Here is a 144,179-nt window from a genome sequence, read left to right as displayed (position 1 = left end):
AGACAGTTGTTTCAGCACAGGCGACAACAGCTCAGACTTTTTCTCGATTTCTGGTACACTGACATGGACTGTGGGGCTGATAAGACTCCAAGGTAGGTGTCGATGGTTTAGATGCAGTGGTGATGCCCGAGGGAAGTTTGTCGTTGTACTTGACGATAGTTTTAGAGAATGATGCTTGGTGCCTGTCTGGATGTAGGGTTGCAAGGTGCTGATAGGGGGCATGTCCAAAATGTCTGATGTGCGTTCTCGGGCCTTTTACCATAATGTGAGTGTTCATTCGATGGCCCCGAGAAATCGCAATAGTTATCTCTGTTAACGTGCATCTCGGCAAACCAAGGCAAACTCTGAGTGCTTGAGCTTGTGCTGCCTGCAGAACACGAATATTTGTCTTGCAGGTGTTCAGTACAGGTAGACTATAAATCTTAAAGAACCGAGAAAGAGAGCTCTGTGGAGTTTCAGCATTGCCTCTACTGACATCCCCCACGTCTTTCCTGCGAAGTATTTAAACAACTGGGAGGTTGCTGTGAGGTGCCGTTTCATTTACATTACGTGGCGGCTCCAACAGAGCTCTCGGTCAATAACTACGCCAAGTATTCTGTGAGTTCTGACATAGGGAATGGTCCACCCATTGATTGAGATGACATAAGGCGTTATTGGTTTGCGAGCAAATGTCACTGGTGCCCATTTTTCTGGTGATATGCTGAGGCCTTTTTTACACAAGTAGCTCGTTGTCAAAGTTTTCGCTCTATGAAGCCGCGCACGTATCTGAGGACGTGTGGCTGCCGAATTCCAGGCACAGATGTCGTCTGCGTGTATTGAAATTTCGATGGTAGTTGGCAAGTATTCAGCAAGTCCAGCAGAGCGAAAGCACCGCCTTGAAGAACACCCCTGCTTGTATAGCGTCACGTAGTTGGGCCATTGTCAGCTAGCACATAGAATGATCTTGCAGATAGCTAACTTGCAATACGCAAAAAGACTCGACCACCTAGGCCAACCATCGAAAGTGCGCCGAGAATGGCCTCATGTAATACGTCATCGCATGCTCCTTTCACATCTAAGAATACAGGTGCAGATAAACGCTTACGGGAACTTTCATGCTGGACATATGAAACGAGATCAACTACATTGCCGATGGAAGAGCGGTGACGTCGGAAAGCAGCCATGGAATTCGGATAAATCTTGTACTATTCAAGGTACCATTCCAGGCGGCCAAGGGTCATCCGTTTCATTATCTTTCCTACATGGCTGGCCAGCGCTATTGGGTGGTAGGAGGTGAGCTCTAGTGGGGATTTGCCCTGCTTCAAGAGTAGCAGCAGGCAACTTACTTTCAATTCGCCAGGAAATTTCCCTCCTGCCATGAGGAGTTGTAAAGGCTCAACAATTCTATCCGTGTGGATTATCCGAGATAGCACAAGACTCAGTATGATATACCATCTGGACCCGGAGACGATGAGCGTCTGCAGAGAGCTAGTACCACCTCGAGCTCCTTCATTGTAAAAGGAAGGTCCATGCGACAATCACGAGAAAGGGGGACGTTATCTCGGGCTGGATGATCTGGACGAGTCACTTGGTCTGCGATCCACGCACAAAGGTCTTCTGTGCAATCGATGTCTTGCCATTCTTGGAAAAGCGCGAGCGCCTTGAATGGAAAACGCTGTTCCGGAAGGCAACGCAGACATTGCACCGTTTTTTAGATTTGAGACTGGCTAGCGCGCGTCGAGTGCCTGGCAAAACATTTCTCATCGTTCCGACGCTAATCTATCCGTATGCCTCTGAATCTTCTTTTGCATCCTCCTGGCTGCCCTGACATCATGGATTGATTTTGTACGCCCATATCGACGTTTCGCCCGGCGGTGTAGTGCTCGAAGTCGCTCTAATTCTTTGTCCAAGTCTCTTCGCGTTGTAGAGCTCGTCATCATGCGAGTGGCGTTTTGCATCGTATTTTTGATTGCTCTAACCCAGAGGGTAAGCCCTCGCGGCAGGCACCTTCCATATCAGATTTGAAGTTGGCCCATTGAATCGTCCGAATGCTATTCTGTGGGCCAGATCCAGACGACAAGCCTTTGATGTTCAGATAGGTGGGAAGGTTATCACTCCCATGTGTCTCAATATCTGGAAACCACTTCATACATCTGGAGAGCAAGTTGGAGACGAAAGCAAGGTCGAGGCAGATGCCGTATGTCACGCCTCAAAGAAAGGTAGGGCTACCATTGTTCAGGAGAGTAAGGCCATAGTTGTAGCCAATGCTTGCTAATCTTCGTCTTCTTGCATTTGTCCTTGTACTTCTCCATGCTGGATGGTGTGCATTGAAATCTCCTATAATGACCCTTGCGGCAGGAGAAACACTTAAGATATCCGCTAATCTTTCAGTATCGAAATTGCTGGAAGGCGATATATACACACCTATAAGAGTAAACAAGAGTTTGTTCTTTTTGACTGTGATGCATATATATTGATTGTCGTCGTAGAGCGCAATTCGTTGCAAAACATAGGGGAGTTCACTACGAAAAAAAACGATGACTTTGCTGCATGCATCATTTGTTGATGACGTGATAAATTCGTCCCCTGACAATCTGATGGATGAAGAAGAGGGTGAACTACATATTGAAGTCGAAGGCATTGAAAGGATTCATCGTGTGGGGCGAATGCGAAGTGACAGAACAACAAACAGGCCAGTGATTTTGAAACTTTTGGACTATCGCGATAAGGTCAAGATCTTCAAATGCTGCTCAAAACTAAAAAAATCAGGATATTCTATCAGCGAAAACTTTTCACGTCCTCTCAGGGAAATCAGAAAGAAACTATGGGACACAACTAAAACAAACCGTGACAGAAAGGAGGTCTTCTTAGTGCACGACAAAGTAAGCATCAATGGCCAGCTTTTCAAATGGGATGAAGAAATAAACGACTTGGTCGAAATAAAAAGTGAGAAGAAAATAGAAAAAAACGGAAATGCGAGCAATCCATCAAAAAAACACGCAGCTGCCGATAACCCTATTAAATATAAACGCGCGCAGCCTTCTAAATAAGATTGACCACTTGGAAGCTACCCTTCTCGCCTTTAATCCAGATATTGTTGTGATCACTGAGACTTGGCTGCACTCTGGCGTTCAAGATCATGAAATCGTTCCCCCGGGCTATGTCATCATTCGCAAAGACAGGGAATCTAGGGGTGGGGGAGTGGCCTTGGTCTTAAAACGTGATCTACCCTTTACGCAAATGCCTGACATTCCTGGTGTAGAAGCCGTTTGGTGCAAAGTTCACTTGAAATGTAAATCTGTTAATGTGGGCGCGGTCTACAGGCCACCAAATGCTGAAACTGTGTATTTGGATCTTCTGTTTGATTACATGTATAAATATGTCTATGGCTCTATTATCATATTAGCTGGCGACTTTAATTGTCCGCTAGGTAACTGGAATACTTTAAGCTCAACTGATGCAACAAGTAATGCCATGTATCGTATCCTATTCACTTTAGAACTTGTACAAATTGTTAGAGAGCCTACTCGTGCGCGAGGATCATCCAATTCTATACTAGACTTGGTGTTTGTTAGTAACTACTTCAGAATAGATGACTGTAAAGTTGAAGTGTCAAAAGGAATTTCTGTCCATGAAACGGTACTGTGTACGCAGTTCTTGCCAAACTTGGGTCGCCAGCGCGGTCCGACGAAATATGTGCGCGCATTTAACAGAGCGAACGACGCGGCTGTTATGACGTATCTTATTCATGAATTTAACGATTTTTATGATTTGTATGTTCAGAGTATCATAACTGTTGACGCCTTGTGGGTAAAATTTAAAGAGCACGTGATGCATTGCATCACAAATTTTATTCCTTTGAGAAAGAAGGCAACATCCAAGCACAATCCGTGGATTACTCGAGAAATAAACCACATGAAACGAAAAATTAACAGGTTAAGGCAACGAAATAGGCAACGACCAAACTAAGAACTAAAGGTAAACATAATTTCGCTAACAAAACAATTAAAGAATAAAGTACTCGAAGCTAGGAAACGATTTTGTGGCACTACACTTAACAACTTCATTAAAAATGCGCCGGCCAAGTTCTGGAGGCATTTAAACAGAAAGAATGTTACTGCTAGTTCGCCTACACGTGGAAAGCAGCAAGCTGACTCATTTAACAATTACTTCCAGTCGATATTCACCGCCGATAACCGTGTTTTAGGACCATTATCGTGCTATAGTAATGAGTCTAAACAACTTTCTGGCGCTCCGGTCATAAGTGTACCTGGGATTCTTTCTCTGTTGTTGAACCTTGATGAAAGAAAGAGTTGTGGTCCTGACGGAATTCCAAACTGCTTTCTTAGGCGCTATGCCGAACCAATCAGTGAATATCTCTACCTCATATTTTCTAAGTCACTTCAGGACAGCTGTCTGCCCGCTGAATGGAAGGTAGCAAAAATTGTGCCCATTCACAAATCAGGCGACGTAACGTCCCCATCCTATTACCGGCCTATATCCCTCACATGTACCTGTTGTAAAATTCTTGAGCACATCTTATTAAAATTTCTTAAAGAACATACTGAGACTAAAAACATCATTCACCAAAACCAGCATGGCTTCAGAGCAGGGTTGTTCACTGTTACCCAACTGGCAGAAATCTTTCATGACCTCGCAGAGGGAATCAATCATCAAAGCCAAACTGATATAATTTTCCTTGATTACTCAAAGGCTTTTGATCGCGTGGCACATGCTAAACTGAATTTCAAACTAAACAAAATACTTGCCGATGGTCCCCTTACAAGGTGGATAGCCAGCTACTTATCGGAACGCCGACAATATGTGCAATACAATGACCATGCTTCTGATATCGTTCCGGTCATTTCTGGCGTGCCGCAGGGCTCTGTGCTAGCACCCTTTTTATTCATGTTATACATAAACGACATAACATACCACGTTGATGTGAAGGTGCGTCTCTTTGAGGATGAGTGCGTGCTATACCAAAAAATAAACACTCATGCAGACCAAATAAGGTTAAACACAGCTTTGGGCACCGTCGTAAAGTGGTGCAATACATGGCAAATGGCAACCAATATGGAAAAAAACTATAGTGATGTCTGTCACAAATAAGAAAACAAAACTTAATTTCTCTTACGGTACTGGCAACGGCGTTCTCAGAACAGTAACTGAAAAGAAATACCTTACCCGCCGTGGTTGCTCAGTGGCTATGGTGTTGGGCTGCTGAGCACGAGGTCGCGGGATCGAATCCCGGCCACGGCGGCCGCATTTCGATGGGGGCGAAATGCGAAAACACCCGTGTGCTTAGATTTAGGTGCACGTTAAAGATCCCCAGGTGGTCAAAATTTCCGGAGTCCTCCACTACGGCGTGCCTCATAATCAGAAAGTGGTTTTGGCACGTAAAACCCCAAATATTATTATTAAAAGAAATACCTTGGCGTGATTATTTCTGATAATCTCAGCTCAAAAACCCAAGTACAAAACATTACCAAAAAAGCAATGAACAGTTTATACTTCCTTAAGCGCACCTTGCGCTTTGCGACTTCAGATACCAAGTTACTCGCATATAAAGTCCTTATCCGTCCAATCTTAGAATATGCAAACGTCGTCTGGTTTCCATATATGCATTCAAGGCAACGTCAGGTGTTTGTTTATACTGCTACTTCACTAGACGAATTGTAGTTTAGAGAAATAATAATACAGAAAACGGAATGTCTGGGCGTTCTTGCTTTACTTTGTATCGTGGCAAGAGAGGGGTATTTCCGTTTCTGCTTGTGCTCGAGGCGTGCGGTCGCGCACGCATAGAACGAAAATATGTCATTAGACAGTTATAGTTGAGCGTGCGCAACAGGTCTGCCTACGCAGAAAATCCGTGGAGGCATCGGTGCGCATTGCGCAGGAGCACGCACGGTATCTTGCGTGCGGCCGCAGCTTTTGAAAAGCTGCGCAGCGTCCGCTTTGGGCTGAGGCGGCCTTTGCGGAATGTTCTCGCGTCTTCTGGCGTGTGCACGAGAGCGCATTTTTAACGCGATAGCGTTAAGGAGCTCGTGTCGCAGAAAAGCCGGTGTCGTCGGCGTCGGTGTCGGCGTCGGCGGCGTTGACCGTGAGCGATAAATCATGGCAGGCGCTTCATAAATAAAAAGCAACTTCCAAGATTGGCCCGGTGGGAATCAAACCCGGGTCTCCGGAGTGTGAGACGGAGACGCTGCCACTCAGCCACGAGTTCGATGCTTCCAAGCGGTGCAAACGTGCCTCTAGTGAATGCGGTGTTGCCTTCGAAACGAGCCGTGGAAAGTTATACTGCGGTGTATATCGGTAATTATGAACATGTAACGTACAGAAGTCACAATTACACGAGTTGCGAAGTGCGTTTCCGCTGCATTTCTTCTGCGCTTTCCGCACACGCAGAGCCATCTTGCGGCATACACAGAAGACCCCCTCCTCTCAATGTACGGCGCTGCCCCGACAGGAGGCGCGCCGCGCGCGCATTGGGACCGCTGCCAGGCGCGTCGCGGGACTCCCTCTCCCCTGACGACGCTTCGCCGTGCTCCCGGTTTAGATTACTATCTATCTCTCTGCCCGTGCCGATCACGACGTTTGGCTGGCGTAGATCGTTTCCCCTCCGAGACACCGAGTTCTTTGGTTCGTTTCTTTCGCTCAGGCGCACGTTTCGTTGCCGCGGCGAACGCTGCGTTGCTCGACGCTCACCGCGTGATAGGTGGGCGCTAAGTCCGATTCGGGGCGCATCGTAAGTGATCGCTGTTCCGTAGCGCATTGTCTTATACCCCTTGGCGGGTCGACGGGAACGCTGTCGCGTCCCACTCTTGAAGGCGAAGCTTAAGCGTCCTCCAATTTTTTCGATACCACTCTTGCCGAATATATGACTCTGCCTTGTTGTTTGACTTTGTGGCGGCTGATATTGGCTACACACTTTCAGAAGGTAGCATATGGCGGCGTTGAGTAGCACATTACTGGTTTCTACGCATGCAAGTCGGCAATCTCCTTGTCAGCTTTTGCGTCCGGCCAACTATTGCCGTATCGTGCCCGCGTGCTACGCTGCACACACACAGCCTCGTGCCCTGCGCACGTGCGTGATTGCGGACGCCCAACTAAATCTCCCTAATTTCTACGGTGTTTCGGCGCCTCCAGCCGTCATGAGCCTGTTGAACCTGTCGCACCTGCGTGATTGCTTGGGATTATCGGACTGATAGGCGTTCTCGTGCAGAGTGCGCAAAATCGCCCGCTGTGCGAAACGAGACAAACGCAGCAGCTAGCGTACGAGACCATCACCGGAAGTATGCCACTCACCGAAAACGCGAGTGCGAGAGAGGAAAAACAGTATCGAAGGTGGGTCCCGTGACATATCTGTCGCGCGATCCTCCGGCTTTGGTGTGGGAGAATGCAGGGGAGGAATTTGGCTAGAGGAGGCTAAACGGGGTAACCGGAGCGAGTGTTTATCTTGGCGGGGATGCCCATGTTCTGAAATCACAGGTTCGCGCCACTTCAAATATAGCTATCTCTGCTATTATTCAACTAATTTGAAAAATTCTTACAAGGCACGTTACAACTTCCAGCGTATTATCAAGTTTGCTATGTGGCTTGGTGAGGGGTGTTGAGGGGTGATGGCTCCGCGATTGCCTTAATTATTTCTGAGCGTGCCTCATAATCATATCCTGGTTTGGCACGTAAACTATTGGAATTTATTTTAAATCATTGGGAGGAGATACAAACGCCCTAGAAGGGGCAAGGGTCGAGGGGAGAGGCTTAGGTTCGCGTTGCGTCGACGTTCTACTCTCACTGCCGCTGACCAGTTTAGCGTAGGAGAGTGGCCGCGTGGGTCCTATATTGGAAATAACCTGGGGTGGGTTCGAAGGCTAGCCGACCCGAGATAGCTGATGGCTTCGTGTGCGCCCCGTTCTCGCGCGCATCTAGTTCGCATTGAATCGAGAGGCAGCACAATGTGGAATTCGCTCACCGCTAGCCGCCCTTCATCGAGCTAGCATTCTGACAGCGGATGTTGGAAGTCATCTGGTGGGATGCCATCATGTTTGCCTGTGCGTGCGTGACACCGTGCTTGCTAATTTAGTTAGAAAGTGAACATTCACAGCAGTGTTTCAAGCTGATGAAACTACTAACCCAAGTGCGTATGTTGTTGCGCTCGGTTGGGGGTTTCCAACCCTTAGGCCTTTTGCGTTGTCGTTTCGGAGACTACAACAGCTTGGATTTGGCGGAGGACCACTTGAGGCCCGTGTGGTCGAGGTACGACTCGGCGTGTTCGACTGCCTCCTGCAGAGCGAAGTGGATAAAACCGTCCGACCCTGTGGAGCACCAGATGGTGATGTCCGCGAAAACCAAATGGTTGAGGTCTTGTATCTTAGAGAGGCGTTTGGAGAGCCCAATCATCACCAGGGTGAACAGCATCGGCGATAGGCTGAAGCCCTGTGGGGTGCCACGCTGCCCGAGTTCGACTTCTTCCGACGTAAGGTCTCCGCCATGGAGCACGGCATTTTGACGGGTTAGGAAGAGTGGATGAACTCATAGAACTGGCGCCCGAGCCCTAGGTCCGTGATTGCCCTAATTATTGCTGAGCGTTCGATGTTGTCGAACGCAATCTCCCGGTCGAGGACGAGTATCACGCGGGTGCCCCAAGTGGTCCCGGCGTCTGCAATCTGGTGTTCAGGAGAAGCATCGCATCCTGCATCGAGAGCCCGGGTCGGAAGCCAATCATGTGGTGTGTGAAACAGTCTTGGTCTTCAAGATACCGGTCGAATCTGTTGAGTGCGGCATGCTCAGCCACCTTACCCACACACGACGTGTGCGAGATGGAGCGAAGGTTATCGACGCCAGGCGCCTTGCCTGGTTTTGGAATGAGGATCATCTGGGCGAGTTTCCAGACGTCAGGTATCTCGCCCCGCCCCCACGCATCATTGATGGCATGCGTGAAGTACACGACCGAGCGATCGTCTAAGTTTCGCAGGAGGTTGTTGGTTATGCCATTGGGGCTCGGGCGGAACGGTCATTCAGTTCGTGGAGAGCCCGGCGTACCTCTTCGACGGAAAATTCGGCGTCAAGTAGGGTGTTGTCGGCACCTGTGTAATCTGGATGTACGGTCGGCGAGCCTGTGAGTACCGGCAGGTACTTTTGCACAAAGGTCTTGGCGAAGTCATCCGGCAAAGCGGTGCCTTTGGCCTGGTGAAGGACTTTGGTGACGGAGTGGCGCTGGTTCATGCGAGTGTTGGTGTCGTCGTGCAGGCGTTTCAGGAGGTTCCGCGTCTTACAGTTGCGGACGTGTCCGTCGACTGAGTTAGAGACCTCGTCCCATTGCTGCTTGTATAGGGTACTGCGATGTTCCTTTATTGTCTTGTTCAGTTCTCCAATGCGTTTGCGGAGCCTGCGGTTGAGACGCTGGCTCTTCCATCGTATCGGTAGGGACTGTTTGGCCTCGAGCAAGTGGGCGAGGTGGCTGTCCATCTTCTCGGTTGGCGCATCCGTGCTGAATGTTTTCGTGGCCTTACCGACGTCGGCCTTTAGCTCAGCCATCCACGTCTCGAGGTTCGGGGCAGTGTCGGGAGGAAGTCGTCAGGCACCAGTCTTTTAAAAGAGGTTCCAGTCTACCCACATGTACGACTTGTACTTCCTGACGATGGTAGGTAAGTGCACGGCCAGTATGAGATGATTTCTGCCAAGAACCTCCGCAAGATTGGACCAGCGGGCTTAGGTTGTGATATTTATGAAGCAGAGGTCCTAGATAGTGTCTCTGTGCGTAGACGTGTCGATGTGGGTAGGGAACGCCTTGTCCATCACTAGGGTGAGATCCAGGTCGTTCGAACGCTTCCACAGCGCGGTAAAGTTGCCACCGTTAATCGCGGCGTTAAATTTGCCAGCTATCACGAGCGGGTTTGAGCCTGCAAGACGGATGGCTTTCTGAAATAGGCGTCGAAAACGTTGACTCTTTTGTCTGCGGCTGCTGTACACGTTGAGGATGTACACACTTTATCGGGATGCGTCGCTTGGGAGAATTTTGGTCATCACGTTATCCACCTCGGGCATGCCCAGGTCATGCGCGAGGCAGGTGAGCTTTTTAGAAACCAACGTGGTGGCACCACGTCCTCCCGCGAGGCCTGGTAAGCGGTGAACGTGGCGGTGTGTGTGAGAGTTTCTAGCAGTAGGATTACGTGGTGCTTGCCGTCGTGGCTTAGTAGGTATTGCTGCCGGGAGCCTTTACGCGCAGTGAAACTCCTGCAGTTACACTGCCAGATGCGGGACACTTCATCTAGCCTAGCCATCTTGATGCTTGTGGGGGTCGGCGGAAGGCGGCCGCGTGTGGGGGTGGACTGGGCGTGGGGCGTTGTAGCGAGACCGGCTTACCAGCGGCCATGGCAGGGGCAACGAAGTTTTCGAGATGATGCTCGACTGTCCGCAACCGATTACCATGGGCCGTCAGGGCGGACTGGAAGCGAGCCATATTCTTTCCGAGGAAGCGCATGCTCTCTTTAATTGCTAACAGCGTACTTTTAATCTCGTCTAATTCGGTTTTCAGTTGTGGTAGGGCGCGAGCGGCGGCGGGTTTCTTGGGCGCGCTATCGCCGTCGCTGCTACCAGCGCTAACAGGTCGCGGTGGTGGTGACGCAGCTACTGACTTGGCGGCGTTCTTGGTGGCGGGCGTAATGGCTGCGCGCGCGCTTCTGTCGTTGTCTAGTTCGGCAATCGTGGCCGCGTACGTTTGTGGGTTGTCTCTTTCATAGCGGCGTTTTCGCGTTTCAGTAAGGCTATGTCGGATGAGTTAGCGTCTGTATCGTGCTCTGGGAGTGAGCACGACTCTACCTGCAATGTGGTGTTGTTTGTTCTTCCGCGTACGACGTCCGCCCAGGTGAGGGTGCCGCGTTTCTTGTTGCTCGTTGTTGGCGACGGCGAGCTTGACAATCGTTGACAGGAGGGCCCGGAGTGGGATCCAGAACGGGAGCCGGAAAGGGACCCGGTCCCAGACATCGCATCCCGGACTTCCGGTCCCAGACTTCCGACCCGGTCCCGGACCCAGTCCCGCTTCGTAGGCGCTGATCTTGCGGCTAACGCTTTGGATGAAAATTTTCTTTACTCGCACGTAGCGGTTAGCTCTTTCTCTGAGCGGAGTGCTTGGCAGTAAGATATTCTGTTTGTTGTTGGGGCATAGCGTGTCCGTATGTTGAGCCGGGCTGAGTCCGGCCGAGGCGGCAATGGCATCGGGAAGGACGGCAGAGCCAAGATTTCCTATGTTAAGTCCCCCACAAGGCCTTATAATAATATGGATATCATCTTTTGGCGATGGCGGCAATCTGCGCGTGCGGATGATGGTGTTTTCAACGTTTTTACGGCCGCGGGTCTCAGTTACTCTACGTTTTAACATGCCATATTGCATAGTAGGATCAACGCTCTGACATTTGGCTGCGGCTCGGCGAGACATGACAGTCTGCGAGCCTTGATTCGGAGTGATTTCCTCCAGGGCAGTGCCCTCCCCGTCCACTTGGTATTTCTTATCTGAACACAAAAATTGCAGCCCAAACTTCAGCGGCGGCGACGACGTGGAAGAGAGAGCAACGCGCCAGAAGCGGTGCCGCGCTAGCGTGCGCTCGCCACGTCGGAGTAGAGGCTCCCCACGTGAAGGCTAGAGGGATGGCGGCCGAGCGACGATGGTAAAACCACTGTAGAAGGTAGATATAAACACTCACAGTGTCCAGGAAAGTGTCCACGGAGTCCTTGCAACTTTACGAAGCCGTTGTGCACAAATATTACCATGAAATAGAGAAAAATCGTCACGAAACCATTAGTAAAAACAAGTGCCGAATTGAATCCGTCCGCACACACCAGCTTCTTCCTCTATCTGTTTCCTCCGAGCTTCGTAGTTACCTGGATGGGGGTGTACGCTGGTGCAGCACAACACCTGACACATGGAGACACCTCTGATGGTTGTCGCCTCAGTGATACCGCAATAGAGTTCAAGGCTAGACATGCAATAATAGCACGTTACATATATACGTTGCGTATCGACAATGGCTTGCCTACTATTTAGATCCTGGGCAGAGGTGCGGGTGTGTCAATAGGCAGGTTGCAGTTCTATAGTGCGGTTATATTGAAGCTGAAAGCTTAGTGACGACATGCTAAGTAGTTTCCCAATCCCAACAACATGTTGACACCTTTACTGAAATCGGGAAAACTTGCTACTCATCGTCGACAGTAGGTTTGCCGTGCACCGTCCAGCAACGTCCCACATACCAACATGGCGCCGGACGATATAGGGCTCTGTGATAGCAAAGTGGCGGTGCCCTCAATACAACAGTCTATAGAAAGTGTTACTATCCCTTTGTTTCTTTCAACATCTTTCCGGTAAATTCCAGGACGAGCTATACTAAGAACGCCATCCATTCGTGATTGTTATATTATGTAACACAGTCAACATCAAACCAAGCGAAGCGCCTCTTCGTTTTGCAGGCCACTATGTACTTCCTCTGTCAGCCAAGTGCTGTCTGGGTTGCGCTGCGCTCTGCCAGACCTGAAAATAGGTTTAGACGACAAGAAGAGAGACGGCAATGAGCAAAGAAAAAAAAACAAACAGCTGAACTGCTAGTTAGCAATGATCGTCAACTGCGGTTCAAATTCGGTGCGTTTATGTGTTGCCCGTTAAACTTACTGCAGGGTCATAGCACATGCCCTTGTTGAATTGCTGTTGCTTAAACAGGCCCAGTGCGGATCGTCACAAGGTGGCACGAACATTTCGTTAACCTATAATTCCGTGTGGTGCCCGTTAAACTTACCCCATGGTCATAGCGCATGCCATTGTTGAGTTCTTCTTGCTTAAAGAGGCCCGGCGCGAATCGTTAGAAGGTGGCATGGAAATTTCTTTGACATTCTTATTTCCTGTGGTGCCCGTTAGCGTTACTGTGTGCTCTTAGTACATGTCCTTGTTGAATCCATATTGCTTAAACAGGCCCGGTGCGAATCGTCAGGAGGCTTCACGAACATTTCTTTGACCGCCAAATTTCATGTGACGCCCGTTAAACTTACTATATGGTCATAGTACATGCCCTTGTTGAATTCCTATTGTTTAAATAGGACACGTGCGAACGTCAGAATGTGGCACGAACATTTCTTTGACATTCTAATTTAATGTAGTGCCCGTTAAACGTACTGCATGGTCCTAGCACATGCACTTGTTGAATTCCTGTTGCACAAATAGGTCCGGTGCGAATCGCCAGTAGTTGGCACGAACGTTCCTTACACCTTCTAATTGATGTGTTGCCCGTTAAACTTACTCTATAATGATAGCACATGCCCTTGTTGAATTCCAATTGCGTAAAGAGGCCTGGTGCGAATCCTCAGAAGGTGGCGCGAACATTTCTTTGACATTCTAATTTCATGTGGTGCACGTTAACCTTACTGCATCGTCATAGCACATGCCCTTGTTCGATTTCTGTTGCTTAAATAGGCCTGGCGCGAAGCGTCAGAAGGTGGCATGAACATTTCTTTGACCTTCTAATATCATGTGGTGCCCGTTAAACTTACTGTATGGTCATAGCACATGCCCTTGTTGAATTATTGTTGCTTAAACAGGTGCGGTACGAATCGTCAGAAGGTGGCACGAACATTTTTTGTGCTTCTAACATCACGGGGTGGCCGTTAAACTTACTGAATCCTCAAAGCAGACTTGTGCAATGTTTGCTTATCGGAATTTGACAGAGCGGTAAACGAAGGGATCGATCGTGACCAGGTTGTTACCGTGTTCCGTTATGTTGACGATTTTCTTCTACTTCTAAAAAAGCAAGCCAGTTACACATATGACGACGCCATCACAGGTCTACTGCAGATTTTTCAGCGCCTTGGCAAAGTTTGACATTCACCCATAAACTAATAAAGGATAATAATATTCAGTTTTTAGGCAACAAGGCGGCACAAACATTTCTTTTATCTTCTAATTTCATGTGGCGCCCGTTAAACTTACTGTATGATCATAGTACATGCCCTTGTTGAATTCTTATAGCCTAAATAGGCCCGGTGCAAATCGTCGGAAGGTGGCACGACAGTTCTTTGACCTTCTAATTTCATGTGGTACCCATTAAACTTACTGCATCGTCATAGTACATCCCCTTGTTGGATTCCTATTCTTTAAACAGGCCCGGTGCGAATCGTCAGAAGGTGGCGCGAACATTTCTTTGTCCGTCTAATTACATGTGGTGCCCGTTAAACTTACTGCATGGTGATAGCACTTGCCCTTGAATTCCTGTTGCTTAAATAGGCCCGGTGCGAATCGTCAGAAGGTGGCGCGAACATTTCTTTGTCCGTCAAATTTCATGTGGTGCCCGGTAAACTTACTGTATGGTCATAGTACACGCTCTTTTTCAATTACTGTTGCTTAAACAGGCCCGGTGCGAATTCTCAGCAGGTGGCACGAACATCTCTTTGTGCTTCTAATTTTATGTGGTGCCCGGTAAGCTTACTGCATGGTGATACCACATGCCCTTGTTGAATTCCTGTTGCTTAAACAGGCCCGGTGCGAATCATTAGAAGGTGGCGCGAACATTTCTTTGTCCGTCGAATTTTATGTGGTGTCCGTTAAACGCATTGCATGGTCATAGCACATGCTCTTGTTGAATTCCTGCTGGTTAAATAGGCCCGGTACGAATCGTCAGAAGTTGGCGCGAACATTTCTTTGTCTTTTAATTTGATGTGGTGCCCGCTAAGCTTAATCTATGGTCATAGTACATGCCCTTGTTAATTTCCTGTTGCTTAAATTTGCCCTATGCGAATCGTCAGAAGGTTGAACGAACATTTCTTTGACCTCTTAATTTCATGTGGGGCCTGTTAAACTTACTGAATGGTAATAGCACACGCCCTTGTTCAATTCCTGATGTTTAAGTAGGCCCGGTGGGAATCGTCACAAGGTGGCACGAAAATTTCTTTGTGCTTCTCATTTCACGTGGTGCCCGTTAAAATTACTTCTTGGTCATAGCACATGCCCTTGTTGAATCACTGTTGCTTAAGGAGACCCGATGCGAATCGTCAATAGGTGGCACGAACATTCCTTTGACTTTCTAATTTCATGTAGTGCCCGTTAAGGAGGAGGAGGAGTAAACTTTATTTAAGAGAAAGGAAGAGAGGTCGGTCTGGAGAGCGTGCCTCTAGCCTGCTACTCCTCACTGGAGAAAGGGGAAGTAGGAAATAGAGGGACAGGTAGGTGGCTGGCGATTATGTTATGGTGCAATGAAACATGCTGCATGATCATAGCACATGCCCTTGTTGAAGTTCTGTAGCTTAAACAGGCCCCGTGCGAATCATCAGAACGTGGAACGAACATTTCTTTGACCTTATAATTTCATGTAGTGCCCGTTAAGCTTACTGTATGGTCATAGTACATGCGCTTGTTCAATTCCTATTGTTCAAACAGGACCAGTGCGAGACATCAGAAGGTGGCACGAACATTTTTTGTGCTGCTAATTTCATGTGGTGCTGGGTAAACTTACTGCATGGTCACAGCACATGCCCTTGTTGAATTGCTGTTGCTTAAGCAGGCGCGTTGCGAATCGTCAAAAGGTGGCACGAACAGTTCTTTGACCTTCTAATTGCATGTGGTGCCCGTTACTGCATGGTCATTGTACATGTACAGTCTGTTTCACACTTAGGGGAAAACTCGGAGCGCGTGGCATCGGCGATGCGGCGAGCGCTGAAGTCGAGCGGCGGAAGCAGCTCGCGCAGGCGCAGACGCTATAGGGGCGGAGTCGTGATCTGCGTCGTCTGCTACGGCGGCGCGCGCTGACCGCATTGTCGGGAAGAGTGCTACGGTCAGAGGCAGTGCGCGTATTCCATTGTTACTGCGGGAACAGAGCCGATATTCCTTATTAAGCGTTGTGCAACGCCAAACTCTGAGCTTTCATTGGCCACATTCGAGTTCTACGAACTTCTTTTGGCGACATGCTTCTTTCGTTCTTTCGAAAGGCCGGGGTACTTAGTGCGTGCACGTATATTTCTTCGCTGTGTGTGTTACCGTAACACGCAGCGATAAGAAAGGGAGACCGAACTGTGCGCGCAACGTGCTCGGTCTTTATTTGGCGCGAAAGGAAAACAGAACACTCAATATAATGACTATGCGAGTCGAACACGATGAAACAAACGGATAAGGATAAAAGAATACTTTAGGTTAAGGCATTGAGCTGAAAGTGTTTCATTGAGCTGAAAGTGGCAGGAGCGTTATATAGATCGAACGGCATCACTTTGAATTGATAACGGCCGTCGGGTGTTACAAAGGCAGTTTTCTCGCCGTCGAGATCGTTCTCGGCAATCTGCCAGTAGCCGGAGGGAAGGTCAATAGAAAAGAAGTAGTTAGCACCGTGGAGGCAGTCAAGGGCGTCATCAATCCGAGGGAGGGGAAGGAAGGAAGGAAAACTTTATTTGGTCCTGCAAGTAGTGATAATTAACCACTAAGCGGGCTGCTTCCACGTCGGGACCGGAAGGCCAAGCCTCACGGCCACGTCGTTAGCCTGCTGGATAGCCCGGAATTTTTCATCCAATACACGTCCTTTTTGGTAACCTTGTTAAGATGCCGATAATCCACGCAAAAGTGCCATGATCCATCCTTCTTTTTCACCAGTAAAACAGGTGACGCCTATGGACTACAAGACGGTTCAATAATGTTCTTAGCAAGCATTTTGCGAACTTCGACGTGAATAACTTGACAATCAGTCGGCGATACTCGATACGGGCGGCAATGAATAAGAGAGGCATCGCCACTAATAATGCGGTGTACAACAGCTGTAGTTTGGGCCAAAGGACAATCGTTGAAATGAAAAATATCGTGGTTGAAAAAAAGAACGCCGTAGAGCGCACGAGTATGCTCGGAAGGCATGTCGGGTGCAATCATATTTTCTAAGTTGGCGATGGTACAAGTTGCCGTCTGCGACAGTAGAGGAGTATCGGTTGAATTGTCGTCTACTGAAATCGATGCTACAGAGTGATCCTCGAATGAGCAAAGTTGGGCCAGAGATATCCCGCGTGGCAGCACTTGTGTCGTCGAGCCAAAATTGACCACTGACAGGCCGATTCAATTCGCCGTAATAGATAAAACTGTATGAGGTACTGTGATCCCGTGGGTAAGGAGAAGGTCTTGCATAGGAGTCGCGATGTAGTTACCGTCGGAGACTGGTGGGGATGAAACGAAGTCAACTTAAGTCAGTCGACGGAACTGTGGCAACTGGGGTGTGGTTTTGCGCGATCCAGAACAGGCAGGTCAAGGCGGAGAGTACTGGCGGAACAATCGATGAGAGCAGATTGTGCGGAGAGCAAGTCTGAGCCGGGGATGATGTCGTGGTGACAGTGGGCGATGACTTTGAATAGCACGATAGTGGAGCGATCGCCGAAGGAGACGCGGGCGGTACACATACCAATTACAGGGGCTGCTCCACCATCGGCAAAACGGAACAGACGTCGAGGCGGGCGTGACTATTTTCCTCAGCCGGTTACGAAGGTCAGCGCTCATTACCGACAAATGCGCCCCAGTGTCTATGAGAGCAGATACAGAAACACTGTCGACCTGCACGTTAAGAAGGTTCAGATGAGTGGGCAACGTCCGTAGAGGATTTTGTGCCGTGGGGAGCAATGCAGCGTCACCTCGAGGTGCTGCATCGTCTAGTTTTGCGGCTGGGAGCGGCGTCGGAAGGGAGTCGGCGTATAGGAGCTATGGGGCTGGGGGGAACGAGATTGTCATCGTTGGGGCGAGGGCGAACGAGAATAGGGGTGGTTCGGCGCAGGAGAATCTGTGGCTGCATTATCGGAGCGGGCAGCTTAGGGACGAGAAGGGACACCTGGGGGGCGAGAGTAGGCAGTATAAGTAGACCGGTTCGGAGAACTCCAGCGACTGAGACAGTGCCGAGAAATGTGCCCGATTCGATGGCAGTGAAAACAAATGGGCTTGTCCTCAGCAGTGCGCCATTCAGACGGGTTGCGGAAACGTGGTGGGTAAAGATGCGGGACGGGGCGGTGTCGAAGAAGCCGGGTGGGTATCCAGGCGACGGGCCGAGCAGATGGTGTGAAAACCCATGTTTCCGAACTCCTGGCGGACAACTGCCTGGATAAGGGAAACCGTGACTGCGGGTGCGTTGGAGAGGCTGGAGTCGAACGCAGCCGGATAGGCGGCCTCGATCTCAAGCCGGACGATTCTCGTAACATCGCCAGTGTTGTTGGGACGAGGATCGTCGGCACAGGAAGATGTCGCTGGGGTGTTGGGCAGACGAGCAAGCTGCTGGTCGACACGTCGTCTTTTAGCGAGTTCCAGGTGGCGGCGCCATTTTATAACTGCATCCACCGTCGCCACGTTGTCGAAAACGATCAAGTTGAAGGCGTCATCGGCAATGCCTTTGAGAATGTGGGGAACCTTATCTGACTTAGTCATGTGTGTGGCAACCTTGCGGCACAGATCCAAGACGTCCTGAATGTACGTGACGTAGGGATCTGTTGACGTCTACACACGGCCGGAAAGCGCCTTTTGCGCGGCAAGTTGGTGACCGTAGGGGTTGCCGAACAAGCCTCGGAGCATTTGTTTAGGCGAATTCCAGCTGGTGTGCTGATCTTTGTGCGTCCGAAACCAAACTCGAGGTATGCCATGGATGTAAAAGACTACGTTGGCGAGAATGATAGTAGGGTCCCACGTGTTATTGCGGCTGAAGTGTTCGTACAGGCTGATAGAGTCCTCGACTTGTTCCCACTCTTTGCCCGAGAATACGCCAGGATCACGCGGAGCGGGTAGAGTGATGTAGGTCGTCGAAGTGGCAGCAGGTGTCGGAGCCGGTGGAGTCGAGTTGTCGCCGGGAGCCATGAAGGAAGGCTCGACGTACCGTCCACTGCGATGCTCCGTGACGAGGTACAGGGAACGTCCACCTCCACCAGATATGTTACGTAGGAAGACGCCGACGGAAAGCTATATACAAGTATATTTATAAGGCAATACGCTGCACTTGGCCAAGAGGCAACCGCCCGCGCTAGCCTCTAATCATCGTCGTCATTTTCATCCTGCGCGCCTCTTTGTCATCACAAATGCTGTTCCGTAGCAATATTATGAGCAAAAAGATTTGCATTATGTGGTTAGATGTCATCATAGATGATTTGTAGACTCTCTCACACATTACAACCAGGTGGTACCTCCCAAATACGTACATTTAAGGTGTTAATCATTGTTTGTACAAAGACCACACGTTGTGTATGAAAACGGGGCCAGTGTACTCCGAACAATTATGCAGGCTGGGAAATGAATACGTTTTCCAGTCGTCTAATAGGGAATTCGTTAATATTTAGGAATCTTTGCGCCTAAGCGAATGAAATCTGGACAATATGTCGGTCAACCTGACTTCTTGATGTAATAAATTGTTAGCTACAAATTACGGTAATCCGCAGCACAATCGCAGAGCTTCCAGCTTTATTCCGAACAAGGGGGCGTAATTTATATTCTGGCACACCACAAAATAGCCCACAACCAAATACTAAAATGGGCCGCTATACTTCACTAAATGAGCCGTCTTCTTCACTTTTTCTGACGAAATTTTAAGTATTCTCCTTCATCATTGAAGCCAATCTTGTATTTAACAAACATCAGGCCTGTTCTTGAATATGCATGCGTTATCTGGGATCCATACACTAAAAACCTCACAGAAAAAATAGAACGCGTCCAAAAGCAAGCAGCACGCTTCGTAGCAGGAAATTATAATTTTACTACCAGAGGATCCAGAACACGGGAAGGGTTGGGTTGGAAAACTCTTTCTTCACGCAGGAAAATCCTAAGATTGAAATTCCTTTATAATATACATACAAATAAAACTGATATCGACAAAACACTGTTCATCAAGGAGCCGCATTACGTTTCATCTAGGAGAGACCATGCTAACAAAATTAGAGCTTATCAGTGCCGTACCGATGTGTTTAGGTATTCATTTTTTCCTAACACGATTAACGATAGGAATGAGCTCCCTAATGAAGTGATGGCAGCTTCTCGTTTTGAAAACGCTATTGAGAGCCATATTATTTGATTGTTCTGTTATTAATCTCTGCACATACGCAACTTTTTTTTGTTAGTTTGTTACTTTGTTACTCACTTTGTTTTGTACTTTGTTAGTTTATATTCCGCTTTTGCGAATTTCAGTGCTTAAACTTCGTTGTATTTACTGATGTATTCTTTTGATGTTGCTGAATATGTTTCCATTGTGACCACCTGTATTTTAACCCCCTACGATAATGCCGTATAGGCGATGTAGGTATACTGAATAAATAAAAAAATAAATAAATAAATAAGTAAATAAATAAATAAACAAGATTCACCTTTCACTTAACGTGAGAAAGTGCTGGATATTGGTTTTTCCCCTAAATTATCCCATTAACACATCGCTAACCTACCGTTTCGACTCTATACCACAAGTGGAGTCGGTGAAGTACTTCGGTGTTGTCTATGACGGTTCTCTCAATTGACTTGGCCATATTGACCATATAGTTAAACAATGGAGTGTGAGCAGTCGGCATGCTACCTAAGCTATGCAACAGTCAGTCGGGGATGCGGAGAGACCCGCCTCTAATGACGGGTTTCTATGCATAGAGACAGTTCTGCAGCCGATATTGTAGGGAGTGAATATCACTGTCTGATGCAAAGAAAGCAATGCGGTCTGCATATACATATGTTTGTACGTGTGGACTCCGAGGAATGGAACTCATCAGAACGTTAAATAATAATGGAGAACATATAGCTCCTTGAGGAACACACCGTGATTGATTATGTATGCTTGAAGACAAGCCTCTTAGAGAGCAGTATAATTTTCTACCAAACAAGCATTCACACATCCGCTTTACAAGATAATTTGGAAACTCTGTTTCGTAAAATATACAATAAAATTGAGTATTGTATACTATCGTAGGCTTTGGAGATGGTTGATGCAACAATAGCACCTATCTGCTTTTGGAACCGTGTTAATTTTATTCTACTTTGTAAGTCAATGTAAGCATGCCAGATTTAACAGGATGGTCGGAGTGCAATTTGGCAGATTCAGCAAATATTCGTTCTCTACAAATTTAAGCATGTTGGAATATAGGATCCTTTCAATTAATTTCAAGAAACTTGAGGTTAGCGTGATTGGTCTAATGTTAGCTATCTTATATCCTTCAGCATAAATTTTGAGAATTGGAAATATTTTAGCAATTTTCCGTGCAGACGGAATTCATTAAAATCTAATTGACTGCTTTATAATAGCTAAAAAATTATCAGTAGCTTCCTCAAATAAAATTTTGATCACGGCAGAGGTTAGCCCATCTGTGGTGGGAACTGAAGCTGGCAGTCGCTCTACGAGTTCGTCCGATTCTAACACGGTAATTTCTAGAAGAGCATCTGATGCCCTTCGTAAGCTATAACAGCTTCAAAAAAGTGAAGAAAATTTAATTTCTAATCCCTTCACGATTTCTTCTAGTGATTGTTCTATTTCATTAGTATTTTATTAGTAAAAGGAAGCTTTAGCTCGGGGTCTCCTATCTAAATACATGCAAAAGAAGCATTCTTTTTCCTCGGCAACTGCTGCATGAAATTTGACGAAGTTTGTTGTATTTAAAATAACACTCATAATCTAGTGACTGTAGGTTTCGAATTTTTTATTTAGGTCGTTAATGTTTTTATTGAAAATTCTCAAAAATCGCAAATTTTAAGAAAACGAAACTATCAAGTTTACAACTCTGTAACTCAACAATGAGAAATAATATCACAATTTTGGGAATTGCAACAAATATTACATCTCAAGCGTACAAAATTGATATGTTAAGCATAAATCCTAAAAAAGCTTTGTAATATGTAAATACAGCTCTTGCAGAACCCTTCTACGTAACGTAACAAAATCACGTGATACATATATTGATATATCAAATTTGTTCGCTTTGAATTACCTAATAGATGCCGTTTACAGAACCGCGATATCTGTTCTTGATGCAGAGCTATTAGCTTGTTAACTTCGTGCTTCTATTTTTCTTTCGAACTTCCGAATCTTTGAGATATTTTTTGCAGAAAATTCAAGCGCTAATTTGAAATTCAGCTTTCAACATTCACTATAATTTACTTTTATATCTCCAATGTAACAAATTTCATTATTATCGGTCAATGGGTTACCTCCGAAAAGCGTTCTTGCGTTTTACGTGCATTTGAATAGGCCGCGTTGGAGTTGGGCCCGAGCAAAAGCTTCTTCTTGAGACTATAAAGTCAATTGGGCGCGGAAGAATTTTCCTACTGCGGAGAAGGTTCCCATACGCGACGAATAGCTGACAAAAATCAAGAAGGGTGGTTATATAAGTGTGCTTTAATCTCCTGATACTGTGTAGATTCATCGAGGAGGTTTAATAAACACGCTGAAGTAACCGAAAATTTTCATTTGGAATTTCAGAGGAATGGCGTAATTTCAGAAGTACGACTATATCGTACTGCGTCTGCAAACTCTCGGTCGCGTCCGCTTGTGAAGCAATGCCACAATTGCCACACTGCTTATCGGTGTTGTAGCCCTCGGGTCTCAACTAATTCCTATTAGTTCGAACACTCCACTAGCCTCCAACCACGCGAAACTCAGGGCCAGGCCACTCCTTGGCCACTCTGCAGACTGGACGCCTCGGCAGGATTTGCTACGCCAGCCTGACCATAGGATAGCAGCCACACCCAAATTCCGCATTTTGCTAGAGCTTAATACTGCATGCACCACCATCTTTCGTCTACAAATGCAGTTAGGAGAATGAGTTGGGAAGACTGGCATACTTTTATTAGTTTACGCCGCCAGTAACATGCAAAGGATGCCGATTGGTGCTTCGGCGGCGGCAGCCCGGATATTTCCAATAAATTTCCCTCTTCCTTTTCCCGTTTCAGGCCTTCGTAGCAACGATGCGAATCTGATGCTATTGCTCGGGACGGGCAACTCTTAACACTTAAACGTCCCCATTTAAATCCAGCCTGCCGTTAGGTGCTAATATTTTATATTTGATGAATAGATTTCCATGCTGAAACAAGCGCCATAACACACAACTCTACAGTGTGGGTAGTTAAAGCAGCTTAACATCAGGTTAGGCTCGCCAGCTGCGCGTCACCGAAGTGCTGTTGAACAGCGACGCCAATGGCAGAAGTCACAGCACTGGCATGTGAAGCAGACGACGGGACTAAGGCACTCACGGTGCTTGCAGTGATATCGCACTGCAGGCCTTAAGGCATGGCATACCGGAAAACGCATTTTCGTGTTTTTGCTCTTGAGAAAGGTCGCCACTTGTGCGATGCAAGCTCGACTCATCGAACCAGATAATATATAAATTAGAAAATTTGTGCAAATTGCGATGCAAATGTATCACCCCAACATAGTTCGGCGCGGTAACCTAAGACGTGGAGCTCCATAATTTATATCCCACATGTTGTTTTGCTGTGCACGTTAACGTTGTCTTGTACTTCATCATGTAAATAGACGAAGAGCAAAAAAAAAAACAAAGAAAATGTGCAGTTTTACCCGAAGGTCGTAGCTCCGATTGCCATAGCAAATTAGTAGATAGCAATACGAAGTGAGGTGAGTGGTCTTACCGGTGGCCGTATAAACTTAAAAACATTCGCTTACTAAATGATTTCACAGTGATGGAATATGTAAGCGTGGCTAAAAGAGAACGTAGAAAGAAACAAACAAACGAAGGCACCGCTGTCTTTGCGTGCCTGCTTCTTTGTACGTCCTCGTTCAGTCGCGCTTATCAATTTTATCAGGACTGCAAACCAACCTATGCCGTCAACATGTTTGAACTAAATTAACCAGCACGGTATCCCGCGCACGCAGGTAAACATGAACACATCTCGCTCGATGACAGCCGAAACTGCCTGTGAAAACGCTTGTGTTAGGAATCACGGCAGCAGCAGCCAGCCATTTGACCTCCGTGCATTTGTCACTTCAGCGCGAACAAAACGTCCGAAGAACACCACATACGATGCTACCTGCACTACTCGCACTCTGGAAAACTCGCAGATTGCTTTGAAGATGAGACCTGCGCGGGCGCGCACATTAGCGACGTCGCAGATTGCTTTAGTATTGAGCGCCGGCAACGCGGCCCTACGGCGTGCGCTATTCGCGTGACCAACGCCGCAGTAGACGCCGTGGTCGTCTCTACTCTGTACTGAGTGGCGGGCGAGGAGGACATTGAGGCACCCTGGCAGCCGCCGGAAAAAAACGCCCCTCCTTCCTCGCCTGACCCCTCTTGCCTAGAGGGCCACGGAAGAGGGCACGCATCCGGACCGCGTTCGTTGGCTCACCCTCACGTGGTTTCACTCATACGGAACCTCACCGCGACGGTGACGTTGACGAGGACGGCAGAAATGCGCCTGGAGCGTTCATATAATTGCTATCTCAATAAAAACATTCACCGACCATGTAACAAAGTTTATAAAATGCATGCCATTTCCAATGGGTATGTACCCCAGGAACCATCGGATATCTGCCGCTTTCAATGAATTTCTTTTTGCCGTGTGCTTGGGTCACTGCATGTATCACAACAACATCACACCTACACGGTGATATTCAAGTAGTGTAATTTTTCTGGCAAATAAGGGTCGACGCCGACGTTGCTTTTCGACTGTGAGAAAGCCTGTAGTTGCCAAATATCGCCGTAAACATCGCGTTTGCGCTCCTAAAAGTATTTTCATGTAAGTTATTGAGCTAAGAGGCCTTCGCTGCTACCGAAACAGTACCCGAAGACTTTCCTTATTTTTTTCGTTATTCATATAATGACGAAGTATTTGTCTGGAGACTACAGAGTTTGCCAGAGTGGCTGTAGTGGTTATGAGCGATAATAGGAAGGCTTGCGCGCGCAAAATCCGCCTCCAATAGCAGTGGAAAGCGCAGTAGGTGGAATAATAGCGTGATCGAAACCCTGGCAAAAGAGGCAGAGTCGCGCGATGTTCAAGCCGTACCATGCTTCTCTTATGCCGACGCCAACTACAGGCGAGCACCGCTTTATAGAGCGGAATGCCCAGATCATACGTGAGCTGTGCACTGCGCGACCTTTAAAATGAAGTTACCTGTACAACAAAGGATTTCGGACTTCGAACCTCTTCGTGATAAAGTCGCTCGACTGTATTAGGCTGGAACTTTCTGTCGCGGTTGACCTTGCGGCAGCACGGGGGGGAGGGGGAGGGAGGGGAGTCAGAAATCGTTAGCCATGTGGTACTGTTCAGCATAGAAAAGAACTCGCCACGTCCACCAATGACAGTGCAGCGCGAGTGCCACGTCACGCTATCCGTCACGCTTTAGTTTCTTCAACGCCACCAGATAGCGTAGCTTTCCGCGCGTCCTGGCGGAACAGCTCGGCGAAACACCCGGCAAACGCGGCGCAGCCGGCGCGTACCCGCCTTGCTCGTGCGGGTGCTGACTCCTCAGCGGAGCCGTTGGTGCTCGCCGAGCGTCAAGTTTTCGCGAGCGAAAAACGCAACATGTGGTTCCAGCTAACCGCGGCTACGCGATTTTCGTGGGCGCGTTCGTCGAAACGACGCCCGGGCCTCTCCGGCGCGCGTCAGTTGCGCCAAAAAATCGCGCCATGCAGTTCCAGCTTCAGCGGTCCACTCTAAGAACAGTTTACACCCTTTGGCTTGCCCCTTCTGCCACACAAAAATAATCGTCATCTGCCTTGATGCGTTTCCTTTCTTTATCGTTGCAAGCCCCGAACTTTCCAGTGACGAACGGCACGCGCGTTATCAGAAGAGGCACTCCAAAGGGTGTAAACTGTTCTATGCTGATAACGCGCGTGCCGTTCGTTACTGGAAAGTTCCGGGCTCGCAGCGATAAAGAAAGGAAACGCATCAAGGCAGATGACGATTACTTTTGTGTGGCAGAAGGGGCAAGCCAAAGGGTGTAAACTGTTCTTAGTGTGGCGCGGGCGTTCGCAACGCGTCGTGTTCTTGCGTGCTATAAACGCGCCATGCGTTTGTAGCTTTACACTTTGGCCAACGCCTCCTATAATATATTATGCCTGGAACGTGAGCCGCAAACGCGCTGCCCTTCCCTCGCCTGTACTCTCCTCCTTTTGGTACGGTGGCGAGCGCCTCTTGCGGCCAGCCCTTGTAAACACGCCGGTGCCGCGGCTACCGGGAGCCAGCCGGGCGCGATGTCGGCAGCCAAGCGGCTGGCGCGTCGTGGGCTTTCGGCGGCGGCTGCAGTGGTTGCCATGGGCACCGGTACTGTGGCGCGCGCCGTCCTGCGGCGCATGGCCGCAACACTCGGCAGAGAACTCCCTATGGAAAAGAGAGCGACGTTCCAGGCATATAGTTATAGGAGGCGTTGCTTTGGCACGACTGGCACGAATGCGTCACGTCCCACATAGCACGACCTAGAGCACTGTGTGTGCTCTAGGTGTGCGCTTCAATCCTATCTTAAAAGGAAACTGGCACGAACCACTACCGGTTTGATATCACTTATGCAATTACACCGTACAGCAATTGTGCGAAGACAAACGCTTGCCGCCCTCCATTGGCGGCATACGGCAGCGATAGCTTGAGCTGGCGCGAAACGTCTCTCTCCTTCTCTCTCTTCTTTTACGCATCTTGAAGCTTCGCGATGCGGGTGTACGAAGCTCAGCGACAAATACTTGGCACAAATGAGGTCAGCAGCGAAGCTGTAACGCGGATTATGGACGACGTAGATAAGAACCAGCGAGCAGCGCTGTGGACAACGTCATCTGTACAGCTGGCGCGGTGCGAACTCGCACAGCTAGCGCCGCGAGCAGCGGCTGGCTTCTGAGCCCTACATAATTCGGCGCTCGGAAAGGCGCGTAATCGGTTCTGCATCGGCGCATGGTAAGAAATGAAAGTACGCTGCCGCGAAATACGCTTTCACGTTATGGAACGATGGTTGTCTTTCATTGTATTGTTTTTTTTTTTATGCTCGTCTCCCGGCCTCACGCTCAGCATGCCTCGCTTTCATAATGAGTAGCATTCTGCACTGGCGCTTCAATTCTCTCAGCCGAAAATGACACCTTGAGCTTGTCTCGCGGCTAAAACGGCTGATTGCGAGTGCGCGTGTGGTAGTTCTTAAAGTTCACTGCTTCGAGGGACGTTAGCGCTGGTTTGATTCGTCACGCCGAAGCTTATTCTTCAATTTATTAATTTAATGAACATTATTCAAAATCTGTTTGAACTGTTGGACCGACTAGACGAATTCAATAGTTAATAAAGCGGTTGCTCTCAGTTACACTTGTGCGCTTTTACTGCGAACGACAGTTACCAGCTAGGAAATAGGAGGATCATGTTTAGCCGTTTCCTGTAGCCATGGTTCGAAAAACAAACACACATTTCCTGTCGAGCTTGCGATCACATACACAATGTTCGGAGGGATCACGCTCAACAGACGATTTCAAGGGTAGGATTCAGAACATTGGAAATCACGCGGGCGCGTCTTGCGCATAGCGATGACGTTTTACATGTATTAGCCGGTGAAAAGCGGTCAAGGCATGAAGACAGACCAGTACACTTGTCAGAATGAGTCGTGGGTTGAATTCCGGACATGGCGGCAGCTATTAGATGGGGGCGAAATGCGAAAACACCCGTTTACTTAATTTAGGTGCCCGTTAAGAAACCCCCGGCGGTCGAAATTTCCGCAGTCCCCCATACGGCGTGCCTCATAAACAGAAAGTGGTATCGGCACGTAAAACACGATAATTTCACCTAATTATCTAGTCATTATAATTACTGGATAACTATTAAGGGTATAGCGGTGAAGCGGCTTGCATGCTAGAGCGCGACCGCCGCGGAGCCTGCATTTCGTCACCTCGGACGCGCGCTCCAAAGCGACCATGGTTGATGCTAGAGTTTGCTGGAAGCCTTGAATTGCGAGCGACGACAATGTTCCCGCTACCAGCCCCATATAGCCTGAGACGTGTCGGTCACTGCACTTCCCGTATGTTTTTTTGTACTCGGGGGCCAAGCTGGTCGAAACTGTCCCGGAGCTGATCAAATTATTCCGCCACCAGTAAGTGTGTGAAAGCGTCAGTTTTGTCCTTTCCTTGTTTGAATGGTTGATTGGTTGAATGCAAAACTTGAGCACGGCCCTTCATCGTGAGGAATGCTGAATATTCTGAACACCCACCTTCCGGACGTGCAAAAACTCTATAGCCTGTCCACATTATACATAGACAAGGTTGACGTGATCCGAGAGCTGATGAGCTTCTTCTGTGGCATCGTCGACTACGGCGTGGTCCACCTCTACGTGCAGGTGTTGGTCGACGCAGTGCGTTTTGATTATCGGCACTGGCTCAACACAAGTACCTCAGAACTTATCGTCTCGTCTTGCCTCCAGACAACTCGACTTGTTATGCGGATGGCTACGAGTGCCATTTTGAACGTGCTGTTCCCAACACAAATCACTGACGTAGTCATCCGTCGTGTTTTCAGGCAGGTTCGGGAAGTTGTCTCAGATGGCAGTGCGTTCGCGTGGATGAGCGAGTTGAGAAGAGCAGAGGCTCGAAGGAGACTTCATGAGGTCGGCATACACAAGCTTCGAACTGCACGACCGCTTAACGCGTTGAAATTCAAATACGATCTTACGGGGACGTGTGTTATCAGCAAGTTCCCAAGCCTTTTTATTCGACTGAAGAAGCGGCAGCAGCAGAGTATCCTTGAAGACCCTCCGGTTGGTCACCAAGCGAACGTCGACGATGCTTTATTTCTGTGCAGTGATGGGCTTTATGACAACCTGTCCAACACTCTCATCGTTCCGGCCTTCATGCGACGGGAACCCATTGTATATATTGACGCTCTTCAACCCGAATTCAACGTGGACACCCTCGGCGTGTTGTTGGCTAAAGCTCTTTTGCAGGCAGCGCTGCCCCCGAATACTCAGGGACCGCGGGCGCAATTTGAAAGAGCTTCCTTTCGCCGATTCGACCAATGTGTGGTAGCATGGGCCGCTTCAGCTCTCAAAGTTAGCCTTCATTATGCAAGCTATGACGATCATCCAGAGTTTTACATCTGGTCCCATAGTGCTCGGAGCGCTTACGGAGCTCTCATGGAAATACACGAGCATAGCATAGCGACCAAGACTCGTAACAGCCGGTGGCAGTCAGCGCATGAAACGTTCTTTAGACGTTTCTGCCTCCTGTCATGCAGCCTAGGAAATGAGCGGCAGCGCCTGGCCTCTGCAAGCATCTGCTTCCTCCCTCTTCTAAACATGAAGGACTTTTCGAAGGGGTTTGAGTGCCAGCAAACCTCAGCAGAGCAGGCCGAACAATATTCTGCGTTGAAATGAATTTACGCTACTTGAACTCAAGTTTTCGAGCTTTTCCGAATTTTATTTTGAAAATGACGGGGATGTGCCAGTTCTGTGTTTTTTTACTTGCCGCTCTGTGACTCTGTGTAGTTTTTGTGGCTTATTGTTTTTCGGCAGTACGCACAATGCAAAAATGGTAATTGACGATTACATAGAAAAAAAGTTTTACGAGCCCTGTTACGAGTTAATGCTGCTCTAATTTTTAAGTATTTGTGATTGTATACCGATACTGCTTTGTCGTTGTCGGCAGTTTCATAGGGCCATTTTATTTTTAGCGCAGGATTTTTTTTGTGTAAAGCTCTGCTAATTAACGTTGTTCCCAAGGAACAAACCATGTACAACGCTGTCTTCGGTCCGGCTCATTTCAAGCAAGTTTATTAGTTTAATGTGCAGTGTAACAGCCATTACCTGACACATTGTATGGGGTGTTATAATGAACTTTAGTTACTACACATAGGAGTAATTGTGTCTGAGATGTGCGTGTCATGGAGGCTTAAGATGATGCAGGTTTTTATGCGAAGAGTGTACAGCGCTCGCTGCTAATCGTGGAACACTGACAGACTTTCTGTAATTTTGTCTACACAAACAAGCTTTCCCATCGACTGCAGTATCTCGCAACGGAACTGCTTCATTTTTGCAAGTTTAAATTATTACTGTTTTGAAGTTTGAGCTGTGGTATCACTTGAAAACGCAGATGCGGGTCCCGTAGACTCGGTTCGGCGAAGATACCTTTAAATTCTACAATATCATAGATACCAAATATTGAGGCAATATGTAAATGGGACAGAGACTGGTTATTATGTCCGATACAACACGCAGCATTTGTTTATTAGGACACTACTGTATTAAAATGTCTCTCTTTATTTTTCATGTGTTGGGTGCTGCAACTTTACGTTTCTGCAGCTTTCTTTCGAAATCCTTAGCTCTGCAAACATCTCTTATTTCTTTTGAAAGTCCTCGATAGTTTTCGATGTTGTTACAAAGCACTCCTAATATACAAAACAGTCTACGGTTTAGGCCGGATTTGCATCACATATGGATAGGTACGCAGTGCCATCAACAAAGTTTCATGCCATTTTTGGTCTCAGTTACTGGTGCATGACCTTATAGTTAAGCAAGTCAAATTATTTAAATGTATGTTGACAAAAGCTTCAGAATCAGCTGACATCAAAATTCAGAATGGGCACTCAATAGGTAGCACAAGTTCAATCGACGTAACCAAAGTCATTTAATGCTTTGTTACTGGTTACGAACGTTCGTCGCTCTGTGGGTAACCACACAGGTTCTGAGGGGAATTCGGCGAGTGGCGTAGAAGCTGACCAGTTTATTGGCGCGGGTTTAGTGGCGGCTTGAAATGCTCTTTCTGCCTTTCACTGTGTGCGGAGAAGCTCGAACGATCATAGGGAGCTTGAATAACAATTACGAAGACCTTCTGTGTGCCCCAGTACTGTTCCGGCTGCAGAGCGACGGACGACAAAAATCTCCCAACCTCGGTGACATGAGCCGCTGAGAGCAAACATCGCGATGAAAACGCGAGGTTGCCTCAGCACCTGTGTTTTTTGTTTGTCTATTGCTTCGCAAGGTGAAATGCGATATTTCCGGCCATGCAAATTCAGTTTCAGTCGGTATTGATCTCGTTCAGCGTATGTTATTAGCATAGCTAAGCCGATGAATCCGAGCACCGACTATAGAACCTGAGCTAGAAGATAAGTTGTCAGGGCGAACGAAAGTGCAATCATAGTTCATTTCTGGTCATAGTGATCTGAAAAGTTGCCTGGTGCACACATGAAAAGCGCGATGGGGTGACGCGGCGCAGTGCCAACGTGGTTGAAGCGTGCCTGTCGCGCTCGCCGGCGGTTCCATCAACGAAATGCGACTACTCACAGTGGCAGCTCTGTACATATTGCTCTCGACCTATAGAACAGAGGTCGGGACATTAGGCTGGCACAGCTGTTTGACTCCTATGTCAAAAGAGCAAGAAGGTACGGCCTCCATAATACGGCAGCACGCCTTGCCGAGTTATGCGATAATACACTAGGCATCGAGGGTGTCGAGAGTTAGCTACGCGCTTTTTAAATGAAGTTATGTGAGTGAACTTTTCTTTAAGAACGCGCCATAGTGCACACTGCGAGCATGATTTATAGAGCAAAAAGTGAGAGATATCTTTCAGTAGCAGTTCCCCGTCTTAAGTCACTGTTTCTAAAAAAGCCATTGAAGCGCCGGCCGTTCATATCAGCTCGTCCCAATTAGTGTGATGCGATGTTTCTGGTATGGTCAAATCTGCCTGTTTTGCAATATTTCGTCGTTATTTCATGCCAGCGCGACGTAGTTTAAACCAGGCACGTACCCAGGATTTTTTTTCGGGGGGGGGCCCACCACCTCCATCATCATCATCATCATCATCATCATCATCATCATCATCGTCATCATCATCATCATCATCATTGTCGTCGTCATCATCATCATCATCATTAGCCTGTTTTATGTCCACTGCAGGACGAAGGCCTCTCCCTGCGATCTCCAAATACCCCTGTCCTGCGCCAACCGATTCCAACTAGCGCCCGCGAATTTACTAATTTCATCGCTCCACCTAGTGTTTTGTCGTCCTCGATTGCGTTTCCCTTCTCTTGGTACCCATTCTGTAATCCTAATGGTCCAACGGTTATCTAACCGGCGCACAACATGACCTGCCCAGCTACAGTTTTTTCCTCTTTATGTCAATTAGAAGATCGTCTATACCCGTTCGCTCTCTGATCCAAACCACTCTCTTTCTCTCTTAACGTTATGCCTAGCAATCTTCGTTCGATCGCTCTTTGCGCGGTCCTTAACTTGCTCTCAAGTCTCTGCCCCATATGTCAGCACTGGCAAAATGCACTGATTGCACACCTTACTTTTCAATAATAATGGAAAGCTTCCAGTCAGGAGCTGGCAATGTCTGCCGTATGCGATCCAACCTATTTTATTCTTCTGTGAATTTCCTTCCTATGATCAGGGTTCCCTGTGATTAATTGACCTATAGGTAAACATACTCCTTCACAGTCTCTAGTGGCCGACTGGCGATCCTGATCTCTTGTTCCTTTGCCCGGCTATTTATCATTTTCTTCGTCTTCTGCATATTATTATTCAACCCCACTCTTACACTCTCTCTGTTAAGGTCTCCAATCATTTGTTGTAACTCGTCTGCATTGTTGTTGAATAGAACAATATCATCGGCAAACCGAAGGTTGCTGAGATATTTGCCGTCGATCTTTACTCCTAAGCCTTCCCAGTTTAATAGCTTGAATTCTTCTAAGCGCGCAATGAATAACTTTGGAGAAATTGTGTCTCCCTGTCTGACCCCTTTCTCTATAGGTATCTCCCTGCTTTTCTTTTGTAGAACTAAGGTAGCTGTAGAACCTCTGTAGATATTCTTTCGCGAAGGACGAGTCAGTAAGATGAGAAACTATTTACTGATTATATTTACAAAAACGTTGCAGCGCTGACCGGTTAGATTCACAGCGCGAGCCCAGTTCGTTCTTCCTCCTCTTTTCTGGAGTTATGCCGCCTACGCGCCTCGTTGAAGCAAACAAATACCACACGCATGTAGAAATATTTTCCAAGCTTTTTACGTAAGCGTTCTGTACTCCTTGATTACGTAGTGCCTCTACGATTGCTGGTATCTTTACTGAATCAAATGCCTTTTCGTAATCTATATAAGCCACATAGCGAGGCTTATTGTACTCTGCAGATTTCGCGATAACCTGATTGATGACATGGATGTGATCCAGTGTAAAGTATCTCTTCCTGAAGCCAGCCTGTTCCCTTGGTTGACAAAATCCAGTGTTGCCCTTATTCTATTGGAGATTATTTTGGTTAATATTTTATATAATACTGGGAGCAAGCTAATGGTCCCACAATTGTTCAATTCTTTAACGTCTCCTTTTTTTGTGGATTAGTATGATATCTGCATTCTTCCAGTTTTCTGGGACCCTTGCAGTCGATAAACAGTTCGTATAAAGAGCCGCCAGTTTTCCAAGCATTATGTCTCCTCCACCTTTGATTAAATCGACTGTTATTCCACTTTCTCCTCCCGCTCTTCATCGTTTCATGTCTTGCAGGGCCCTTCTGACCTCATCGCTAGTTATAGGAGAGTTTCTGTATCCTGTTCATTACTGTTTCTAAGTGAGCTATCGTGACTCCTCTGGGTGCTGTATACAGGTCAGCTTAGAATTTTTCCGCTGCTTTTACTATATCTTCGAGATTGCTGATGATATTATCCTTCTTATCTTTTAGTGCATACATCATTGTTTGTCCTATGCCAGGTTTATTTTTTACTGATTTCAGGCTGCGTTCATTTTTTACGGCTTCTTCAGTCTTTCTCATGTTATAGTTTCGAATATCAGTTATTTTCGCCTTGTTGATCAGTTTTGACAGTTCCGCGAATTGCGTAACGCTGTGCGGCCGCCAGTCCCATACAACCGCGTAGAGCGCCGGACTCTGCGATTCTAGATGTACTGCGCTCACCGCGAAAGGTTAGAAAAACACCCACATAAGCACAGCAGAGAAGTGGCTACGTGAGGCGGTTCCAAACAAGTAATTGTTCTCCACTTCCGGCGGCGTTTTCTCTACTTCCTTTTTAAATAAAAAGATGTTGATCCATAAATATTCTCATAAACAACGGTTAACTTATTTATTATTCGCTTTTGGTTGCAGTTTGGTTGTTACCTTGGCTCTCTCCCTTAGTAGATCGCTTAATTTCTCAACTCCTTGCGATTTTTGTTTCCAGTTGCCAATTTTGCACGAAAAGTGCTATACACTTAGGGAAAAACAGACTAGGTAACGGGTGACAGTCATCTTACTTATGGGTTTAAGGGTTATTGCAGGGTTTCATGATGGACGCTCTTTCACATTATTTTATTTCCCACCTTATCTAACCCATATCAAGTCTATATGGTTCCGGGCATCTGCCAGCGTCGCAGCGAGCCGTAACTCAAGGAAATAATGAAGCAAAGGAATAAGTTAAACGCAATTGGCGTTTTGTCCGGCCGCAACTCGTTCCATGAGAGTACAGACCAGCTGAGTAACAGCCGCATCCCTCTCCTGGTTCCAGGACCAGCCTAAACAAAGAAGGTTGAACTAACAAAAGCAACAGCTATGCGCGTGACGGTTGAATAGATGGTGACAATTGAACGCATCTCGAGTTAATCGCGCGGGTGCGGAATCTATGAGAAAACTGTCCTTCACATTACAAGAGATGCCGATAACTACCGCCATCTAAAAGGAGTGGAAAAGGCAGCATAATGCTGACCGATGAACAGCTGCCAAGTCTCAACATTGATCTGGCGGCGCTTTAGGAATGTGTGAGGAGTGATGGCGTGGGCAGGGAGGGGGGGGGGGCCCGGGCCCCCCCGGGCCCCCCCCTGGGTACGTGCCTGGTTGAAACTGTACTTGAAGTGAACAACCAACGGTGGCCATACGTGTCACTGTGAACAAACACACCGGTCGAATAAATCGGTATGAAAATGAGAAAGTTTTCCTCTAACACAATTCCTTGCTGCGAATAAGCAAAATGGCTTTTCTTGAGAATTACTAAATATAAAGGGTGAGCAGCACGCGTAGAGGAGCATGCGTAGCGGCAAAAATTTCACTGCAGGCGCTTCGGTGAGTCGGGCCCTTGTGTCAGTAGTTTGACATCGAAAATCGTCTGGCATGTCTTCCGATGACACCACTCCCACCGATACGGCCGTTGGCACAATGCAGCTGTTGCGAGAAGTCGGCCGACCGGAATCGTCGTCGTGTCGGCCTTGGTACTGCCAGGCCTATGCCCACCTCATCATCATCATCATCAGCCTGGTTACGCCCACTGCAGGGCAAAGGCCTCTCCCATACTTCTCCAACTACATAACATTGCAATCAGCACTCGAATACGACGAGAGATATTATTGGGACGTGGAAAATTCCCTTGAACTAAGTATGGTTTGCGAGACAAATACTTGTAAGTATTGAACTGTTTAAAAGATAGGGTAATATGCCCTCACCGAGAGGACAGCCTCCACACGAGACCAAACCAGGCACCTTACTGAGACATGGAGCGCTTTGCGGCCGGAACAACCCCCCCCCCCCCTTCTCTGCCGGCCAAGCGCAGAAAACGTGCGTTCCGATCGCTCAAGACTGCGCGGACATAGTATAGCTCTAGAGTCAAGGGAAAGCTTAAACAGGTGCGAGCGCGGCACGCTTGCGTGGGAATCTAGCCCGAGTAACTATCTCAAGGACTGCCGCTCACGAGGGCGAAATAACTTCGTGTAATTATAATAACCCTAATAAGACTACTTTCGGAGAGAGAACCGCCCAGACGGCCTTACTATGACTGCTACGATTGATAATTCTCTCTCTCTCTCTCTGTATATATATATATATATATATATATATATATATATATATATATATATATATATATATATTAGATGGAATGCGAGCTCTGTTACTTTGTCTTTGCGTGTAGTAGTTAAGAGAGCGAGTTTAAGGAAGGAGAAGACGAAGGGCTAGGTTCTGAAGCGTAATTGCAGCGCCGTGGTTTTAAAGCGCACCCGCGGGAGAGGAACGGAAGGAGATATAAGCTTGCGTGGCTATGATGCGCACACGAGAGACTGTCCTAAAATATTTAGAGACTTGAGAGAAATTTTCGTTACCAACCGATAACATTGCATAACATTGTGATAACATTGCAACCATTTTAAACCACCAAGCAAGCCGACCACACCGGCGATCACAGCCTCCTCTTCTGCAGTGGAGCCCATATCGGCAGCTTCTGTTGCATTAATTTTCTCTGAAGTTTTCGTCACCACTACTAGAGCAATAAATGACTGCGACATAATTATGCTTGTAACGAATACATCGCACCACACACTTTTCGTTATTAGTGCCAGAATATTTCCGTGTATGACAACGGCATAGTTTGGCAAAACTATTAAGAGTGCGCGCTGCTGTAGGTAAACTTGCTAATAAAAAGAGCATTGCATCACGTAATGCAAAATAAGAGGGACGCACGTACACATAGTGCACTGCTTCCTGCGGACGATTTATTCCCATGCGAGTAGAACAAAAAAAATTCAGTGCCCGTCCACACTGTGAGGAAGGATGACCAGCGAAGCTGTGTATGCGCCCCTTAATGGCGAACTGCACCTCCGCCGCGGGTCGGCCCTGTATTGCACTAACTTCGGGATCGGCCCACGTGTGGGAGTGCTGAAGAGAAAGCTTTAGTTTGGGCCAAACTCCAACGCGGCCTATTTAATTACATGAAAAACACAAAAACGCTTTTGTGAGGTAACCCCTGGACCGATATTAATTCAATTTGCTGCATTGTTGAGAAAATTTTCGACTCTAGTGACTGTTGGAAGTGGAATTCCGATTTAGGGCCTGAGCTTTGCTAAAATCATTTTGAAAAATTCGAAAGCTCGAAAGAAATAAAAGCACGAAGTTTAAGAATCATAACTCTACATCAAGAACAGATATCACGTTTCTGTAAACGGCACCCATTATATCATTCAAAGCGGACAACTTGCGTATGTCAATTACATGAATTCCTTACGTTGTGTACAAGGGTTTTGCATAAGCTGCATTTAGGCATTACTAAATTTTTTGGAGAATAATGTTTACATATCAATTTTGTCTGCTTTAGATCTACTATGAGATGCAATTCCCGGAATCGTGATGCCACTTTTTATTGCTGAGGTACGGAGTTATAACCTTGATAGTTTTGTTTTATGAAACTTTGTGATTTTTGCCAATTTTTAGTAAAACACTTGACCACATAAATCAGAAATTCGAAACCAACAGCCACTAGATTTTACGTCTTTCTTTTACATGCAACAAACATCGTGAAGTTCTGTGGAGCGGTTGCCGAGAAAAACGAATTCTCCTTTTAGATATATTTAGATAGGAGCACCCGAGCTAAAGCTTCCTGTTAAAGGGCGCCTCACCAGGTTTGGCCATATTGAGCTGTCAAGCGCAGAGCATACATTACGTGATAACGATCGTGTCTGCAAAGTATTACATCGCTACGCGCCGCAGAAACATCTGAAATTTCTCATCGCGGCCGCCGCGCTCCAAGCCGGAGGATGACGTAGTCGCGTCCCGGCGCCTACGTACCCGAGCCCGCAGTGTGACGTCTCTCGTAGTGACACGTGACTTCGAGAATTATTCAAGGCACTATCTGTTAATAGTGTGATCTGTTGCTTGAATTGACCAACTGAAGTTTGGATAAAGAATAAAGCACACAAATGAAGGTCTCCGTTCAGTATTGTGGAAAGTTGGGCTAGTTCGTGATTAATTATCATACCTTGCTGGTGAAGCAGTGCACTTACACGGACAGGGCAAAGGCACACAAAAATACACGGCACTCGCAGTGAATGTTGTGTATTCTTGTGTGTCTTCGTAGTATCCGTGTCAGTGCACCCCTTCACCAGTAAGGTATGATGTACGCCTGCGGGTTTTCTTTTTGGTTTACTTCGCACCGAAGCAAGAGAGGTGTGCTTCCGCTTCGTCTGCTTGTTCCCACATTGATGCGGTCACGGGCGCAGGTACCGAAACTATGCCATTTTCTACCATGTTTCTTCGCGTGATCCTGCTCTGCGATCTGCCTGCTCTGATTTGATGTTCGTGTAGTACTAAATTATACCGCTAGTCATGTTTCCTTGTGCACAGCGCACAAAATTGTGCGCTGTGCGAACAAGACAACAGCTTGCGCACGACGCAGTCAGCGGAAATTGCATCGCCGAAAAAAAAGTGAGGACAAAAAAAGAAGTGAAGGAGCGGCCCTTGACGTATGTGTGACGCAATCCTTGAGGTCCGTCATGGGATAACGCAGTGAAGGAATTTCGCTTGCGAAGGCTAGACGAGGCAAGTGGAGAGGGAGTCTCGCTATGCAGTGGAGCCCACCTGCTGAAATGACGGGTTCGCGGCACTTAATATTTCTATCTCCGCTATTAAATAGCCGACTTAAAACATTTTTGCGGCAGAACGCTCCCTAGAGGACACATAACAACTTCCAGCGTATAACCAAGGTTTTCTATGGGGCCTGGTGAGGGGCCCTTTAAGGCCTGAAGATTGCCCCCGTGACGTCACCGAGTGGAGGCGGAGGCCGCTCGCCGCCGGGGATTGAAGGAATTGCGTGCAATTATTGATGGTCAAGCGAACATCACACATTTTAAGTTTTTTTCGCCTCTCGAACTCTAAGAAACATCATAAACGGTCACGAGAAATTGAGTGTGCTTTATAAACGAAAAATGGGAGATTGATGGTTACATGTCTGAACAACTTTATTTACAGACGAGCCAAAGGCAATTTCAGAGCTATTTTTGGTAAGCGTTTGCAATTTTCTATTCTTTGATTTCGAATTACCTGCTGCAATCTGGTCGTAAATTGTGCTACAAAAATTTTACAATAGCATCTTCAAGCTGCACCATAACGTGTACTTCAGAACCAGCTCACTTCTCTGTACTTCATCGCAGGTGCTACCTCTCAACACTGCATAGCGCATTCCATAGGTGTTCCCGCCGAGGCAAAACCCCCTCGCCTCTTTCATCAGCGCCTACCCCGAAGTCGACGCTGCGTTGACACCGACTGCTGACGGTTCAACAAAAGACTCCTCTGTCTAAACATGACACTGACAAGCTGCACTAATTGGTGAAAGGGGCCAACGTCGAGGGCTACCGTGAGCATAGCGTCGACATATGCGGGCGCGAAGGTGCAACATCATGGGAAGCATACTGCGATTGATTCAACGATTGTGATTGGCCGAGACACAGTCATTAGGTTTCCTACTCTAGTCTTCTAAAGAAGACGACAGGATCAAAAGCGGAGGCTTTTTGTGGAAGTAGAGGCGATGCTGACGTGTCCTGATGAGCGTCCTGCATGGAGTGGGCTACCGTATCTGAAGCCAGTATATAAAATAAAAAATGCATAAAAATGCATTTTATTATAATATATAATAAAATTTTCTTTCATTTCTACTACCGCACGTACTCATCGGTGAGCTTGGTTGATTCCTTGTCCAAACGCCACCTGGAGCCACAACAAACTGATTGGCAGCAGTGAGGTCAAGAAGGCAGTCCTCAAGACCTTCGCAAGCTCGAGGTGAACTGCGGAAGGAAGAGCGACTTCTGTGGACCCTGGTTCAACAATGCTCCTCCTCGTGTCTCAGGGAGGCACAAACGTCGCAATAACGGCGTGTAGCCATGAACGAGTGGAAGAAAGTTGTTGGAAGAGCAGCAGAAAGTAGTCTTCACGATCTGGGATTGGCGGACCTGGAAACGTGGCTCCTGGAGACACGGCCTCAGCAAGCTCGAGATTGGGTAATTCCTGAAGCGACTACGTTTTGTCGGACGACAAAGATAGGGTTCTATCGGGCAATTAGCTCTGATTAGTCGCCATCGGGTATGTAGTCAATGGAGGGGAAGCTGTAGTCGGCACTAGAAAAAGCGTGGACCACCATCATCATCATCACACTATTTTATGTCCACTGCAGGACGAAGGCCTCTTCCTGCGATTTCTAGTTAACCCTTTATGAATACCACAGTGTTAAGAAAATCTACTACTGTTGACAGCAGAGTTCGGTATGAATATGACTCATACTTTAAGGAGCCTCGAAACAGCCCAAATAGAAGGCCAGTATTCACTTGCATAAGCAATCATACCGGCTTGATCACCCCATAAGGTTTACAGACCATATTTTTCAACTACTGCAGGCTCGCAATAATTTGTTCCCATAACCGCAAGAAACTGGACTCACTTACCTGCCTTCATATTGAACGTAGCTCATTCAACTGCCTTTAAAAATGCCTTATCAAATATATTGTAGTACTTCACATTACTTTATTGGTGTATGTGTGTGTATGTGCATGTCAGTATGTATATATTCTGCATAATGCTGCATATGTGTTTCTTCGTATACTATCTTGCATAATTATTCTGTATAATGCTTCGCTCTTTCTGTTATTCTTTTTCGTGTTCACCTTTACTATGTATGCCCCTTCTCCTCTGTGATGTAGTTATACTTTGAGGGTATTGGAAATAAATGAATAAACATCGATCTCCTGAAGCCATACATGAAGGTCGTAATGGTGAGTGGAAAAGAAGGTAGGGTACTCTGAGACTCCGCGGACACCATGGACGTCGTCCTTCTGCAGTGTGTGAAAAGTGAATACTGGATAAGGCAGGTGATGAGCGAATACTCAGTGTGCCTACCTATGGAAAAGGTACATAGAGCGCGCACCTATTTTCTTCTACGCAGCTCCACGTCTTGAGAAAACCTTGCACTTCGAATCGCAATTTCCGCGGCACTGAGGACAAGCACTTGTTCGGCATGACGAATGGAATGCGCCCCCCCCCCCCCTCATCGCTACAGCAAGCACGGTGTCTTCACAAATTCTCAGAAAACGGCACACTGAGGGGACCGACGTACCACGTGTGGCTGCAAGAAACAAACCGGCGAGCCTGGTGTGCGGCCGCACTACTTTTCCTCCGTCGTACAATATAGTGCGCTTTGACTACCACGTTTTCCCGCTAGATGCTTATATTTCATTCAGGTATCAACCTGAATAATGCAACTTTGTTCGGACAATTGCTTTTCTTTATTCAGAGAAAGGCAGCGAATATCTAAATGACGACCAGTGACGCGTGACAAGTTGATCCGCCCATGGTTGAGTGGCTTCCCAACGCAACCCTCTGAAGCGCGCCGCCGCTGGTTGGTGATCTCAGCACTCCAAATGCGGTGAGTCCTCGCGTTTTATAATGTGTTGCTCTCACCCGTCTTTAGGCTGTTGCACGTGGCGCGATTTTCCGTCAGCGGCACAGCGAATTCCGTCGCTCAGCGACCGCCGCGACGTCGTGGGCTCTCCGCAACGGGATTCTAACAAGTTGGTTGCGCCGTCGCCGACTCGGAGCGATCGGTGACCTGTGGGAGGGGTAATGTGTGACGACACAAAGCGCCGTCAAAATAGGCGCTTTCCTATTGCTCCACGTGGTGTTAACTCTGTGGAGCAAAGTCACGTGCCAGTTTTAGTTATGTTTTGGGGCGTACTCACAAGCGTTTGCGGCTTTTAAGATTCACAAACATTTTTTTTTCTTCCGCTTGCATAATTCGTTTAAAATCAGAAGCTGCACGCTATTCAGGTCGGTAGAAGGACGCCGCGTCGACATAAGGGATGTACCCACTTGATCGCCACCGTCATTAACCTCTTCATGCTACAAATTGCGCCAGCTGCTTGTACACGCACACTCAATAGTAGCTTGCTCTTCTGCAAAAGCAAATACTCATCACGGAAAAAAATGTTGTGGCTTCCATAGCAGCAACGAAACAAGAGTGTACTAAATGGACCCACCCCACCGAGGCCGCAGAAGCTGTGCGCTCATACTTGCGGCGTTGTGCAGCGCTTTACTTTTAAACGTTAAAAAACTGTGTGCCTATTCTGTAATAGAATATTAAGAAGAAAATTGAAATATTTGTCTTGTTTCTACGTTGTTTTTATTGTACGATACAGGCATGGATACTTCGTGAGCAGGAGGCAACCTGGCGCATCGCTGCGACGGAAATCGCACTGCCGCAAATGCAGCTGTCAGCGAAAATCTCTCTGCGAGGTGCGCCGCAGAACGATTTCTTTCGCCCCAATCGCGCCATGTGAAGGAGCGTTTTCGCAGGTCGCGATAGTCGGCGACGCTACGTCCCGAAATCCGCCGCCGCCCTTCCACTCTTTTCCCTCCACGCATTTCCTCTGCTTCGCATTAAGCAGGCCTTGAAGAGAAATGGGGGAAGGATCGCTGCAAAGCGCGAAACATCCGGGCACTTGTGAGTACACAGCATGACATGTAAGCATTCCTTTTCTCTCTCGCGGTCAAGGTCAGACAAGGCGCGCCGAAGCCTGCGTCATTGCGAGAAGTGAGCAGGCTGAACGCTCTCCGAATTAGTGCAGTTCAGTAGGATTCATCACCACAGTCACCATTCCCGTTCAGCTTTCGTTCGAACCCTCCCCCTTTTTTTTAAGTGATAGCGTTAGGGCACCGTGTCGCAGAAAATGCGGTGTTGGCGTCCGGCACCGGGGCCGGCGCCGGGCCTCTCGCGAGCGAAAGATCTTTCCGAACCGCGCATATCGAATTACGCAGGCCCTCTGCGTGGCTTATAGGTGTTACTGAACTACTTGAATTTCTCAATGTAAAATGCATGAGAAAAATTGTACACCTGACTGACAAGATAGTGTTGGGTTGTAAGTTGAATATGCGGGAAAATATAAATCTGTTAGGCGGAAACTTAAACACAAACACCTTTTCCAGGGTTTCTACAATTCATAGAGCGGCCCGTCCCGCTCGGTTGCTTGAAACCCCATCCAGATGAGGCTTGCCTCCGAGCATCGTCGGCAGCGGCGCGCGGAGGAGGAGAAGAAAATAAAGAGCCAGTAAGCGTATCTTTGTGCAAAGCGTTCGCCGCCAGTGTTTCCAGGTAAACAATATGGTTAGATGAGCTGAAGCTACCGGGAAGCGTGAGAAGCAGTCAGTGGTTTTTGAAGGCTCGCGCGTTCCACTCTTAAAGGCGAAGCTTAAGCTTCCTCCAAATTTTGCTTGGGCGATAAGAGGCTTGGTGCGAAGCGGCGGTGACTGCCGTTCAGCGTGAACAGGCATCGTGGCACTGCTTATTTGTTAATCGTGCTGCTAAGCAACACTTGTGACATTGGATTTGTTGAGTGGTACTACCATCGCCTCTGTGGAGCAACCGGTTATTTCAAATGTCGAGTATCCAGCGCAACCTTCCAGGAGAGAGGGGTGAAGCGGACTTCCGGAATCAGTCTGGTGAATCCTAGATGGATTGTACGTCTCCAACGTAGCTTTCGGGCGTGCGCATGGTGCCTTGAAGGACTAGAAAATGTAATTAGCAGGGAGCACGATGCCTAGCAGCTAGCCTCGACGAGCCAGCCTCCTATGATGCCGCCCCACGACGTTATCTCCGGAACCAATCTGTGTAAAGAGTGTTCAGGAGTAGCCCCTGCAAGGTTATCGTTTTTTTATCGAACATTGTGCGGTGCGCGGCAGCGTTTAACGGTTCCCTCGTCGTGCGTGCTCCAATTCACGTTCTCAGCGAATAAAAATTATTGCTCTCGCATCACGTTCTTAGGGCCTATTTCCCATAAGCCTTTCCTTTATGTTTCTTATTAGCATGCTTTAAGATCATCACGTCACGCTCCCTATTAGATCTTTTCCCATCCTCCGTATTTGATGCTAGCGTTCAGTGCGATTGACAGTGAATACGGTTGTCAGCAGCGTCAGTGCTGGAATGGCGCTTCTGCACTTTTGGCAGATATATAGAGTCATATTGAAAAAACTACGGTTGATTTCCTGGACCATAAAAGACTTAATAAATGCTCAGCACCCGGCGGTATGCCCGACATCTCATGAAGCATTACGGTGAGCTGATCCTCGTGTGGTTCTATAGAAAAAATGGTGTATAAATGAGATTACGCATAGTTGAGCTTCTTTGCGCTCAATTCCAGCAAGGAAAGCTTTAGTTTACGAGGCGAGCCTTCCTGTACTACAGTGCTAGAAGGTAAGCACTCTGATGCGTCTCGAACTGCTTTCACAGTAAGAAAAGCGTGTGCACACCGCACGCACGCGCGCGTGCACGAACCGTAAGAATTTGCAAATTTTGTCTATAGGCGAAATAAATCCAGCACTACCATGGTCAAACGTCATACTTATTTGGTTCTAATGAGAAATCCCGTTGAACAGTATATAAGAAAATTTCTTGCGTATTAAAGACTCTCGTGCACACTCCTTTCTAAATTATTTTCGTAGTCCCTTTCCAGTCTGCATATCTTAGCCTGCTATGACGCTATTTTTTGTCACTGGTAAGTTCTATTCAAAACAAGGTGTGAGTTCGTAAGATCGGTGGGCCCAGGAGGCCTTTCTGGGTCTCCTCGGCAGAGTCATCCCTGCTGAGTACAATCCTGATGAGTAAGATTACGAGCTTGCCTGGCTGAGTAGAATTTTAGTGAGTCTCAGCCCGAATGAGCGCATCTAAGGAATGAATCTGAGCATGAGTCCATCTGGTGAGTTTGAATCCGGGTGAGCCTGGCTGAGCACAGTTCGGTTGAGCCTGAGTCCGAGTGATCCCGGCGTGGTAGAATTTCGGTTAGCCTGAGCTAGAGTGTGCTCTTAGCAAAAAATTCACGCAGAAACTCCTCTGGGAGCTGTCAATGTGTACGTAAGCGTAGTGCCACTTGCTCATTTTCACGCAGCCAGGTGTCATTATCAACGTTATGAAACTTTATCCCACAAATATAAAGCATTATCAACCCTTATCGGTCGTCATCAACCTTATCGGACCATATGAAACCCTTATCAACTCTTATAGGTTGCTATCAACATGATCGGATTTGATCCGGGCCTTATGAGCACTTGTCCGTCGGTATCAGCCTTATCGCAGTCGATCGAATCTTTATCAACGCTTATCTGTCTAACGAATCTTACCTGGCATGATGCGACCCTTATGAATTCTTATCAGTCCTGATCAATCTGCTTGGACTTGAACCAACCTTTATCAATCCTCATCGGTGCTTATTAACCTAATCAGAATTGCTCCGACCATTGTATGCCCTATCGCTCTTTAGCACCTTAAGCATCCGCGTCGATCCGTTATCAAGCATGCTAAGATCCATCCTACACCTCAACACTCCTTATCATCCTTATGAACTCATTGACTGCTCACAGACCACCACCAACACTTTTTTTTTCTTTTGACCTATTCTTTTCAATTTTTACATGAATTTCTTTGCAGCGATTTGTATTACGTAATACAGGAAAGTACGGATGGACGGACGGATAGGTTTTCTCGTGGGGTAGGCATAGAAATATAATTTGTGAGTGGGTACTTACGAAAAAATATGAGCATTTGTCCATCTCTGAAGGCGACGTAAAACCCTTGAAGCTTAGAGGCGTGGTCGCGCCCCTTCCAAAAAAAAAGAGGTTCCAGTACAATCAAGCTAGGCTGCCTTAACATTAACCGAAAATGTATGTACAAGAGCATTTTTTTGTGTGTGTTTTGTCCGCCCCGGTGAAATGCGGCTGCCGTGGCTGACAGTCAAGCGGGCGATAAGCGACACAACGCCAGTCACTGTTGCACAGTCGCAGACTGTCAAACAAAATTTTACACCTTGCCGCAATCCAATAGTGCAGTGGTGTTGTGCAGAAGTGCAGAAGGCAGGCAACAATATGCCGGGAGCTCGACACACTCCCTACACCCAAAAAGGACTGGTCGCCCAACGGGCGAATCACAGGCGCAACCAGCCTCGCTGGCTTCGATGGCCTGTCTGGCGCATGACGTATGCAACTTCCGCGCCTGACTTGTTGCTAGGTAACAAAATTAAAACAAGCCGTAACTATAGGTTCATTTATAGGAAAACCTTTTTTAGTTTTAGCGGGAAAGAAATAAAGAAAATAGAATGTTGTCTTTAGGTTCATTTCCCATTCTAGTTTTTTTTTTCGATGCTCCCGTGAACTAACAGATGGGTGTAACATCAGGGCATGACGCGCTTCCTGATGCCGATTTTCGCCGAGTGTCTCATCTTGTTGAATTTCTTTCTCTTATGGTGCCACCGTGGTGGGTAAATGCCGAATTAGCGTTATCACATGTCCCAGCTGATCACGGGTGATGTGACACCATTTCCATCACGCATGCGCACAATGTGGAAGAAACATCAGTCGGGTAGCTCTAGAAGGGACTCGCACAAACAAGGAAGCCGCACAAGGGCTCTAAATCGGAACTGTACTAAGCTGATCACAGCGCAGCGGCAACCTTACAATACGCATGTGCGAGTGAAAGGGCAGGGTCAAAAATAAGCCCGGTTTCCAGTTCTAGCGAGAGAAAGAGGTGGCGAAGGAGAAGAAAAGAGAAATTTACAAGATAACAATGATAACAATATACTATCCAGAAATGAAGAGTCTTAAGTCAAATATACTGCTTGTAACATTTAAAGCTTGGACACTGGCAATGGCGCATGAAGCTATATAAGGCGCATGAAAACGTAACATATCTCGCGTGCGTCTCTCCATATGCAATGGGCGGAGCTTTATGACGCATTTGTTCCGGCCTATCACGTCTCAGTCAGAGTTTTATGCTTTTGCATTCACTGGCGTGTGTGGATTTCCGGAAGCGGTCCCTGAAAAAATTTCGTAGCTTGTGGACCATCTGCAAGCGCCGGTATGGACCGCTGATGGTCAGGGCGGGACAGGCCAGTCCAGCGGCGTCGAAATCGATGTCGTACACTGCGATGCTGAACTCTATCCTTAATTGACCCGTCTTCAAGTCGCAGAGCTGCAAGAAAGATGACCAAGCAAACATGTGAAAGTATACGAGTGTGCGGTTATTCGAAATGCTTCGTATTCCGAATGGTTTTAGGTTAAAAATTAAAATATGTTTTACATGCCAAAACCACTTTTCGATTATGAGGCACGCCGTAGTGGAGGACTCAGGCAATTTTGACAAGCTGGGGTTCTTTGACGTGCACGTAAATCTACGTGCACGGGAGTTTTGGAATTTCGCCCCCACCGAAATGCGGCCGCCGTGGCCGGGATTCGATCCCGCGACTTTGTGCTTACCAGCCCTACACCATGGCCACTGAGCAACCACGGCGGGTTAATCTTTCAAGTAGTCGAGAGTCTTCTGAGCAGCCTAATAATGAACTATGCTAGGTTTTCTTCGGATCTGTCTACTCAGTGCCGATATCAATGTCCATCAGCTCTGTTTGAATACCGAAACAATACATTTAAGCTCTGCCTCTTCCTTCGAGCAGTAATTGAGTGGAATGATCTTAACGCTAATAGAGTCGAACAAAACTATTTGGAAAACATTTAAGGATCTTTTAGGGCTAGTTGCTTTTGTTGATGCGTGCGGGTTTTGTCTTGTTTCTTTTTCCATTATATTTCTATTGCTATAATTTTTATTTTTTTGCCGAGAGTGGCATCTTATCCATATGTCTTTTTTTGACAAGTTCAAGTAATATACCACAGCGAAGCTGATTACCGCCATCCCCTAATGGCACAATTGTGTCCGCGGACAGGAAAATTCTAGCAAAAACTTTTATCATCAGTAATGGCTCATAACCCCTTAAGCAAGCAAAAAATGCGTCATAACGAACAATATGTTAAAAAATTTTGTCATCCATGGCTCATACCCGCGGAATCAATGGCTCAAAGTCCCGTAAGAACTTCTCCCTTAACACGCCCAGATCGACATCCGAGTTTTTCATGCGAACGCACTTCACGGCACTGGCAAGTTACCACATCACCCCGGTCATCGTTGTTGGTGATTTTATCGTGGACATTGCCAAGCCACAAAACAGATGGTTTGTCCAGCTCGTCTACTTAGTCTTGATGTGTTTCACCGATGCCACTCGGCCAACAACCACACATGGTACGTGTATTGAACTTACGGTGGCCAAGAACATTTCTGCGGTCAAAACTGATAATTTCACCATACATCAGTGACCACAAAGCAGTGGGGACGATTGTTACAAAATAAAATGTTTGTCAAAGTTTACTGTTTGTCTCGTCGCCATATCGCAGGTGGCGGTCTCCCGCACGGCTTGCCTGCACCAACCACTTTCACAGGGTGGAATGCGTCATGAATATTTTTTTCCTCGTGTATTTCTTATAGTGTTTGTAACACTCTGCCCCAGCCGCTATCATTGGAGTCAGCAGTATTTGAAGTAGATAACGAAATAAATAGACGAACTGTTTTTCTTTTCCTTTCTTTTTCTTTTTCTCAAATGGACCCACTGCGGTAACTCGGTGACTATGAGGTTGCGCTGGTAAGCTCTAGGTCTGGGGTTCGATCCTAACCGCGGCAGCGCAATTCTGGTAGGGGTGCCATGCGAAAAAATATCATGCACCATGCCTTGAGTGCAATTTACAGAAACCCACGCAGTCCAAATTAATCTTCAGCTACCCTCTACGATGTGCCTCGTAATCAGATTGTAGTTCTAGCACGCCAACCCCAGAACGCATCTTTACCTTTTAAAATCCAACCAAACATCAAGCGAATCTGATGTTCAATTTGTTCGCGCATTCGAATACGTTCTAGTGTGTTTGCCAACAATCAAAGACACCAAGAAAAGCATAGGGAAAGCTACTTAAAGAAATGATAAACTACTGGCAATGAAAGTGGATGAAAAAACTACTTACCGCAGGTGTGAAACCATCACACGTCTTTGTATTACGCGAGCAAGGCTCTAACTAGCTGAGCTGTCGCGGCGCAGTTTCCCCATCCACTTTATTGGGTACTTATGTGTTATTACTAGAACCTTGGGAGTGTTAGCCAGCGCCACCACTCACAAACCTCGGCGGCGGATGTGGAACATCCTTTCCGTCGCAGGCGTCACGAGTACGGTGATCTGTCTGGGTGAACGCAACTGATCCATAAACCCGCGCATGCTATCTCAAGGCAAGAATGTTGCCGGATTTTTATTCTTGTTATGTAGGAACTTGAAGAGAGGGGGGTTAACCGAGGGTCTGATTTTTATTACTAATTCATGGATGCCGGAAAATCAGGGAGACATTAAAAACATCCACCACTCACCCCACATGATTCTCCGTCAGCGATTCACCTTACTGCGATAGGCAATTACACGAACACATCAGGCAGGCGAATTCTAGCTGTTGGAGTCGCCGTGATCTCCCATATACACAGTATGTGCAAGGTAGATGCTATATAATATTTAACAGCCAATTTGCTCTGATCAGGTATTGTATTGTGTTCTTGACACAATTGTTCCTGAATTTTCTTTTTTGAACTGCAGTGCTCCCCCCCCCCAAAAAAAAAATTGTAAAAGGTTTCATTCACAGCCCAAACCTTTTATCCTAAATCTTATCAGACCACAAAACAGTTCGAAATTATGTTAGCGCCCCCTCTCTGGAAGTGACGTAATTTCAGTGGCGCAGCCCTTTACGGGCAGCGCAGGTTTGTGCTGTAACAGACTTTGCATGGGGCGTCTTAAAAGCGTCCAAGGGCGCTAGAAATGTTTCGCGCAACCACGTACGTCGCATCGCCGTACACTCCAAAAAAGTTTACGTGTTTTGGGGTGCATATTTGCCACAAATCGATAATCGTCATCTGTCTTGTCTGAATTTTCTTTCTTTAACGCGGCGAGCCCGGTACTTCCAAGTCATGAACAGCATGCGTTTTATCAGCATGGCAGATCATTCTGGACAGGAAATATAGAGCGCAGCGTTTTCTAGAAAGGAAACATAAACAAGACAGATGAGGATTATTGTTGTGTGGCAGATATATACACCCCATAGGGTACAAATGTTTTTAGAGTGTGTTAGTCGCGCCGACGTATACGTAAACACCGTGCGAGAAGTTCGGGCATAGCATTATAGACGTCACTAATGACGTCAACGCTTCGCCCTTCTGACAAAGCAGTCAGTACTTCTTATCAAGGCAGCCGCGGCATCAGCCTACTTTGCTATCGGAAGAAGTCCTCAAACCGACATACCTCACTTAGTAAGAAAGTGAAAGAGCAGACAGGCCACACCCCGAGAGAAAAGGCTTACAAAGGTTTCGCCTTGATAAAGGAACTGTGCGCTCGAATGCATACAATTAATTGTCGCAGTGTGGAGATGGAGGTACCGTTTGCTGCTCCACTGCGCAATTGCCTAGAAAACTCTCAACCGGCCCATCGGTAGGGGTAGCGCGGATGGAGCTGCATATTAGCTGACTCGTTGTGCGAGGGCTGCAGTCCTGAGTGTGAGCTAACTATTCAGTCAGACATCATCATCAACAGCAGCCACGGCCGCGGGTTTTCGGCTACGGATAGCTTCCATCGCGTTTTCATCGAGGGCGTCCACATCGGGCATCGTCGGAATGACCAGGGTGTGAATGCATTATTTCGTGCGAGGTAAAAATTACCTGTTAAAGGGGCGCTCTGAATTCGAAATATTCAGCTTGTTCAGTAGGTTAAAGAGGTGGAGGAACAAGCAAGCCAGTTCTACCGACAGCGAATGCTTAAAGAGGCACAAAATTATAGCGCACTATTAAAGCGTGTTTTCGTGTTTCTGTCTGCGCTTCCTTGGAGGAAAATGCTTGATTTCTAGCGGTGAAAATCGAGATCAAATTTAACGCCTTCTTCTTTAAACGAAAGTCTTCAACCAGAAAAATTCCATCACAAGAATACTGGCAAGCCTCAGAGCGCTCTAAGCAATTTATTATAAGAGGCTTAATTATTACGAACAAGTTTCTTTTCCGTTTTCCCGATGGTTCAACTCTGTCATGACGTAGACGGTGGTCACGTGACAGCACAACACGCTATGTTATGGCACACGTGCCGGTTCACTCGTTCGTTCGCTATGCTGCCAGCGTTTTTTTTTTTTCATGGCCCAGAGTATGCAGCATAGCGAACGGCCAGCGAACAGGGGCATCTGCCAAAAACGTCGCCGTGTCCCGTTTCCACGTGACCACTGTTATGCGTCACGACAGCATGACACACCTCGTGGGAAACGAAATTGAAACCTGCTCGCCGAGAAGTTGTAGCAAATCATTCACGGCGCTTTGAAGGTTGCCAGTATTTTTTCGAGGGTTTTTTCTAGGTACAGGATCTCTACTCAAAGAATAAAGAAAGTTACAGGTAATGCAGCTTAAAATGCATGTTATTACGTGGCGGCACTATTGCGCGGGCATCACGTCAGTGTCACCCCCTGTGTTAAAATTCTTGCAGTCCATGCTCTTTACTCTGCGCACTGACGCTGCAAGTACGCACTGACGCTGCGAATACAGCAGCCGTCGTCAGCCAGTGCCAGAAGCGCACCATCAGTCGCCCCTATTGTGGGTTAATATCGCAGTTGGGGATTCGCAGCGCCGAAGTTGGGACGATTCCAGAATCACTCGAATTTTCAAACGCCCGTAAGTATCCACGAATGGCGATGGAATCACAGCACCACTCGGGCAGACGGAATGGGGATAAAATGAGAGCCCAAGATTGCGGAATGGATTTGGAATGAAATGATCAAGTAGACGTGGAATGCTAAGCATCTGTTTTATTGACGTCTACAAAGCCGGTATATTTGCCAATTACCCTAAAATGGAATAGGCTAATTTGTTACATTTGACAATTTTTTACTGATAACTTTTCTTCAATTTCTACCTGTAGGCAGACACTGAAGAATCGCTCTGCTACGGTTAGTATAAACAACATGGTATTCTGCACTTCTGAGGACACGTAAGCTTTTCCTTTTTGCGTTACATGGTTTAAGTGCGCTTAAACACAGCAGCTTTATGTTCCCAAGATTGATTTGATTAAGCAAGAGCATGCTTAGTTTACGACACCAGGATGGAAACCGAAAACGAAGTTGCAAGCGATCGCACACTGCACTAGACCGCGGTGATTTGCTACGTACTCCATGTTTTTTTTTTTCGCGTACACTTCCCTGTACGCAGGAGCGCGATAACACGTGGTCACTGAGGCGTACTAAGAAAAGGAATGGTTCCCTTTAAACCAGGCCAGTAAATACAAAACAATAAGAGTGTTCTACAAAGCATAACAGCTTGTTTGTTTCTCAAAGGGACCGAATATTATTACGAGCGCGCAAAAAAAATGTGTGTAACATTATTGGTAAAGTTGTTGAGACTCGAAGTTGTAAACAATGATACGCAAAGCGTTTAATTCAGTGGGATTAGAGGAGTGGAACGGATCAGTTAAGCGCATCGAGGAATGGAAGAGGTCCAACTGTCAACGATTCCGAGTTCATAAAAAGGAGTAGAATTATAACGAGAATTTCCGCTCTCAGAAATGGAGTGTGGGAATGGAAAGGCCCCCATCCGCGTAACGGTGGGCCACATTCGGGGTAGAAAAAAAGATACGTCCACTATGAACGTGCTACGCAACGGCCGAACTAAAAAAAAAAAAAGCCGCCACCTCATATGAGTCGTGCACCAGATTGACACACCGAGTCGAGAACACCCTGCAGAACCTTCTGACTCAGGCCGAGGAAGCCGCCGGCATCCTGCCCTACAACTTACCTGGCCCATCATTTCTCTCGCCTCAGCGCTTGTCGTTAGAGCTGCTACTATTACTACTACTACGCACGGAATGGAGTTAGGGAGAATGCAACGCTGTGATCGCCCACCTTTGCTCGAAGGCTTTGCTCAGTTTCCAGCGTCAGGGTGCGTAGCTCTCCCTTGTCGTATGAGATGCCAACCTGGGTGCTCTTGTCGTGCCTGTAGTTGTTCTTTATTGCGTTTAGGGACATCTGGCAAACCTAATTGTGTGCACAAATCAAAGGCGATAAGGAGCGCGTTAAAACACTTCACATGGAAAACGAAGATGTAATAGAGCAAGCTTTATCCTGCCGCATAAAATTTTCTGTATATTTTACTACACCGAACTCTGCCGCCGGTGTCTAATGGGAGATGCGACTACATCGACTGTGCCAGTATGTGAATGACGCGTACTATATCGATTCATCTCAAGTGCCTCCTTTTTGTGGCTTCAGACGACTTCATTGCTCTGAATACTGATTATTTACAAAATGTCGCTTTATGAACGAAAACATTTGCAATGATTCTTTCTGTCCACAGACACTTATTGTCTGCATGCGTTTACAAATACACGACTGCTTGGCGATTCGCAGAAATAAGCGCAACAAGAAACACCACAAGAACGTCTGCAGCCACAAGCACCGAAGATTAGACAAATTCATATGAACATGAAAGCTATCATTGCGACTATACAGCTGAACGATTGCAACGCGAGAGTTGCCCTGTAGCAATTTTTGTTTATTTTATTCTTTAAACCGCACGCTACGTGCACAGAAGCTTACGGCATACCGGAACCCAAAAGTGTGACACGGACGGCAGCGGTAGCAATTGCAGCGACATTTAATCTTCGTTGACTCCACCACAAGGCCTGAGAAACGTTTTTGTAGGGCATGGTTAATCTCGGCGACGTGAAATGAAAGAGCCCGTTTATTATTCAGTTGCTGCCGACGCCGTTACATCAACCATTATGTTGCGTGCCATTGCATTAATAGCTTGATATGGCCTGGTTGAACGCGATGTCGCAAATGGCTGCTGCCGACACCTAGGTGTACCGCATTTGTGAACAGTAACGCACCCGTAAGGACAAGCTAACGACCCTATACAATATGCAACGCCGGCGTGGGCAGCTGAAGAGTAGGTCGAAGTTTCTTCATAAGTTCCTACTACCTTAAAATACGTGCCAGCTCTGCACCATTCATGAGAATAATTGCTAATGAATGCTAATGACACGAATGCTAAAGGACGTGAATTCCTAATGGACATGAATCGCTAACACAAACTGCAATGCATGCCCTCCACTACGGCGTCTATTAAAGGCACTGTGTTGTATAAGGAAGTTGAACCTAACAGAATATCCCCTTAGCAGAGGTTGCGCGATCTACACAGGAAAACATTTACCCATTTCTGGTCTAATTATTTCTGTGAAGAGATAATGATGCTGCGCAAGGAATATCCGACACACGAGAGAACAAAAAAAAAAAAACATCGGTGGTCATTCAGCAGTAAATGCGAGAGAAATGCCTTAGCGATTCGTCGCATATGTTTGAAGTCCCGGATCCATGGTTTAAACCGCATTCACCACATTATACACGGGTTTGTTCGCGCGCTCATTCGACAGATATCCTACAACTTCGAGGAACGATTTATAGCTTACGGTGGTCCGGTGGAACAGACCATCATCAGTTGCACTTCGCTCTCATATATATATATATATATAGATATATATATATATATATATATATATATAAGCGAGAAGAAAGGGGGTTAACCGAGGGACCCGAAGATTATTAGTCTATTGGCTTCTCATTATATGACTATATATATATATATATATATATATATATATATATATATATATATATATATATATATATATATATATATATATATATATATATATATATATATATATTGTTACGGAGGGATATGAGAGGAGGAAGGTAGCAGAAGATTCCGAGACGCTGGATGCTGCGTGTTGTTGCTTGTCAGAGATTTTTCACTACACTGACTCTGCTTGCGTATATCTTGTAAATGCAATCTATCCATACTCCCAACATCCCCGTAGTATTTTGGTGGAGGTTCTGCGTACCATGGCTGGAAACGAAGATCCGCAGTGGACGTTGCATCACCGTAGCCACCATGAATAACGGTGAGCACGCGGGCTCAATGTCGTTGCCGCCCACAGCGTTACCATCGCCAGCTACATCGCTGTCCCCTTCGGTTGTGGCTGTGCAACTCAAGGATCCTGGAACTTTCTGCGGGACCGATGGCGCCATCGTGGAGGAGTGGGTGGCTATATACGAACACGTGAGTGGAATCAACAGATCGAACTCTACGCCTATGCTAGCTATCCTGTTCTTCTACCTAAGAGGCAGGGCAATGGCGTGGTACGAAAACCACGAAGAGGAGCTAAGAAGCGGGGACCAATGCAAAGAGAAGTAGACAGAGTTGTTTGCCAAGCCAGCCGGCCATAAAATTGTCGCAAAGCAGGAACTGGCCTCTCGTGCACAATCCCCCGCGGAGTCGTATGTCTCATACATCCAGGACGTGCCGGCGCTTTGTCCTAAAGCCGATCACGACATGACAGAAACTGAGAAGGTCGGGCACGTGCTGAAGGCCATTTCTGACGACGCCTTTAATCAGGTCATGTGCAAAAGCTGTTCGACAATTGATGCTATCATCAAAGACTGCCGACAATTCAAGCAAGCAAAAAAGCCGACGCATCTTCCAACCATTCGCCAGACTTCCTAATACTGCCGCAACGTCGACGCATGAAGATGAACCCGCACAGCAACATGCATCGCCATCAGAGGACGTGGTGCGAATCGTCAGACGCGAACTTGACGTGATGACGGCAGCAGCTTTCTGTTCGCGCAACCCTGATGCAGCCCTCTTTCAGTTCCCCTCGTACAAGACATCGTTTTCTAGCAACTTGAAACATTTGTCTCCATTCTGTTTGTGCTGTCGCCAAACCCAGAGCCAACGAACGCCCTTCCACAATTTTCGCTCCACCCCAGCACTTCTCTCCGCGTTATCGAAAACCAACTGGGTGGAGAACTACAGACGACCAGCCAATATGTTTCACCTGTCGCCGCATTGGTCATGTCCCCCGATACTGTCGCAACAAGTGGTCCTCAACACCTTGCACATAGACCCGCCTGAACCATTTTGGTGCAAACGCCCACAATGTTTCGCCCACCGCCGAGTCTAACAGCACCGACAACTCTGCTAGGAACACGTGGCACAGTCGCCCACCGTCGCCGCGCCGATACCGGTCTCATTCACCGCAAACATGTCGCCCGTCTTCCCGTTCGCCGCCGCCACGCTGCCTTTCATCCCCTGGGGCTTTTGGCAGCACCTTTACGGAAAACTAAGAAATCCAGCCATCGGAGGTGGTGCTGCATTGCCTACCACTGCAGAAAATCCTCTGTCCGCACCCACATATAGTGTAATTAACGTTAAAAAGATGGCGCACCTGTCCAAGCGATCGTCGACACTGGTAGACACGTATCTGTGATGAGTGCTCGCCTATGTAGACGTTTAAAGAAGATCCTCACCCCAGGAGCTGCCCGAGTGGTCCGTGTGGCCGACGGCAGCATGCCGGTTGTTTTGGAATATCTAGTGCGCGTTTACGTATATAGCACTACCACGCGTCGACGACGCCTTGGACTACATGCACGGAGCTAAATACTTCTCGTCCATCGATCTTCGATCCGGCTGCTGGCACATTTGAGTTGATGAAATGGAGAATGGGAAAAAAACTTATACAATGCTCCTGCGACATGTCAACGTATGATGGACTCTCTTCTACGAGGCTGCAAATGCACCCCTTGCCTTTGTTACCTTGACGACGTTATTGTGTTTTTCCTTCCACGTTCGGCAGCCACCTTACCCGGCTTGCTGCCATTCTTGCGGTCTTCCGAAACGCCGGCCTCCAACTCAGCTCCAAGAAATGTCAATTTGGGTGCCGTCAGATTACCGTGTTGGGACACATCGTTGACGCATCCTGTGTGTAACCAGATGCGGAAAAAGTTCGCGCAGTTCGCAGTTTACCTGTGCCATGTTCTGCCTCTGACGTGCGCTGCTTCGCCGGCCTGTGTTCGTACTTTACCCGTGTCATCAAAAATTTCGCCGACGTTGCTCAGCCTTTGACAGATCTTCTACAGAAAAGCGCGACATTATCATAGGGCCCGGAGCAGGCTCACACGTTTCGCCACTTTCATCGAGTTTCTGACAACCCCAACTTGACCGCTTTGAACTATCAGCACTGACCAAAGTCCACACTGACGCAAACGGCCACGGCATCGGTGTGGTTCTCGCCCAACAACATAAGGGTACCGAGTGCGTGGTAGATTACGCCAGCCGCCTGCTGTCACCTGCCGAGAGACATTACCCCATCGACGAGCGGGAGTGCTTGGCTTTAGTTTGTGCTGTCGCCAAGTTCTGGCCATATATGTACGGCCACACCTTTTCGCTCGTTACAGACCACCACGCACTCTGCTGGCTGTCTGCCCTCCAGGACGCGACAGGAAGGCTTCGTCGCTGGGCATTGCGGCTCAAGGAATTTTCATTTATTGTCCCTTACAAGTCTGGACGCCTCCACAAGGACACTGACTGCCTCTCTTGTCACCCCGTGGATCCTCCGAATCCAGCTGCGCATGATCCGGTGACTTGCGTGATAGCTGTGACTGATATGACCGACATGCGCGCTGAACAACTACGCAACGAATCCTTACAGTCCATCATCGCCAGAGTACAATCTGGAAGCACCGACGGCACGTGCCGCGCGTTCTTGCTGGACGACTGAATCCTCTACCACCGCAATATCAATTCATACTGCCTGAGTTGCACATTGTCCTTCCTTGTCCTCTGCTATCTGTCGTTCTAGAACAACTTCACGAAGCATCGACGGCGAGAACCCTTGGAGTTTTGTGCACATACGACCGCGTACGACGTCAGTTCTGGCTGGGTCTCAAATGCTCTGTGCGTTGTTATATCGCAGCTTGCGAATTGCGTCAGTGCCGAAAGAAACCTCCCCTGCCATCTGTCGGACGACTCGATCCAATTAAGTTCCCTCTAAACCTTACTTTCACTTAGGTCTACACCTGCTTGGCCCATTTGTGGCGACTAGAGGGAATAAGTGAATCACCGTCGGTACTGAATACGCGGCACGATAGGCAATCACAAAGGCGTTGCCGTAAGTTGAGCAACAGACGTCGCCGATTTTCTTCTCCATGGCGTCACTCTCCACCACGGTGCACCTTGACGGTTACTTACAGGCCGCGGCCGCTCGTTCTTTTATCGAGTTCTCGACGACCTCTTCCATCCTTCTGCCACTGAGCACAAGGTATCCGCCACCTACCACACACAAACGAACGGTCGTACGGAACGTCTCAACCACACGCTCCCAGAGATGGTGTCGATGTACGTCTCCAACAATCCACGCGGCTGGGACGCCAGGCTTGCCTACGTGACATTCGCGTATAACTACTCCCGACATGACGCCGCAGGACATTCACCCTTTTATCTTTTGTATGGTCGTGACCCTACATTGCCGTTTGACACCATTCTCCATTCTGTGCCACTTGTTGCAACTGAGCATGCTTGTGAAGTCATCGATGGCACTCATATGGCATGTCAAGTCGCCGATCTCGTTTATTAGCCTCGCAGCACCTACAAAAAAAGCTCTATGATCGGTGCTATCGCGATGTTAAGTCCGTCCTAGGTGCTTGGGTGCTCCTTTGATCACCATGTCATTGGGTCGGCCTCTCCCAGAAGCTTCTCTCTCGCTACACAGGGCCTTGTGAGGTGCTACATCAAGTTAACGATGTCAATTACGAGATTTCGCCGTTACAGTTTGACCCATATTCAAGCCCAGTGCCTGTTGACAAAATGCATGTTTCGTGGCTAAGCCATACTTCGCTCGCACTTCTTCGCCTAACGTGCGCTGAGACGGCGCTTCAGCACCCGGGGGTCCTTTTACGGAAGGATGAAAGAAGAGGAAGGAAGATCACGAGACGCTAGCGGCTGCGTGTTGTTGCTGGTCAGCCATTTTAACTGCACTGAATCTGCTTGTGCATATATTGAGAAGTCAGTCTTTCTATACTCCCAACATCCTCGTAACAATATATACATATAAATATATATATATATTGAAGAAACGGAGCACACTTACGAAAATTGCATTTTTAATAGTTTAACGTTTCGGCCGTGGCACGGCCGACACGTTAAACCATTTAAAATGCATTTTTCGTGAGTGTGCTCCGTTTCTTCAACTACCTATGCACCGGACCTACATATATATATATATATATATATATATTGTACGCCATCTTGTACAACTGTCGCGCCGACGCGCTGGGCACACCTTCAATTGTCTTTTCGTGGCAAAATTGGTGGAGGTGCGGGGCACGATTCATCCGATGCCACAAACCCGTCCTGGTAGCAGGAGTACCAGCCCTCTACTAGTGGACAGCACTGTTCACCGGGCAGGCAGGAGAATCCCAGGATTGCGTCCGGAGCTTGATCATCGCAACAACATCGACGCCCCCACGGACCAGTGTGGAAGGAACATCGACGTCTGTATCGACCATTATGCAAGGTATGGCCACAATGGCACCTCAGTACCTGCTGCAGAATCTTGGAGTGTCGAAAGTGTTCCACGGGGATATCTTCGCGGATGTAGAAGACTGGTTAGCCCAGTTTGAGCGCGTTGCCGAAATACACGAATGGAGCGACGTGGACTGTGCTCGCATTTGGTAGGAGAACCGAGACGGGCTCCTCAAATCGTGGCTCAAGTTCCGCCGTGCCTTGCTGGAGACATACACCAATGCTGATCGCCACGAACGAGCACAACAAGCCCTCCAATCTCGCATTGATCAGCGGAATGAGAGCGTGACGTCGTACGTAGAGGATATGACGCGCCTCTTCCGTCGGGCGGACCCTACCAGGTCAGAGGCAAAGAAGCTGTGCCATCGAATGCGGCGAGTTAAAGAACAGCTATTTGCTGGCGTCGTTCGAAGTCTGCCGAACACCGTGGCTAAATTCTCAACCGAAGCCACAATGATGGAAATTATGCTGCACCAGCGCTCAGCTTTCCATGAAAGGCTAATGAACGCTACTTCACCTTCGGACCAGCGCTCAGCTATGACAGGCACGCGAATGCTGCTTCACTGATGGACGCGTTTACTTTGGAAACCCTGACGTTCTCCGAAGCCTGATCCGCTGTGTGGTTCGTGATGAGCTTCAACAGCTCAACTGCCCGCCCCAGCCCATGCTGGGTTCCATTTATGCACCTGTGAGAAGTGTAGTGCAGCAAGCTATCCAAAGGTCTCGTTCCAAGCAGCAATGGGCCGCCTGTGACAGCACAGTTGCAGCGGCCGTCTTATGCGGAAGTTTTGGGGCGAGTTCCTGTCCGCGCTCCGACCCATTTCAACCCGCCACGTCTTACGCCGCGTCATTCTTCTCGCCGCTCCAATCAGTTAAACGGATCCAACGTATTGAGGATCGGCGCCCGCTCGAAAGGAAATCTGACGTCTGGTGTACCCCGGATTGAAGGCCTCGGTGCTATCACTGTGGAGAAGCAGGTCACGTATACCGCGAGGGCACATACCGCCGCCTCGGAGTGCAAGGTTTTGCCACGGATTCACCAAGGCCCAGATGTGGCGAAAGGCCCAGAGCGATTGAAGAGTACCTGAAACAGCAGAGTACGCGACTGTTCCCGCGGCGGCAGTCATGCTCGCCGTCCCCCAGACGATCGTCCCCAGCTCCTCCAGCGCTGCCATTGGGAGAAGCCCTCCAATGGCAGCGCCGGGAGGATCGCCAATTCGTTGCCGGCGAAACTAAGAACAGCGACCTCTGGGGGCGAGGCCGCTGATAATCGCCCTTCCGAAGACCTCCCATAGACGCGAGCATGGTCCATTCAGCACGATTCAGCGACGACAGCAGCCGAACTCAGCGACAGACTCTCGCTAGACATACCTGTTGTGCTCGACGGCCGCAACTTTAGTGCGTTATTGGACACGGGTGCCGACTACTCAATCTTGTGCGGAAAACTAGCGACGGAACTACACCCACGATATGCCCGCCAGCAGTACGAATTTGCGTTCCAGACCAAGGCTTGATAAATTTTCTGTTACCAAGCCTTGGCCTGGAACGCAAATTCGTACTGCTGGCGGACCTATCGTAACACTGTTCGGCATGTGCATGGTCAGAGTACAAATTCGTGGGTGTACGTTTCCAGCCAGCTGCCTTATACTCCGCGATTTCCGCGGAGTATACTCCGGAGTCGTGGAGTATACTCCGCGACTTTCTACAAGAGTATGGCGCCGTTAGAGACCTCAGGGAGCGCACAGTGACTTTTTCGACAGAGTTAGCAGCGAACAGCCGCGACAACTGCCGACGTAACGCGCTTCGGGCTCACGCCGACATTGTGACTTTACCACTGCGCGCAAGTTTCCTGGTAGCGGTCGTATGCGACAATATGCGTGACGGCGAAGCTGTTGCGGAGGGCAATTCCTCTCTTATGCTAACACCTGGTGTATGTTGCAGCCCGCAGTCTCATTATGCTTCGAGGTGGGCATTCTGCGCTCCACGTGATGAACTTCAGACAGGAACATGGGCACCTGTTTAGTCGTACTACTATCGCTTTAGCTGAGCCCATCGCGGACGTTGCTGTATGCTTTGCGTCTATGACAATGGACAACCCAGCTCATACACTCAGCGATATCGACATCAATTCATACCTTTCGGAGCAAAAGCAAAAAGCACTGCGCGAGTTGGTACTTCGCTTCAAAAAGTGCTTCGCATCTTCTTCTAAGGTATGCCAGATGCCCTTCACGAGACACCGAATAATCACGTATGACAATTCTCGTCCCATACGACAACTGCCATATCGCGTATCGGCGAAAGAGCGCAACGCGATTAATGCACAAGTGAAAGAAATGCTTGACGATGACTTCATACAACCAGCCCAAAGCCCTTGGTCGTCGCCGGTGGTCCTTGTCAAAAAGAAAGACGCAACGCTTCGGTTCAGTGTTGACTATAGAAAGTTCAATAACGTCACAAAAAAAAGAAGTTTATCCGCTTCCGCGGGTCGATGATTTGTTAGATAGACTGCGGCGAACCAGATATTTTGCATCCAAAGATTTGAAGAGTGGATATTGGCAAATCGAAGTTGATGAAAGAGATCGTAAAAGAACTGCCCTGGTTATCCCGCATGGAGTGTACAAATTTAAAGTAATTCCATTCGGCCTGTGTTCTGCACCGGCCACATTCCAGGGAATGATGGACACTGTTCTGACTGGTTTGAAGTGGCACAGTTGTTTAGTATACTTAGATGACGTCGTGGTGTTTGCGACGACCTTCGAAGAACATCTGAAGCGCTTATAGGCGGTACTTGAGGCGCTCCGCTCCGCTAATCTGACACTAAAGCCCGAACGTGCCACTTTGGTTACGAAGAGTTGAAGTTTCTCGGACATGTCGTGAACGCCGACGGCTTCCAGCCTGACCAAAACAAAACATCTGCTGTTGCTGCTTTTCCAACTCCTCATGACAAGAAAGCAGTATGCCGCTTTCTCGCTCTGTGTGCGTGCTATCGAGGCTTCATCGCTAATTTCTGCCTGATCGCCGAACCACTTATACGCCTAACGCGAGAAGACACACCCTTCGTTTGGACGGATGAGCAGGACATAGCTTTCACCGAGTTACGGCACCGCCTGCAGGAATCATTCGTCCTCGCTCACTTTGACGAGAACGCGCACACCGAGGTGCATACAGACGCAAGCAACATCGGTCTTGGCACTGTACTCGTTAAACACCAGGAAGGCGTCGAGCGAGATATCGCTTACGCCAGTCGCACCCTTTCATGCGCCGAAATCAACTACTCCACTTCCGAGAAAGAGTGTCTAGCGGTTGTATGGGCCATCATGAAATTTCGGCCTTATCTTTGCGGTGGCCCTTTCAAGGTGGTGAATGACCACCATTCCTTGTGTTGGTTAGCCAACTTACGAGACCCGTCCGGGCGACTTGCTCGATGGAGTCTCCGTCTGCAGGAGTTCGATATATATATATATATATATATATATATATATATATATATATATATATATATATATATATATATATATATATATATATATATATATATATATTTCGGCATAGCATATATATATATATATATATATATATATATATATATATATATATATATATATATATATATATATATATGCTATGCCGAAAAGCCAATAGAAGATGTACCCGGCGTCGGCGAGGGAGTTGTAGAAGATGGCGTACACACAACTCAAGCGCCGGCGTCCTCAGCCTATACTACTGCTTCTTCAGCGCCCACCTCTTGCCGAGCGCGTGTTCCAGTCCCTTCTTTTTTAGCGCTGGCGCGTGACACGTGGCGGCATTATTCCCCCGCCAAAACCAAAGTATCGACCCAATGCTTGCTAATCTACGATGCTTATTAAAAGAAAGTTGAAGTGTGGAAGACGTATGACATCTGGTTGGCGTAGCAATATATATATACACGTGTACGCATACACGTATATATATATATATATATATATATATATATATATATATATATATATATATATATATATATATATATATATATATATATATATATATATATATATATATATAATAACTGCAGCGCTGTCCAGTTCAACCCACAGCTCGAATGCCATAGAGCGTTCGTCGTCTTCGCTGGGACGCCCGCGTTTATCGACCTCAAGAGACACGCAATATGCATGCATCATTATCCCCGGCGGCAGAAGCGCCGTCCCGGTGTGTCTAAATATGGGCGACAGCAGGAGAATGATATGGTTTGAGGCGGGCAACATGCACAGCGTCAGTGGAATTCGGGGCAGATGAGGCACTGGGACTTACAGGGGCGATTTCGTACGTAACTGCAATCACGGCAAGCAGCACTCGATATGGGCCTGTGTACGGAGAGAACAGTTTTTCTGACAGGCCAACGTGACGAGTCGGGGACCGCAGGAGTATCAGAGATCCAGGCGGGAAGTGGACATGTCTGTGTTGGGGATCATACAAAGGCTGTTGCTTCTCTTTAGAGGTCAGGAGGCAAGCGCGGGCAATTTCGCGTGCTTGGGTTGCCCTGGTGATGGCGTCAAGTGCATACGCGCTGGTCTCTGCTGCGGCGGATGGAAGGAATGCGTCAAATGGGTGAGTTCTCGGCCGAACGACAGAAAAACGAGTAATAACTGGCAGTGTCGTCACGCGAGAGATAGAGATGGAGAGAGACGTGCCTTTTTTCGCACTCCTCCACTAGATGACGGGGTAGAGGCTTTAGCCTAAACCCACACTCATCCTCCCTAACCATCGGCAGGGAACCCTTGGGACGCGGCGGCGGTCAGGGCGAGACCGATGACTTGTCGTTGAGCATTTTCTTCTTCGTTGAGTAGCATGGACTCTCAGGGTTCTCTCCATCTGGCTCATCAAAGCTAGGACAGGTCGAAACCATGTTGACCGCTACGCCTTCACAATGCCTACACCGAGGGCTCTACACCGAGATATGTCATTTCCTCAACAGTTGTGGGTGCGGAAATACCCCCGTTTGCAGCTTCCTCCACAGAATTTCCTCCCTTTTAGTAAGGTTCATATCCGCTCTCGGAGAAGTCTTACGCACCAGCTTATAATGGTTGAGAATTTCCTGAAAAGTGTTCAGTTCGGGCCCTCACTTTTTGTAGACACAGCGCTGGGATCCCGGAAAGTGAGACTTCGGGCCAGCGCGTGCGCCTTCTCATTCCCTCGAAAACCCTGATGAGCCGGTGTCCAGATTAGCGAAGCCTGCTCCACCGGAGGCTGCCCGACGGCTAATATGTGACGCGAATAATAAAATGCAAAAGTGACGTGGAGTAGGGCAGGGTCCCAATCAATAAGGTCGGACGAGACATACTTTGCAGACATGTCTGAATTAGACCCGCCGTGAGATCATCCGTCTGTGGATGCTAATACGTAGTCAGTAGGTCCTTGGTTGAGAAGCACTGCAGGATGTCTGCGGTGACCTTACAAAGAAATTTCCGGCCACGGTCAGTGAGCAGTTGGTCTGCAGCACCAGGTTGCAGAATCGCGACGCGCAAAAGAAAAACGGCATCTGTGTCACAGCTCGTTGGAAACGATCTGGTGATGGCGTAGCGGGTGGCGTAATCTGTCGCCACAACGACCCACTTGTTGCCAGGCGAGGATAGCGAGAAAGGACCAAGTAAGTCCAAGCGAGCACGAAAGAACGACTCCGAAGGAATGTCGAGCGGTTGAAAGCACCCCGCAGGGAGCGCCAATGGTGTTTTTCGGCGCTGACATTTCTCACACGCCACAACGTATTTCCGAACGGAGCGGCCGAGGCCTGGCCTTTGTGGAATCAAATTGCATATTGTGGCATAAGTGCATGAAGAACATAAATGACAGATCATGGCATGTATGTCGTTACATGCTTGTCGTGTAGGTCATAAAACAGCCAACTACGTCTTGGTTCTCTCTTGTTACATCTTGGTCATTTCATTATCTTGTTTGGCTTCCCACACTCTGCTTCGCAGACCATCCATTCCCACAAGACCTGGGAGCTGCCGGCTTTCTCATGTTACATAATTGCGTTCATTGCGCACATATCGCGTCATGTTCCGATTTTTATTTTAACGGTTTACGAACCTCTTGCACGCCGGATTTTGGGCCCTTTACAAGCACCCTACAACTACATACTGCCATCGATAACACCAGTGCACACTCAGTACACCACGATTTGGCTGTCTTTGGCCACAACTGACCCTTGCGCCAGAAAACATAGATCATATTCATAAACGCCATGCTCATCAACAGGACACTCGCTAATGCAATCGTACCGACGCTTCTTAGTGCAAGTGGTGCACTTACTGAAAACAAACACAGTTAGACTAAGAAGAACTCTTCGAAAACACTCGTCGCGAGGACAAGAAGGTTCCTGCTACCGCTGGTCAATGAAATGTGTCGCGTCACTTGATGGATGGTAAATAAGTTCACACCATTGCGAGTTCTTTCAGTTTACGATTGCGTCATATTTTACGAGATCAGAATATGAGAGCCACGAAATTTAACCGTTGAATAATTTAAAAGCGCATACTTTTTGGTTGCTATCATATGTGACGAACTATTTTTGGCTCAGAATGGCGACAGCGAGACAAGTCTTTCTAGCATTCGAATCATCGCTTGCTATGCATCAGGCGAAATAAAGCTTCAAGTAGCTTTCACTGTCGGGTTCACTCTTGAATAAGTCGCTTCACAGCCTCAGCAAATATGTGGATCTTTCATTTTCTTTAAATAAACGACAATAATCACAATCAAGTGATGTCTATTGCATGTATAAGTAATGGCTTGTGTGGCGTGTGAAATTGTTTAAAACTTGTCTTTACGGCGGCCTGTGCAGTGCAGGGACCTGCTAAAACCATCTACCGACCTGCGGCCAAACATGGTGATACTCCTGTTGAACTTTAACCTTGGCGACTACTACTCTGTGAACGATTGCGATATGGGCGATCCACTGAGGGCCGACCCATTTTGGCGTGTCCGCGTGGTGAAGAGGACACTGAATATCACGTGACGCCGAGTCGAGGTGGCTACAGTTGAACTGAGAAATGAAAACTTTCAGCGCTTGCCAGCGGTGGCAATACGCTGGAGAGGTTTGCGATTTCTTTACTATTATATGTTTATTGTGCTATATTATATGATTCGTTGTTGCATCGCCCTAGCTTGCCGCATTAAAGTTTTGTCCTTCGGCTCACTTGGCTGGATTTCTCCTTGTGGTGGTGGTGGTTTTAGCCCAACTGGGATCGAGACGACCACGATGAGGACGACGATGACAATATTTTCCTCTTGCCAATGAACGACTCGTACCTCCTTCAGCAATGGGCGGCAACGGAGTCAGCTGTGGAAGCAGACTATGACGATGAACGTACGAGCTAGTTCCTGGGTTGTTCGCGGACGACAAAGATGTCCTAGCTATGTACAGCTTCGTTGTGAAATCTCAAACACCCCACATAAAAAAATACCAAACAGCACAAACGTCAACGAACAGGCAAGCCGCACACAGCCACCGCAACTCAAAACAGCAGGAATGAGTGACATAGGTTGGTGGCGTTACTCTCGCATCAGTTGGGGTTCCAGTGTCAGAACTTTCCGTACTGGCCAGCTCGTGCCAATGCATCGTACTCGCAACCACTGAACACACTACCCCCTTCTCCTACACTGTAACTACATATCTTGGTGGTTGTAGCACACAAATTGCGACAGCACAATGTAGCCGCGGTAAGAGTGATATCGGATACAGTGCGAGAGTATTCCTTTATATCTGTGCCCGGTGGGTAGGGTGGAGTCGAGCATAAGGATACTGGCAGGACGATAGGACGATGAAGTACAAGACAGTCACAGGCAATACCAAAGAAAACCACTCATCCTGTCAATTTCCACGTTTTACCTTCACTCCGTTACCATCCAATGATGGCGAACACCTCGATATCCAGCGGCTTGACCGCAGCATTTACCCTCTTCCTCACAAAAAGCTCAGGACTGAAAAGACACTAGCCCGAACACTTATGCAAACAAACGCATTCCCAAACCTACGCAGATATAGCAAAATGTAGCCACTCTCGTAATGCGGCATCTGGCCTTGGTGCGATGACAACGCCCTACACTCTTCCAGATCTTGTGGAAGTATGGGTGCAAACGTCAACATTCAAAGACGCTTAGCACATCCAGTGATACTCTGACCAGCGATACCCTAGCGGGTCAAGAATCGCCCGTCCAGTAAGTTCGTCCAGCAGACATGGCCAGTATTGTCCTGACAAGAGGACACCACCCACTCGACCTCATGATCAACTGGTGTTTGAGTTGTATCTGCTTAGGTAGAAGCACCTTTTCTAAAATCGCATGTTGAACGATGTATTGGATATAGCAAATTTATTTACAAATTGGTATTACATAATTATTTATTTATTACTTAATGACAGTGGTCCGAGTAACCACACTGTTTTATTAAATGTGAAATTACTCTTGTACATATGTAAGTAAAATTTATGAAATAATTAGGCGCAGGTGAGAATACTTTGTTAACAACTGTTCTGTATATTTCCAGCTGGACAAATTCAGGAAAAATGAGCCTTTGTTTTAAACAAATGGAAGCAAAACTCCAAAATACTACACAAAAACGTAACAAACAATACCAACGTCGATGAACACACGAGCCAAACACAGGCAGCTAGCACAACTGACAACAGCAGGTATGAGCGATAAACGGAGGCAGCGTCACTGTCGCATGGGCTGGCGGTTATATCCTCGGCTTCCGTTTCAGTTTCGGATTGTTTTGACTGCTAGTACCACACCGCGCCCAACCTTGTAAGTGTACCGCACCGTTTTCGCTTTCCCTTGGGTTAAAATAAAATCGATCTTTGTTAGGTCCACGTGAAAAAAATCTTCACTTTTTTCTTGCGCCGATTCGCGTCTAAATCACCTGAATAAGATAGCAAGATACCTTTATCTTGCCACCACAGCTGCTGCGAGGAACACTTGAGGAGGCAGGAGGGAAGGTCTGCGTCTCCTAATTGGTTAACTGCCTTCACGTGGTATTTTTTCCCACCCATTTCTCTATTTCTTTTTTATTTCCGCGTTCCGCATCACTCGCCACCTTGATGATTCTCCGTCGAATTGCCACGGCGAGGTATTCGAAGTGATTTAATGTGATAGCGTTGCTGTTGTCAACTGGAAAACCCACTAGCATTTCGTGCATTGACCCCGGCAACCCCCTTTTTCCCGGGTTGATTGGGCAGCGGGCTCTTCGGGCCGACGCTCCTTCACGGTGAAGAGGGCTGCTGTGGAACAGCTAGAACTCAGCTACTGTGCTCATAACAAAAACAGCCATCCTATCCACTCAGCAAACCGTGCTATAGATCTCAAGACTTTTTGATAAAATAACTTACAATTGCGGTCAATCCATTTGCTACAAGTAAACCTAAAACATGTTAAATCAAGCCGTATTTAGGTAATTGGCCGTGGATAGCAAAAGAGCTACTAAAGGATGCGCTGTTTTGTTGACTGGAGGATAATACGGCACACATACGTACCTATTGTCACTTCTTCATTGGCGGTGGACCTCCCACGTTTGCTAAATGTAGCAAGTGGCCGACCGCACTCTATTTGGTTCCAGATTGCCGGCAACCGGAAATCCATTGAGCGAGAAAGACACTTTCTTGCAGCTTACGAACAGCAAACTTCTCTCCATCCAGCCATGTTTCTTGGTGGGGAACCATTAGTCGCAAACAAAGCTGTTTTAAGTTTCCTATATATTAGTAGCGTCTCCTAGAGCACACGCCTCCAGGCTCTTGCGTTTAAGTGCCATGACAAGGCAGTAGCAGTACTGGCATTTTTAATTTTCAAAATATCGTTCAGTAGAAACCATATATCTCAGGCCAATGGCATGCCTCAGCAGGCATTGTCATTATTTCAATACGTATGTATTTTTCTCACATTAAAGCCACAGTTTTAGGGCTTTGTCCAGCCACTCTACATACATAGATTTGCCGCTTGTGATTGACCATGTCATCGACTACAGTATACCATTGAGTGGTGCTCTTTGGCCATCATTGAACCTTGTGCCATAAAACCCTATATATCATCATCACTAAAGCTCAATGATTCTGCGTTTAGTCTATGAAAACGTCTGCCATACCTACCGCTTCCTTTGACAACGGGAAGAAAATCCCACAAATAAGCCAAGTCACGTCAACGTCTCATTTGGTGGTGCGCTTCAGTTAAAAATAAGTTAAGATGCACGAGTTTGTGGTTTTTGTTTTCAGTAGTGGGTCATAGCCATTGCTTCGAAAAAAACAATATGGGCAAGCCTCGCGGAGCGGGTGCCGTAGCGTGGCACGAGCCAGAAGAAGAAGACCTTTTGCCACCCGACCACCGCTTTTCAGGCTTTCCTCGCACCGCGTAGTACGGAAGACGTCACCGTTTCTTTCATCCCCAGGTCACCTCGCAGCTGCGTCTGTAAGGACCTGCTGCGACAGCGGTCCCACGAGTTGAGAGCAGCACACTTCCGCATTGGACTCCGGTAGTCCTGGGCAGCTGGGAGCTTCTGGAAAACCCAGCGAGCAAGGTGAGGTTTTTTCGACCACCCATTAGTATAAATAGGAAGTTTTCAACGTCGCCCACCCAAAGTAAGCGGACGCGAATCGCTGGGCTTAACACAAGACGACAAGGCTTCTTAGCGTAGCAAAGATGGTTGGATGCACTCATATAGAAAACTACGTAATGGCTAGGATGTCAGTAGTTATCCAGCCAGAACGACACAGATCCCACATCACTAGAGAGTGCTGTGGCACACATCCGCTGTTTCGTGGTGATATCAGCGCAGTATAGCGGCACGTCTGATCATCGCTGAAATTCCAGAGATGATGCCGCAGCCAGCGATGACATTTTTCCGTTTTACCAGCATCGCAGGCGTTTCCTCCTTCCCTACATTTCCTAATCCGCTGACGCGTCGTTGCACATGTTGACGAGCAGCAGGAATACTTTCGTTATAAATGTGCTTTTTCTATCGAGAAGACCCGGGTTCAAGCTCATACGAAAGTGAGGTTTTTTTAACGCGAAGCATATTTTCATTCGTATCTGGCACTTTCGCTCAGGTACTTTATCAGGCATCATTTCTTGCCTATTTTTAAAAAAAGAATGCCGGCAAAATCCATACCATGTGGAAATTGATGTTCTGCAAAGGAGTGTGTGGGGAGTCTACAGAGTTAGCAAAACAACCTGGAGAGCACCATGATGTAGGCGGCTGTTTCATGACCTACATGGGACGCGTGTCATGACATTCATGTCATGACCCATCATTTATGTTCGCCATACACTCGTGTCATAATATGCCGATTGGCGTCATGGTCGTTTAGTTCACTTGGTATCTATGAAATAATCAGGCGGTGGTTTCATGACCTACATGACACACAGGTCATCATGTTCATGTCCCCTACGATTATTTATGTACATCATACACTCTTCTCATACTATGCCAGTTTTCGTACATAGCGTCATGTAGGTGGTTATTTCATGACCTACACGACACGCATGCCATGACATTCATATCAGTACATATCATTTATGTTCGTCACTCACTGTTGTCATACTAAGCCAACTTTGGTACACACCAAAATTATAAACGGCCATAACAGCACCAAGACATAGGCGGATGGACGGGTGGACAGACAGACAGACAGACAGACAGACAGACAGACAGACAGACAGACAGACAGACAGACAGACAGACAGACAGACAGACAGACAGACAGACAGACAGACAGACAGACAGACAGACAGACAGACAGACAGACAGACAGACAGACAGACAGACAGACAGACAGACAGACAGACAGACAGACAGACAGACAGACAGACAGACAGACAGACAGACAGACAGACAGACAGACAGACAGACAGACAGACAGACAGACAGACAGACAGACAGACAGACAGACAGACAGACAGACAGACAGACAGACAGACAGACAGACAGACAGACAGACAGACAGACAGACAGACAGACAGACAGACAGGCAGGCAGACAGACAGACAGACAGACAGACAGACAGACAGACAGACAGACAGACAGACAGACATGTCATGTCTGTCAGATAGACGGACGGACGGACGGACGGACGGACGGACGGACGGACGGACGGACAACTCTTGAGGGTAACTGGCGATCCTGGACTCTTGTTCCCTTGCCCGGCTATTGATCTTTATCTTTTTTGCATATTGATATTCAACCCCACCCTTATACTCTGTTAAGATCCTCGTCCGCAGTGTAGCTGAACAGTGCAACTTCATCTGCAAACGAAAGGTTGCTGAGATGTTTGCCGTTGATCCTTACTGCTAATCGGTTCCAGTTTAATAGTGAGTAATTTCAAACACGACCGCTGTTGCACGGATCGACAAACGTACTGCTGAGCTACGGCTCGCAGACCGCCGAGCGAGCATCTAAATTTAGGTCTGGTCGCGTCACGCATGGCGCCAACAATGGCACCTGCTGTGCACGTGACAAATGCCTCTTGCAGTAATCGGCTTTTGCCCTACGCAACGACACCACAGTATGGAGTGCGGATATTACACTTGTAAAGATATTAGCCATAACAAAATAAGGTGTTTTCATTAGGTCGGTTTTTAAAGAACTCTGATAGGTTTTAAAAAGATCGCACATGAAAAAGGGATATTCACGGGAGGAACGTTTCCACAATCTGGTGTCATCGCTAAGTAAGCTTATGTCAGAAGTGTCATTATGTGGTGCCTCGTTTGAGATTTCATTGTAGCAAGTTATTGCAGGGTTTCAGAGATGATTAAGCAGCCTTTAGACGCAGGTTACCGCTTTTGTGCAGCACTTGTTTTGCCTTGGCGCTATTACTGTACATGCTCTTCCTCTATAATCAATCTGCCGTTCTTTATCAGCAATATAATGTATATAGTATGCACGCAATGATTCGACGTTTTTTTTTTGTAGGCGCACTGCGATCTTTTCCGAAGCTCTGCTTGTGATCTTTCAGCACCCCTCCACGGCAACGCGCCACTGACACAGCAAGATCATGAGTGAGTATTGCTGGCCTTGTGCCACATTGTTATTTGGCCTACGGGCCAGATTTCAATTCGTCTACAAATTAATTCTCCTTCTTCAGGTGAATATCCATTGCGAATCGCTCCAGGTAAGTATGAGCACGTGACGTCCACTGAGTAATCGCTGTACTTACGGATACTTCTTCACTCTAAGCACTCTGACAATACGCCTTTCTTAAGCAGTTCCTCGTAACACACTCATCATTCAACATTTCGCTACGCTTTGCTCATAATAAATGGAGCCCGTCCGGCTGTCTTCTATTCATTTTTTAAAGACGAAATGCAGTGTTTATTACATTAGATAGAGCGATAATATATATAAGAAATAGCCCTTCTTTAGCTGCTTTTCCTAATTTCATTTCACTTAATGCTATCATAGGCATAACCAAAAACATTGAAACCAAAACTACCCTTGTGGACGTCCAAACCTAGCCATCCAATAAATGTTAATGTGAGTATGTTCACCTTTACAGTGCTTGTCTCGGAGAGCGTTACATGAGTACAGTGAAGGCACCTCTATAAGCAATCAGGCGTCAGCAGAAGCTGTGCGTATGAATATTTATTGCCATCGGTGTCTGGATACCTTTATCTAAAAGGACATCTTTATAATATTTATTTTTGTAGAAACGCAGTTCTCCAATCCTCCCGCCAACATTCGTGAATGGGGGAAATTCAGTCCAGACGCACGTAGCCCAAAGCAAAAAACAGAAATTCAATAAAAGCTTCGCAACTAGTCAGAAATGGGCGCTGTAATGGTGATCGAATAAATGGACAGTTCGGAGACCCCATACTCCCAATATGGCATATCGAATCTACGAAATTCCGCAATCAGATAGCATTATGGCATTTTTTGGGTGGTCCTTGACCTTGCAGGCTTCCGCCGAACCATTTGCTGCAAATATGGGTTCCACAAAAATGCAAAACGAGGTGGAAGATTAAAGCAATTTGTTCATTGAATAAAGGATGAATTAGACAACAGCTTCCAATCAAACTGTTCTCAACTCGCCAAGCTTGCTACAGATTTACCAGTTACATTTTTGACCGTCTATTCATATAAATCTGTTGTACATTATGGTCACGCTGGTACAGGAGATCAGCTGTCAAGTCACAAAGATGAATTAAACATGCCGCCTTCGTTGCCTGTTAAATTTCACTGCTTGGTATTTGGAAACATCACGTTTTTAGATGGGCCTCCGGATCTGGAATTACCTAGTAATATGGAAGCTTGCAAAATTGAAGACTTGCCGGAGATGTCGACGGCAATGCGATTAACATTGAAGGAATGCCGCGACATACTACTATGGACATATGTCTATGCCGCTCGGTTCCTTTTCTGCATTCACAGACTGCGCCATCTATTCACACCACCGCAAAGCTCATGCGTGACGCTACCACAGAACTCGTAAAGATTTGGCTGTATATGTCACTAGAAAGCGACACATAAACATCGCCGCTTACACTGTTGCCCAAGTTGGTTCGAATGCTTGAATGATTGTTTCATGAGCACGATTACAAAGACGGCGCCGAATAAAACAACACACGAAGAAGGGTAACACGAGACAGCGCGTAGGCGCTTCGTGTGTTGCCTTCTTCGTGTGTTGTTTTATTGGGCGCCGTCTTTGTAATCGTGCTCAACCAACTAGCCCACCAACACATGCTCATGAGCACATCATCTGTGTGAGCTACCAATTAAACAATGGACTATCTACCCAGTGACATAGCTTGATGGGAAAGTTAGATAGATAGATAGATAGATAGATAGATAGATAGATAGATAGATAGATAGATAGATAGATAGATAGATAGATAGATAGATAGATAGATAGATAGATAGATAGATAGATAGAGACAGACAGACAGACAGACAGACAGACAGTCCCGAAAAGTTCATTAGGTACTCAAAAAAGCTAAAGACAAAAAACACCTTAGAATTTTTAAGAAAAGCTTCACATGTAGCGAAAAATTTGCAGTGGAATGGCGATCGGCCATGAGATCAAGGCCTTCCCAGTGGGCTCCTTCAACCATAAGAGCTAATCAAAAGCCTAGCAGATCTCACAACTAGACTCAACGAATGATCACTTCGAAGACCATACTCCAAGAATGGCAATTCAGTTCTGCGAAATGCCGTAAGCTTAAGACAATTGTGCGTTTCTTGGATGGTCTTTCGCCTTGCAGGATTCCACAGAAATAGTTTGCAAGAAATATAGGCTTGGAAGAAATGCTAAACGCGGAGGAAATTTATGGAAGTTGTTCATTGAGATGTACACATGAACCAGCTAGCAGATTGCAATATACATGTTTTCGACTAGCTGAGATTTTTAATGCTTTAATTGTCATTTCTTTACCGTCAGTTTATGTATGTGCTCTGCTGTGCAACATGACCGCGCCACTCCAAAAGATGAGCTAACGATGCACGACGATGAGAGACATGCCTGGTTTTCATTTGCTGGTATATTTCAATGCTTCGTATTTGGAAACTTTCACGTTTTCAGATGAACCCGAGATACCGGAGCCACTTGGTAAGAACATGTCATGAGCTTGCTAAATTGTAAACTTAAGACCGATGCTGACGTTAAAGAGATTAGTATTGAAGCAATGCAGCGAGACAATGCAGTAGCATAGAAAAGACGTGCTGGCTGCCGTGCTTCTCCTCTAGCGCACGCACTGCGCCATCTAGGGGCACCGCCGCAAATTCCCGCGTGTCACGCGTTCAATACGGCAGAACTTATTAAGCATTGCATTTGTCTCTGTACAGCGACACGAAAAGTTGCGTTTACCCGGTTACACAAGTTGTCATCATAGAGGTTCATTGAAGAGCTGCACGGATCCATCGTTTCATCATCATCGCATCATCAGCATCATCGTTTGTTCCAACGCAAGGGGACACAGACACAGACTAGAAGCAGACAGGACGTCCGCTGACTCTTAACTACATTTTTCTGAAACGAAAAACATATACATACATGTACATATATATATATATATATATATATATATATATATATATATATATATATATATATATATATATATGCTTCGTTTCGTTTCGTATATATTCCGTTTTCGTTTCAAAAAAATTTTCGGTACAAAAAGACTCTACTTCAGATTAACACACGTGCTGCGAAGATACTCACATTCACATTATAACAGAGACCAAATTCATGACTAACGCAAGTCTCTCCTAAACATGTAATGTGGAATGCCTCGATTATTTCCCGTGTGGTTTGGTATTTGTTGTGTTGAAAGAATTTTTGTGCCTTCAAACGAAAGTTTACAACCGCAATTGAAACAATGTGACTCTAGATGAGAAGCATTAGTCCTGGTAAGTGAATGTTTGTGTTCTTTTAGTGTAATATTTAAAAAAAAACATTAGAATTTTTAAGAAGAACATCACATGTAGCGAAAAATTTGCCCTGGAATGGCGATCGGCCATAATTTCAAAGCCTTTCCAGTTGGTCCCTCGACCATATGAGCTAACCAAAAGGCTAGCCGATATCACAACTAGACGCAGCGAATTATCACTTCGAAGACCAGACTCCAAAACTGGCAATTTAGTTCTGCGGAATGCCGTAAGCTTAAGAAAATTGTGGCTTTTTTGGATGATCTTTCGCCTTTTCAGGATTCCACAGAACTGTGTAACTATGTGTAACTAAGTTTACGTCATTCATTACATTACATTTGTCAATTGTGTGTATTGACAGATTTTTTGTTTTGCACGATAGGCTTGTATACATTCAATTTGTTTTCATTTATCTTATTTTTCGATGATATCTTTTCGCGATTGTGCGTGTTTCTTTTGTTAGCTTGCTCTTCTTTAATACACCTCTACATTCTTATAATTAACTGAGGGACCAGTTGAAGTCTTTGACTTTGGGACCCTCTTCTGTATATTGTCTCTTACCAATTCATTGTACTTAAAGAATAATAAACTGAACTGAACTGAACTAGTTTGCCGGAAATATAGGTTTGGAGGAAATGCTAAAAGCGGAGCAAATCTTTGGAAGTTGTTCGTTGAAATATACATGAACCAGCTAGCAGATTGCAATATACATGTTTTCGACCAGCTGAGATTGCTACTGCTATAATGGTCATTTCTTTACCGACAATTAATGTATGTGTTGTCCTGTGCAAGAAGGCCGCGTTAATTCAAAAGATGAGCTAACGATGCACGACGATGAGAGACATGCCTGGTTTTCATTTGCTGGTATATTTCAATGCTTCGTATTTGGAAACTTCCACGTTTTCAGATGAACCCGAGATACCGGAGCCACTTGGTAAGAACATGTCATGAGCTTGCTAAATTGTAAACTTAAGACCGATGCTGACGTTAAAGAGATTAGTATTGAAGCAATGCAGCGAGACAATGCAGTAGCATAGAAAAGACGTGCTGGCTGCCGTGCTTCTCCTCTAGCGCACGCACTGCGCCATCTAGGGGCACCGCCGCAAATTCCCGCGTGTCACGCGTTCAATACGGCAGAACTTATTAAGCATTGCATTTGTCTCTGTACAGCGACACGAAAAGTTGCGTTTACCCGGTTACACAAGTTGTCATCATAGAGGTTCATTGAAGAGCTGCACGGATCCATCGTTTCATCATCATCGCATCATCAGCATCATCGTTTGTTCCAACGCAAGGGGACACAGACACAGACTAGAAGCAGACAGGACGTCCGCTGACTCTTAACTACATTTTTCTGAAACGAAAAACATATACATACATGTACATATATATATATATATATATATATATATATATATATATATATATATATATATATATATATATATATGCATGCTTCGTTTCGTTTCGTATATATTCCGTTTTCGTTTCAAAAAAATTTTCGGTACAAAAAGACTCTACTTCAGATTAACACACGTGCTGCGAAGATACTCACATTCACATTATAACAGAGACCAAATTCATGACTAACGCAAGTCTCTCCTAAACATGTAATGTGGAATGCCTCGATTATTTCCCGTGTGGTTTGGTATTTGTTGTGTTGAAAGAATTTTTGTGCCTTCAAACGAAAGTTTACAACCGCAATTGAAACAATGTGACTCTAGATGAGAAGCATTAGTCCTGGTAAGTGAATGTTTGTGTTCTTTTAGTGTCATATTTAAAAAAAAACATTAGAATTTTTAAGAAGAACATCACATGTAGCGAAAAATTTGCCCTGGAATGGCGATCGGCCATAATTTCAAAGCCTTTCCAGTTGGTCCCTCGACCATATGAGCTAACCAAAAGGCTAGCCGATATCACAACTAGACGCAGCGAATTATCACTTCGAAGACCAGACTCCAAAACTGGCAATTTAGTTCTGCGGAATGCCGTAAGCTTAAGAAAATTGTGGCTTTTTTGGATGATCTTTCGCCTTTTCAGGATTCCACAGAACTGTGTAACTATGTGTAACTAAGTTTACGTCATTCATTACATTACATTTGTCAATTGTGTGTATTGACAGATTTTTTGTTTTGCACGATAGGCTTGTATACATTCAATTTGTTTTCATTTATCTTATTTTTCGATGATATCTTTTCGCGATTGTGCGTGTTTCTTTTGTTAGCTTGCTCTTCTTTAATACACCTCTACATTCTTATAATTAACTGAGGGACCAGTTGAAGTCTTTGACTTTGGGACCCTCTTCTGTATATTGTCTCTTACCAATTCATTGTACTTAAAGAATAATAAACTGAACTGAACTGAACTAGTTTGCCGGAAATATAGGTTTGGAGGAAATGCTAAAAGCGGAGCAAATCTTTGGAAGTTGTTCGTTGAAATATACATGAACCAGCTAGCAGATTGCAATATACATGTTTTCGACCAGCTGAGATTGCTACTGCTATAATGGTCATTTCTTTACCGACAATTAATGTATGTGTTGTCCTGTGCAAGAAGGCCGCGTTAATTCAAAAGATGAGCTAACGATGCACGACGATGAGAGACATGCCTGGTTTTCATTTGCTGGTATATTTCAATGCTTCGTATTTGGAAACTTCCACGTTTTCAGATGAACCCGAGATACCGGAGCAACTTGGTAAGAACATGTCATGAGCTTGCTAAATTGTAAACTTAAGACCGATGCTGACGTTAAAGAGATTAGTATTGAAGCAATGCAGCGAGACAATGCAGTATCATAGAAAAGACGTGCTGGCTGTCGTGCTTCTCTTCTAGCGCACGCACTGCGCCATCTAGGGGCACCGCCGCAAATTCCCCGCGTGTCACGCGTTCAATACGGCATAATTTATTAAGCATTGCATTTGTCTCTGTACAGCGACACGAACAGTTGCGTTTACCCGGTTACACAAGCTGTCATCATAGAGGTTCATTGAAGAGCTGCACGGATCCCGTGCCATATATCCAGCTTCGCATATCCAGTGCTCATATCCAGTGAACCTAGTTGGTACGATGGCTAGTTTTGAATCCAGTTTCGTGAGCACATCAGCTCGATGAGCAAGTCATTAGGCTAGCTCATTAGACTATCCAGTGGCTCAGCTTTATGGGAAAAGGGATATAGATAAATAGATAGATAGATAGATAGATAGATAGATAGTAAATAGATAGATACGTAGATAGATAGATAGATAGATAGATAGATAGATAGATAGATTGATAGATAGATAGATAGATAGATAGATAGATAGATAGATAGATAGATAGATAGATAGATAGATAGATAGATAGATAGATAGATAGATAGATAGATAGATAGACAGGGAGACAGACCCGAAAAGTTCATTAGGTACTCAAAAAAGCTAAAGACAGAAAAAAACATGAGAATTTTTAAGAAAAGCTTGACATGTAGCGAAAAATTTGCAGTGGAATGGCGATCCGCCATGAGATCAAGGCCTTCCCAGTGGGGTCCCTCAATTATAAGAGCTAATCAAAAACCTAGCAGATCTCACAACTCGGCTCAACGAATGATCACTTCGAAGACCAGACTCCAAGAATGGCAATTCAGTTCTGCGAAATGCCGTAAGCTTAATGCGGGAGACACATGGTGCGATTTTCCGTGCGATCTGTCGTACGGCGCATCGTGTGCGACTTGCCGCATGCGGCGATTCGGGACACATGGTACGAATGAGCGAGCGGCGTATAGCTCCGCCCAGAACCGGCGCCCCTGCGTGGAAGTTCGGAATGCTGCATAACTTCGGACAGAAAGTGAAAGCAAACGTATTTGCACCGCTCTCTTGTTTGAAACAAACGATGACAATATAAACACGCCTATGGAAGCACTGTAGACGTGTTTCCGCAAGGCCGCGTTAGCAGTAACGGCTTCGTTGACAGCCGCCGGTGGCTATAGGAGCCGGCAGGCATAGCTCGCTCGGCCATCGAATCCGACACCGGTGGCGCTTGTGACACGATCGCTTGCAGCTCGTATAACGAAGCGCCACAACATGTACACAGTTATCTCACGCTTAAATTGTAGCACATTTTATTTCATTGGCGCCGACGGAAGCGAACGAGCATGCCAGGCGAGATTGCGATCGCTGGGAGACGGTGTAGGCCTAGCTCGCCGGCCGTCTATCCGAGGCCGAGGGCCCATACCGATGCGTCCGCAGCTCGTAATAAAGCGCCTAAATTCATCAGCACAATCAACGTCTGATCATTTATGTTTCTCCTAAGTGAAAATACGGTTATTTTCCTCGGTGCCGTTAGTAGCGATGAGGAAACACGCCAGTCAGGCGAGCCGCTTCGTATAGACGATTGCTGGCGCGTCTGCGCTGACCGCGTCCGATTAGAAATCACGACAACGATTTACTATATCGCACAACGTTTTATAACATGCACTCTTTCGAGGCTGCTTAATTCGATAAGTTACTTCGTGTCAGAAACAAATTGCTGCTTATTTATGTACCGCCGTCAGCGGCGAAAGAGGCCTTCGTTTCGACCAGGGAGAAAAAAAAAAACAGACATGATCGGAGCGACGAGGCGCTCGCTCGCCGGCTCCGCCCCGTCGGGTCTATGACGTGGGCGTGACGTTCGCGCTACCGGCGCTGTCATTGGCTGCGGTCGCCGACCGATGCGGTAGTCGCACGAGAATATTCAGCAAGTTGGTCGCATGCGCGGCGTGCGATTCGGCGCCGCGTGCGGCGGATTTGGTTGAGAACCTGTTGAGTGCGGCTGCCGATGCGAATAGTCGTACGACCGATCGCACCCAAAATCGCACCATGTGTCTCCCGCATAAGACAATTGTGCGTTTCTTGGATGGTCTTTCGCCTTGCAGGATTCCACAGAAATAGTTTGCAAGAAATATAGGCTTGGGAGAAATGTTAAACGCTGAGGAAATTTATGGAAGTTGTTAATTGAGATGTACACATGAACCAGCTAGCAGATTGCAATATACATGTTTTCGACTAGTTGAGATTGGTAATGCTTTAATGGTAATTTCATTACCGTCAGTTTATATATGTGTTCTGCTGTACAAGATGACCGCGCCACTTCAAAAGATGAGCTAACGATTCACGACCATGAGTTACATGCCTGGTTTTCATTTGCTGGTATATTTCAATGCTTCGTATTTGGAAACTTCCACGTTTTCAGATGAACCCGAGATACCGGAGCAACTTGGTAAGAACATGTCATGAGCTTGCTAAATTGTAAACTTAAGACCGATGCTGACGTTAAAGAGATTAGTATTGAAGCAATGCAGCGAGACAATGCAGTAGCATAGAAAAGACGTGCTGGCTGCCGTGCTTCTCCTCTAGCGCACGCACTGCGCCATCTAGGGGCACCGCCGCAAATTCCCGCGTGTCACGCGTTCAATACAGCAGAATTTATTAAGCATTGCATTTGTCTCTGTACAGCGACACGAACAGTTGCGTTTACCCGGTTACACAAGCTGTCATCATAGAGGTTCATTGAAGAGCTGCACGGATCCCGTGCCATATATCGAGCTTCGCATATCCAGTGCTCATATCCAGGGAACCTAGTTGGTACGATGGCTAGTTTGGAATGCAGTTTCGTGAGCACATGAGCCCGATGAGCAAGTCATTAGACAAGCTCATTAGACTATCCAGTGACTCAGCTTTATGGGAAAAAGGATATAGATAGATAGATAGATAGATAGATAGATAGATAGATAGATAGATAGATAGATAGATAGATAGATAGATAGATAGATAGATAGTAAATAGATAGATGGATAGATAGATACGTAGATGTATAGATAGATAGATAGATAGATAGATATATAGATAGATAGATAGATAGATAGATAGATAGATAGATAGATAGATAGATAGATAGATAGATAGATAGATAGATAGATGGATAGACAGATAGATAGATAGATAGATAGATAGATAGATAGATAGATAGATAGATAGATAGATAGATAGATAGATAGATAGATAGATAGACAGACCCCGGAAGCAGTTAATTACCGTAAAAACTAATCGCATAACAAACCCAAGAAAATTCTGAAAAACGCTTCACATTCAATAAAGATCCCCCCTGGAAAGGCGATATTACGCGAGATCAAAGCCAGGGTTTTCGCTATAACATCTCAGCTAGCCATAAGGTTAGCAGGTCTCATAACTAGGCGGAATAAATTGAACAGTTCGGACACCGACTCCCTATACGACAAATGAATACGACAATGAATCTTCCTTCAATTCGCTGGCTTCCGCAGAGGTAATAGCCCCAAATGTTGGTTTGATAAAGACGCTAAATGTGGAGGATGACATTTTCAACCTTTTCGTGGAAGTAAATGTGACATAGCAACTGTTTCTTTTGCACTTTTCAACTCGTTGCTATTGATGCCGCTTTGTTGGCTGATTGTCTTGCCGACAACTCATATGGAGCATCAGCTGATTTATGAGATGAGCTGACTAATCACGATGTTTGCTTAAAATTTTGGGCTACGCTTGCTGTAAATTTGACCACTTGAGAATTCGAATATGTCACGTTTCTAGGCGCACTCCCGGGGGGTCAACCACCTGGTAAGAACATGTTTCGGGCTTTAATTATATATATATATATATATAGCCTTAGCCTTAGCTAATTCTAACGCTATTGAAGCTACGTGACACCTATTGATTGAGGGAAGCTCTACACGAGAATGAAGTCTCACATTAATTTTACCTTAACCGCAGCATGTAAATTATTTGTGGATTTTTGAAATTTCCCTACTCTAAATATTCATGCTCGTTATATATATTAAAAAATTGACTCCCAATTCCGGCCTAACGAATGTGAATATCTAGAGAACCATTTGAAAACCACAACTACAACTGCTGAGAGGGGTATGCAATGCTTTATGGCTTTAGCGTAAAGGTAGTAATGATATTTTAGAGTAATGATATTGATGGGAGTAATTATAAATTTGACAGCACGCCGCCGTTCATAGAGGTGCTGCAAAAACAAGGTAGTCAGTTCATAGGCTGCTTATTTTACGTACGAAAGGTTAGGGACTTTACTCCCCACGTCACAAGCGGCCGTTGCCATGGCCGCTTGCGCAACATCAAGCTTTACCGGGGAACCCATGCAAGGAGTGCTTCGCATTACATGTAAGCACAGGAGCGCCTTATCATCAATCACGTGGTTGAGATGGTTGCTTTGAGCTTGTTCTTTATTGAAAGGCGTGGAGCTCTGCATGCTGTATGCATGATTTCAAATAATGTGTGCATTGTTCACTTCAATTTGCTTAGTGCTTGTGGTCTACGCTTAACGAGAGTATAAGCGGTTACAGATGCGAGTATCAGCCATTGATGCGGACAGTCTTCCGGTGACTTTACACCACGAAGATATCTAGAGATCCTAGCCATAGACAGTACCGCTGTTAAAAGAAGTAGCACTATATTCAGGTAATGGCGAGTTGCTAAAATATTTCTCAGTTATGTTCATCGAACAATTGTTTCATCGTTCACCTGAAGTGCTCTCATATCCTTACCCAGTCCGGCTTATCCAAGTCAAGCTATCTTCCTGCAGGAAGCGCACACACTGTCGAATTTGCGGCAGTTGTACAGATAACATTATTTGCGTCTATTGAAATGTCTGCCGGATGCGCTGTACATAAGGCCAAAAGAAAAACAATCGAAAATCCCGTGTTCGCAAATTGCGTTACGTCGGCATTCACTCACAGAAGTCTCATTATCAGACGTTCTCGCCACACACTTATACAATGGGCCGTGGCCTAAAGTGATCAAAGGCGCGCATCAAGGCGCATTGTCAGAGACGGTAAAAGCGAACAAAAAGTACAACGCTATTTGATTCAGAGAAGTTTTGTACCGCGTTAAAGTTCAATTGTAAGCAGGATGCTTTTCTATGACTGCTAGGTTCCACTTGCCATGGCAGAAAGTACTTTGCATGCGTCAGACGTTGTGAAACAGTTACCTGCCACGAAGGCCTCATGTCAAGGCATTCGTTTCTTCGGGATTCTTAGTGGCGTACTCAGGTAACGGTGGAATTATTTGTTTCAGCTGTGGCGAGGTTCGAAGCAATTTTGAATTCTCTCGGTTTTCGTGCACCTTACCCACTTGAATGTGCACGTTGTAGACAAGAATGTTGAAACAATATTACGGACATTTTAATCCGCTTATTGGCCATGCCTCTCAACATTGCGTGGCTGTGAAGAGGTCAAATATCAACCTTCTATGAAGAACAAAAAAGGGCATATGTTAATTCTGATAAATAATTTAGGCATGCTATACTTTACCAGCCATATGCTTCCGATAAATTACGCTAATTTATTTTCAAAAAATAAAATGTGGCACTGACGTGACGTGATGCAGGAAGACAAATTGCGTGATTGTGATGCTATCTTTGTCCACCTTTGTTTGCAGTAACCTTCGCCGAAAACCGTCCCGGTAGGTCTCGGTGAATTTCCCATGCAAATTAACTGCTTCACTGTGTTTATGTTACATAGAGGAATGTCGTTAGAAAGGGCTAATCTCTAGCAAGCAATATTGTAAGCATCATGGGTTCTCCGATTTTACTTTTCATAATTCTACGGAAGTCACAAAATTGGGCCATGCAAATGCACCGAACATATGTTTTTTTGTCCCGGCGCACATGAGTGGCAGCGTTGTGTTTGTGATTTTTGTTATCACATTCGTTAGCGGTACACTTTGCGAGCAATGCACTTGATTTGTAGTCGGGATTACGAGGGTACGATTTCTCGCATCGCAATGTACCTAGCCCATCTATTTATAATACTAATAGCTAAGGGTCGCATTGTTTGCTATAAGGTCACAATTCCTTGCGCGTAGGAAGATCCTAAGATAACACATGATATTGAACTTGAAACGCCTTCTACACGCTCAAATAAAAAAAGTTGTAAATTAACCGCGATGTCTCAGCCATGTATCGTGCGAAAGAACAAGCCGGAGAATGCGCAAGGTATGCGCAAGATGTCAGCGCGGTAAAAAAAAATGACTTTCATTTCTAAATATTTTGTAAAAGGATATCTTATATCAAAAGATGAGGTCTTGCGGCTGTTGTCGGCTCTGACGAGCCGGCCTGTCCTTTATTGGTGCAGGGTTTGAAGACTCATAGTCGCATCTGCAACTAATGGTTGCGATGTGCTTGTTTGTTTTTGCCTTCTTCCAAATACTTTTTGTAACTTGTAGTTAGTCTTAAATGTGAACAAGAACCTAATGTTAATACTTAAACTAATTTTTCGCGCCTTCAGGCAATATGGTGCGTCATGTTGGCTTATTTACCCTCTTGGGCTCGAAATTGACTTCTTTTTGTATGGAATAAGACATGCAGCGCCGAATGTGTGTGCTTAAATTCGAATGTTATTCATTTTGCACCTTGCAGTTGGCGAGTAAGTCAAACCACCGGAACTAAGTGTTCCCTCTGCTTCTACTTATATACTTTGTGAATGCTGTCCCACGTCGAGAGTATGTCAATATCTTGCCCATCAAATTGATCAACAAAAATATTTACATATGGAGCTTACCATATGAAAGAAACGCTGCATACGCCTAACAAGTGTACTTACACTTGTTGCGTCATTAGACGTTGCCTGTGGTGTAGCTCAAACGGGGCACATGAAGCGAAACAAGGTACGCAGACAAGGCATCGAAAATGGGTGCCCGAATCTTTGTCTTCCCTGTTGTCTTGCGTAGGTTGTTTGCGCTAGACATCAGGGGCGCTATAACGTAAAACTATTCCAAGCTCCACGATTGGTCAGAAACTTTTTTCGACCACCCCCACTTCACCTGTCTGTCACGCGACGTCACAAAAACCGCGATACCTCCCCATCTGATATGATGTGTACACATATTTTCGCCATTAGCCACCGGCTATTGGTCAAAAGTTTTCGGGCTGCAGCCACTTCACCTGCCAGTCACGCGACGTCACAAAACCGCGAAAACCCACAGCGTCATACTGAGGCGTACGCATTAAAGATGCATTTATGTGCGGAACAAAACTGAATTTTCTCCTGAATAGCCGCAGGCTGCCCCGTTCCAAAAGGAATATAAGATGCCTGCCGCCGATCGCTTAGACACTGGCGACTCGCACCTGCCGGAGAGCATGGTTGTACTTGCATATAATAAAGCGTCTTGCGTGGCTGTGTAATGTTTTCGAGAACTTTCGGCACGTTTACCAACTCATTCTGCCAATTCTTCTTTACCGAGTTTCCCTTTTAGCGTCATTCGTAAGCTTCCGTTGAATGCCACCGTGATTTTCGACCAGCCACCGCAAGCTAAGTAAGGGAAAGCCGACCAATCGCATACGCCGGCACCACCCTCTTCATGCAGTTATCGATTATAAGTACACTGCCTCTGCCCCATCGAATCCCTCTCCACTTAAGCATTCTCCTCGCCTCTTGTTAGCGAATTAGATACGACAAGCCGCTCAGTGTAGGCAATGTTATTCATTTTTCAAGCAAACAAATGTGACCTCCTATGAACGAGGAGAGCGTTTTATTGGTGTGTTCAGACAACCATGCGGGTGACCGCCCGGTACTTGCGTCGCTGGTTACGCAAATTTGACGTCAGGAGATTGGAATAGAAACATATTGGAAGAGTTATACGATATAGGGTCCCAGGTAATGTAATACCAACTGGGCCCATCAGGTTATTGGGTTATTGACCACGCTTTTTTTTATTTGCTACGTTTGTCTACTGTTACTTTGACCTATGTTCTCAGAGAGGTTGGTATATTCCGGATAGCGACTGGTCAAAGGGTATCATGGTAGAACAGTCAGAGCTACATTTTGTTGAGGACGTAGCGAAAGGCATTTTAACACAACTTATGCGATCTCACTGCAAAGACTTAGCTTTATCGTCTTCATATTTCACATACAGGGCCCAGCTGTCTCCTTTTTTAAATAAGCGCTTTCATTACGCGCTTTCATTACATTCGTCCCACTTAACCTCCTTGATAGCAGATCAGCGTCCTCATCCGCATTTAGGATCACAATCGTTGCTTGGACATATCCAGAGGACATTCACCTTGTTGAATGTCCATCAACAGTTCTCTGAAGAGACGCCGTGCATCTGGTACACGCTGGGGTTACACTTCCCATTCTGTAACACAATGTAAACGGAACAGGATAGCGAGGGAAGGATGCAAGTGGCGATGTACAAGTGAGAGTACACTCTCTATCGAATGCATCCATATTTTTCTCCATACAGCGAAATTGGCAAGCAGAAGGCAAACAACAAATCGATTCTTATGAAGTTATTTATCAACATCTTATGATGTGATAATTGTAGTCAATAAACTACCTCACTGTGGGGCCTCAGGCGCGCCCTTTCTGAGGTCTAACAAAAAAAAAAAGTTTTGGCACATCTATCTTGTCATTGGTGGTGACGTTAAGAACACAGTAGCAATACTGTGAAAGACAAAACTAACTTTTATTGGGCGAACCTGTGCCCACAAAACAGGCTACACTTAAAGCACAACGATAGCGGCGAACACAGTCGGCGATCGTCGAAAATTTGATCAGTGGGTCAAGCGCTTCGGCTTTTATACAGCAGTCATCGAATGTTCCAGACTAATCGTTGGGACCCGCATGCCTTCTACAAAGTTCTACACCATTCGCGTCAAGCGATGAAATCAGATAACAAAAGGTTCGGCGAAATCAGACAGCGGATAGAAGCATCGATAATTTTCTAGAAACTTCGGATACATGCAGGCGCGTCCCGCGCTGTGCGATAACATTTGTTAGGTGGCAAAACGTGTCGCCCGATAAAGATAAGTGCACGTGTTAATACCCCCCTCTTAAAGAAGCATCGACCCGATGCTGCCAACATACGAAAGTAGTAAATAAGCACTCGTAGCAAAGAAAACAAGAAAATAAGGAAGTTCATCAGCGTCCATAAAAGGGTTTAGGGCGCACCACGTGGACCACTTCAGATCGGGCGTGGCGCCGCTGTGAATGCAAAATGCCGTCTGGCACGACCTCATAGTCCAGTGCGCCAATACGTCGGATGACCTTGTAGGGTCCGAAATAGCGTCGCAGTACTTTCTCACTGAGTCCTCGTCGGCGTATCGGGGTCGATACCTAAACATGGTCACCGGGCTGGTACTCGACGAAGCGTCGTCGGGGGTTGTATTGTCGGCTGTCGGTCCTCTGCTGGTTCTTGATCCGCAGGCGGGCGAGCTGTCGGGCTTCTTCGGCGCGCTGGAGATAGGTAGCGACGTCAAAGTTCTCCTCGTCAGTGACATGCGGCAGCATGGCGTCGAGCGTCGTCGTCGGGTTCCTGCCGTAGACCAGCTTGAACGGCGTGATCTGTGTTGTTTCTTGCACCGCCGTGTTGTAAGCGAATGTTATGTGTGGCAGAACGGCATCCCAGGTCTTGTAATCGACGTCGACGTACATCGCTAGCATGTCGGCGAGTGTCTTATTCAGCCGCTCCGTAAGACTATTCTATTCGTCTGCGGGTGGTAGGCCGTGGTCCTCCTGTGCCTTGTGTGACTGTAGTTCAGAATGGCTTGAGTGAGCTCCGCTGTAAAGGCCGTTCCTCTGTCGGTGATGAGGACTTCTGGGGCGCCATGTCGCAGCAGGATGTTTTCTACAGAGAATTTCGCCAGTTCGGCTGCACTACCTTTCGGCAGTGCTTTAGCTTAAGGGAGCGGGTGAGGTAGTCCGTCGCCACGATGATCCACTTATTAGCGGCTGTTGATGTCGGAAAGGGTCCCAGAAAATCCATCCCGATCGGCTGGAATGGTCGGCAAGGAGGCTCAATTGACTGTAGTAATCCGGCTGGCCTTGTCGGCGGTGTCTTGCGTCGCTGACAGTCTCGGCATGTTCTGACATAACGGGCGACGTCGGCGGTCAGGTGCGGCCAATAATACTTTTCTTGTATCCTTGATAGTGTCCGAGAAAATCCGAGGTGTCCAGTGGTCGGATCGTCATGTAGGGCGTGCAATACTTCTGGACGAAGTCCTGACGGGACAACAAGAAGGTAGTTGCCGCGAACTGGTGAGAAGTTCTTCTTCATGAGTAGATTGTTTTGAAGCGTGAAGGAAGATAATCCGCGCCAAAATGCCCTGGGGACAACGTCGGTGTGCCCTTCCGAATATTCGACGAGGCCTTTTAGCTCCGGGTCTGCCCGTTGCTGTTCAGGGAAGTCTTCTGCGCTTATCATTCCAAGGAAGGCGTCGTCATTCTCGTCGTCTTGCGCCGGCGGGTCAATGGGGGCGCGTGATAGGCAATCGGCATCAGTGTTTTCGTCCAGACTTGCAGGTTACAGTGATGTATTCTTGTAGTCTGAGGCTCCATCGCGCCAGTCGTCCTGAAGGATCCTTTATATTCACTAGCCAACACAACGCGTGATGGTCACTGACGACTTTGAATGGCCTGCCATAAAGATAAGGGCGAAATTTAGCTGTAGCCACAACGATGGCGAGGCATTCCTTTTCGGTAGTAGAATAGTTGCCTGCTACTTTTGACAGCGACCAGCTAGCGTAAGCTATCACCTGTTCGACTTCGTTTCTCCTCTGGACTAGAACGGCATCGAGGCCTAGGCTACTGGCATCAGTATGGATTTCTGTATCGGCGTACTCGTCGAAGTGCGCAACTACCGGCGGCGACTGCATGCGTCGTTTGAGTTCTTCAAAATGCGGCGGCCTGCCGCGTTTCCCACTTAAACTCAAAATCACATTTAGTTAGACACGTCAACGGCTCGGTGATGCGTGAAAAGTCCTTGACAGAGCGCCTTTAGTAGGCACACATGCCAAGAAATCTACGCACTGCCTTCTTGTTGATGGGTTGCGGGAACTGTGCGATTGCAGCAGTCTTTTGCGGGGCTAGACGGACACCAGATTTGCTGATTACGTGGCCTAGGAACACATGCTCATCGTAAGCGAAGCGGCATTTTTCCGGCTTCTGAGTAAGCCCTGACGACTTGATGGCTTCTAGTACTGTCGCAAGCCGCTTCAGGTGATCGTCGAAATTTCCGCCGAAGACGACGACGTCATCCAAGTAAACGAGACTGATCTGCCACTTCAATCCTGCTAATACCATGTCCATGACGCGCTCGAACGTTGCAGACGCCGAGCGCAGTCCGAATGGCATAACCTTGAACTCGTAGAGGCCGTCTGGCGTGAAGAAGGCGGTCTTTTTGCGATCTCTCTCGTCGACCTCTATTTGCCAGTAGCCAGACTTGAGGTCCATCGATGAGAAGTATTTAGCACTGCAGAGCCGATCCAATGCGTCGTCTATCCGCAGGAGGGGGTATACGCCTTTCTTCGTGATTTTGTTCACTCGACGATAATCGACGCAGAAGCGTAGAGTTCCGTCCCTTTTCTTCACTAAAACAACTGGAGACGCCCACGGACTTTTAGACGGCTGGATGATGTCGTCACGCAGCATTTCGTCCACTTGGTGTCTCATAGCTTCGCGTTCTCGCGTCCAAACTCCATAAGCACTCTGGCGGAGTGGTCGAGCGCACTTTTCGGTTATTATGCGATGCTTTGCGACTGGTGTTTGTCGAATCCTCGATGACGCCGAAAAGCAGTCTTTGTATCGTCGAAGCAGACTTCTGAGCTGTTGGTGCTTAATCACGGTGAGACTTGGATTTATGTCGAAGTCCGGCTCGGGAACTACGGTCGTTGGGGTAAATGCGACAGAATCCGAGAGGACAAACACATCGCTGGTTTCCTGAATTTCCTCGATCTATGCGATCGTCGTGCCCTTGTTGATATGCTTGAACTCCTGGCTGCAGTTTTTCAGCAACACCTTCGTGTTTCCTCCGTTCAGTCGAGCGATCCCTCTTGCGACGCAACTTTCACGGTGGAGCAGTAGACGTCTGTCGCCTTCGATGAGGCCTTCTACGTCAGCGGGTGTTTCGGTGCCGACCGAAATGACAATGCTGGAGCGAGGCGGGATGCTCACTTGATCTTCGAGCACACTCAAGGCGTGGCAACAACGAGGACTCTCCGGCGGTACCACTTGATCTTCCGACAGCGTTATTGATTTCGACTTCAGGTCGATGATTGCGCCGTGTTGGTTCAGGAAGTCCATGCCGAGAATAACGTCTCGTGAACACTGTCGGAGGATAACGAAGGTGGCAGGGTAAGTCCGGTCATGAGCGGCGATTCTTGCCGTGCAGATTCCAGTCCTCGTAATGCGGTATTCTCCAGCGGTTCGAATTTGAGGGCCTTCCCGTGCAGTTTTAACTTTCTTCAAATGGGCAGCGATATGTCCACTCATTACGGAGTAATCAGCCCTTGTGTCCACTAAGGCGGTAACTGCGTGGCCGTCGAGAAGCACGACGAGGTCGATGGTTCTTTGTCTGGCGTTGCAGTTACGTCTTGGCATTGGATCACGGCGGCATCGTGTTGAACTAAAGCTGGAATGTCGCGTCGTTATAAGTCGTCTTTCGTCGGTGTAGTGTTGGCTTCCTGACTTCGTCGGGACGGCGGCGTGTCGTTATTTTGTTGTCGAGATGGTCTCTTCGTCGTCTTCGTCGGCGGCGGAGGATCATTGTCAGTTCGACGAACAGCAACCGCACCTCCATCGGTTGCTGCTTTTAGTTTTCCGGATATGGGCTCGCAGAGCGCCCCGTGCTGGGCCGGTGTATGGTCGGCGCTGCGGTGACAGGTAGCGGCCTGGTGACGGCGAACGGGATGGTCGTCGAGGGTTCCACTGAGTGGCGGCGAGGTAGTCGGCGATATCGCGAGGTCGTTCGCCAATTTGTGGTCGCGGCGCGTTAACGGGGAACCCTCGGAGTCCCATATCCCGGTATGGGCATCGGCGGTATGGGCATGTGCCCGGCTTCTCCGCAGTGATAGCAAAGCAGACGGTGGTCGGGGGCGCGCCAAACGTCAGTCTTCCTTGGAACGCCACGTGAGGGGATGGCTTGGCGTGCTGGCGGCGGGGGTGGGGGTGGACGACGGATCTGTGTCGTCACTGGGCCCTGGCGTGGACGCAGAGGGGGTACGTGACGGCGGGCTACAACGGCGTATGTGATCGCTCGCGGCTGTTGTTGTGCTATTCAGGGGCTACTCCGAGTTGTTGTTGGACCTCCTCACGTACGGCGTTGGCAATCGACGTCACGTGAGGCTGTGATGATGGGAACAGCTTTTGCAGCTCCTCCCGCACGACCGCTCGGATGGTCTCGCGCAGGTCGTCGGTGGCCAGTGACTGAACTCCGGCGTAGTTTATCGAGTTAGAGCGGCGGTTGATTTGCCGGTTTCGCAATTCCAGTGTCTTCTCGATGCTTGTGGCCTCGCGAAGAAACGCCTCGACGCTCTGCGGTGGGCTCCGTACCATTCCGGCGAAAAGTTCCTCCTTTACACCACGCATAAGTTAGCGGACTTTCTTCTCTTCGGACATTTCCGGGTCGACGTGGCGGGATAGGCGGCTCATTTCTTCTGTAAAAACCGCGGTGGTCTGATTTGGTAGTTGCACCCAGGTTTCTAATAGCGCTTGGGCTCGTTCTCGGCGTACGACGCTTGCGAATGTCTCCAGGAAGACGCTTCGGAAAAGCTCCCAGGTAGTTAAGGTGGTTTCTAGGTTCTCGAACCACGTCCTGGCAGCGTCTTCCAATGCGAAGAAGACATGTCGCAGTTTGTCGTCGCTGTTCCAGTTGTTAAATGCAGCGACCCTCTCGTATGTCTCAAGCCAGCTTTCTGGGTCCTCGAACGTTGAACCAAGGAACGTCGGAGGCTCCCTGGGCTGCTGCAGCACGATGGGGGATGCTGCGGCTGCCATTGGGGTGGACTTGGTGGCGATCTTCCTGGTCGGCTGAGGCAAAAGTCCGTGCTCCGGGGGCAGTTGTTGAAGACGGCGGCTTGCTCGATGGTCCGGGACTACCTTGGTGTTGTCTTTGCGTTCCGGGCTTGGATCAGGGCTTGTCGGGGGCGTCCGATACATGAAAGAAAAACACCTCCACCAGATGTCACGTGGTGGTGACGTTAAGAACACAGTAGCAATACTGTGAACGACAAAACTAACTTTTATTGGGCGAACCTGTGCCCACAAAACAGGCTACACTTATAGCACAACGACAGCGGCGAACATTGTCAGCGATCGTCGATAATCTGGCCAGCGGGTCAAGCGCGTCGGCTTTTATACAGCAGTCATCGAATGTTCCAGACTAATCGTTGGGACCCGCATGCTTTCTACAAAGTTCTACACCATTTGCGTCAAGCGATGAAATCAGGTAACACAAGGTTCGGCGAGAGTAGACAGCGGATAGAAGCATCGATAACTTTCCAGAAACTTCGGATACATGCAAGTGCGTCCCGCGCTGTGCGATAACATTTGTTAGGCGGCAAAATGTGTCGCCCGAGAAAGACAAGTACAGGTGTCAATATGTCAAATTTATCGAGCTCAGACTTGGCGTCAAATATTGAAGCGAATGTTTTATGGCGCGCGACGGGGCCTTGAGGCTGCCTAACGTAGCCATAACATCGCTTTACTATTATCCGGAGTGCTTAGGATGACATTTGACAACTTCCACGTTTCCTAAAGCTACGTATATTTTTATGCGATTATATCTTCGCAGCTCTGGATAACTACAAAATTAAAATGTAATTGTACTCTTCCTGTATACCATTTCATAAAACGCTGGATTGTGTAGCGCAGAAGTTAAAGGTATCTTTTCATTTTTCTCGTAGTCAAGTTTTGTAAATAATTATCGGAATGCCTTTTGCATAAAACCCTTGCAAAACTTAATACGCTACGCCATGGCTAATACTTCCTTACAGCTTTATGGACTTGCATGTTAACCTGAGTTATTCGCACTAATAACTTTTCGTGACCTAACAGTACACTTCTCCAATAATCCTTGCAGCCATGACTCCAGCGGTCATCAACGTGTCTACGCAATCATCGCTTGTTTGATATTCGTCGGAGTCGTCTGTTTGGTAACCTTCACGGTGCTTGGAACATTAACAAAATGTAAGTGAAACGATGGTATATCGTTTTACAATTTCACGAATAAACGGGTCGCATATAGCCTTCTTGTGTACTGCCTCTCGAGTAAATGAAGCTTCACCGCATGCGTTGCAGCTGCGCAGGTACTCCCTAGAAGAATTGTACGTAACGAGTTACGTATAATCACCTATTTGTAATCAATTAGGCTTATGTGTACTTAGTATTTGATCAATTACTTATTTCCTCTGGAACGCTCATTCTAATTCAATTACTCTTTGCGCAAGCAATTGTATTTCATTGGTCACTTTAGACCCAACACAAGCACTAGCAGGCGACGCAGTCTTAAGCCCTCGAAGTTGGCAGGAATTAGAGTGGAATGCCCGCACTCAGGCTAGGCAGCCGCCTCGTCGTAGCTAATCGCGATCAGTAGTTGTTTTCTTCGCCAATCTCCACTAGGTATGTTCCTGCGCTGCTATGGCTCCATACTGAAGGCCACTTCGGATGTTGAGGCCACACAATCAACTGCTAGCAAGTTTTGCAGCTGTTTCATTTATTCTACGGGGAGTGTCTTCTCCTAATCCCATTACCATTGAGGCACTGCCCTTCGGAGAGGAACAAGACGTGAGCATCGTGGCATAGAATAATCGTATTGTGTGCAAGATGTTCGCAGTTACAACACCACCCTTCCATCCTGTGTGCACATCGAGCGATATTTTTTTTTAGCATCGCAACTTCTTTCCTCATAGAAGCAATATAAATAGCTACAAAAAGGGTTGGAGATGCCTGAAGAAAACATTGAAAAGGTAATAGTAGCGAACATACACAACGTACGCGTGAAGGGTTATGCACTAAACGCCTAAAATAAATACATGCTCTTTTTCTAAATTTTCATGCACTTCCTGATTTTGACATGCTCTTTTTCTGATTCACGTGATACTGGGGAACCGCGGACTAGGTTTGGCCATCTTGCGTTCGTTTATTAAATTGTGTAAAAATACTGTTACGCTCCAATCTTGTGACTATTGCATGGACTGCGATGGGAATCGTTAATGGCAACAGTCATATTGCCTGCGTAAACTATACACGTTTTGTACACCGCACCCGCATTTCGGTGGGGCCTAAATGCGAAAACAGCCGTGTATTTAGATTTATGGGCACAATAAAGAACCCCAGGTGGCCCAATTTCCGGAGTCCCCCACTACGACGTGGCTCATAATCAGAAAGTGGTTTTGTCACCTAAAACCCCACAATTTATTTATTTAATTTTAACACCGCACCACGTGTAAAACACGTACTTTCAGAATATAATACCTGCAAATACCGACAATAAGCATACGTGAAAAAAACTTAGGCAAGATAACGTATACAGGAAAATAATTGTAAAGGTCAATAGAAGTGTAGAAATATTAAGCTAAGATGAGATGAAATGGGCAAAATAGCTTGCACAAGCTTGTAGAGACGGAAGCCATAATAACCTTAGTCTAATTTTTGCAGTTTAAAAAGTAACGACAGATTCTTTCCTCTGTTTTAACGGAAACGTCGGTTTCTTAACACGGTTGTTAGATTAAGATCTACCGTTGATTGCGATAATTCCTAATGCAAATATTGAGCGCAGCTTTATACGTCTTTTCCTTTCACAATGCACTGGTTGGCGTGGCCACCCTGTCTCTTGCGGCGCGCGGCAAGCTGAGGAAAGTGTGGCACGACTGCCTAGCTCATCGGGAGATCGCCAGAGGTATCGCGTGGGCACCAAGTCACTGCAGCTGCCGCAGACAGACCTCCGCTCATGCAGCTCTTGTATCGTTGGCGTCATCGGCGAGCAGACGAGGAGCTCTACTCTGGCGCCATCTCGTAGACGTCGTCGCCGCAGAGCCCATCTTGCGTGGCACTAAGCCTTTCTTATCGCGCTTTCGCCACATCCTCCTCCACCGCTTTCCTCCTAATGGTGCCGCTTCACCCTTTTCCTCCGCTTTTCTTCTCGCGCTCTCTTCACTGTCATCGTGTTTCATCCCCCGCTCCTCTCCGCGTTCGATCTGATCATACACTCTGCTCGTTCGCTCGGTTACGCCTGCGCTCGTCGGAACCTCAAAGCTCTGCTATAAAAACATTTGCCGCATAAATTCTAATTCGCTGGTAGCATAGCGAGGCCTTCGAACTCCGCAACCTCAACACCGCGAGGTAACATACGAGCGCTTATGGGCCACTTGGATGTCACGTTATCAATGTATGAGGTTCAGACTGTGGATAAATTATTACTCCACATTCGCCACCTTCGCCATGAGCAGCGCTGGTTCACACTTTTGAATGTAACCGCGTAAGCATATTCAACTACCGAAGAAAGCAGGCGGGTGGATGGCACCACGCTAGCTCAATTGCGCGCGTGATTCAGAAGATGTCACTTCGGCTCCCAACGACAACATGTTCTTTTGTTCGCCTTCTATCAGTAGAACTTAACAATTTTCCCTAAGCATCTCTTGCTACATTGTGTGTCTTCTTTTGTGTGTGCATGGCGTTGAAGAGCGAGATGGCAGGTCCTCGGATCCCCTTATTTTTGTGTGGCAGAACGGGAGACTACTTTTTAGCACGCCATAGTTCAAAATTCAACTAGCACACTCATCGCGATGACGATGATGTTGACGATAGGTAATGACATCTGCTTTGAGTTCGCATTGAGACAGCCACTCAGCCTCTATTAGCCATGCGTGCGGTGACAAATCGTAATGTAGCACCTTGACGGTACGTGGCTTTAGCACATTACGTTATCTGCTAATTCATGCAAGCCTTTATTTAATACATGCGAATCTTGTGCCATGGTGTCTTCTCTCGTGTTATGGTCCGATGGCTGTCATACGCAACGAACCCTACAAATATCGGTGGGTGTCTTGACAATAGGCAGATGCCAGTAGCGCACATCCTTGTCCACAGTGTTCGTTAGTGGCAGTTTCTTAATTTGCGTTAATGTCCCATAAATAAAATTCAAGGCCATCTAGATCAACCGTCAGTCCTTCTTCCACTCTCCTTTCAGCATTTCTCCGCTCGCTCTATGAGTGACTTTTTTTCGCTATTACGAATGAAACCTCAATAAGACCGCCTGTTCTGGTACGCTTTTTTGGTGTTTATTTACGAAACCTAGCTCACGAATTTTTCGCGAAGTACGCTTCTTAAACTTCCTAGTAAATGTAGAGTGGTAATTTTTCGTAGATTACTGCGTATGTTTAATAGGCGCTAAAATTAAGAGCTAGCTTGAAATAAGAGACAACACAGATTTCTCTGTTCGTACACATGTAAAACGAGGAAATACCTTTCTTTGAGCACCAGTGGATCTATTGTGAAGAAATGTGTAACGTTCGAGAGAAAAGGTTAAATTAGACTGAATGGATAACGCAGATATTTATTATAATCCTAAAATTGTCTAAAATATTTAGCTACGTTTCAAACAAATAGATGTGCGGCGTTTACACATCCCCAACTTGGTACAAAAACGAGAAATCGTAGTTCTCTAAATTGCATATTTTAGGGGCAAATCTGATTTATGAATTGAGAGCATGTGAGAAAATTTTGAACGTTTGTCAAGATTTTACAAAAGCCTAACTGAACAATAAGTCGTATATTTAAGAGCGGCGCACCTATGAATTTTCTCTGATTTAAATAATCATAAGGCGCGCATTATCAAACTGAAATATATTTTTTATACTTCTGACTGGCATAGTATTAAACCTGGTAGTAGAGGTAATATATGTTTTCCAAAGTAATAATTTCTTTGGAAATCTTACGGCATCGATAACATATGTGCTTCGTACAGCCTGTACATTTAGATTTTGTCGTTTAAGGGCAACAAACCCTGAAAAATGGTGCAGTAGCTGCTTAGAAAAAAGTATAAGTTGTTTTCTACCTAATCAAATAGGAGATCCCAAACTAAAGCTGCGCCTTAGTCAACGACGTATGGCCACGTGTCCTCACGCACGTTACACTCAGGTGATCTAAGACAGCGGAATCACATTCACCGGTACCCTTGCTGATCACCCTTCACTTCACACTCACTTCTACTTAAACTTGCACGTACACTCAAGCTCGCGGGCAATCACTTGAGGTTGCCATATTAGCAACGAATCATTTAAAGCCATGGTGCGTGCACTGTCCTAGCACACATGGTCTTTGCGCCACAGGAACCCATCAGTAAGCCATTCGAGTTCACATTCGCGGGAGTTGTACTGATCGGCTATTACTCTGGCTGATACTTACACATTGTGGGGTCTGATGTGCGATTCTCACACCGTACTCTTGGGACAAAGGAACGACAACACAGTAGTGCAAACAATCACAAGGGCATTTATTGCACCTTTCATACAACAATGCCTGCTAGCCGAGTTGCTATCCACAAAACATGCCGATGGGCGCGCGACAAATCTAGAAGTCCGACTCACCGCGTCCTCGCGAGCGAATATGTTCGCTCCATGCTGGATCCCAACGCCTGGTCGTTCCCATGTATAGTCACGCGAATCGTGGCGCGTTCGAAGGCGGCCACGCGAGGCGGTCTCGCAGAAGCATGGGTGGCGCGCACGCGGGAGACGTCCCCGCCGTGCGTCGACCCGCCGGGAAAGAGCCGCTCTGCACGTGCGGCACGGCCGTCCCGCTGGCTGTCTCGAACCCAAGAGAGCAAGCGCCTTCCTTTCGGCGCCGGAGTAACCTCGCGGCGTTAGCAGCGCAACACTCGCGCCATCTCTCAGACTGCGCCTGTACCATTCCGACCACCGCATATGCGGCGAAGCCGCACTACAGGAGACGCGCTATGCGGGAAAAACATCAAGGGAGGCGCGAGGGTCGCGCATCCCCACATCCCCCCAACCTTAAATCACTACATATTCCGGCGAAACATGTCACTCGGTCTCACATCAACGCGCGCTTCGCGACAAGGTAGTACATGTAACAGTGGCAGCGCCGAAGAAATGTCCACACGCTGTCCATAGCATGCGAGCCGACATTGTCCCTGGGTGCACCGCTGGCGTCCGCCGGTCACAGCAGCAGCTTTGCAGCCTCGACGGCACGATCCCAAGCCAGGACTCCGGAGACGACGACGCAGTAGTCGGTACGAGCAAGCGTCGCTCGCGCCGACGCGCCCTGCTGGCAAGAGCCGCCGTAGCTGTCGGTGACCGCCGGCTCTTTTGTCCGCCGCCGAGGGTTGTGAGCTGGATACAGGAGGCCGCCGAAGTCGCCGCGCCGAACTGGCCACAGCATCACCATCGCCCGGGGTGGCTCGATCGTAGTCCGGGGCAGCAGCGCAGACGATGTGCAGGTGACGGCAAACCAGGGGTGACTCCAATCACACTGCGTAAACTCAACACACTCGGCAAACACTAAAGTAGTGCAAGGGAGAGGAATTCTGCATGCGCATCGCCCACGTGGTACGATGTTCAACTCGGCTAGCAAAAGATCGGGCAGCTACTCAGATGCTAAGTTCACGTGAACGAAGCTCGCTTTCTTGAGTCGAACGAGTAATTTCAATTCGTGCGAGGCTAACTAGAATGAGGTAAGCAAAGTGCAACACCTCATCGCCACCGTCCACCAGGTTGTGTCCCTCCACGTGCGACAGGCAGCTTCGTAAAGCCTTAGGCCTAAAGCGTCGCTACCCTGACAACAACCAGCATCCGAAAAAAACACCCAAGATGGGCGCAAAACCGGCAGCCGCGATGAGACGTCAGCTCTGTGAGGTGGTCCTATTCCGCTCGGTGCACACAGCATCCGAGTTGACGGCGCCCACCGTCCCAGACGCTGTCGGAGCGCCCGGTGCCAGGCCGCAATACCAGTCAGCCCGTAGTGGCACCCGTGGCCCGCGGCCACCCGGCTCCCAGAGCCGCGACTTCATCCGAGTCAAAGAGATAGAAGAAGCTATTTACATAGGAAATTCGGACCACCCACGAGGCTTCCGTACTCACTCGCTTCAGGCTTGCCACTGCTCCGCGGGCGCTCAGCCTCGCTCTCCCAGGATGCAGACCACGTGGCTCTCGTACCAACGAATGCCATTAAAAAAACACTTGCGAAAAGGCTTAGTATGTTGACATGTTCGAACACACTACAGCCACCGCCGCCTCGCTCAAGAAAGCACGCCGCTGACGCTAGCGATCAAAATCCACGCTAGGCCTACGCTTCGGTTCAAACAAAGGTCTCGAATGAAGTAACACTTAAAATTATCGTCCGATGCCCCAAGAGTCCCACGTTGGGCAGCCAGATGTGGGGTCTGATGTGGGATTCTCACACCGTACTCTTGGGACAAAGGAACGACAACGCAGTAGTGCAAACAATCACAAGGGCATTTATTGCACCTTTCATACATCAATGCCTGCTAGCCGAGTTGCTATCCACAAAACATGCCGATGGGCGCGCGACAAATCTAGAAGTCCGACTCACCGCGTCCTCGCGAGCGAATATGTTCGCTCCATGCTGGATCCCAACGCCTGGTCGTTCGCGTGTATAGTCACGCGAATCGTGGCGCGTTCGAAGGCGGCCACGCGAGGCGGTCTCGCAGAAGCATGGGTGGCGCGCACGCGGGAGACGTCCCCGCCGTGCGTCGACCCGCCGGGAAAGAGCCGCGCTGCACGTGCGGCACGGCCGTCCCGCTGGCTGTCTCGAACCCAAGAGAGCAAGCGCCTTCGTTTCGGCGCCGAAGTAACCTCGCGGCGTTAGCAGCGCAACACTCGCGCCATCTCTCAGACTGCGCCTGTACCATTCCGACCGCCGCATGTGCGGCGAAGCCGCACTACAGGAGACGCGCTATGCGGGAAAAACATCAAGGGAGGCGCGAGGGTCGCGCATCCCCACAACATACACTTTTTGCCAGTCATTTGTCACCATAAGCACGTCCACTAACGATTGTTGGTTCTCACTCAAGCTTTATAGTGACACCCAGCGACACCTACTCACACTCATATCTTATCATCTCGCGCGCTCGTTGGCATTCATTCTCATTCACGCCCTTGTGAAATCACACTCACGACTACTCCCGATCATGCTCAGACCTACGGATATTCAGTGTCATAAACTCACGTTCAAACTCACTTGTACATACCGTACATACACACCGGAACCAGCTCTCGCTCGTATTCACGCCCGCTCGCGTTAGTCACTCTCACAGACTCATACCAAATCCTGTCAAATGCGTATATTAGTGTGTGTGCCCAAGAAACAGCTAAGCTTATTGAAAAATCACCCCCCCTTTCCAGTCCGTGAAGATGGTCGTACAGTGACGCTGCGTTAGTTACACCGACTGTTACACCATGCAAGTCAAATATCGCAAGCAGTCTATAGTGTAAATCTTTTCAAGCGACAGCTTTACTGGCCGCGAACGTTTGATTTCGCCGTGGCGGTGCTCCGAGGAGGCGCATGACGTCACAACGCGCGCCTCGCCGCAGATATTTTTCTCTCTCTCTCACTCTCTAGTTACTACTGCGCATGCGCCGCTAGTAGCACAAAGCCACAGGTGATCCGCCCCTGCGAAGCGCCGCGCCTTTCCGTAACCGCCGTTTGGTATGACGTCATACTGCATTCCTCGTCGTTGCGCTCACGTCCGCTTGCTTCGCCAGCTGCGTCGCATGCCTGATAACATGTGAGAGGATTGCAAAGGAGCTCTTGCATGCGCCGCTGCCACAGTTGAGGATGCATTATGGACGGTGACAATTCCGATAAGCAGGAGGCCTGGAATCGACATGGGAACGATATGAAGAGGAAACGAATTGCCCATGAAGCAGACGAACAGTGCGCCGAATGACTGACTAAACGCGGCAACATAGCTAGACAACCAGACTAACCTGGACTTGCAATAAAAAATAACCAAAGCTAACCATGCTATGCCTTAGCTTTCGTTACGTTTATCCTACCATAGCCGAGCTAAGCCACTGCCAATTTTTGTTTCACTATTCTTTCACCTCATTTTCACTTTGCACACTTCGCGTGGTGAGCATGCTTCAGGAGTGCTGTTTTTGCGCTTTTGTCAGTTTAGAATAACAAATCGCGGGGCGAGTTCATGCGTGGCTATATTTGAAGAAGAGTTGCGCCTAAGACAGAGCCAGCACAGGAAAAACGAGGTAAACGAAAAGTGCGCTCTTCTCGTCCACCTATATTTTTCCTGTGTTCTTTCTTAAAGCCGCCGTGGTTGCTCAGTGTCTATGGTGTTCGGCTGCTGACCACGAGGTCGCGGGATCAATTCCCTGCCACAGCGGCCGCATTTCAGTGGGGGCGAAGTACGAAAACACCTGTGTACTAAGATTTACGTGCACGTTAATGAACCCCAGGTGGTCGAAATTTCCCGATTCCTCCTCTACGGCGTGCCTGATAATGAGAGAGTGGTTTTGGCACGTTAAACCGCATATTCAATCATTGTTGCGCGCATCTATTTCTAAAACATATCTGCTAGTGTTATTCTCTTTTTTTTTGCGCGTGAAGCAGGCTCTACGACGACGAGCCCATTCTCGGGTCAACTCTCGCTGACGCTCGCGGTAGGCAGCTCCTTCCTCAGGAGTACGTACTACTCGTGGTCTTCCCATAGTTATAGCTGCGATGGAATGCGCGGAACCACTAAATATATGCTCCCTGTATTTCGCACAAGCCCCACCACTGGAGATGCGAGCGCTGCAATCGTTTTGACGATTGGTTGGATTAGTTTTACGATTGACGTGGCTGCCGCCACTCCTTACTGGCGCAAGAAGTGCCAGCAGGCACGCACTCCTAGTATTGCGTTTCAATCGCTGGGTGCTGCGCGTTAGCCACAGACCGCCAGCCTAACATGTGTCTCTTTTCGCAGCAGGGTGGAATCAGTAGTGGATAAATTCGATGCCGACCTGGCCCAATCACCGAAAATGCACTGTGTAATAACAGTATAATATTGGTGTAAAAGGTAGCATTCTCACAGGGGGAAGGCGTTACTCCAACCCTTTTCGCCCCTGTTGCCATCTTTTTTTTTCTTCTCCGCAAGGTCCCCCTTTCTCCCACGAGGAAATGATGAAGCTGATTGAGGCCCGAATCCAGACCTTTCATGTCATGGCAGGGGAGAAGGCGCGCGAGAAGGCCGTCAGGTTTGACCTGATGGTCCCCGAGTGGGCCTAGCCAGGCTATGTTGAATTTACTCGCGTCTATTGTACACTGAATAAACTTGTTTCACTCACTCACTCACTCACTCACTCACTCACTCACTCACTCACTCACTCACTCACTCACTCACTCACTCACTCACTCACTCACTCACTCACTCACTCACTCACTCACTCACTCACTCACTCACTCACTCACTCACTCACTCACTCACTCACTCACTCACTCCCCCGCTAGGTCACGTGGCCCCTTTCTAGCGAAGTCCGATAACGAGCCTAAGGGTCCGCATAAACAGCTTCACAGTACGAAAAAAGAAGGCTTGCCCCATTAGTCCTATATCCAATAATATCATATGACATACGGAAAAAATTATTTCTCGTATATGGGTCCACATATGTTTCGTGTAGGAATATTGGAAGTGGTAGCTATATTAAGAATATTGGAAGTGCGAATGAGTACTATGCACCAAACGTTACTTGTTTGCGGATTCAGATTGCGAGTTTCCAATCGAACCTGACAACTAAGGACGAGAGGGTCCGCGAATCCGAAGCAAGCAAAAACTGAAGCGGCCTAAATGCCTGATGCCTATAGGCATTTTTACGGGACTGTCAATTTATCTCTAGAACTTTGGAAAGTAGAGACAATAACACGCCACACCTTACCCACCTCGCGCAAACAGTGGCAGGTGACGCCTGCATGCTCTTTGCCTCCTGCTGCAACCAACATGGAAGACCCGTGCTCCATGATCTTCGTGACTTAGTGCGATGACTGGCAAGCCCAACGCTAACGAAAAACAACAGGGCTGCTCTTCTACGCATCTTTCCGCATTTTATTTACTCCGTATGCGCAGCCGACGAGGACCCGGACGACCTCGACGCCCTTGGCGGTGGTGGCGGCGGTGGTAGCGGTGGTGGTGGCGGCAGTGAAAGTCGAGCTGCGGGTGTCAATGCTTCCTCTCCAGCATCGCCTCCAGCAGGAACACCACCAGAGACAAGCGGTAGCTGTGGGTTGAACAACACCGGGTGAAATACCCCCCAAAAGAAGTCAATATGGGCAAAATTCAAGAAACATTTATGAGAACGAGTCAGCAACGCCGCTAAATGATATGAACATTTGCAAACATACTAGCTTTACCATGACTCTTGGAAGTATAGTTCACGTTAACACCCTCCCCGTGGTGGCAAAGAGGCGTTGGTGTTACGATGCTAAGCCCGGTGCAGCGGGATCAAATCCCGGCCGCGGCAGACGCTTTTCAGTGAGGGCGAAACGCAGAAACACCCATGTACCGTGCATTAGATTCACGTTAAAGAACCGCAGGTAGTCAGAATTACCCTGAAGTCCCCCCACTACGGCGTACCTCATAATCATATGGTATTTTTCGCACGTAAAAGCCCCCAGAGAAAAAATACAATCAACATTTATAATAGAGTTACTTTCTGCGCTAAGATATATGAGCCCACCGCATTCCTTCTAACCGTACTATAAGTACTGATTGATAGTCCTTAATGTGTAGTATTAGACAGCTTTTGCGTAGGACGAAACAGATCTCCATTATACGTCTATATATACCTATGCGTTTTTGGGTGCTTGCATTATGTCACACAATACCATTTCTTGGCTTTTGTTTCCTGTTCTTATCAGTTATCGACTATATATGGCTAGGGTATCCAAGTTACCGCAACAAGTGAGGCTTGATTCCCGACCATTAGACAAGCTCTAATTGGTTTTTCTCGTCTTACACTCGCTTTCACACGATGCGCACAGGAAAAAGGGGTTTCTACTAAAGGGTACACATTCGCAGACTTGTAGCAAGGTCGTTGTTTTTCCAGAATGGTTGGGCGTATAGCCTCCTGCATAAAGCTTTTATTGATGCTTTGCTTGCACAGCAGTATTTCTGTTCTACTGGTACATGTTGTCTTCAGGTATCATGAGGAGCAAACGATATTTACATTTCCTTCAAATGTCTGATACGCCAGATATGCCTGATGCGTAATGCGTGACGCAAGGGAGGGAAATGGAATTCACTGCGTTAACCCAGTGAACTTGAACCCAGTGCCGGAATAGGCTTCACCACCAATCTGCATTTCCAGTGCCTGTATTACGAGTTCCAACACCACAAGGTCCTGTTACGCCGAAACCGACAACGACCCCGACCACGACCCCGAGGATGACGGCGACGACTACATTGACACCATGTAAGTCAGCACCGAGCTGCTTATCAATTATTGCGTTGTGCGACAGTGGAAAGTTTTCCGCAGATTAGTTGCCAAGCTCAAATTGAGTGACTACGACGAGAATGGAGTCATAATATCATTGCCTATGATCGCTGACACCGAAACACTCGCGTGCTTACTTGTTAACGACGAACTTGGTAACGCCGTGCCGTGTTATTGTGACGTCCGTGGGTCACTTACCTGCGTAGCCCTTGTAGCTTTTGCTTGAAGTGGCATTCAAATCCCACTATCGCTAAGTCTTATTTACTACGCGCAGTATTTCTTCTGTTCCTTTGATTTGTCGTTCGTGGGTAGTTCGGAGTCATCTCTGCTATCGTTAGTGTGCTATCGTGACTGTGCATTCGCTTATTTACTAGGTTCTGGACACGTACATTTGCATGTGTATCATAAAAAAAAACCTCAAACAAGGAGGAGTGTGACTGCATAAATTTGAAAGTACCACGACCAGGTGATGGTGTCTAAGCAGCTTTTGGCACTGTGGCACGTACGTTACGCGCTTTTTTCAGGAAAAAACAGCCTGGTGATTTGGTTTGCGTATTCAAACGTTTTATGCAAGAAGAAAAGTGTGTTCGTTGCAAAATTCCTCACGATACACAAACACGTCAGGAAACAAATTTGCCCACAGCGGTTTTCAGCACATCTATTAAACGCGCCGTAAACAAGATTTACTGGGCAGAGCACGTAGAGATGTAGCCGTGACCTAGAGTTCCAGGTTTTCGCGAGCACACTCTTCAGGACTAGCACCAAAGTGGCATGCACAGGCCAAGCAATTGTCCGTTACGTCTTTCTTTCTTTGTTTTAACATGTCTATTTTAAATGTGCTGGTGTGGACAAACAAGGGCAGCAACATGGTTCCTCACGCGATGAGTAAAGTCGGAATGAACAAAGAAAATTGCTTCTCGTTGCAAAGCCGGGTTGCATGACCATATTTTCTCCCCGAATTTACTTCCTTTTGCCTTAACTACGCACCTGGCGCTCTCTTGAGTCACTAACTGATTCGCTCGTATTGTTTCTTTCTGATGCGCGAGATCTGGCGGCGCCGCACAATAGCTGTGCTCGGTAGCATCTGCGGAGAGGGGACATCAGGCCAGCCACAGCGATCCTGAAATAGCCCAACTGAGGCACAATCATCTATTCAATCCAGCATGCCGCAACAGCACAGTCAGGTTAAGGAGCAAAGACGTGAATTGATTACGGCATGCACTCAGTTGAGAAGCACTTGCACTGGTCAGTTCTTGCAGTAACACCGCTCTATGAGGCGTATAATATGATAACACAGTCCCGCTTGAAGAGTGCAGTTCCGAAGTGGACTGCTACGACTTCGGCTCTGCCTGTAAAGGTGGAATTTTATTTTAGGATTTCCTGAAACAACCTCCAAAAGCACTTTGCCGCAACCCTGTAGTTGTACACTAGGTACAGCCAACCGCAAAATTTCACGGGTCGCAGGATCTGCCAAGAAGCTCAATTCTCGCGAATCGTGGTCACAGAGCCTCGAAAGTTATGTTCCGGCATGTAGTAGCCTTCGCCACCAACACAGTGATTCATTAAATACGAAGTGTCGTGCCTTAACAGTGCAGCAATTCACAGTTGAAAGGGAAACAACATCCCGTAAACGTTTGTTGTTGACTGTACATCACAGCACTACGCAGGATGTCGACGAGATACCACTTTTTTCACATTATTCTATTATTGATGTCTTGTAGCGCGAGGTAGAAGCTTGAAAAATCGCAGGCTCTACGAAAGTGGTAGAATAGGATTGTACGTGCTAACTGTGCTAGAGAGTAGTGTTGACCTTCTGGTAACGTTGATGCAGGCATCGCTCTGAACACCCCAACCATTCATTTTCAATATTGCCAAGAAATGGCTTAGTTTTATTCAAGAAATGCATTAAACTCCACTTGATTATTGGAAGACATGCATTTTCTTCTGCTTTCAGGATGACGTACAAGTTGTGCGAATAGAAGTGGTCGTTTATTCGGTGTTGATGAATGATCAGAACCATAGCGAAATGTAACGGCACACTTATCTTGCAACGAGTGAATTAACCGTACCATGCCTGTACGGTCACTAGTCTGGCCATTATATTAACAGGCAACGAATAAATAAATCACAAACATTTTAGCATGCTTTGATACAGCGAGGACACACTGTACATCAGGCTTCAGAAAATTCTGGATTTGAATAAAGAAAGCAAGTAACTACACTTTAACAGGTTTAAAAACATTCTGCTAGAAATAATTGATAGTTATGAAGTTTAGCAACAACATTCTGCGATTTCTGTGGAATGCACTTTCTTTTTCAATTTGGAAAAAAAAACATAAAAGCGCAGCTGAATTCGATTCCTTCATTGTATTCTGCATTCCACCCGAATTTTGGTAAGCTTTCCAAATCAGCTCGTTTTACGTCTCTACGAATGTTGCATCGTGTTTCGGGAAATAATAATTCGGTTTGCGCAAAATGGATGTAAAGATATTCGGGGATGAGGTCACGAAAATTTGGAAACAAAAATGCATCAAAAATGAAATTACGTTGTACTTGCGCTGGGTTCTTGAAACTGTTTGACACCTTTTACAAGTGGTGCACTTTGTTCGAGCATTCTTACGCATCATAGATTCTGAAGCAGGCAAAATTGGCCTCAGCAATGTAACTGAAAAATTCAGGGCGATTCAAAGACAACATAGTGCTTGCATACTTGTGCGATACAGGTTACTTGTATTTACTTTTAGTCTAAGAAAACTTCAAATATTACTTTATCAATTGTTTTTTTTTTCTGACCGAGGAACGCTCGTGGCAATTCAATTACTTTTTTTTTCATTAGCCAGTAAAATGTAATCACCAGCAATGTGACTGAAAAATCAATGCGATCTAAGGACAACGTGTTGCTTGCTGACTTTTACGAAACAAATTACTTGTAATTACCTTTATTCATATGAATGGACTGATAATTATTTAGCTGATTGGCTAGATTTTCTTTCACTTTGTAACATTCGCGGCAGTTCAGTAACGTGTTATTGTCAGTCGCTGCTTACAGGCAATCAATTAGTGCGTGGACGATGCAAACTGTACCATGCGACGCAGCTTCGTGCATTTGAATCGACCGGTTACTGCAGTTGCGGGTGGGAACTATCCATGGTCGCGCAGCGCGGTAGCCTTGCTGATGCGTATACTCATATAGGCAGGCCAAGGGAGCTTTGTATTTGTTATCCTTATCCTAAAGCTTCACGGAACGTTGGCCGACGAATTGAATCGGATGTGCCATTGTTCGTTAGCGTGATCCGCCTTAAACGTTGATGCTAAGAACTCACCTACGGGCAATTCTTCCTGCTTCTATAAGGCTCTACGGGAAGCGGTTTCCGCCAGCTCCTGCTCCGACGCAGCTCTGAGCTTCATAGGGGACTTCGACACAAAGATGGCGACACTGAGCAAACGCGATCTTGTGCGCAAAGTGTTCACATATTCTAAGAGCGCCCTTCTCTGCGGTGCGACCATCGAGCTATAGTTTTTAGTGTCTCCACAGATGTCTCTACAAGAAAACTGCAGACGATGACTAATGAGAAATTCGAAAAACAATTCTTAGCGCAGATCAACAACGTGCGAAGGTCTACAGCGTATGCACTGAAATAGTCGTGCCAACTTCTACTTTCAGCATTTGCATAAAAAGGTAACAAAGGTTGGGAAATCGATTTGTATTTAATAGTTGCTCAGTTACTTTTCTCAGACAGGAATTAGTCCGGGAATTTAGCACATTTTCGAAAGAAATTAATGTACATGTAATGAGCTCATTTTTTTATGTAATGCACCAAAATAAATTGCTTGTGAGTCTGTATTATCTGCTCCTTTTGCCCACCGTCCACAGTTGTTATTCGCTTTCGTATGCTAAAAATTGTGTAGGCCCAGGGCAACATTCTAATCAATGGGTTTCAAACTCTTACCCACTTCAGTGTTCCTGTTCGTAACATGTCGCAAATTTTCAGTTTCATATGTTTGGCAGGCATGTGTTCTGTGCTCTGTGAACGTCTATCGTCCAGCGAGCCGTTTGCACCTTAAAGATAGAACCATAAAAATTTTAAATGCCTCTGTTGATAAAAAATATCTTTTTCCAACGTAAAACCCCATTGTACTTTAGGTTACATGCCACGCGTGGGGAGTAGGCTTTACCTCCTGCTAGGCGGATGGAATAACCGGACACAAAGGGCGCGTAACCGATTGCAATGAGGACCGCACATTACTGACCTATGAACCCCACCTAGCTTGTGATACACGTACTGCTGTACTATGACTTACTAAGCCCACACTGCTTGGTGAGCTTCAACGCGCAGCAGTACTTTTCCTTTCCTCTCGTCTCTACAGATCCGACACTTCAGCCACACAGCATGACAAGCAGCACTGCTCCCACTCTCTTTGTCTCGGACTCTGACCGTCATGTATTTTTAGAGCTAATATAAGCAGTATGAAATCGATTTCTCACAGCCCTTTTAGCCTCCTTGTAGTGAAGTATGTGCACTCTTTTTCACAAACCGAGTAAATCTGTAAATAGCTGCAATAGAGTGGTTATATCGGTTTCGAAATTAGGCAAACAGCAGTTTCAAAACAATGGTTAGCAGCAGACGCTAACGCACAATTGAACCTGCGTCTATTTCGGTCTTATAGGCATGTTGTAGATATTAAGGTACACATTTTTAGAGAAAATATACACGCTGATGTGCAAATCATCGTGATGAACATTTTGCTATACGTCTCCCAGCACCTGTAAATATTCAGCGTTTGACTTTGAAATTGACTTCATATGACGTAAAATCATTTGAGTGCCGTAATATTGTTTTATATATGTGAGCTGACATGACTTAGTCTGTTACCATTATTCTAAGCCGGTTGCCTATGTAAATTATCAAATCTCATTTTAGAGGTACGGCATTTGCAACGCTATTTTTGTCACATCTTAGTACTTAGCCTTAGGCGAAAATCTTTGTGCAGTGTGTTATACGCGCCAAGGATGACCACATAAATCGTAGCAGTAGTTTGTGTACATTTGATGTGCTGTCAATGCACCTTCCTTTTGAACCCTGTTTTTCGTCCTCAGTCACAGAACTTGTCTGCACGGTTTCCGGCTTTGCGGTGTTTGGATACATGTACCCACCAGACGGCTGGTGTCATTACCTCTTCTACTGGAACGTGGTCGTAATTGGCGAAACCATACGGGCCGCAGAGGTCTCACTTTCGTGGCAAATTTTTAAGGACCAAACGGCACAGCTGAAGAAAACGTCCGGAGGCATGAGCTTCGACTCCCGGTGAGTGAGTTGTAGTTACCCTACCAAATAAATAACCATACATACTGCACCATCTCCGAAGCCTGCTGAAACAGCCTTCATGCTCTGTACCTGTCCCGCTACAGCCCATAGCTGCACATACTTTGCACGAAATACCTCAGCTACACTACCAGTATTCAGAGCAGATAGCAATCTTCTTTCATCTTTAATCATTTAGACCGCCATTTTCACCACGAACAAATAACAAGTCCTAATATTGCTAACACCCTGATTCCACCGCACATTCGCACCAATAAGAGTGATCGTACTGTTGGCCTTTGGTTGAACGTCAATCACCTGTGATCCTATGAGCGGTGCACGAAGTAATTCACACGAGTAACTTCTGTTTTTTTACTTTTACTGTCCTCCGAATGCGACCGCCTTGGTGGGAAATGTACCAACGTCATGGTGCTAAGCAGCACCGTACCATAGGCATCGTGCACGAAGGTGCGTTTTCGATTAGTATGCTGGAAATCTAAACTCCATCGTGCTCCGTGGTGAACGCGTGATGAATAACCCCGTGTTCTCACGAAACCGAGAAAGTGACTTGGACATGCTCGTTCACTAAGACCGTTCATGTCCGAGTAGCTTGAAAGCCACGATCAAAATGGCGCTCATCGACTATTGGCTAGGGAACACCAGTAGAGTGAGTGGCACTCCGTTCAGAGGAATTGATTCTGCATAGTTTTTTAATGTAAAATGCAGGTATGGAAATTATCAGACGATAAGCTGCAGCATTTGTCATGCGCACTGATCTGGACTGTCTCCCCATCCACCGTGACGTAGTTGGCAAGCAGTTGTCCGACATGTATCAGGTTTGAATTCAACGGGAAGCCGCATTCCTAGGATCAAATTAAAGAAATGATTCGTCACATTGGTTTAGGTGTGTTATGAAGTGTATGTTGCGAAAATTATAGCGGAGTACAGAAATGCAGTGTGTCGAAGCACGTGAATATTCGCGGTTCTGGACTTTCCCGTTTTCGCCTGCGCTTCCCGAGGTAGCCGGCGGGTACCATGGGACACAGGGGATGTTGGTGTATGCTGGCCTTCTCATCTGCTGTTCAAAATCTGCTTCCGCAAAGCTACATCTTGTGAATAAATGTCCTCGGACGTCTTCACACGCAACACTACAAATTCGGTCACGTAGTTAGCGACCCTGTAATTTATACAGATTAATATTATTCAGGCCGTGGGTGCGAATTCCCTAGTGAAAAACATCTGATGCACTCATTGTCCAGAAATGTCTGACAATATTGTGGGCAGGCGGAATCAAGCACGAATGTTGCTTATGCAAGGCGACTGCGGTGGTGTCGTTATCTGGTATTGCCTTGTGTTTCTGCGGTGGCGGAAGAGGGAGCAAAAAACGATTCAGTTAGATCTTCTGTGAGGACAGGGGCCAAGAAAAAAAGAAAGTGGCAATAGAGAGCTTCAAATAATCACGGTCGCTGCTTTACAATTATGCACGTCTTTACTGAAAAGCTAGAAACCAGTCTGGAAGTACATTGTTGTTCATAACGGTTAAAATCTTCTTAAGAACGAAGGCTAGCCAACACCATCATTTTAAGGAGATCTCTCGTTTCAACTCTGCGTTTATTGATAACACCTGGCTCAAAGAGGACACGCTTCTCTGCCACCAGAAAAGCGGCCGCCATTTGAGGACCAAATATTGGTTTGTAAATCAATCAACTGAAAGACGAGCAGGGCCGCTGTATCGGTTACGCTCCATCCAATCATCGGCGAGCTCCCAGCGGTTAACAATTAAATATACAGCTAAACGTTCAGTCCATCATTCTAGCTGCGCGGAATGAAATTTTTCTCATTATAGAACATCTTGATATATATTACACCTATCTCCCCCTAAAATTCCTCCTACCGAGGATGCTGTTGTTTATTTATTGAGATATTGGCTACCACAACAATATGTTTCAATAGTATAAGACAAACACCTTCTTAGGCGCATTTATTCCAAAGACCGGCCGTGGCATGTACCGTCTGGAACTACAAGGCACAACTCAGCGCAACCACTTTGTTGCTTTGCTGGAAAAACATTGTTTAAGTAATTGCTATGCGTCTTTAAGGTCATTGTTTCTAGTAACTACGACATATATAGTGTTGTTACAGTACTGAGGGGAGAGCTCTTGGCCTTTAATGACTAAACAGTTGAATGATTTCTGTTTAGCAACGTAGTCGCCGCAATGTACAGTATTCATTCAGCAATTTCAGCGACGCTCATTTCGCATATCACTAGTACATGGGAATGTTGGGCAACATTCAGTAGCATTTATTTTTCCAGGAAGCCTACATGAAGCCCATAGGGGAAATCATGGTAACTACAGGAGGAGGACCGCGAACGTCCTCTCTTCCCTTCATGTGGTCATCCTTTATGTAACTTCAATCATCCATTTTTAACTTTCCGGTTAAATTTGTTGATTGACTGACTTTGAACTTCTTGGTAGTTAAATATTTCTCAAACTGTATCGCTGCTGTCCTACATGTGCAGCTCAATGCCCCTTTCTCCTTTGAGACCAGCGGGCACCCCATCAGAAAAGTAAATTTGAACCGTGGCCTAAATCTGAGAACCACGTAGGTTTCGCTCCTTTTCCTGTGCTCACTACTGCTTCGGCATGGTATGCATAAACAGCCACAATAGAACATTGTTTACGTATGTTGCACTGGATGCATAAGTAAAGGTGAGGGAAAGGGGATGGGAAGAAGTCTGCGAGATTCGAGCGTCTAATTGCCCTTCTCGGGCAATGCGCATTTGTAAAAATACCTAACAGAGTTACGATATCTAGTTTCCCTAAAACGGCTTTTATTTCTACGCAGGTACGTGGCTGCGTCTAGTATCCGCTCAGCAGAGAAGGAGCTCGAATATCTGGCCACGATAAACAACATCAAGCACTACGGTGTTTTGAACATGTTGGCCACCCCAGAGAAAGCGCACGACTTGTTGCAGCACACGAAAGCGCTTCTTCAAGTAAGTGACTATGATAACATGCACTTCGCTGCCTATGAAACGGTTTTATGTAGCTGTAGGTCGTGCGAAGCTCTTTAGCACAGTGCCGCTTGGTGGTGCACCTCACAAACGATTATCAGACTCTATGATAGGAAAAAATTATATAGGCGTTCAGAACAAAGTTTCGTCACTCACTCACTCACTTGAGATTTAGTGGAAAAAATCAGCTCCTGTTCCAGGAATTGAGCTGGGTGAGTGTCAGAAGCGCGTACGATGATTAGTGTAGTCATATCCGCATTATTAGAGGGCGAGTTTTCTTCGTGGTAATACCAGTAGGAGGCGTATTTATCTAAAATGTTTTGTCAACTATGTTTTCCACCTTCGGGAGGAGATGCACTAATATCCAACAGACATTCGTGTTTCTTAATTGTTGTTTCGAAAAATCGCAAGGGGGCAACATTGTACATTTCATGTTACTAGGACGCACTATGAAATAACTTGGAAACCAATTAACACAAGCTAAATAAATGGTTCCTTTGTTAGACAATGCTAAATAACGAAATCAAATAAAAATCGTTTCACTTTCTACAAACATAACCTTATTACCATGTCGCGGCAAATTGAACCTAAATAATAATAATATTAACGAAACACCGTTTGTCTGAACTTGAAATATACCTTTTATGATGGGTCAGCCGATCCGAGAAAGGAGACTTCTCCAAATGTCATTCATTCCTCAGTTTGCATACAGCCGCTAAAGGTAACAGGTGACACAAGGCCCATTAATTACAACATAACTGTGTTTATACAATACGCTCACTTGAAACCTTCAGCTCGCAATATATTTCCATGATAGAAACTGATGCGCGAATTGCCCATCATGAGCCATTTGAGACCACTGTGATAACCTTGAATGACTTTAGAATAACACAGCCTGCATTATTGCAGAATACACTTAAGAGAAGCAACTCTACTCGATTGATAGGTTTCACATTGTACATTCGGTAATAGAATTGGCGGACGTAAACTGTGTTTACCTTGTGGGTAAATCAGCTTTGCAGAATGAGTTTACAATTCTGCTCAACCGGTGTTACTTGGTTAAGGCTTTCGAAAAGCTATGCGTTAGGCGACGGAAAAAACTGCATAATGTTCGTAGTCGTGCTGAGCTCGTCCGTGAATAGGTGCGTTAAGCTTATTAGCTAAACCTGGGTTAACACTGCCAGGGCTGTATCTAAGTGCGCATAAATAGCCAAGCGGACTGACTGATGGCGCTCGCCGTAGCACAATTTGTGGTGCAACACACGCTTGATGCGGATGTTGTGGGTTCGTATCCTAGCTACCGCAGTTTACCTTCGTCCCCTTGTATTTCTCTGATGCTTTCCTAGACAAATTGCCTATTCGCTTTATATGGCCCTGATTAAAAAAATCGTGCCCCTCAATTTGCCTTCGTCTCTCTTTTGTAATTTCCGCGTCATCTACCACCTGAGGTCCACATACAGAGCTAAGGCGAAACCATTGTTCTGGCACAGGGCTTCATTTGCGCGCACATTGTGCAATGCAACACGTCATTGCAGTGCATTGCCAACATTACAGCATGGTTTTCTTTGCTTCGATAATCAATGCAGCGTTTTTTGTCCGACAAATGATTATGTTGCCCAACGTTCCTACTGTGCTCATCGTGCATGCAGAATGTACGGAATGAGTACGTGCAAACTATAAATAACCATCTTTCAATATACAAGTTTATTTTCCCATTGTCCTTTTCTTTGTTTTTTTTACAGGGAACTCTTAGCCTCTCGTTAGTCAGCATTTTCCTTGTGCCCGACCGTTAAAAAAAATTCGGGCTGATTCCAGCGGCAGGGAAGGCCCAGGACCACTGGCCCTTACCCCTTTGAGGCAGGGGCTTAAATCACTCATCAAAGTGAAGCGAGCAGTGCATACATTCACTTGAATCACTTGTACAGCATACAGATAAGCATACGTTTTACTATATAACAAGCACAAAACAAGCAGGTGAAAAAGATGATTGATTATATGGAACTCATGATACCAATGCGAAACCCGTAGCGGTCCGCCGATACGTTTCGCGGTTGATTACTGTTTTGCAACCCGCGGCGGCCACGGCGGCTTGCAATGTGGGAGTGACGTCACTTGCATTTTGTATGCAAAAAAAAACGACATATTCAACTGATTTCAACAATGATGCAGCTCCGCTATCGGCGATTGCAGACTTTCAAAATTATCATGAACAACATTACTTTAAATGACTATTAGAAGCATTATTTTAAAGGATGCATACCCCCAACATCAGCTGTAGTGATGGTTTTCAACACTTTCGTTAGACATCCACTTTCGCTGGGCCAGGATGACGAGTAATAGGTGTCGTAAAATGGATGTGCCGAAAAACAATGTATTACGAGGCTGGTTTCAAACTTTGCAGTAAAGACGTACAACATACAGAAGCAGCGACTGTGATTACTTAAAGCTCTCTATTGCCACTTTTCTCTTCTTGGCACCTTCTCTGACACAAGATCTAACTGCATCGTTTTTTGCTCCCTCTTCTGCCGCCGCAGAAACTCAAGACTATTCAAGGTAACGACATCACCAAAAGGACGATACTGGCGATGGGCCTGTACGATTATGGTTCGCAAGGCGAATACTATAGCTTTTTCACGAATCTGTTCAAAGAAGCAGTCGAGTGAGTACCCAACACATGCGAATGCTGCCTACGAACATTCTTGAGGTCGTCGTCTTCACAGAGCTACCTAAACAATTTAAACGAGCGTGTTTCTTGACAGGAGATAACGCACCCACAACCATAACATGCGTTTACACTGTTGGCCAGAACAAGCATCAACAACACTTCCATTTGGCTATTACTTCCGCCCTCCCGCATGTCATAATAAAGAATACCCAATAGATAGCAGTCGTCTCTTCTGTTAATCTTTGTTATGAATTACTGAGGGACCTGGGATATAAAAACCATTTAATAGATAAAGTATATACTATGTAAAGGCATATTTAATACATGCTGTCAAGAAGTTCCTAAGTCGATGCTTTGTTCTCTATTCAGCACTGTTTCCAGCCTACTCCGCTTCCGACTATTGTGGAGTAGTTGCAGCTAAAGCTAAACGATAAGTGACAAACCAAACCGTTCATACCGCAAGCTTTCTCGAGAGAGCAAGAAAAATATTCACAAGGCTCTCAGTTCTTGCACAGCTGGAGCCTACCTGAGCACTGACGTCACGTCATCTGACGGTCTATAGCACTCTATAGTTAGCAGGCTATAGCAGTCTATATAGCAGTGTATAGTTTGCAGAGTAGTGTCACGGATGTCTGCATTGGGAGTTAGATTCCCTTAATAATATGTGTACGACTCATAAACCCATTATTGCGGTAGCACCTACTTACAAACCAAAGACAACTATCGCATACGCGTTATTGATTACTGCGTCAATCATTTGCGCCTAATCTCTCGCTGCGGCTGATAAATACTTCGCAGCTTTTGTGTTAGTTTTCTAGCTAACCCTATAACACCAGAACATATCAATACGCGAATATTTTTGTATTTTCTATTTAAATGTTCAAAGCACCTCGACAATTTGCATTGTCAAAGAAAGGAAAAATACTTTCAGAAAAAAATTTCAGCAATAGGGGGCAAACCACAGGCAGGAAAGTGGAAGTGAACTTTATTTCAAATCAGCGATGACTTATATCGGAACTAGTGTGGACAGCTCCTGGCATATGCGGACCCTAAGGATACATTTTATTTTCTCTAAATCATGTTTGTAACACCGACTGCTCCCGGAAATTTTGCATCAGCCTGTCTTCTCCGAGCCTGCTTTCGAAAGAAAGCGAGTTGCCTGTTATACCTCTTGTTCTTCATCATATGTTCCTGCTCAAAACAAATAAATATGCTCACCCCTCATGGAACTCCCCAAATGGGGCATTTGAGGTATGAATGAATGAATGAATGAATGAATGAATAAATAAATAAATAAATAAATAAATAAATAAATAAATAAATAAATAAATAAATAAATAAATAAATAAATAAATAAATGGTGATTGCGGCCTGCCACTCAGTGCAGGCCGAAGTTATTTAGCTAGAAACTATGTACTCAATACCGAAACTCAGCGTCAAAAAAGATTTCTTCTGGTATGTGAACAGAAGGAAAGATTCGTCATTGAAGGATTAACCAGGTTTCTTTGCTTTGGCCCTGTGGCCATGCACTTCGTTGCAGACACCTTAGCATGCCAAGCGCCTGCCGGGGTTTGTCTACAGCGGATCACGTGGCGCACCCGCAAGTTCATGGAATTACACGTTGAATTAAGAACATTGAGTATGGCGATATTCAGACGAGAATGAAGTGCAGCACAAAGGACGTATACGGGCCAACATTTCCAACTGATTTTTCACCAAAACAACGCAATTTTATACATGTCCTCGAAAATACTGATTTTCCAGCTCCATATTTGTGCGACATTTATCTGTCATCCATTGGCAAGTGCCGCATTTATCAACACCAATTGTCAAATTCAACAGTTTTAGTGCAGTTGAGATTTATAGGCATGCGAATGACCCCTTCCTGCTTTTAAATCTGAAACTAGCATTCGCATAGCTGTGAAAGAAATAACCAACACCTTCCGGACTGAATATGGAGACCCAATTTCACCAGGGAAATGCCAAATGATATGTCATTTCTACTTCTGCACTTTCAACGCAGTCTCACGATAGCTCACATGTGCTGGATGTACAACGAAAGGACTAAGAATATAATTCTGCCATTTGACAGTTCAAATTATACACTTATCAAGACGAGTATAGCAAACACATGACTCAATTCTGCACTAATGAAGTCATGCGGGTTCAATCTTGTTACAGGCTTTCGCAATTAGGATAATCCGCTTCGAAGACCCTCGACTTCCTCCCATTCTTATTACGGATGTGCGCCAGAGCTTCCCGCAGCAGATTAATTAGGAAAACATGTGCAGGATGAAAAATTTTAAAAAATGCCAAGTGCCCTTCCATTCTGCGAGCAAGATGATTAGCGAGTCTTTGTAGGTGGGCCCCTTAATGGCGAACTGTACCTACGCCACGGGTCAGTCCGGAATTTCACGTTCTTCGGGGTTGGCCAACGTTTTGGGGGGTGCTTTACGCCTGCGTCAACTCCACCACGGGTCGGCCCGGCATTGCAACATCTTGGGATTTTTTCCTACACGCGCACACGATATTTGGGAAAGTAACCCTTAACAGGTTCGTTCTAGAAAAATGAATGCGCGTGTAATTCTGTACGTGTACGTAAGCTTCCACTCAATATTGTTACGTAGAAAGATGCAGACGACAAGCTATGTACAAATATATTTACAAGGGAAATACGCTGCGCTTGGCCAAGAGGCAACAGCCCGCGCTAGCTTCTAAATCGTCGTCGTCGTCTTCACACTGCTGGCCTTTCGTGATCGCACATATTGTGCCGTAGCACTACCCCCGGCTGCAAAAGCGCCGTCCCGGAGCGACTAAAGATCGGACTCGGAAGCAGTGTAGTAGGCCTTGAGCCTACTGACGTGTACGACATCACTAGATGCCACAGGAGAGGACGAGCTTGAGCCCACAGGAGCAATTTCGTAAGTCACAGGCGTCACCTGGCGCAGCACGCGGTAGGGCCCTGTGTATCGCGAAAGAAGCTTCTCTGGAAGTCCGACGTGACGAGAGGGCGACCACAGGAGCACGAGCGCACCAGGTGAAAAATGTACGTCACGATGGCGGGCGTTGTACTGACACTGCTGAGTGGTCTGTGAGGCCGTAAGTCGAGCACGGGCAAGCTGGCGTGCATGGTCGGCGAGGGCGATGGCGTCGCGCGCATACTCGCTTGTTGCGACCGCAGCAGGAGGAAGTGCCATGTCTAGGGGCAAGGTAGGTTCGCGACCGTACAGTAGATAAAAGGGAGAAAATCCGGCGGTGTCGTGCCGGGAAGAATTGTACGCAAATGTTACGTAAGGAAGGGCAATGTCCCAGTCGAGGTGGTCCTTGGATACGTACTTGGCCAGCATATCGGTAAGAGTACGGTTTAACCGCTCTGTCAGGCCATTGGTTTGAGGATGGTATGAAGTAGTCAGTTTGTGTTGAATGGAGCAGGAACGCACAATGTCAGCGATAACTTTCGAGAGGAAGTTTCGACCACGGTCAGTAAGCAGCTCTCGCGGGGCGCCATGAAGCAAGATAATGTCACGCAAGAGAAAGTCCGCGACGTCAGTGGCGCAGCTGGTAGGGAGAGCCCGAGTGATAGCGTATCGGGTGGCGTAATCAGTCGCGACGGCTACCCATTTGTTCCCAGAGGATGACGTGGGAAAGGGACCGAGCAGGTCTAATCCAACACGAAAGAACGGTTCCACAGGGACGGTGATCGGCTGCAGATGACCGGCAGGTAGCACCTGAGGTGTCTTCCGACGCTGGCAGGGATCACAGGCAGCAACATAGCGCCGAACGGAGCGAGCGAGACCAGGCCAATAGAAGCGGCGGCGGACGCGGTCGTGCGTGCGGGTTACCCCAAGATGTCCTGCAGTGGGTGCGTCATGCATCTCAAAGAGCACAGTCTGTCGTAGATGTTTTGGCACGACAAGAAGATCAGGGCCATCAGGGAGGAAGCTCCTTCGGTACAGAATGCCGCCCTGGAGGACATATCGGCGAACGGATGCGTCGGTAGGTGTAGAGCGCAGACGCTCGATGAGTACTCGCAGCGATAGGTCTCGGTACTGCTCATCGGCGATTTTAGCGAAGGCAGACACAGAGAAAATGCCGTAGGCGGTACTACTGTCGGCGTTGTCAGGCTCGTCTACCGGGTAGCGAGACAGGCAGTCAGCGTCCCTGTGGAGTCGGCCAGATTTGTAGGTGACAGAGAACGAATATTCTTGGAGGCGTAAGGCCCAGCGACCAAGTCTTCCTGAAGGGTCTTTCAATGAGCATAACCAACAAAGCGCGTGATGGTCTGTGACAACGGAAAAGGATCGGCCATATAAGTATGGGCGGAATTTCGCAACCGCCCAAACTAGGGCCAGACACTCACGCTCAGTGATGGAATAGTTGCGCTCCGCGGGTGAGAGGAGCCTGCTGGCGTAAGCGATAACACGGTCGTGGCCACGCTGGCGTTGTGCCAGTACTGCTCCAATTCCGTGACAGCTGGCATCAGTACGGACTTCGGTAGGCGCAGAAGGATCGAAATGGGCCAGAACGGGAGGCGTTGTGAGAATGTCGATTAGATGAGAGAATGCAGAGGCCTCGTTATCGCCCCACTGAAAAGGAGCGTCTTTTTTCAAAAGGTCGGTTAGTGGTCGTGCTATGGCGGCGAAATTCCTCACGGAACGGCGGAAGTACGAACAAAGGCCGATGAAGCTGCGCACATCCTTGACACACTGCGGAACAGGGAAGTGCGAAACAGCATGGATCTTGCCTGGGTCCGGTTGCACTCCGTTCGCGTCTACGAGATGTCCAAGGACGGTAATCTGGCGACGGCCGAATTGGCACTTCGATGCGTTGAGTTGCAGACCGGCTCACCGAAAAACGTCCAGGACTGCTGAGAGGCGCTCGAGGTGCGTAGCGAAAGTTGGGGAGAATACGATAACGTCGTCCAAGTAGCACAAGCACGTGGACCATTTGAAACCGTGAAGAAGGGAGTCCATCATGCGTTCAAAAGTGGCAGGAGCGTTACATAGGCCGAACGGCATCACCTTGAATTGATAAAGACCGTCGGGTGTGACAAAGGCAGTCTTCTCGCGGTCGAGATCGTCTACGGCAATCTGCCAATAGCCGGAGCGAAGGTCAATAGAGGAGAAATAGCGAGCACCGTGGAGGCAGTCAAGGGCGTCATCAATCCGAGGTAGGGGATACACGTCCTTTTTGGTAACCCTGTTAAGGTGCCGATAATCCACGCAAAAGCGCCATGAGCCATCCTTCTTTTTTACCAGCACAACCGGTGACGCCCAAGGACTACATGACGGTTCAATAATGTTCTTGGCAAGCATTTGGCGAACTTCTGCGTGAATAACTTGACGCTCAGCTGGTGACACTCGATGCGGGCGGCGATGAATGGGAGAGGCATCGCCGGTATTAATGCGATGTTTGACAGCTGTAGTTTGGGCTAAAGGACGATCGTTATAGTCAGAAATATCGTGGTAGGAAAACAGAACGCGGTAGAGGTCACGAGCGTGCTCGGAGGGCAAGTCGGGGGCAATCATTTTTCCTAAGTCAGCGATGGTACAATTTGTCGACGGCGATGGGAGAGGAGGATCGGATGAAGTGTCGTCTACTGCAATGGATGCTACTGAGTGATCCTCGAATGAACAAAGCTGGGCCAAAGACATCCCACGTGGCAGCACTTGTGTCGTCAAGCCAAAGTTGACCACTGGCAGGCAGACGCAATTCGCCGTAATAGATAAAACTGTATGGGGTACTGTGATCCCGTGTGTAAGGAGGACGTCTGGCATAGGAGCCGCGATGTAGTGACCGTCGGGGACTGGTGGGGAGGACACTAGGTCAACGTAGGTCAGTGCCGAAGGTGGCAAGCGAACGAAGTCGGCGGAACTGAGGCGACTGGGGTGGGGTTCAGCAGGATCCAGAACAGGCAGGTCAAGGCAGAGAGTACTGGCGGAACAATCGATGAGAGCAGAATGTGCGGAGAGGAAGTCTAAGCCGAGGATGATGTCGTGGGGACAGTGGGCGATGACTGTGAATAGCACGATTGTTGAGCGATCGGCGAAGGAGACGCGGGCGGTACACATACCAATGACGGGGGCTGTTCCGCCATCGGCGACACGGACAACAGGCGTCGTGGCGGGCGTGATAATTTTCCTGAGCCGGTTACGAAGGTCAGCGCTCATGACGGACAAATGCGCCCCAGTGTCTATGAGAGCAGACACAGAAACACCGTCGACTTGCACGTCAACAAGGTTCAGATGAGTGGGCAAAGTCAGTAGAGGATTTGGCGGCGTAGGGGGCAATGCAGCGTCACCTCGAGGCGCTGCATCGTCTAGTTTTCCGGCTGGGAGCGGCGTCCGAAGGGAGTCGGCGAATAGGAGCGACGGGGCTGGGGAGAGCGAGATTGTCGTCGTTGGGGCGAAGGCGAACGAGAATAGGGGCGGTTCGTTGCAGGAGAATCAGTGGCGGCATTATCGGAGCGTGCGGCATAGGGACGAGAAAGGCCACCTGAGGGGCGAGAGTAGGCAGTATAGGGAGACCGGATCGGGGAACTCCAGCGACTACGACAGTGCCGAGAAATGTGTCCGATGCGATGGCAGTGGAAACAAATAGGCCTGTCGTCAGCAGTGCGCCATTCAGATGGGTTGCGGAAACGTGGTGGGTAAGAAGATGCGGGACGGGGCGAAATCGAAGAAGCCGGGCGGGTATCAGGGCGATGGCCCGAGCAGATGGTGTGAAGACCCATGTTTTCAAACTCCTGGCGGACTACAGCCTGGATCAGTGAGACCGTGACTGCAGATGCGGTGGTGGGACTGGAGTCGAAGGCAGCCGGATAGGCGGCCTCGATCTCACGCCGGACGATCCTGGTAACATCGGCAGTGTTGTTGGGACGAGGAGCGTCGGCACAGGAAGATGTCGCTGGGGTGTTGGGCAGACGGGCAAACTGCTGGTCAATACGTCGGCTTTTGGCGAGTTCCAGGCGGCGGCACTCTTTTATAACAGCATCCACCGTGGCTACGTTGTTGCAAACGAGCAAGTTGAAGGCGTCATCGGCAATGCCTTTGAGGATGTGGGAAACCTTGTCTGACTCAGTCATGTGGGTGTCAACTTTGCGGCACAGAGCCAAGACGTCCTGAATGTACGTGACGTAGTGCTCCGTTGACGTCTGCACACGACCGGAAAGCGCCTTCTGCGCGGCAAGTTGGTGACCGTAGGGGTTGCCGAACAAGTCTCGAAGCTTTTGTTTAAGCGAATCCCAACTGGTCAGCTCATCTTCGTGCGTCCGATACCAAACTCGAGGTGTGCCACCGAGGTAAAAGACGACGTTGGCGAGCATGATAGTTGGGTCCCACCGGTTATTGCGGCTGACGTGTTCGTAAAGGCTGATCCAGTCCTCGACGTCTTCCCCATCGTTTGCCGAGAATACGCTAGGATCATGGGGAGCGGAGAGGGTGATGTAGGTCGTCGAAGTGGCAGCAGGTGTCGGAGCCGGTGGAGTCGGGTTGGCGTCGCCGGGAGCCATGAAGGTAGGCTCGACGTTCCGTCCACTGCGAAGCTCCGTGACGAGGTACAGGGAACGTCCACCTCCACCAAATATGTTACGTAGAAAGACGCAGACGACAAGCTATGTACAAATATATTTACAAGGGAAATACGCTGCGCTAGGCCAAGAGGCAACAGCCCGCGCTAGCTTCTAAATCGTCGTCGTCGTCTTCACACTGCTGGCCTTTCGTGATCGCACATATTGTGCCGTAGCAATATAAAGAAGGTGGCCACCAGATACGATGTGCCCGTAATGTATTCCGCTTCAGGAATTCTGGCAAGTGTTTGCCCTTTGATTGCGAATAAGCTGCCGGCTACGTGCGCCAGGAAGCACGCCACAGACTACAAAGATTGTCTTAACGATGTGGTTCACTATATGCCCCTAAGCTGTGGCGAGGTTTATATTTGAAAAAAACGGGACGATGCTCCAACGATCGTGCGGAGGAGTGGCGGTTGGCGGCCAACTAGTAACATGAATGGGCACTTGGCAGTACACTGCAAGTGGTGTGGTTGGGCACCGCTCCTGCGAAAAACAACTTTGCTAAAGAAAGAAAGAAAGCGCACTGAAAGAAAGATATTCAATGTGCTCATAATAAAACATATCAGTGCCATTCAACTCTGTGAATGAGGATTACCATCAAAGCTTCGTATGTGGGTCCCTTGATAGCGAACTGTCCATTGTCGTGCGTCTAACTTCGTGTGTGCTAAATGTAAGGTGATGCGCGACTAGCCGCTCAACAACTACGTTGACCCTCAGAATATTATGAGGCATCGAGGGGTATACATAGCCGTGCATCCTTGAAAAACGTTGCAAGAGACCTTTAGTGACGAATACCGGCTCATGGAACATACACGCACATCAACGTACCACGAAGGCAGACGCTGCTTTACCGTAGCTGTGTGTTACTATTATCGTGCGTTGCTTAACGTCCCCTAGCGCGGTAATGTTTCGAGTCAATTCAAAACCACAAACGCGAACACACAATAAGGTCCACTCAAAATTATTTCCCCGCAAACTAGCTCTTTTCGTTGTACTTATATATACTTTGCTTTACATTCAAATATACATTCGCGTGGACGACAGGACCGCTGTTCCGAGTAGCCGGAGGACACTAGACACGCATCACGTTTCCACGGCACCACCACTACGGGAGAGGAAGGGAAGGCGATGCGAAAGCACCTGGAAGGCCGACAAATCGAGGGCGGTGCGTTCATAGACGTGTTCGACACGGCTCAAACTGCCGTATCTCTTCGTATCTGTTCCTATCAATTTATTATCTGATACGCGTTGTATTTGGGCACAACATATTAAACTTATTTTTGAAAGTTGGCGGAATGATTGAAGCCTACTTCACCTGCTACGCGGGCGAGCCCGGTATTAAGCTATCTTCGGGATCGGCACAGGTTGTAGGTCTGCATACATTGATCCGCTAGAAACTAGCCATCTGCAGCCTCACTGTAAAAGGGCGGGCAATGAGCGCGTTAGCACTCCATAACTAGCAATATGTGTCAAAGAAATGTCATTCATAAATATAGCCGGTAACCACCGCAAAGGTTAGAATGCGCAGCTGCCCCATTGGCTTTGCTGCTCGGTTTTACGCCTGCAACGCACGCGTGTTCCCATGCTCCTGCTTTGATTCTTCTGGTGAGATCACTGCGATATAATTATTATCCACTCTAGTCATCTCTATTTTTTTTCAGTGGTTCCTACCTGCTATCATATTTGTTAGTATGTCTTTACTACGATCCCTTCCAGGTTCGTTTCATATTTAAAATTGCGTTGTTTCTGGTGAATAAACAGGAGTTTGCACGCGTATATGTCGTTTGCGTCCCACTTCGTCCTCATGTGCTTAACGCCGTAACCTTGGTCCTTAACTCGTGAATCAGCCAGCTCATCCACGAGCTTTGTTGCACATTAAAACACGTCTAAAACTTTTTCACATTTTTATTGTATGTGTAAAGAAAATTTCATTGTGATAATATGCGCCACTCGATGCAGGACGTCGAAGGCGGACACTGTCATCGCGATTAGCTCTGTCGGGTGGCTGTACAATGCGAGCCGATGTGAATGTACGCCACCCTCAGTCTGGGACACGTCGGCACTACCAGGTTTGCCCAGCACATTGGGAAGAAGTTATCCTGACCTGGTGAGTATTGCTAATCTGAATGTAAAGTGGCCAGCATGAGAAATATGCTGTCCGGCATCGATGGCCGCATTCAACTGACCCAACCCAACCTGCCTTACTAGTTATTGTTGACTTTGTGGAAATCTGCACGTGGCGTTCAAAGCACAACTAATGTTTGTAATCTCTAGCAGTGTTCTCAGTCGCACCATGTGTTGGTTGTGCAGTCAACACTCAACAGCGTTAGTCGTAGCGCCACTATCAAACATCGCGAAAGCTCAATAATTTCTTTCAGGTGGCGACACGAACGCTTCTGCGTTTACAAAATGAGACAGCGATGTTGTTGCATTCGCGAGGTGACTGCCACGTGAAGAGTATTTCAAATACATACTGAGCTGTATCTGTTGAAAAGATAGGGTGACGAAATATTGACAGAGAATTTATTTCAGCCTTAGACAGCTGACGAACCCTGGAAGCAGGGTTAAACGACCGTTCAAGCTTAGTTGCTTTGGCGCTGCGCTTCTTAGCTCAATTGCGGGTTGAAACCACGCCATTCTAGGTACTTCTTGATATATAGAAGTGCAAAAACAGTAGTTTATTTAGAATTAGGTGCATGGTAAAGAACATGAGAAAGTCAAAATTATTCCCGACTCCAAGTGGGAGAAGACCCTAAGAAGCCCGCTTCTAGAAGACCAGCAATGGGCCGTCCAGCAGGCTCGCGCAGCGGCCGCCAGGTATTCCCTGTCGGTCCCTGCGTGGGAGACGCCCACTGCGCGCTGACGTGCGTCCTGCAGGACTTTTATTAAAGTTTTTCCAATCCAATCCTCCATGTCAGCATGCCTCATAATTCGGCCATAGTTTCCGCAAGCGTAATTTAATAATTCAACTCCTTTGCGATTTTAGTTTAAGAATACATTGCTTACTTAGTTTTTTTTTTCTCACAGAGCCGGCATGCGGCACTGATGTTGAAACACCAAAGCAACTTCGACTTGAAGGTTAAGACGGGCCTCTCTTTCGAGTTGGCCACGCTGGCGTACAATAGGACACATGTCTCTCGGCACTTGCAGGCTGTGAATGTTGCAATGATTCCCAGCGAGTGCAACTTGTTCTTTACGACGAGCTTTGATGTCGTGGTAAGTTTGGCTGATCCTCGAACCAGTATTTCCTTGAATTGATTGTTCTTGTTTACAGCGAGACGAATTACGCTAATCTCTCTTCTTCTTAGGCAACCATGAAGTACGGTCAAAAGCTCTTGCTCGTTGCTCTAAATGTAGAAAATAGAAAGCGGAGAGTAAAAATTGAAAGTATTGTAAAAAAATCCGTTTGTTATCAGAGCTCAGGTGAAGCGCCACCTACGCGGCACCACATTCACGTACAATGAAAACTACCCTGCCTGGGAACACGGAGATCACACTCTATAGTAACTCTTTTAAAATATTAGTCGTTCGGGCCACTCTATTTCGCTCCTTCGCGCCCATTGGTATTGTCATGCTTTCGTAAAAAATTCATGTGAGAACATAAACACAGGCAAGAAAAGCAGTTGTTTCCATGACTAAGGACAAGTCTCCGTGTCGAGAAGGTGACCCCCTGCTGAGGCTTTCCTTCGCTCACTGGTAATCGCATTCGTGTTATCGCCTACTTTTGAACCCCTTGCGCTATTTGTATTATATAGGCGTGATTTGAACTTTTCACCTAATTGGTTCATCATAGAGTAGACGCCTAAATTTTCCTACTTCGCTCGGCCATACTTGAAATTGGCTATATAAATTCAATTCGACTGCAGCTGATTGAATACTGATACTTGCCCGAGTAGATTAACATGGTTTTTTTCACAATGCCTATATTTATTTCAGATATTCTTTAAATTTATACGGATAGTTCAGTGGCTCTTTCCTTATTAAGTACAAGCGTGATCTTTATATATCTATAATCTTTATTGATACATTTCCGTGCCGAATGTCATTCGAATTTGTACTTTTATGACGGCGCAAAAATATTTCGTAATTGGAGGCAGTTCTTTTCTCTTTTCTCTCACATGATTTTGATGGCTCACTTGGTGAGTGCCTCACGCGAGGTCCACACAGTGTTCTCACATGCGGCCACTGAGTGACAACGTCTGAAAAACAGCTCCGTTGTCGCGCGCATGTACGGAATAGTTATAGTACAGTTTAGATGGTAGACACGATTGAAGATACATGCACGAATACGTTTACGCCCTTACTTGCTTTATTTTTTTTTCATTTTTTTCAGCCATGTAAAAAAAAATTCAGGCTCAAATCGCGCCCTTGTGCACCCAGACATCAGGATCGCAATTGTGAAACGCGGGGCACCTCTAATTTTCCTCTTCGAGGACGAGGATACCCTGCAGAAAAAGGTGCGTCTTTGAACATTTGCATCGTCTGCTTATTGAAATCGATGTTTGTGCATAGAATAGTTTATCTTGGTATAGTTACCCCAATGCTTCAGATTGCTAGGACCATGGAGAAAGTACACATGTAGCAGGGAGCATTGAATCACTGGATAGAAGCCGCACGAATTGGGGCCACGCTTGATGGTCGCATCTAGGCACACGGTTGGTTATAGAGATCCCACTCTGCAGCCAGAGCTACGGCAGGGCAGTCAAATAAGTACAGCATTCAGTAAAAAGCACTGATAACGAAGCATCCTGCGGCAATATGCCGAGTCTCAGAGTTCCCGTTATGGGCCGGCACCCCGAGGTTCAGCTCTGGGTTATGTCTTAAAGAACTCCAAGCCGTGAAAATATACGAGGGCTATATTAATATATCGTCAAATTTGAATGGGGCGCGTAACATGCCCGAATTTTGGAAAATCGAGGAAAATGGGTTCATGCAGATTCTCAAGCTGGCTTCGTGAGGCAATGCTCCCTCTTAGTTTACCTCCTTATGGCTAAAAAAATTAGGCACCATTGCATTGTTAAGGACGACTGATGGATTAAACATATGTTTCTATCTGAGTATCGCATACTCTTAGCTCATTGCAGTAAATAATGAAAAAGAAGTCAGAAATAGCTTATCGTTTTAATCATTTGCTTACGGGGACATGACACCCTAATTTGGAAGCTGAAGTCTTCTGCATGCTGAACCATGCGCGTATCACGGCACGTTCGCTCAGCCTAGGTGCATTTCGTGATGTAGAAAATTGGCATTTACATTTCGCATTGCTCTGAGGGCTAGATTAGTCTGTCAACACTAACATCTGAAGAAATCGACTGCGTTTCTCGTGGGCAAGGCGCCCGGTATGCGTATATTCTTTTGTTTTTTTGCAAGTTGCACTTGCAAAACCCGAGATGTTTGAGAACGGAGGCATTCTTCGGTTTCCGTTGCTGCTGTCAGGCAAGAAAAACTTAAGGGCACAATGAATCGGTGGCGTGTCTTCTGTGCTGTTGTGTGCCAGCGCATGTGGAAGATTGAGCCTCCAATGTCGTTCTTGCATGTATCCAACCAGCCCGGGAATCGTAACACTTGGAAACTGAACGAAGGATGACACAACTTGTAAATGTCGGAATCAACATGCACCGCGAAACATTTTGCTTAGGACAGTGCAGCTCAGCTGAGGCTGTATCACTCTACTTGATTTTGCAAGGCAGAAGATTACAGTGTTTGCCTCATTCCATGCTTCAGTTATTTACGACCCGGGCCCTGCCGTGTTGACCATCTATGCAACTCGAAAATGCGGTTTCGACGCGTTGAGAGCGCTGCGAGTCTAGATCAAGAGAGAACAATTTTACTTGCATAGGTGCGCGGAAGTAAATTGACTCACACCTCAATTGATGACGCATTGTTCGTGGAGAACACCTCAAAACGTGAAGTCTCCTTCGGATTCGTCTCGAATGAGTTTGCCAGCACAAGTGATGACCATGTTCGCCATTGCTCTCTCTAGATCTCGCTCTAGTAAATGAACTAGCAAGGGGCTGGAGGGATCCACTAACGCAAATAGAACGGCTCACGAGTCTTGCACAACATAGTGAAAGAAACAAGTTCATTGCGGATAGCCGCTTGGCAGTCAAAGGCCACCATTTCAAGTCGGAAACTGCGCAATAGTGAAGAAAGCTAAGCCGGGCCCAGATCTACGCATCCCTTTGGCCCACCTCGGAAGATCATAAAACAATCAGGGTGCTGGTCGTTTTGCTTGGAGGGTGGGTCAAAATTGAGTGCCTCGGAACTCGCTGCTGTTCCAAGTGAGGCGTGGTCAGCAAGTGCGCCTCGCCGCTGTCTGTGGTTTGACGACAGAGTTGCCTTCTGACAGTTAAATGCAAGGTGTTTCATTCAGTGACAATGGACCACCAAATGTTCAGCCTGTAGAGCACAGCTATGCTTCAATGCAAAAACGGAGGGAGTCATTGCTTGGTTAAAGGAGGCCGACAGGACAATAGCGCTTCGCCGGTCTAAGCGCGACAGCAGGCCACCAGAGCGATTTGAAGAGTAGGTTGTGACCACAAAACGACTTTTTTGTGTTGCTTCCGTTTCGTCCGTCGACTAATGAAGCATAACGTTTTTTGAAGGACGCCTTTTCTACGTTCACTTTGTCTTCCTGAAAAGTTTTCAGGTTGCTTATAAGGCTTCGTTTTCTTTCTGATCATAAGGAGTAACAGATGTGATGATGAATACTGACGGCAGATGTTACCATTATGGATTGTGTTACCTTCAAGAAATCGCGCCATGAGCGCACTTGTGCAAGGTCGACTACGGTTGGTGATTCGCTTGGCGTAAGCGAGTAACACGCGAATATACAAAACTATTTGAATATTTTATGTGACAGGCTGTCTCACACACAAATTTGATTGTGAACGCAAATAGCCTTTAAGAAAAAAAGTCGATGTTTTAACTGAAATTACGGATGTTTCATCACGACTCCGTGTAAATAATTTACATAGCGCTCCCTGTTTTCCTTTTCTGCAGATAAACGGGAATGTTGTGGTAATGTTCAGTTTTTCTAGTGATATGCACGTACAAACAGCACCAAGGTTCTCGCTGCTCGCCATTCGCATGTGTGTTATTTATAAAGAATGAATCTCTGACAAAACTACAAACGCTTTTTATACAATATGCACCTGATGGCTTTTTTTCGCTCAGAATGTCTGTTATACAAGCGACAGTTGAGGGCCCTGTCTGAAAGAGAAGATTTTATAAAGTTGAGAATAATTGATATATTTTGCTGGTGTAAGACGTACGCAATGCATTTAAACGTTCGAATATGCTACCTCATTCAGTTCACAAACTATAGGCAACTAGTTGAATAATCGTACTAACTGAATAGCAAAGTATTAACATAAATTGATAAGGTAAATAACTTGAGTACTGCATTTTACGCCTGAACATGACTGGACTGTTCAGACAGAAGCGATCATCAAAAGTCCCTGTCGCCTACCATGCACATTTCAACTACATATCAAGATGCCCTTCGGGTTAAAACAAACTATTTATTTTATGAATTGCGAAAATGTAGGGTGATTCCTGGGATCCCTTCACAAAACTATAAAGGAATCACTTGAAAGGTGTGCAGGAATGGCGTTACCTATTGTAAGTTGTAAATACAAGTTTCTCGTTTCATATTCTGAGGTTTAAAGAGGAATGATCTGGGAAATAGTGTCCTCAAAAAGACGAATGTTAGAATAAATCTTTTTGCATTATTTTAAATCTTTACTCCTGTATCAGCAAATATGTTTTTTCTGACTGCACATTACATGTCCAAGCGAAAAGAGTATGGTAATAAAGGGACATGATATAAGTGTGACATTATAATTCTTAAGTTACTTTTGTTGCTTTTTTCGAACACACTTCCGAAATAGACTGAGCTATATGATGTGACAGTATGCATACGTAACAGTTAAGACGACATCGATGATTTGGTGTGTACCTGATAGCCTCTAACTGCTCAACGTTGCGCTTGAGTTTATCCTGTAGCCCTGTTGTGCTATGCACCTTTTTCATGCTCTTGCGTAGAGCTTCGTTTTGCGATTGCATTGCTTGTGCTCTGGCCTTTCTTTTCGGTTTTGTTTTCGATAATAATATCTCTTCTATGATGCCTCATGGACACTGTAGGTTTACAGTATGAATAAATGAATAAATAATAAATAATTAGGAAAACCTTGTACATGTGCTTGTGTCCGTTTGTTTGTCGTGTTTCCGTTTGTGATGTTTCCTGTTCTATTAATAGTACGATCCACACTGTTTTATACTGATAATTGACAGGTAATGCTGAGAAAGCTATATACTATTCGATCTTGCTGTTTAGGGCGACAGTTGGCCGAAATTGAGGGAGACTTTGAGAACATAATTTATTATTTACATTATCTACATGACTTAAAAACAAGTACAATAACAGTAAATGCCATCGATGGCCGGCAGCAAAGCGCACGCTCCGACCAATGGAAAGAAAAACATCTCTCCGTTTCGGATGGTTCTTTGTCCTATAACTTCTTCATTCCGTCGGGGCCGCGTCATTTTCACGCAAGCACGGATCTCGTGCATTTGTAAATTTCGTCCAATCGGCGTGCCCATACAGGTGTCGTCGTTTTCATCCCATCGTGGGGCCCGTGTATGTGGCGTCATATTCGGCCAATGGAGACATTCAATGGGGACATTCCCTGGACTCGCCCCTCTTGTGGCCGTATCCATGCGGCGTTGCCTTCTCACCTGGTAGCCTTTGAAGGAGCTTCGATTGCTCCAAAGCAGCTTTTCTCGGGACTACGGTGAACTATCTCGAAACGTGCAGACCTCCATGTAAGCTTCTGGGAAGCGTCGCATAGGGGGGGGGGGGGCGGGGGGGGGACGATGCAACATACCTTTCGGGCCTCTGCTTTACATAGACGACACCTCCAGGCTGACTCGCGTGGATGAAATCAGCAGTCGCCGTTTCCTGTCTGCCTTTCAATCTTTTTTTTTTTGCCATCTCCTCTGTAAATGCGAAGCATTTCTTGACGAATGTCGACAATAACTATCTAGCCGCCTGTCTGTTTGCTCGCATGGTCGTTTTGTTAACTTGGTATGTACAAAAACTGGCCTAATATGTTACGAATGCATGACAAACATAAATAATAGGTCATGGCATGAATGTATTGACATGCGTGTCATATAGGTCATGAAACAGCCGCCTACGCCTTGGTCCTCTTATGGTCGTTTCGTTAACTTGGTGGGCTCCCGGCACTCTGCTTGGCATAACATCGATTCCCAGAGGGCGCTGGATCTGTCGGCTATTTTTATTCTCCCATCGTCTATTCTATTCCGTCAATTCCTAATTTTCATGGTCGACTTTGTTTACCCTTGTGTAGATGCCCTTCCCCCGCCCCCTCTTTGGCTCAATAAATTAAGTTATATTGGCAAAGTACGGTTGGCTCCTGCAGCCTTAAGCGTTAAGCGCTGCAGCGTCCCCTGGTTGCGCTCCGTGGTTAGTGACCGCGAATGCTGCAGAACATACGCGGAACTACTATGGGAACACCAGCATTTCCCCACAAACTCTATGCCCACCCTCAAATGAGGGGACGGATCCATGACGTAAACGCATATTTCAACCGACCAAAAGAGACCTATCCAAACTCCATGTCGTACGCAGTGATAACCTGAAAACTGGCCAGATCTATTTCTCCATTCATAGTTGCTCAATCGTAGACCGAAGCTTTAGGGTTAGGTAATGAAGTGATCAAAATGGCTAGCAGAGACCTTCTTCTTGAGGTCGCTCAGGAACATCTGTACGAGAAGCTCGGCAGTCTTGGGACATTTGGCCACATACCAATTTCTGGACCCCCACGCCGATCAATGCATAGCTCACGCAAAGTTGTATCAGAAGAAGCCCTCCTAGAATGGTCGAAACTGAATTCCTGCAAGGGTGCGAAGATCAAAATATCATGACTCTAAAGCGTATCGTCAGTAGACAGGAGAACGAAGAAATATCAACCAAACATCTTGTCCTGAGATTCCCATCTAGCGTTCATCCTTAAACCATCGAAACAGGATACAATAGGTTAACTGTTCGGCCATATATTCCTAACCATAGACGGTGCTTCTTATTCAAAAGATTCGACCGTGGATGGCAGAGATGCCCTGGCAAAATAACCTTTGCAAAGTGTAAGGTCCAGACCCACTGCGCCGACAACTATGCTGGCACACCTCACCCCTTACTATGTTAACTGCAGTGGTGACCACGCAGCCTACTCACGTTCCTGTCCGAACAGCAAAAAAAAGAAGAAAGACAAACTCAGCCCAAAATTCAAGTAAAATGTTGTTTTAAGGAAGCCCGTAAAATTGCTCACCTTTCCACAGCACACCTTATGCTGATGCGGCACGTCGGGAGGCAGCGTCACAGCGGCAACCGACAGTTGCCCAGCCCGCGTACCGCGAGCTGTGGTGTGTGGCTCCTGTCCCGTGTTGGAAGTAGTTAACCCCAGTCCACTCAGCCACCAATCAGGCCTGGTTTCCCCAGAATTTCCGGTGCCGCCACAGTTTTCGCTGGCAGCCTACGCTTCACGTAGCCATCCCGCAGTACCGCCGGCAGCCCCAACGGTGGGCACAGTCAAGGCTGCGTCACCCACCCTGACACCTGATTGCGCAGACCGCAGCCGGCGCAGCTCAGCACCAAAGGCAGCCCCATTTACCTACGGAATAGTGGGCGCAAAGGTCTCGTCCTCGGAAGCGAGACTCGTCCTCGCGAAACCACTCGCTCACAAAAGACCACGTCCAGCGCCTCACAAGAGGCAATAGACACTACACGTATCCTGACGGTTCACCGAGCGCCTAAGTAGCGGCGAGGCTGCTTCTACCTCTCCGGAAACGACAAGCCCCATGTTACTGGGCCTGAAAAGGGCTCTGTAATCTAAGGCACGAATCATTGCACAGAGCACGAAGTTACTTTCAGTATGAATCCAAATACAATGCCACGTCAGAGTTCTTAGACATCTCGGTGATGTGGAAGAGATTATTCGCGAACACAATCCAAATTGCTGTATGCACAGGAAATGCACCTAAAATGAAAGCCCACGAACTTTCTCCGACAGTATTTTACGTTTTGTAGAGATAGCGATGATGCTCTCACATCATCAGGTGGTGTTCTATTGTGAATAATACAAACATAGCACAAGCAGTCCTTTAAAGATGTATTGCTAGAACCATATCTCGCGCTTGGCAATTTGAATGTGCAGAGAAGCCTGTGGAGCGACTCTCTTGTCGATACTCGAGGTCTTCTTGTTGAACGATGAATTCTTCTCCTATGGTATGTGTATCCTGAATAAGAAGGAATCCATGCATTGCTGTCTCGCAAAATGAATGTTTTCTTCCATATATATTACTGTAGTTTCTTCGTATATATTACCACAACTTGTCCTACCCTCTGCACCTACCATCTGAAACAGAAAAGAACACTCCTTTTCCTCAAAAACCATGTACGACCTTCCGGCGAGATCCCTTCTGCCTGAAAAGAGGTCATTATAATTGCAATTCGCAAACAGGAAAAAGGTCCATCATCTGTTCCTAATTACCGGCGTATAGTACTAATAAGCTTCCTCTGCAAAATCTTCGAAAAAAAATGATAAACCGCCGCATACATTTCTTAAAAACAAACAAACTGCTTGACCCATACGAGTGCAGGTTTTGCGAGGGTCGATCCACCACTTACCATTTTCCATGTTTTGACGCACAATTTCGGGAAGCTTTTATTCATAGGCCACTTCTTTCTGTCTGTATTCCTAGACATGGAAAAGGCCTATAAATCCACATGGCGGCTTGGAATGCTGAGATTCCTGTCGCACTGTAGTATATGTGGTAATATATAAAATATGCTGTAAAGTTGTTTGTCAAATCGCACACTTCGTGTTCATGTTGGCAATGTTTTACGACGACCAGGGCAGGGTGCTCAGTTGCATAATCTTTATTATAAAAACGAGCTCCTTACATCTGAGCATCCCAGGTAACCAGTTTTATTCAACGTATGCCCATGATGTACTGATAGGACTTAAATGGTGCAATTTTGACATGTTTTAGCGAGAGGATCAGCTTGGTCTGAGCAAGCTGTGTAAATGGCCAAACGAGAATGGGTTTTGCATAACTTCACTAAGGAACACCTGCGTATTTTTTCTCGAAAGAGACGAATGCACTCCGATACCTACATTGACTTGCACGGACAGCATCTCCCTGTAAAAAGTGAAGATAAATTTTTAGGCATAACACTTTCCGCACAACTAATATTTATATCACACATAAAATGCCTAAAAACAAGTGCATGAAAAGAATGAACATTTTAAAAGTGTTGCCATGCACTACATGGAGTAGTGACAACGAATTGTTTGTTGAAATTGTATAGAATTCTCATACGAATACGCTTACACGATGGTGCCATAGACTATCACTCAGCCACCTCAACTGCTTTAAAGATGCTGCACCGTCTCCACCATCTAGGTAGTCGCCTGTCTACAGGTGCTCTAGGAAAAGCCCTGTAGAAACTTCTACATGGAATATATTGAGTGGTTACTCTACTCATAGAGAACCTTCACAGCATTTGTGCATTTATTTAAAGTGAACGCAAAGAGTAAACAAATCCCATAATCCACCGTAAATGATTTGACCAACTCCCACCTATTCCATAACGGGTCTGCAGTAAGAAAGCCCTTCGGCAGCATCTGAAGTTTGGCTCAGGAAATGGGTGTCCGCTCTGTCAACATCGTGTAGTGACACTCACTATTGAGGTATCAATGCAGCAGTGAAAAATTGTGCTCTGATGTTCTTTTTTGCATGTTACAAAGTACGACCAGGTTACGCACATTCGGATGCACTTCCTTGAACTGCAATATAAATACACTTGTCCCGAATTTTCGCCGATCCATGAAAGTATCATGCTGGCGTATTTTATGCAGTAGTTGGGTCATCATTTCCATGTGCCGACGTCCTCCACCCCCAAACGAGTGTTACACAGCAGAGGCTCATGCAATACTTTCGGCTCGCAATCACATCAAACTATAAAAGCTCCAAACCCAATCATCTACACCGACTCGCTCAGCATAGTAAAGATTTTAATATCTCTGAAAAAGCGCAGAAATGCTGTAGTATTATTACTTTATTCACTCATACATACTATCTATGTGCCTCTGGCCAGCATGTTTTGGTGTACTGGGGCCAGGATACCGAGACATTGAACGTAATGTACTGGCAAACCAGCTTGACACATCCATCGAGGAAAAAACGGGCAACGCTTCTATGCTTGTCTCTGTTCTCGGTATGCAGTCACATTTACGCAAGAGACTTCGAGTCTACTGGCAGCGTTTGTGGGACTCTAACAATTAGGTCTCGCTTAGGGAACTGGCTAATTGTCTGCTCCCAGAATTAGATCTCGCTTCGAATTAGTCCTCGGTTGGGGAACTGGCCATCGACCACGAAATCTAGAAGACATTATTTCTTATTCTATAGGCTCAGAATAGTAAACACTTACGGCTCGCACAACTACTTTTTGTCAGGAGGTGAACCTCTGGCCGACGCGCCGTGGTTGCTCAGTAGCTATGGTGTTGTGCTGCTCAGCACGTGGTCATGGGATCGATTCCCGGCCTCGACGGCTGCATTTACATGGGGCCGAAATGCGAAAACACCCCTGTGCTTAGATTTGGGTGCAGGTTTAGGAACTCCAGGAGGTCGAAATTTCTGGAGCCCTCCTCTACGGTGTGCATCAGAATAAGAAAGTTGTTTCGGCACGTAAAACCCCATAATTTATTTGAATCTCCCACCTGTACGAGGCAGGCACTGTGGTTCACATGCTATTACAATATCCAACTATAGAATCCGCAAAAAAGTACTTCCCTAAGGCCTGTAGAGAGAATATACCCTTTCACTCACCGATGTTTTCACAAGATCACCCTGTATTTTATGATGACTCCGTTTTAGCCTTTTTAAACAACATGCGCATCTTGCGCGTTCTTCGCCAGAGAGATTCGTAGCCGCATCCTCTTGCAGAGGATGCTGCTACGAACTTTGCTTAAAAGGGACCTTTTGATGCAGCAGTGCAATGTATCGCCTATAGCTTTTATTACACTCTGTTAAATTTGAGGCATTTGCGGCGAGCATTTACCACTTCGACAGTATCTATCTATCTAGCCACGTATGTCTTGGTGCCATAATGGTCGTCTTCTTAACTTGGTACCAAATTTCACATAGTATTGCAATTTGCCTTATTACTACTTAGTGCACTAATAGCAAAGACGAAGAGAGACGAAACACGAGCGTTATTAGGGCGCGCTGCAAGTAGTAATTATGCAGATGTACCAACTCGCCCAACTACCTGCCTTACTAAAGTATGGAAAGAATGTATGATGAACATAAATTATCGGTCACGATATGAATCTCATGACGTGTATCCTGGTGTCCCATGGCTTTTTGTTAACTTGGTATGTTACGAAATTTGCAAGAAGATATGAGCGGTATACATGATCGGTCATGAAATTAGTATTATGGCATGTCTGTCATGTAAGTCAAGAAACAGCTGCGTACATCTGGGTATCTACCAAAATTGGTATAGTATGATAAGAGCGTATGACGAGCATAAATGATAAGTCATGACATGCGTGTAATGTAGGTCACGAAACAGCCTCTTACGGCTTGGTGCTGTCATGGTCGTTTCGCTAACTTTGTGGAATCAAATTGGCATATTATGAAGTGAGTGCATGAAGAACATAAATAGCAGATCATGGCATGTATGTCGTCTCATGAGTGTCGAGTAGGTGATAATACAGCCAGCTACCTCTTAGTCCTGGTACGTCTTGTTCGTTTCGTTGTCTTGGTTGACATCCCGCCGATCTTCGCAGAAGATCCATTCCCACAAGACCTGGGAGCTGCCGGCTTTTTTATGATACATATTTACGTTCATTGCGCACATATCACGTCATTGTCCGGTCTTTATTTTGTCCGTTTACGAACCTCTGGCGCGCCGAATTTTGGGCCCTTTAGAACAACCCTACAACTACATACTGTCACTGATAACACCCGTGCACGCTGAATACACCAGGTTTTGCCTGTCTTTGGCCACAACTGACCCTTGCGCCAGAAAACATAGATTATATTCACAAACACCACGATCATCAACAGGACACTCGCTAATGCAATCGTACCGAAGCTTCTTAGTGCATGTAGTGCACTTACTAAAAACAAACACAGTTAAACTAAGAAGAAAACTTCGAAAACACTGGTCGCGAGAAAAAGCAGCGTCCTGGGACCACTGGTCCACAAAATGTGTCGCTCGACTCGATGGACGGTAAATTAGATCTCACCTTTACGAGTTATTTCATTTTACGATTACGGCATATTTTGCGACATCAGAATATCAAAGGTACAAAAGTTAAACGTTGACTAAATTAAAAGCGCATAGGCTTTTTTTTGCTATCATATGTGACGAACTATTTTTGGCTCAGAATGCCTATCGTTGTTTGCTATGCATCAGACGAAATACTGTTTCAAGTAGCTAAAAACAAGAAAGGGGCTGGCAGATGGAATGGCACACTGTGGTATAAAATTTTTTAAACAGGGTTGAAGTACCTCAGACAGGCTGGCCAACGTTTCGATAGGTGGACCTATCTTCGTCAAAGGCGGCCTCGTCATCCTCGGCGTGTTAGTTTTAAAGGGTTAGTGCAGTGACGTCACGTGCGGGTGTTGTCGCTGGCGGCTGGTTTTAAAAAGAGAGATTACAAGAGGGAACAGGCGCTGTCGTCCGACGTCTGTGAGCCTCATTCTCAAGACGAAGGGACAAGAGCGTGAGAGTGGGCACGCGGGGAGGAAATAAAAGAAATAGAAGCAGAAAAAAGGGAAAAAAAGGAAAAAAAGGAGGGGGAGCCAGGGCCGTACCAAGACACAACAAAGGGGAGGGGGGGTTGAAAGAAAAAGAAAGAGAAAAATGAAATCTTTAAGAAATACGGGGGCTTGGGAGCATGTTGGGGATGCGAAAGGTTAGGAGGTATTCAGGGGGAGTCGTTGGCGGCATGTTTTTGAGGCATTAGAACGGCCGGTCAAGCAATAGGTCGAGTAATTTTGAAATAGCTAAGGTGGCGACGAGGAGTCTGCGGTGCATTGTGTGGGGTGACTGAAAGGCAGCGGCATGGTCTTTCAAAGGGCACTGCCCCACGCGCTTAACGTAGGTGTCGTTACGGCGGCATCCAGAAGGCGATACTCTGGGTTGAGGCGCCGAAAAAGGCATATTGACTTCGGAAAGTGTTGTCGAGGGGGTTTAAAAAAAAAAAGACTAAAAAAGGGGGACAGGGGGAAGGGGGGGCGAAATCGGTATAGCAAACAGGAGGGTGACGCGTGCAGAAGCGGGCGCGGGCAAGTGTACATGGAAGAAGGGGATCGTACAGTTGGTATAGAGGTAAAATCCTGAAAGAGTACATTAAATTGAGTAGTAGACAGGAATTTTTTTTTCTTTCTTTCTTTTCCCCTCCGAAATGAAAGAGTAGGTGAGGTTCAGAATTAAAGTTGGCTGGTGGCCTAATGTGTTTTGTGTATTGGTTGATGATATGAGAGTTTCAGATTTAAGTTACAGCTTTTAAAGATTCTAAGTTGCCGCGTGCCAAATTAATTCCTGTCGGGTGTAGGCAATTAAACTTGTGTATGAGGTATGATTCCGTGTACTTCCTTTCGCGAGGGGAACGGAAATTTGTTTGTAGTATATAGAGCCTTGCTTTGTCAAACATATGTCCATGTTCATTAAAGTGGCTGGCTACTACAAGGACCTCTCAGAATTCTCCCGACGAATGCGTATCCGACACTTTTTTGCAGACACACCAGACACCGGGACGACACCACTTAGACCCCAATCCACTTGGACTCCCGAACCAGAACAAGCCATAGAACTTGACATATACCTTAAAACTATCACTAAAGAAATTTTAAGCCAATCCAAGACATCTAAGCGACCTAAAAACATAACTGCGTCGGAGAGTCATATCATTTCAAATCTGAGCTGCCGGAATGACATTGTTATTAAGGAAGCAGATAAGGGTGGAAGTATAGTTATTTGGCCAATAGAAAAATACAAGCACGAGGCTTACAGACAACTAAACAACCCAGAACATTACCGCAAACTAGATAACGATCCGACATTGTCCTATACAGTGACAATTACCAACAGGCTGAAATCACTTTTGGCTGATGAATTGATAACACCATCAGAATACAAATTTCTTAAACCAAGCAACAAAACTCCCGGACGTTTTTACCTCCTTCCGAAAATTCATAAAATCCCATCCGCTGAACTATACACTGCTATTATCCCAGGCCGTCCAATAGTATCAAACAACAACACCCCGACAGAGAGCATCTCCACATTCCTTAACCACTACCTTGGTAACTTGCCGAAAACACTTCCGTCATTTGTACAAGATACGCCCCACCTGCTGAGAATTATAGAAGACATGAATACTAAAGGCACACTACCCCACAACACAATTCTCGCAACACTAGACGTCACGGCGCTGTACACCAACATTCCAATCCCTGATGGTTTATCTTCGATAAAACAAACGCTGTCTAAACACAGTGCACAACACTCTACTGAAGTTTACCTGTCTCTCCTTGAATTAGTTCTCACACATAACTACTTCGAATTTGAAGAGAGTTACTACCTACAGATACATGGTACAAGCATGGGTACGCCTTTTGCACCAACCTACGCGAACATATTTATGGGGATTCTAGAAACAGATTTCCTATCGCGCTGCACTACCAAGCCCCTCACATACCTACGATACATAGACGACATACTCATAATCTGGGGACATGGCCAAGACAGTCTAGATAAATATGTATCCTTTCTAAATTCTGTTCACCCAACAATAAAATTCACATCAGAATCCTCAACTGAGCGCATAAACTTTCTGGACACAACAATATACATTGACAATGGTGAACTAAAGACAACGCTGTATAGGAAACCTTTCGACAAACAACAGTACCTAGAATATACCAGCCACCATCCCAGACATTGCAAACAAGGCATCTTTAAAGGCCAAGCAACATGACTACGTCGCATTTGCGTTGAAAACCAAGACTACATAGATAGACTCGATCACCTTAAAGAAACGCTATCAAACAGGAACCACCCAAACAGTGACCTTCAAACAGCTTACATCGCTGCAACCAAACTTGATCGAGCCGAGGTCCTCAAGCACCGCCCGAAGATCACAAGAACGACAACGCCTACAAACAAATTTCCGTTCCCCTCGCGAAAGGAAGTACACGGAATCATACCTCATACACAAGTTTAATTGCCTACACCCGACAGGAATTAATTTGGCACGCGGCAACTTAGAATCTTTAAAAGCTGTAACTTAAATCTGAAACTCTCATATCATCAACCAATACACAAAACACATTAGGCCATCAGCCAACTTTAATTCTTAACCTCACCTACTCTTTCATTTCGGAGGGGAACAGAAAGAAAGAAAAAAAATTCCTGTCTACTACTCAATTTAATGTACTCTTTCAGGATTTTACGTCTATACCAACTGTACGATCCCCTTCTTCCATGTACACTTGCCCGCGCCCGCTTCTGCACGCGTCACCCTCCTGTTTGCTATACCAATTTAGCCCCCCCCTTCCCCCTGCCCCCCTTTTTTAGTCTTTTTTTTTGAAACCCCCTCGACAACACATTCCGAAGTCAATATGCCTTTTTCGGCGCCTCAACACAGAGTATCCCCTTCTGGATGCCGCCGTAACGACACCTACGTTAAGCGCGTGGGGCAGTGCCCTTTGAAAGACCATGCCGCTGCCTTTCAGTCACCCCACACATTGCACCGCAGACTCCTCGTCGCCACCTTAACTATTTCAAAATTACTCGACCTATTGCTTGACCGGCCGTTCTAATGCCTCAAAAACATGCCGCCAACGACTCCCCCTGAATACCTCCTAACCTTTCGCATCCCCAACACGCTCCCAAGCCCCCGTATTTCTTAAAGATTTCATTTTTCTCTTTCTTTTTCTTTCACCCCCCCCCCTTTGTTGTGTCTTGGTACGGCCCTGGCTCCCCCCTCCTTTTTTTCCTTTTTTCCCTTTTTTCTGCTTCTATTTCTTTTCTTTCCTACCCGCGTGCCCACTCTCACGCTCTTGTCCCTTCGTCTTGAGAATGAGGCTCACAGACGTCGGACGACAGCGCCTGTTCCCTCTTGTAATCTCTCTTTTTAAAACCAGCCGCCAGCGACAACACCCGCACGTGACGTCACTGCACCAACCCTTTAAAACTAACACGCCGAGGATGACGAGGCCGCCTTTGACGAAGATAGGTCCACCTATCGAAACGTTGGCCAGCCTGTCTGAGGTACTTCAACCCTGTTTAAAAAATTTTATACCACAGTGTTTTAAGTAGCTGTCACTATCGGGTTCAATCTTGAATAAGTCACTTCACAGCCTCAAGAAATATGTGGATCTTTCATTTCTTTTTTTTGAAATCAACAACTATAATCACACTCAAGTGATGTCTATTGCATGCATATGTAATGGCTTGGTTGGCGTGTGAAATTGTTTAAAGATTGCCTTTACGGCTGCATGTGCAGTGCAGGGACCTGCTAAAACCATCTACCGACCTGCGGCCAAACATGGCGATACTCCTGTTGAAAGTTCACCTCGGCGCCTACTACTCCGTGAACGAATGCGGCAGTGACGATCCACTGAGGGCCGACCCATTTTGTCGTGTTCGCGTGGTGAAGACACTGAATATGACGTGACGCCGAATGGAGGTGGCTACAGTTGAACTGAGAAATGAAAATTTTCAGCGTTTGCCAGCGGTGGCAATACGTTGGTGATGTTTTCGATTTCTTTACTATTATAATTTATTGTGCATTATTATATGATTCGTTGTTGCATCGCCCTAGCTTGCCGTATTAAAGTTTCGTCCTTCGGCTCACTTGGTTGTATTTCTCCTTGTGGTGGTGGTGGTGGTGGTGGTAGCCCAACTGGGATCGAGACGACCACGACGAGGACGACCATGACAATAGTTTCCTCTTGCCAATGAATGACTCGTACCTCCTTAAGCAATGGGCGGCAACGGAGTCAGCTGTGGAAGCAGACGATGACGACGAACGTACGAGCTAGTTCCAGGGTTGTTCGCAGATGACAAAAATGCCCCAGCTATATACAGCTTCGCTGTAAAATCTCAAACACGCCACATAGAAAATACCAAACAGGACAAACATCAACGAACAGGCGAGCCGCACACAGCAACCGCAACTCAAAAAAGCAGCAATGAGCGACATATGTTGGCAGCGTTCCCGTCGCATGAGTTGGCGCTCCAGTGTCGGAACTTTCCGTGCTGGCCACCTCGCGTCAATACATCTCACTCGCCACCTCTGAACACACTAACCCTTCTACTACACTGTAACTACATATCTTGGTGGTTATAGCACACAAATTGCGACCGCACATTGTAGCCGCAGTAAGAGTGATATCCGATACAGTGCGAGAGTATTCCTTTATATCTGTGCCCGGTGGGTAGGGTGCAGTCAAGCATAAGGATACTGGCTGGACGATAGGACGATGAAGTACAGAACAGTCACAGACATTAACAAAGAAAATCACTCGTCCTGTCAATTCCCACCTTTTACCTCCACTCCGTTGCCATCCAATGATGGCGAACGCCTCGAGATCCAGCGCCTCGACCACAGGATTTACCCTCTTCCTCACAAGAAGCTGAGGACTGAAAAGACACTAGCTCTAACACTTATGCAAACAAACGCATTCCCAAACCTACGCAGATATAACAAAATGTAGCCACTCACGTATTGCGGCATCTGGCCTTGGTGCGATGACAATGCCCTACACTCTTCCAGATCTCGTGGAAGTATGGGTGCAAACGTCAACATTCAAAGACGCTTAGCACATCCAGTGATACTCTGACCGGCGATACCCTAGCGGGTCAAGAGAGAGAGAGAGAGAGTAAACGTTTATTGTAACAGAGACTGTTTGGTTATGGTGGGTGGAGCCCCTCCTCCAGGGCCCCACTGGTT

The 144,179-nt window shown here is 46.8% G+C and overlaps 1 protein-coding gene across 1 annotated transcript; it reads left to right on the top strand.

Moving 5' to 3' along the window:
• The first annotated feature begins 76,238 nt into the window (after positions 1 to 76,238).
• LOC135907181 (uncharacterized) lies at positions 76,239 to 143,019 on the top strand. The gene is made up of 11 exons (XM_070525210.1): positions 76,239 to 76,259; positions 83,770 to 83,793; positions 93,187 to 93,293; positions 104,441 to 104,545; positions 109,665 to 109,872; positions 112,717 to 112,867; positions 115,420 to 115,544; positions 125,080 to 125,227; positions 126,148 to 126,336; positions 127,454 to 127,577; positions 142,731 to 143,019. The coding sequence occupies exons 4-11, from the start codon at positions 104,518 to 104,520 to the stop codon at positions 142,835 to 142,837; spliced, it is 1,080 nt and encodes a 359-aa protein (XP_070381311.1). The 5' UTR covers positions 76,239 to 76,259; positions 83,770 to 83,793; positions 93,187 to 93,293; positions 104,441 to 104,517; the 3' UTR covers positions 142,838 to 143,019.
• The last annotated feature ends 1,160 nt before the right edge of the window (positions 143,020 to 144,179 follow it).

This window comes from Dermacentor albipictus, chromosome 9 (assembly GCF_038994185.2).
Source record: "Dermacentor albipictus isolate Rhodes 1998 colony chromosome 9, USDA_Dalb.pri_finalv2, whole genome shotgun sequence".
Classification (NCBI taxonomy): domain Eukaryota; kingdom Metazoa; phylum Arthropoda; class Arachnida; order Ixodida; family Ixodidae; genus Dermacentor; species Dermacentor albipictus.
Note: the sequence above shows the minus strand (reverse complement) of the source record. Positions and strands in the feature narration are given on the sequence as shown.

Excerpts from the sequence above, each read along its gene's own strand:
- LOC135907181 (XM_070525210.1), top strand. The coding sequence starts at position 104,518 with ATGACGGCGACGACTACATTGACACCAT. Across the intron at positions 104,546-109,664 it reads GACGACTACATTGACACCAT|TCACAGAACTTGTCTGCACG; the intron begins GTAAGTCAGCAC and ends TTTCGTCCTCAG. Across the intron at positions 127,578-142,730 it reads AGGATACCCTGCAGAAAAAG|TGCAGGGACCTGCTAAAACC; the intron begins GTGCGTCTTTGA and ends CTGCATGTGCAG.